General features: G+C 39.7%; 2 protein-coding genes and 1 non-coding gene across 3 annotated transcripts; all 3 read left to right on the top strand.

Moving 5' to 3' along the window:
• The first annotated feature begins 27,867 nt into the window (after positions 1-27,867).
• Positions 27,868-38,140, top strand: LSM8 (LSM8 homolog, U6 small nuclear RNA associated). Its single transcript, XM_070423785.1, has 4 exons — positions 27,868-27,977; positions 29,007-29,047; positions 31,976-32,103; positions 37,869-38,140. Exons 1-4 carry the CDS (start codon positions 27,947-27,949, stop codon positions 37,957-37,959), a joined length of 291 nt encoding a protein of 96 aa, XP_070279886.1. The 5' UTR covers positions 27,868-27,946; the 3' UTR covers positions 37,960-38,140.
• Positions 31,578-31,781, top strand: LOC139017088 (small nucleolar RNA SNORA73 family). Its single transcript, XR_011472769.1, has one exon. It is a non-coding gene; the product is annotated as a small nucleolar RNA SNORA73 family (small nucleolar RNA).
• Positions 38,141-59,826: 21,686 nt separating the features above from the next.
• Positions 59,827-92,570, top strand: ANKRD7 (ankyrin repeat domain 7). Its single transcript, XM_070425003.1, has 8 exons — positions 59,827-60,056; positions 66,096-66,210; positions 66,371-66,544; positions 67,941-68,047; positions 69,097-69,234; positions 71,298-71,401; positions 75,890-76,034; positions 92,414-92,570. The coding sequence occupies exons 1-8, from the start codon at positions 59,827-59,829 to the stop codon at positions 92,568-92,570; spliced, it is 1,170 nt and encodes a 389-aa protein (XP_070281104.1).
• Positions 92,571-144,179: the final 51,609 nt, after the last annotated feature.

Here is a 144,179-nt window from a genome sequence, read left to right on the forward strand (position 1 = left end):
TAAATATTAATTAGGAATTTGGAAGTTTGAATAGGGAAGTTCAAATAATCTAGTAAGAAGATGCTCCATAGGGATATCTTATTATTTACATAAAATTATCACTTAATTTTTAATTCACTCTTTAATAGGTCAAACACTTATTTAGCACTATGGTGTGCTCAGGCACTTTCTTAGGTTTTCAGGCTAGAAAAATGAATAAGATATAATTCCTGACCTTAAGGAACCTATAGTCTAATGGCCTATATTCCCATTGAATTTGAATTCAAACATTCAGTCTGTGATACCAACTAATTATTTATTTTAAATTCTATTTTCCTCTATTTTTTATAATTAAATGTAATTTTTTCTTTTAAAAAAGTAATATATGCTCACTACTTAAGAAATGTTACAGAAATATACATGTTAGAAAGTAAACTTCCTATACTGGTATCAGGGTTGGAATCATTTCAATGTGACCATATTCTAGTGCTAAGTAATCATTAAGTGGCTAGCTAGCCTATATAATAAAAGCATAATATGCAAATCGACCCAATGGCAGAACAACCAGTCAGAGGGGGGCGGGGCCTGCAAGCAGGTGGCGCCAGGTCAGCCAAGGCACGTGCCAGCGGGCAGAGGGAGGGAACTGCGATGAGGGTGGCAGCGATGGGTGGCAGCGGAGAGGTGATGGGGGGGACCGGCACCATCCTCGGATTGACCTGTCCAGTCACCTCCCACAGAGTCAGGCTGGGCGGCAACAGCAGGGTGATGGGGGAGGCGTTGCCTCCCACAGAGGGAGGCCAGACTGTGGCTTATGCAGGCTCCCTGCAGGGAGCGGGCGTAAGTCCTCAGTAGGACATCCTCCATGTCCCCTCTTCCCTGTGTAGGGAGAATGACCTGGCTTTCTAATCTCCCCTGGGGACTTAGTCTACTGGCCAGGAATATGGGGGTAAGGAATAAACAATAAAGTTCAAGAAATTCCTCTGCTGAAGGCATGTGCAGTAGAAACCAAGATGGTGGTGGTGGTGCTTCTACTTTGAAGCATGCACAGGAGGAGTCAAAATAGTAACACAAAGGGCAGAGTCTAGCCTGGAAAACCTGGGGAAAAGACCAGATTGGATAGGGGGAGGAGCCAACACAAGCCTGTAAAAAGCCTGGAAAGATTGGTTAGTTTGAAAGAAAGCTTAGCTCTTCCCAAGAGTGAGGTAAAATAATTAAAGCTTAACAACAGCCCATCTGGGTAGCACACGTTTGCCCATTTGCTCACGTTTTCTCTCCATAGCAGCTGCACAACTCCAAGTGTGGCCTGTTGCAGGTGTAGGGGCCAGGCACAAGCTTGGGCAGGCTCCAAATGTGGGTCTGGAAGCAGCAAGCACAGTGCTGACCAGATCACACCTGGAAACAGAGACTAAAATAGCTGGATGGGGGCAGCGACTGAACTGAACTACAAAAGCGTCAGGTGCCCTGGTGATGCTGGGCCAAATGGCACAGAATTTCTGGACCCTCTCCCTTTTTCTGGACTTGGTGAAGACAAGGCTGGACTTTCGAAGCAGGAGGGAGCTAAGCCACGTGGTCGTGGATGAGACACTGGACACCTGGGGACAGTCGTGTTTGTTCTAGCTCCAGTAAGTCTTACCATTACACCTCCTCCTCCAATGCATGGGTACCTGAAACACTTTCTTGTGATCCTGTAGAAGATAACTATTTCTACCAGCAATAACATCATCTCCCAGAAGCACTGGAATGGTTTGATTTTACTTTTTCAGAGATAATCTCTATCCTACAAGGTTAAGAACCATATGTAAGGGAATAGAGGCATATTGTGAAGGTGCTGAGATCCATCTGAGATACTCTAACATATTTGGAAAATCCTATTCCCTATAATCAAAAACAATTAAGTCCCCAAGTAAATGTCCCAACTGTTTATATAAATTTGAAAAGAGCTAAGACTATCTTCTTGGCTGGCCTTTTCCTGGAGTGCCTATTCTCCCAGTCTATATCATTCATTTGTAAGAAAAAATTAGGAATGACTTTGAAATGTAGTGAGCACACTATCAAGTTCATCAATCCACATTATTTCTACCTTTGCCTTTCACTATATTATTTTACAGCACTGTAGAGACATAATTGTAGGAAACTGTTAGAGATGGAAATAATTTGTCTATAGAAATGCAAATTGTGTCCAGTGAAATGCCATTGATTATTGCCCTGTGGATACTGACCAGTTTTGCAATTTTGCACCCACTTGTAAAAATCATGTCAGCAGTCCTTACCTGATCATAAAGATCTGATACTTTGAGTTTTCATTTGAGTGGTTTATAATACACTAGAAGCCCGGTGCCTGAAATTCGTGCACTGGTAGGGTCCCTAGGCCTGGCTGGCTATCAAGGCCAATTGGGGCCTTCTGGCTGCTGGCCAGGGCCTTCCTTCATTCTGTGCCGCCTCCTGGTGGTCAGCACACATCATAACAAGTGATCGAACTCCCGGTCTCCTGGATGAACTCCCAAGGGACACTTTGCATATTAGCCTTTTATATATATAGAAGACTACTTGTTCTCTCAATTAAAGAGTTAAATAAAAGATTTGACAGGTGTGCCCTCGTATTAGAATTGTGATCACAACCACTATTAAAGTTTATTCTTTCACCTGTTCATTTATCAAAGACTTATTGACTACATTAGATACCGTATTTGTTAGAATATTAAACAAAACAGACACAACCCTTCTTTTTATAAAACATAGTTTAAAGGAAGAAGCAAAGAAGTAAAGAGTCCAAGCAAGCAGGTACTTAAAGTATAGTGTCTTTGTGGTAGGCATCTTCTAACATAGCCCCAAAGATCCCAGTATGCTCCTATTCATGGGTTTATGCAATCTGATCCCTTTTAGTGTGGATTAGATGTATTGACATCTCTGTAAGCCAGCGGTTCTCAACCTGTGGGTCGCGACCCCTTTGGCGGTCGAACGACCCTTTCACGGGGGTCGCCTAAGACCATCCTGCATATCAGATATTTACATTATGGTTCATAACAGTAGCAACATTACAGTTATGAAGAAGCAACGAAAATAATTTTATGGTTGGGTCACAACATGAGGAACTGTATTTAAAGGGCCAGAAGGTTGAGAACCACTGCTATAAGTGGACAGAACAGAACAAGGTAAAAGTGACAGAATGTGACTTCCAAGATTATAAATTCTGTCTTGTGCACTATTTCTTGTTCTCTTTCTTACTTGCTCTTAGAGTGGCCAGCTGCATGTGAGCTGCCCTATGGAGAGCTTCATGTGGAAAGAATTGATGACTCCAGCTAGCAGCCACACAAATGTGTTTGGAAGTAGATCTTCCCTCAGTCAAGTCTTGAGATGACTGAAGCCCCATTAAATCCCATACCCACATTTTTAAAACCTTTATTGTTGAAAGTATTACATAAGTCCTCCTTTTCCCCCATTAATCTCTTCCAGCCCACAGCAGTCAACCCCCCCATTAGGCCCTCACCACCCCATTGTCTTTGTCTAAAGATTATGCATATATGCATACAAGTTCATTGGTTGATCTCTTCCCATCGACCCTCCCTTGCCTTCCTCTGAGGTTCAACAGACTGTTCATGCTTCTATGTCTCTGGGTTTCTTTTTGATTATCAGTTTATTTGATTCATTAAATTCCACGAGTGAGATCATGTGATACTTATCTTTCTCTGACTGGCTTATTTCGCTCAAAATAATGCTCTCCAGGTCCATCCATGCTGTTGCAAATAGTAAGAGTTCTCTTTTATCACCGCATAAGATTCCATTGTGTAAATGTACCACAGCTTTTTATCCACTCATCTACTGATGGACACTTAGGCTGTTTCCAAATCTTGGCTATTGTAAATTGGGCTGCTGTGAACATAGGGGTGCATATATTCTTTCTGATGAGTGTTTCAGGTTTCTTAGGATATATTCCTATAAGTGGGGTCACTGGGTCAAATGGGAGTTCCATTTTTAATTTTCTGAGGAAACTCCGTACTATTTTCCACAGAGGCTGCACATGTCTGCATTCCCACCAGCAGTATAGTAGGGTTCCCTTTCCTCGCCAACACTTGGCGCTTGTTGATTTGTTCATGACAGCTATTCTGACAGGTGTGAGGTGGTACCTCATTGTTGTCTTGATTTGCATCTCTCAAATCATTAATGACTTTGAGCATTTTTTCATATGCCTTTTGGCTTTTTGTATGTCCACTTTGGAGAAGTATCTATTTAGGTCTTTGCCCATTTTTTAATTGGATTGTTTGTCTTCCTTTTGTTAAGTTATAGGAGTTCCCTATATATTTTGGAGATTAACCCCTTATCAGATGTATCATTGGCAAATATGTCCTACCATGTAGGGGGCTCTCATGCTATTTTGTTGGTCACTTTTGGAGTTAAGAAGCTTTTCATCTTAATGTAGTCTCATTTGTTTATTTTTTCCTTAATTTCCATTGTCCTACGACATGTATCAGTAAACATATTGCTACAATAGATGTATGAGATGTTGGTGCCTATAGTTTCATGTGTTACATTTAAATCTTTTATCCATTTTGAGTTTATTCTTATGTAGATTGGTGGCTTAGTTCGTTATTTTTTGGTGGTGTTGTTTTTTGGGTTTTTTTTTTTTTGCATGTACTGTTCAATTTTCCCAACACCATTTATTGATGAGACTGTCTCTGCTCCAATGTATGCTTTTGCCTCCTTTGTCATATATTAATTAAGCATACTGGCTTGGGTTGATTTTTCGGTTCTCTGTTCTGTTCCATTGATATACATGCCTGTTCTTGTGTGTTGAGCACAGTGTCTTTGTAATATAAATATAACTTGATATCTGGTATTGTGATTCTTCCAACTTTATTCTTCTTTCGCAAGATTGCTGCAGCAATTTGGGGTTTTTTTTGGTTCACATAAATTTTTGGAGTGTTAGCTGTAGGTCTGTGAAATAAGCCGTTGGTAATTTTATATGGATTGCACTAAATTTGTAGATTGCTTTGGGTAATATGGACATTATAATTATGTTGATTCTACCAATCATGAACATGATGTATTCTTCCACTTATTTATATCTTCCTATATCTCTTTGTCAACATCCTGTAGTTTTTTGAGGACAGGTATTTTACCTCCTTGGTTAAGTTTATTCCTAAGTATTTGAATTTTTTGTTCCAATGGTGAGATTTTTTTTAATTTCTCTGAGAGTTAATTATTGGTGTATAAAAATGCTATGGATTTTGGGGTGTTAATTTTGTATCTTGTTACATTTCTAAATTCATTTATTAATTCTAGTTTTTTGATGGAGTCATTAGGGTTTTCTATGTACAGTATCATCTCATCTTCAAATAATGAGAGTTTTATTGATACCTTTCCAATTTTGATTTTATTTATTTTTCTTGTCTGATCACTATGGCCAGGACTTCCAGTATTTGTTGATCAAGAGTGGTAAAAGAGGGCATCCTTGTCTTGTTCTTGTTCTTAGGGAAAATAGTTTTAGTTTTTGCCCATTGAGTATGATATTGGCTGTAGGTTTGTCATATATGGCCTTTATTATGTTGAGGTATGATCCCTCTATTGCTACTTTGCTGAGAGTTTTTATCAACAAGTGTGTTACATTTTGTCACATGCTTGTTCTGAATCAATTTATACGATTGTGTGATTTTTGTCTTGCTATCTGTTTATGTGCTGTATCACATTTATTGATTTTCAAATATTGTACCAGCCTTGCATCCCTGAAATAAATCCTACTTTGTCATGATGTATTATTTTTTTAATATATTTCTGGACCTGATTTGCTAAATTTTGTTGAGGATTTTGAGTCTATGTTCATCTATAGTTCTCTTCCTTTGACGTGTCTTTATCTGGTTTTGAAATTAGGGTAATTCTGGCCTCATAGAAAGAGTTTGGAACTGTCCCTTCCTCTTAAAATTTTTTGAACAGATTGAGGAGGATAGGTTTTAGTTCTTTTAATATTGGTGAAATTCCCTTGTGTATCCATCTGGAACAGGACTTTTGTTTGCTGGGAGGTTTTTAATTACAGCTTCAATTTCATTAGTAGTTATCAGCCTACAAAGCAGTGGTTCTCAACCTTCTGACCCTTTAAATACAGTTCCTCATGTTGTGACCAAACCATAAAATTATTTTCGTTGCTACTTCATAACTGTAATGTTGCTACTGTTATGAATCATAATGTAAATATCTGATATGCAGAATGTTCTTAGGCAACCCCTGTGAAAGGGTTGTTTGACTGCCAAAAGGGTCACGACCCACAGGTTGAGAACCGCTGCTATAAAGGTTTCCAGATTGAGTTTGGAAGGTTGTATTTTTCTAGAAATATGTCCATTTCACCCAGGTTGTCCCATTTCTTGAAATAAAGTAGTTCATAGTATTTTATTTTATGACCCTTTGTATTGCTGTGGGGTCAGCTGTTACTTCACCTCTTTCGTTTCTGATTTTGTTTGATTCCTCTGTTTCCTGGTGAGTATGGCTAGAGATTCATTAATTTTGTTTATCCTTTTGAAGAGCCAGCTCTTGGTTTTATTCATCTTATGTATTGTTTTTTTGTTTGTTTGTTTGTTTGTTTGTGTCTCTATGTCATTTATTTCCACTCTGATCTTTGTTATTTCCTTCCATCTATTATTCTGGGCTTTTTGTTGTTGTTGTTCTTTTTTCTAATCTTTTAAGTTGTAGTGTTAGACAACTTATTACCAGTTTTTCTTGTTTTTTGAGGTAGGCCTGTAATGCTATGAGCTGTTTTCTCAGGATTACTTTCACTGTGTCCCATCGAATTTGGATTGTTGTGTGTTCATTGTCATTTATTTCCAGGATGATTTTTATTTCTTCTTTCATCTCTTTGGTAACCATTCATTGTTTAATAGCATGCTATTCAGCCTCCATGAATTTGATTGTTTTTGAGCATTTCTATTATAGCTGATTTCTAATTTCATGCCATTGTGGTCTGAGAAAATGCTTGATATGATTTCCATCTTCTTGAGTTTGTAGAGATTTAGCTTGTGTCCTAACATGTGGTCTATCTTTTAAAATGTCCCATGCCTGCATAAGGAATGGATATTCCATAGCTTTGGGGTGAAATGTTCTAAAGATGTCAATTAGTTCCATCTGTTCTATGGTATCATTTAGGATTGCGGTTTCCTCTAACCTCACCTACTAGTCACCTGATTACATATGGATAAGGAAGAAAGGCAAGGGGGAAAGGAGGCAGGATAAGGGCTGCTGGGTCTGTGGCCCATGTGTCTCCTTCCAAGATCTTGAAGCCTATAGTTAATTTTCTATGACATTAAAACCCAGCTCAGCACATTCTTGGGACTGGAGAATGGTCAACATTCCTGAGGCAAACACCTGGAGGGGGTCAGGGTCTGGGCACAGCAACGAAATCAAAGCATGTCCTGTCCTTTGTCTGTTCTCAAAATGTATTTTCTTTTCTGAGTAATGGACCCATCTGGGCTCTGAGACATCTCTTATCTTTTTTTTTTTTTTTACAGCCCTGTTTTTCTCCTTGTAATACATCCTCCAGTTTCTCATTGTCTCTAAGAAAACCTCTTGTCCATAGTTAATAAGGTGAAGAATCATAAACAACTGTGGTCCTATTCCTATTATGTGCCCTTCCTCCATCAAGTCCAAGGCCCCAGCCAGAGATCCTAGGAGGGTAGAAGAAAAAAAAGAAATTTTTCCTTCCCTCTAGTATAGGTATTTATGCAGTTAACTCATTTAATCACAACACTATGGGGTATTTTCAGCTAAGGAAAGGTTAAGTGGTTTAGCTGGAGCTTTTGTTATTACAATGGCACAGCCTGGAAAAAAAGTAAAGTTCTAGCATTAGAATGACAATTGTGTGTGTGAGGGGGGCAGGTCAGGAATGAGTGAATAAAAGGGGGAAAAAAGAGCTAACACTAAGCTTCTTGACTTGGTGTAAAAGGGAAATGTAGGATCAATCTAGATAAATGGGAATTTTGAAGTCTTATGGTTTATGAATGTGAACATGGGGCTGCCCAGATAATTGACAGCTGATTAAGCATACTAATTTTTTCTTAAAATCATGTAACAATAAAATGAATCCAAACTATTCTTCCATTAGAACAGCAACCTAGAACAATCCTTAAATTTATCAAAACTGGACTTCTAATAGAAGAACTAAAATTTTCCACAAGGGTAAAGCAAAAGTATCACTTCCAGCATAACTTTATTCTCAATTATAAGATGCTACTTGCAGATGAATTGGATACAGTCCCATTCACATAGAGAACAGAAAAACAGAATGTTGGGGAACCAGCTAGAATTTTAAGAAATATTAATCATGCTCTGTTAACCATGATTGTTTGATCTGATTAAAGAAGGCATGTTCTAGCCTTGCTGATGGCTGCACTCAGGACCTTGGAGCTCACCTGGAAATGCAGTCCACTCTCCCCATTTCGAGCTGCCTGTTATCATGGAAAGATTAACAACTCTGCTGCAGAAACCAGAATCACCAGCCCTTGCATTATCACTAAGCCCTTTAAGATCCCCAGTCCTTTTGCATACCTACAGGCCTTTGCAAATCTCCAGCCTGCTTCCGTTAACTGTCCATTTGGCATACCCTTTGGCTATTTCCCCATGTAATCCTTTGCACTTCTACCAATATAAGCAGCCGGCTTATGGTGGGGTGCAGAGTAAATTTTTGTGGATGACCTGCTGCTCTCCCCATAATGCTGGCAGTATCGGAATAAACACTCATAATGATTGAACCCTGTATCTGCTTAATTGGCTCAGGTAGTGACAGGCAACATGAATCCATTGTTTGTCTGGTTACACCATTCCCATAGAGAACAGAAAGATAAACATTGTTTTATAAACTAATGATGTGGATTTATTATTATCTCAAATCGTGAGCAGCCTGAGCAACAGCAGGCTCTGGCAGCTCATTATCTCCAGAAAAAAGAGTTACAGAACAACTTTTATATGTGAAAATAGTTACTTTGGAAGATATCCCAGAACTTTTAACTAGTTTATAAACAACAAGCCAATACATGTTGTCTCAGTCAGTTATCTTGATGAACATCGAACAAACAGGAGTTTGTTAGAAGATGTATGAGGAAGTAGCTCTCCCAAAAGTCAGGTATTTTATGGGTTCTAAAAGGAGGTGTTTTTTGTTTGTTTGTTTGTTTGTTTGTTTTTTAAGTTGTGTTTATGTGGTTGTTTATCTGAGGCAAGCATCTGGTAATAACCGCTTTAAATTATTTTCAAGCTAAATCAATTGCTGCCCTGCTACATAAAACAGAATTTTTGGATTCTATTCTATGTTCATCTGTGTGCTACAGCAGACACAGTAATATATATTGGGGAGAACTTAAGCCCACTGCAAATATTTTTCTAATTCATTTCAAGTGGAGTAGATATGACAAAGGCCAGCATAGAAGCACATATATTTGAATACATATCTGCTTTGAGCCCCATCCTTGTTATTCTCTCTTCTTTTACCTCAGATCTAATATATCCTACCTAGTCACATTTTGCGTAACATTCATTGTAAGTAATTATAAATCATTTTTGAAGATATAAATACATTTTGAGAGAAATTGATTATAAATACATTGCTTCAAATATATATTTCTTGAAATATAAATTCAACTATTACTGTAAATATAAATACATTCTGTTAAAAAAGAACAACAACAAAAAAGACAATAGGCCCCAAATGGAGTCATTTATGCTAAGGTCCAATGCCACCAAACTGAGGCTCAATTTAGTTTCATCTCTCAGAAATGGAATCTTAAACCAGTCAAACAAGAATTGCCTTACCAGCACTATTGGATAATCTGCCTGATAGACACCTGCCATCCCCTAAAGCAGTGGTTCTCAACCTGTGGGTCACGACCCCTTTGGGGGTCGAATGACCCTTTCACAGGGGTCGCCTAAGACCATCAGAAAACACATATATAATTACATATTGTTTTTGTGATTAATCACTATGCTTTAATTATGTTCAATTTGTAACAATGAAAATACATCCTGCGTATCAGATATTTACATTACGATTCATAACAGCAGCAAAATTACAGTTATGAAGTAGCAATAAAAATAATTTTATGGTTGGGGGTCACCACAACATGAGGAACTGTATTAAAGGGTCTCGGCATTAGGAAGGTTGAGAACCACTGCCCTAAAGGAAAGTGACCTTGCAACAACCAATTCTACCCCTGCCCCCAGGATAACTTCTTTGTTCCCACTCCCTTCTGCCTATAAAAGTTGTTCATTTTATACAGATCCTCAGAGCTTCATTCTATGCACTAGATTGGCTGTTGACTGATCAAATCGATTTTTGCTCAAATAACTTCTTGAAATTTTTAATATACTTCAGTTTAACTTTTAACAATACACATTAAAACTTCTCCAAAAATTGCCTAATAACTTGTTCTCCCATTTCAATGGAATTATTTACTTGTAAACATAAGAAACATTCAAACCTATAGAGAATTTTTGTGAGTTTATTTGAGCCAAACTGTTAGAATTTCTGGGAGGAAAAATCTTAAGGGATTGAGATAATGCTCCAGAGAATGTCAGTTTTGCATCTTTTTTTTATACATTACCATCAAAAAAGAAGCAAGTGGGTTACATCAACTCTGTTGCTGACAGATTAGAGAGACAGGAGAAAGCAAAGTAATTAATATGATAACAATAACAATGCGAGGATTTATGGTCTCTGCCCTGGTGCATTGGTTGTGCCTTTGAGAGGTCTGGAAAAAGGGGAGTTACCCTGACATTCCAAAGGAATGTTATTTTTAAAAAAATGCAAAAGACAATAGACAAGTTTAGTTAAAGATTGACTTTTGCAGGGAAGATTCCAGCCTAGGACATAGCTATCTGCCATAAACTGCTTTTAGTTAAAAAGTTTTAATTTCAGACCATTCTTTGTGTTTGTTTTAGGTCTCTGAGTTTTGCAAGATCACCAGAAGGCCTCTCCTGAGTTTGTCAGGTTAGCATATGATCTTTTTTCATCCACATACTGAATGAAGGTGCTACCTTCTTAGCTTAGAAACCACATTTAAAGCCTTTGAGTACCAAATATTTTGTTCTCTTAAATAGAAAAATTTTGTAATAGTCACTTTTCCAAAGGAGACAGTACTGTCTTTCCAATAGCCATATGGCAATCCTTGTTATATCCCTGCACGTCAGTTATGGCCCTAGGGGATTTAGAGGAATTTTAATAATTCTGAAAGAAAATGTTTTGTGTATGTAATTAATTTTTAAAATCTTTATTATTGAAAGCATTACATGTCCCCTTTGTTCCCCCATTCATCCCTTCTGGCCAGCCCCAGGCCTTCACCACACTATTGTCTGTATCCATGGGTTATGCATATATGCATACAAGTTCTTTGCTTAATCGCTTCTCACCCACCCACCCTCCCCCATCTTCCCTCTAAGATTCTATAGTAAGTTCTATGCTTCTATGTCTCTGGATCTATTTTGTTCATCAGTTTATTTTGTTCATTAGATTCCACATATGAATGAGATCATATGATACTTGTCTTTCTCTGACTGACTTATTTTACTTAGCATAATACTCTCCAGGTCCCTCCATGCTGTCTCAAAGGGTAAGAGATCCTTCTGTTTTACTGCTACATAGTATTCCATAGTATAAATGTACCACAGCCTTTAAAAAATATATATATATATATATATATATCTTTATTGATTTCAGAGAGCAAAGGAGAGGGAGATAGAAACATCAATGATGAGAGAATCATTGATCGGCTGCCTCCTGCATGTCCCCTACTGGAGATCAAGCCCGCAACCCAGGCATGTGCCCTTGACCTGAATTGAACCTGGGACCTTTCAGTCCGTAGGCTGACACTCTATCCAGTAAGCCAAACCAGCCAGGGCAAGCTGTCAGTCGGACATCCCCCGAGGGCTCCCCGACTGTGAGAGGGCACAGGCTGGGCTAAGGGAACAACTCCCCACCCCTGGTGCACCGATTTTGTGCACCAAGCCTCTAGTTTTATAATAACAAGAATGCAGTTAATGAATAATACATTTTGGATGGGGGAAAACAAAAGAGTGGAAGGAGGGTAAGAGATAAGAGTTGGCAATTCAGTTTCAACTTTACTAATTAACATTTGAGTAACCGTAAACCTATTACTAATTCATATTTATGAGTTACAAAGTGTATTTGCTTTAGCAGGAAGGCATAACCAAATGTCTATAAAATATGCTGAATTGTTCTGTCACTTATCTCTGTTTTGTTGAGATCATTAACATTCTTTGAAGCCAAATGTAGCAGATGTATAAACTTGCAGATATTTCTCATTGTCCCTATTAGCTCGACACATCGATTTGCAAGATGAATATTTATTTCTAATACTGCAAACTTACCAGTGCTATGACCCCATTTTTTACACCAGATACTTATTTCTGAAGAAATTCAAGAGATGATTTAGACCAATTCCTCTTTGCACAGATAAAGAAATTAAGGTTTTGATAGGTTTAGCACCTTATCCAAGGTAATGAAGCTAATTGTGGAAGATGATTCTAGAACACTCAGCTGCTGAGAAAATAACTAATTCCAAGGTCATATCATAACTTACTATCTGAGACTAACACACCATCAAGAGTATTGAGCCTCTTGGGACCAATCGCATTATACTTCACATCCCCGTGTACCTCACTAATCTGCAGTATCAGCCTTTCTACATCATTTTCTCACAAACTCTTAACCCACATGCTCTGTTTATCTTCCCTCCTTTCTTCCCTTCTGAAACAAACCCTTCCAGTGTCTCTTGTGACCCCAATCTGTGATCAATAGTTCCCTTTACTCCAAATATTCCCTTCACTTCCTTGAAACCTACCTGAGCCCTGGGTGAACACTGAATGTCAGGGCCAGCTGAGGTAGGTGCATCTCTTGCTCCCCATTGCTCCTTCCAAATTATCTTACCTCTTCCCTCCAGCAAAAATCACTGCTCTTTTAATGCTGATGTCATCTGGATATACCACTGTTTCCTACTTCTAGTCACAACTCCTCATTCACCAGTCTTCTGTTCCTAGCAGAGTCTTCCATTCCCTTCCTTTATCCTGGGTGATTTCAATACCTAAGTGGGTAACCATCAAAAATCCCCAGCTTCACAGTTTCTTGATTTCCATATTCCATTGACATTTTCCTTTTTCAACTTCAGTCACCCACCCATTTTATGGTCATATCCTAGACCTTTCTATCTGTTACAAAATTACAAACCTTTTCAAACGTCAGATAAAAAAGTCTTTGTTTTCTGCTATAACCTCCCATGCATTCAGGTCACTGATAGAATTCCATAAAACTATATAATTCTTCAACAATGTGGGAACATTTGATCCCTTCATCCCACCACTTTATGATCCAGCAGTCTCCTCCTATCATTATTCCCCATCTTGTTCAGCAATTCCATTATCACCAATAAGCCTTTGCAAATATTTCCAACTCCTTGTTCCTTCTTTCTCTCAATTTAGCTCACTTTACAAAACCCCAATCCATGTATAACCTCACCTTGCTTCAGACTTTCTCCTTGTTTTCACCTAAACAGGAAAGTGTTAGTAATCACAGAAACAACATAATCAGGTGACTAATTTAACTTTAAATTCATAATTTCAGGTCACAGTTTGAAACTTGATATGGCCCATAAATCTTATTACATTTCTCTAAGTTTATTTTTCTGCTCCCCAGAATGATCATATTGATCTCTCTCTTCATCCTCTACCCCATCGCTTCTACCTTATCTCTCAGCAGGTATCCTTGCGCACAGTTTATTGAGAATATAGGCCTATCAGTTGGAAGTGGCCTCATCTTCCCATGACAAAACTCCCAAGTCTACCTGCCACTGAACCATCTTCCCATTTGCATCAAATGAGGAGATATCATGAACACACCAGAATATAGACGAGAACTGCAGAAACTGAGGCAATTAAACGTAAGTGTTAAATTAGGGAGGATGCCAAATTTAGAAGGATGGTGAACATTATGTTCTGGAGAAAATGGAAAGGCTTTGGTGAGGAGATACCTGAACTAAGTTGTGTTATAGGACAGGGGTCAGCAACCTAGAGCTCTTGGGTCTGTTGACTTTTTTTGTATGGACACTACCATGCCACAATGGTGGGCTGAAGTGTTGCCACAGAAACCATATGACCAGCAAAGTCTAAAATATTTGCCATCTATCCCTTTACAGAAAAATTTACCAGCCTCTATTTTAGAAAGGTAACTCTGGCAGCATGATAGAGAATAAATAATAATGGGGAAAAATTAGATGCACAGAAAATATTTGGAAGGAAATTTTGTTAGTTCAGATAAGAATGATGAAGGCCTGGTCTAAGCCAATGGTAGTGAACACAGAAAAGAGAAAAAAAATGAGAGGCAATTTGTGTACAGAATCAGAAGGATTCAATAAATAACTAGAGATGAGGAAAAAAGATAGAAATAATTTTATAAATTGACTCTAAGTTGTCTATCCTTGGCGAAAGTGGTAGAGTTCTTAATGGCAATAGGAGGAAAGGAGTGGGAGAAGTGAAAGTTTCCAGGAATAAAATGATTTTCATTTTGGACAAGTTCAATTATTACAAGAAATATACATGGAGCTTTTTCAAATTATCCCCAAATTTATTTCTAAGGCTAATGGAGTTAGGGAGTTCATTGGTCTGTAACTGGCAGCTGCTGCTATGGGAATAGATGAAATCACTAAAGAAATGTAAAATAAATAAAAATGTCTCTTAAAAGTCTGTATTAAGGAGTAGCAAAGTTGCATACACACAAAAATATGCACATATATGTTTAAAACAGCTTTATTCATAATTACCAAAACTTAGAAGCAACCAAGATGCCCTTCAGTAGGTGAATGGATAAAAAAAATAAAAATAAAACAAAAAACAGTGGTATACCCAGAAAATGGATTATTCAGCACTAAAACATAATGAGCTATCAAAACTTGAAAAGACCTCAAGAAAACTTAAATACATTTTACTAAGTGAAAGAAGCCATCTGAAAAGGCTGCATACTATATGATTTCTTGAAAAGCAAAACCATGGAAACAATTAAAAGATCAGTGGTTATCAGGGGTTGGGGGGATGAATAGGTGGAACACAGAGGGTTTTTAGGAGAGTGAAACTATATGATATAGAAAAGTACATTAATGATAATACAACTTCAGAATAGGAGAATAGAGAGGAGAGGGAAAGACTAAAAAGTGTAGATTATAACTTTATCTGCCATCTTATATTTCCTTTAAAAAACAAAACAAAGCTTCCAGTAAAAGACACCAAAAGAGGGGGGGGGGGGTATAAGCTGTCAGGAGGAAATCAAGAGGTGACAGTAGGTCCCAAACATCAGGAAAGGAAGGAGGTACGTTTTCCAAAGAAGGGCACAAAACATACCATCCATCTCGTAGACTAAGAGCCCTATCAGAAACATCAGAAAAGTCTCAGCAGAATAATGGGGGTGGGAGCCAGATGGTGGCGGGTAGAGAGGAGAGGCTTAGCAGTGAAGAAGTGGAGGCAGAGAAAATGGCTCTTTCAAAAAAGTTGGCAATGAAGAAGAGAAAGATACACAGTAGTTTGAATTAGAAATATTTACTTTGTCTGATGCTTCAATTTCAGGCCAGGTAGATATTCAAATAAGTCAACATTGTTTGCAAAACAGTGAATCCTTATATTATCAGAAGGAAATGACAGAAATAAATATTTTTTCCTTAGGGAATATCTGCAAAGTATCTCATATATTAATTTGGTATAAAAATAACATTAAGAGGTTGGTTTAAATCACAAGTAACATGAAAAGTAGAGTTAGAGAAGTTGAGAAAAGGTGAGCCATGAAACACCTAGGGATTTTCAGGGTGTGTCATTCACCTAGACCAGTGGTCGGCAAACTGCGGCTCTCAAGCCACATGCGGCTCTTTGGCCCCTTGAGTGTGGCCACGAAGTTTCAATCGCACTGTACGTGCGTGCCCGCACGTGGTATTTTGTGGAAGAGCCACACTCAAGGGGCCGCAGTTTGCCGACCACTGACCTAGACAGATCTCCACAAAGTGAGCATGTATCTTAATACAGTCTCCTGGCCCAGGATCTGTCCTTCAACCTTTCAGACATAGAAACTTAATCTCATCAATATGACTACAATGAACAAAGCTCATCACAGACTCCAACTGAAGCTGCTTTACTAGTACTTATTTATAATAAGGAATGTAATTGCCAAGCAGAGCAGATATATCAGGTTGAGCAGTAGTCCAATTATCACAAGGGTGTTTGGGAAACAAGAAAGCAGAACAAGGAGTTACCTTACTAGAATGTGTCATGATTACTGGCTTCCATGTAACAATACCATATCCTTGTCAAGTGGCTCTTTGAATCAGCTGAACAGAACATTCTCTCTCCAGGTGAAGACATGCTCTCACAAATTTCCTTTTGCTACACCTTTATTTCTAAACATACTTCATCTAAAGCACAAATCCATTACTCAAAAATGTTAATACCTCTCTGCCTAAGAGCAGATACATTCCTTTCAGATGACTGCTTTTCCCTGCACTACACTTACTGTTTAATTTTGGAGCTCTTTGAGGACATCTAAGATCACCTACATATAGAAGATAACATTTCGTTCCTATTTACGATTCCACTGGCACATGCTGAAGGGCAGTGTCAATATTCCCCAAATGTCAGTCATACCTGTACCACTTTCACAATTTTTCCTATATCTGAGGACAACTCTCTTGCTATTTATTTTTCTTCAAATAAATTTACTTCTTTACCAAAATTATTTTTCAAGGATACTTTATCTTACTACCATTAATTAGCAACCCACTCTATACTTGACATAGTAAAAATAACCAATAAGAATAAAAATATCCTTAAATAATTAACTGGTTTCACTACTTCTGTACATTTCCATGCTACCATTTATTCCCACAGCTGCTAAAATATGACATATTGTTTTCTATCTTATGTAAGGTCTAATATAGCCCATGCAATCCTTGCCTGTTACTAAAATTGCAGTGTTATAATATCAGCACTGTTCTGATTCATCAAACCCTGACGTGAATACAAGTTCAACCTTTGAAAGAAAAAAAGAAAAAAAATGATAGAAAATATGAGTTGTTTATATGGAATGTTCCTTAGGATAATATCTTTAAAATGAGACAAATTCTCTGTGGAAATAATCTAGCCTGCCTTTCGTGAAATTCTATAAGATTCTGATGGTGCACTTAAATGTCTGTCATTAAATCATTTATTGCTGCGTAGGTGGCTAGTTTTAAAACATCTTCTGAGACATAAAAAAGTATAGCTTTTCTGGACCTACAACAAAATGTTTATTTTGCACAGCTCATTCTATTCAATATGTGTAGCCCCCTAAGATCTAGTAAAGTGTTATATAATTATTAAGGAAAGCAGAAGAATGACAAATTATGGGGTTTGTAGGCAAAGGTACAAAGACTATATTTTCAGAGGCTATTTGAAAATATACAAGGTAGCTGATTAGGTACAGACAACAGTAAGAAAAGCCTTAGAAAAGCTTCTCTGATCTTTGAATTAGCAGGGGCACTGGGTAGTGCTCTTTGTCCAAAGAGCTTGTGAGCATAAATCCCTAGAAAAGATTTGTAGAACATCTCACTAAAATATAGCAATTGTAAATACTGTATGTCTTTAAGTCTTTATTTCCAAACTTAGGTTCATGGTTATATAAAAAAAACCTCAAGCAAATTCAAAATGAAAAAAATTTTTTTTATGTATTATTGGTATTATATACAGAGATTATGATCCAACTCAATATAACTAGATCTATGAGCTACTTAGGCATCTTAATATTGGAACTTTGCTGCATTCGTTTTAAAGACATCTTAGGGAAGAATGGATATTTGTTGACTCCTTCCTTAGCATCCATTTCCCCTTTCTAATAAGGACCTCATTTTCTATAGGAGAAATAACACAGCCCCACTACAAAGCAGGGATGTGATTTGAAAGGATAGATCCCACCACCAGGGTAAGTTCAGCGGAGTATCTTACACCTAACCACAGTGATTAGTTCAGGGATGGCAAATTATGGGGTTTGTAGGCAAAGGTACAAAGAGTATATTTTCAGAGGCTATTTGAAAATATACAGGGAAGCTGATCAGGGTACAGACAACATAGTAAGAAAAGCCTTAGAAAAGCTTCTCTGATCTTTGAATTAGCAGGGGCACTGGGTAATGCTCTTTGTCCAAAGAGCTTGTGAGCATAAATCCCTAGAAAAGATTTGTAGGACATCTCACTAAAAAATAGCAATTGTAAATACTGTATGTCTTTAAGTCTTTATTTCCAAACTTAGGTTCATGGTTATATAAAAATCACATTTTGACCAATGAAATGCGATAGAGCTTTACTAAGAACTCCTATAAAGTTTCTTTTTTCTTCTGTAGTGGCTTTAGAACTTCAGATTACAATGTAAGAAGAGTGTGAGGTCCATTAATGCCACCATGAGCGGAGCTAGAATGAAAATGAGACCAGCACCTGGAGGAGGACAGAGTTGCAAGAATCAAAATGGAGTTGATGTCCCTATGTCATCATGGACGAATGAATCAAGACTTCCCAATAGCTTAAAATCAAACAGTCTATGGGCAATTCAGTTACATGAATCTACATATACCTCCACATTTTTTTCTTTCTTAATCCATTTTGATTCAGGTTTTCTGTTACTTGTAACCAAAAGCTTCCCAGTCATTATAGGGAGATAATCTGAAACATCAGAGGAAGTATTGGGCTCAGGAGGCCCGAGTTCTGAATTAGTACTACCAGTGAGTGTTTGTATGATCTTAAGCAAGTTCTTTAACCAAATCCTTTAATGGTTTTAACTATGAGTAAAAGGAGAGCAGTAGTTCTAGATGCTTCCACCAATTCTACTCCTCTTCCCAGGCACACACAAGTGACTACATTTTCTAGTCTCGTGTGCAGTTTGGTTAGGGAATTATGACTCAGTTCTAGACATTGGGATATAGAGCAAAGAGAGAAAACCTACACAAGGTGTACCCTTCTAAAATATATATAAAGTTCTCTCTTTCCTTTCTGCAGCGACTACAAGGGTAAATATTAATGACAGAATCCTAGCTTAGATCCCTGAGTCTTTATTAGAAGGGCATCATCCAAAGGAGCTGCTCAATCCACATGAGACTCTAGGTCAGCGGTTCTCAACCTGTGGGTCGCGACCCCTTTAGCGGCCGAACGACCCTTTCACAGGGGTTGCCTAAGACCATCCTGCATATCAGATATTTACATTACGATTCATAACAGTAGCAACATTACAGTTATGAAGTAGCAACGAAAATAATTTTATGATTGGGTCACAACATGAGGAACTGTATTTAAAAGGCCAGAAGGTTGAGAACCACTGCTCTAGGTGAATAAGAAATAAATTTTGTTTAATGACAGAGATCTGGGAGTTTTTTATAGCACTTAACTATACACTAAGATTTGTTTTTCATTTCAAAAACTAAGTATAAATTAGGATGAAGGTACTAAACTATGCGTAATTTCAATTTAAATTATCAGTCACATAATATTGAATCAAGGCCATTTTGTCAATGCAATTGACAAACATTTTCTTTAATGTTTGTCTTTTTTTTTTTCCAGGATAACTTGTAATGGTTGTCAAGGTAACTGGGCATCAGAAAAATACTACTACATGAAGAACCATATTTCTTGACCATTATCAGTTCTACAAATAAATGTTCATTGGTGAAGCAGAAAGCCAGACACTGTGATGATCAGAAACACATTGTAAAGTTGTCAAGTTTTATAGACAGTTTATGCAAATTAGGTTGAAAACTAGAGAAAGAGAATTTTGAATGAATTAGGTAGATTAGAGTGTGATGATTCAGGGTGAAGTAGTATAGGCATCCTGTGGATGGGCCTGAACCTGTTCCTCAGCAGGTGAAAAGCCACAGCAGAGCCTTGAGGAGAGAATATGGCATGATTAATAGGGACAGGCCAAGAGGTGAAATGATTGAGATAGCAAGAATATTTTCTAGGTCAAAGTTGAGCAAACCATTCCATTGACCTAGGCAAGAGGCAGCATTCAATTCATAACTGATTACTAAACCAATCTGGAAACTTTAGATCAGTCTTCTAAATTGGATTTGTTTTGTCTTTCCTAACCAGTCCCAGATGTGTGCCTATCACTCTACCTCCTAGACACAAGGAATATTTACTATGTAGTGCTAAAACTGGGTCCTCCCAATTTCTTTGTTTCTCTCCAAGATCCTGCACCCATTAAAACATGAGCTAAGTGTACATAACTTATTCCTGTGTCTCCCAACCCAAACCCACAGGGAGAAAAACCTCCCTACTTCTACTTATTTTAGAAGTGATGTAATTATAGCATAAACTCAAGAGCAGCTCTGGATATATATATTCTCCATAAAAATAGTAAACTTCTTAAGAAAACTATCTTATTTATTTGATACTCTTTATCAAATAGCTATTTCTATATTTTTTGGCATGTCAGACTTTCATTAAAGATTTCTGAATAAGTAAACAAATTAAATTGCACCACAACCATTATATTTATAGATGGGTTTTCTGTGTGGGTGAGCGTGTGTGTGTGTGTGTGTGTGTGTGTGTGTTTCTTTGGAAGGGTTTACAGGGGAACACAGATTTAGGATAAAGTTTTGTCAACTCCTAGAATTCAGGTCAAACTGAAAATTTCTTATATGTTTACAATCATCTATTTGCATGGCGTAGAAAAATATGAAGAGAATCCTTTTCTTTACCCATGTCTATGGTCTTGTATCTAAACTCAGTACAGGGGGCCAGCTACAGACAGAAGCAAGAATTGTTTTCACAATGATTCTCTGAGACCTGGGTATACATGTAGTCTTTCTTCAGAACCCAATAACAAGCTCTGATATAGACACAAGGAAGAAGCCTCATCATTTGAGATCTGAACACAATATAGCTTTACCTAAGAGAAGATACTGAGAATAAACTACTATTTCAGCAAACTTGGAAGCCTAAGGCTCTAGAAGTTTTGGGAGACAGCCTCCTGCTCTCTCATTTCCCCACTCTTCTAGAGATATGTATTGTCACTGCAGGCATGAGTCATGGTGCTGGCAGAAAGGGCACCCTGAAGAGAATCCTCAAGGCTGCATGAGCAATAATGAAATCCGGAACAGAAGAAGTGAAAAGAGTCTTGGTGAGTTATTGTGAGACATCCCAGATGGACTCCCAGAAGTGACCTGGAAGACTCTAAATGGGGGATGGAAATCCTGCTTGAGGCAGATTAGGCATGAATCAGAGAAATCTGAGTTGTTATTATATAAGTTCCTTTGGGCCCTCAAGCTATGACAGACACTAGGCAAACTTGAATTAAAGATAGAATAAAGAACAGTTCAACAATAAAGTGTCCAAACAAATGTTTGACAATATAAGGGTTTGTTAATGTCACAAAAAAATTCTTCTGTACAGTGAATAATCCTCTACAGGTCTTTTCTTACCCCTGCCCATATAACAAAAGAACTGCCTTAATTACAAGTGAATGTCTTGACTGTACATTTTGTTGACATGAAGTAGAAAATATCTTTGACAAAATTGGAATTATCTTCTGACCTTCCTAACATTTTCTCACTGCAAATATACCCAAAACTTAAAGGACTAGAAATTGAATTATTCACCGAAGTGAACACTGTCAGAGCTTTACCCAGATACCCTAAGATTGTCTTCATGGTTTCTGTGCACCTCTCCTGGCTTCATTAGTTTTGCTTCGTGAGGCCAGGATCTGCTACTCTTTTCCAGAATATTGCCACCCTTAGACTACTTGGGCTTTGCCCTCCCTCGCAGAGAGCTGGAAGTTTGCCTCTTCCACTCCAGGTAGCCCTTCCTAAGGATTGGCAAGGTGGGGGTTATAGAAGCCCAAGTCCCTTGCCTCAGATGAGGACAAAACTGTGCAGCATCCAATCACACATCGCATTCCTCTGCGGGGTCAGCCTGGGTACGTCCTAGTCTGCAAATGCAGCATGGACCCTTTCCCCTCCTGCTTCTCTCAGTTCCTTACTGATTTCTCTTGGGAACACTTCTGTAATAAATCACTGACATATAAATAAATCCTTGCTTCAAGGTGTGCTTCTGGAGACTCTGTCTTAAGACTGTCTTCTAAATAGAAAGGTATATAAAGAAATCCCAGGACTCAGAAAGGGAATATGACAGAGAGTCTCACAAAAAGATGTATTAACCTATTACCATCCCAACATGATTTTTAAAAAATATATATTTTATTGATTTTACAGAGAGGGAGAGAGATAGAGAGTTAGAAACATCGATGAGAGAGAAACATCAATCAGCTGCCTCCTGCACACCTCCCACTGGGGATGTGCCCACAACCAAGGTACATGCCCTTGACCGGAATCAAACCTGGGAACTTTCAGTCCACAGGCGGACGCTCTATCCACTGAGCCAAACAGGTTACGGCCCAACATGATTTTAAGGAAGACTATAAAAGCATTTTGCTTGAGTATTTGACTGCTACTAATATTGGAAATGCCAACGTGAGTGACGTATTCTATAAGCTCTGGGCCCTTGCAGGTTCACCATATCTTGTTACTCCAGGAAAGAGGCATGTGTAGCTCAAACCTTCATCTCCACCACCTGTTACTCCAGGAAAGAGGCATGTATAGCTCAAACCTTCATCTCCACCACCAAAATCACCCAGGATTCTGAATGCTACTAGATCACTGTGTTGTTGGGGAGGAAGGTGAGTTCAGATTTGTCAAATGTTAACCTGAAGAGTCCACTATGTTGAGGATGCATAGATTATTGGTGGCATCTACTTATGGCCAGACCCAGGCTGGTCAGTGTTTGGGGTCAGAATGCTTTCACTTTGGTTTGCTTTTGAAGCAGAAAGCAAGCAGGGCAAACGATATACATGAGATTAGAATATAGACTAGTGGCTGCAATAACTAGGAGGAAACACCCAGAGTTGGGGGATCTCATCCCCCCAGAGGGAGGAATCAGCAGGTCAGAACAGCTCTGAATTGTGGGTTCACTCTTTGCTATTGATACCATTTCAGACTTAATGAGGGATTCCCCATAGTTTACCCTAACACCACTAAATAAATTCTTGCTGTGCCACAGTCAGATAACTGAGTCATTTCTGAGTTTCATTTATTGCTATGTCACTGAGCCTCACTGAAGTTTTTTTTTTTTAATATATTTTATTGATTTTTTTACAGAGAAGAAAGGAGAGGGATAGAGAGTTAGAAACATCAGTGAGAGAGAAACATCAATCAGCTGCCTCCTGCACACTCCCCACTGGGTATGTGCCCGCAACCAAGGTACATGCCCTTGACCGGAATCGAACCTGGGACCCTTGAGTCCACAGGCTGACGCTCTATCCACTGAGCCAAACTGGTTAGGGCCTCACTGAAGTTTTAGTGCAACAACCTGGCTATGTTCTACCATAAACAAGTATTTTGTTTTGTTTTTTTTTTTAGTAAACAACCCATTTAAACCAACTTTGGTGGTAGCAGTTATTGCTTACCTAGAGTTATTTAAAGAGGCCTGTATAGACCTATGGAGGGGAGCAAAAATCTTATATCCTCCTTTGCATCACATAAAAGATGATCTAGTAATATTAGATAATGACAAGAATTGGGGTTAGGCTACAGATACCCTCAAACTCAAGTAAGATACAGATCCCTTTGAAAGGAAGTATTCATGCTATCTTAGTTTGAATCTCCTCTAAAAACAGACCCTGGGACAAGAATCCAAATGCAAGTAGTTTAGGGAAAACCAGTAAAGGAGTATAGAAGTGTTACAAGGAAAGGAAGATAACCTATTAGAGGTGCACTATTGAGTCAGCTACTATGTTGAAACACTGGAGATATCACACCTGAATTATTCTACCAAGTTGAAGAAGGGCTCAGATATTTATAAACCTACCTTGCCACTCACTGAAGACTGCTCCCTAAGAGTGCTAATTCCCTAGCACTTCTAGCCTGCCACAAATAGATAGGGTTCTGGAAAAAAGCCTCAAACAGAGATGCACATATCAATAACGGAAAGTCACTGAAGCACAATGAAGTAGTTTTGAGAGAATTGGAAAATGTGTATTATTCTACACCTGTTTGTCTAGAAACTGAGTTACAAGGGACATACAATTGGCCCAAGTAAAGAATAATGACAACTTTGCATTTGAAGCATACCCAGGATGTACAGGGAACTTCAAGGCTCATGGTAGACTGACTTTCCAACAGTTCTCAGAGAATGCATGGTAACATATATACTTAAATGGGAAAAATGAAGTCAGCTAAAAATCCAGCACCCCTTTAGGATAAAAACTCTCAGCAAAATGGGAATAGAGGGGTTATTCCCTCAACATAATATAGGCCACATATGACAAACCTACAACCAACATCACACTCAATGGGCAAAAACTAAAAGCATTTCCCTTATGATAGGATGTCTGCTTTTGCCACTCTTATTCAAATAGTACTGGAAATCCTAGCCACAGTGATCAGAAAGAAGAAAACATAAAAGGCATCCAAAGTGGAAAGGAGGAAATAAAACTGTCATTATTTGCAGATGACATGATATTGCACATGTACAGAAAACCCTAAAAACTGCTGGATTTAATAAATAAATTTGGCAAAATAGCAGGATAAAAAATTAATACCCAGAAATCAATGGCATTTTTATACACCAATAAATAACCCTCAGAAAGAGAAAATAAAAAAACAATCCCACTTACCATTGCAACAACAACAAAAAATAAGATACCTGGGAATAAACTTAACCAAGGATGTAAAAGACCTGTATTTGGAAATCTTATAAGACATTGAAAAAGGAAATAGAGGAAGACATAAAAAAAAGTGGAAGCATATACCTTGTTCATCGATTGGAAGATTTAACATCATTAAAATGTCCATCCTACCAAGAGCAATCTACAGATTCAATACAATCCCTATTAAACCACCAATGAATATTTCACGGATCTAGAACAAATATTCCAAAATATATACAGAAAAACAAAACCAACAACAATAAAACAAATAACCTCAGCAATCTTGAGCAAGAAGAACAAAGTTGAAGGGATCACAATACCATATATCAAAGCCATTGTAATCAAAACAGCCTGGTACTGGCACAAGAATAGGACAGAACAGAGACATCAGAAATTGACCCATGCCATCATGCTCAATTAATATTTGACAAAGGCGGTAAGGGCACACAATGGAGTAAATAGTGTTGGGAAAATTGAACAGGTACATGAAAAAAAAATGAAACTAGACCACCAACTTACACCATACACAAGAATACACTCAAAATGGATAAAAGGCTTAAATGTAAATCATGAAACCATAAAAATGCTAAAAGAAAAAATGGGCAGTAAAATCTCAGACATCTCACGTGGCAGTATTTTCACCAATACATCCCTTAGAGCAACAGAAACAAAGGAAAAAATAAACAATTAGGACTACATCAAACTAAAAAGCTTCTGCATGGCAAAAGAAACCATCAACAAAATGAAAAGGGAAACTAATATTTTCCAATGATAGATCTGATAAGGGAATAATGTCCAAAATATTTAGAGAACTCATACATCTTAACACCAGGAAGACAAACAATCCAATTATAAAATGGCCAAAGGACCTGAATAGACACTTCTCCAAAAAGGACATACAGATGACCAACAGACACATGAAAAAATGCTCAATGTCACTAATCACCAGAAAGTTGCAAATTAAAACTACAATGAGGTATCACCTCTCCTCTACCAGAATGGCTACCATCAAAAAATCAACAAGTGCTGGTGAGGATGTGGAGAAAAGGGAACCCTGCTGGTGGGAATGCTCACTGGCACAGCCACTGTGGAAAACAGTATGGAGGTTCCTCAAAAAGAGGAACCATTGACCTAGCAATCCCACTTCTGGGAATATATCCTAAGAATCCTGAAACACCTATCAGAAAGAATATATGCACCCCTAAGTTAATAGCAGCCCAATTTACAATAGCTAAGATCTGGAAACAGCATAAGTGCCCATCAGTAGCCGAGTGGATAAAAAAGCTGTGGTACATTTACACAATGGGATACTATGCAGCTGTGGCAGCATGGATGGACCTGGAGACTATTATGCTAACCGAAATACGCCAGTTAGAGAAAGACAAATATCACATGATCTCACTTATAAGCAGAAACTAAAGAACAGAATAAACTGACGAAAAAAGTAAGTGCAGCGGTATGGATGCCTGGACAGAATTACAGATTTCACTTAGGGGGGTGGTGGTGAGGGGGTGGGGCGGGGGGTGGGGGAGAGATTAACCAAAGAACATATATGCATAATCCATGGACACAGATAATAGCAAGGGGAAGGCCTGGGGTGGGGAGAGGGTTAGGTGAGTGGGGGGGCATAATGGGAGAAAATGGGAGACATCTGTAATACTGTCAACAATAAGGTAAACATTTTTTGAAAAGAAAAAATGAAGTCAGCTGATGGGTTTGATCATGGGTATGGGTTTTGCCATAACTGATGTGTCAAATCCGTAGCTCCAAGATTTTAATGAAAATATATTTAAAGCACAAAAACAACTATGTGGCAGAAATTACATTCGTTGTAATTAGTAAACTCATGATACAAAATTTTGGAATTTTAAAGTAGGCTTGTATAAAGAGGGTTTAGTTAAAATTATTTTTAGTTTAAAAAATTTAGAAGCTAAATGAGCAAAAGAATATTTTAAGGTCACTGTAGCTCAGTAATACTGCCCTACCAGAACATTCCTAAGTCAAAATTCTTGGTTGCCAGCCTGAAGCCAGGGACAAACTTGAGCTGATCAAAGCAGAAAAGGAATTTATGAAAGGATATTGAGTAGCCCACATAACTGTGAGAGAGGCCGGAGGACAAGATGCAGAAGTTACACAGCCAGCCATACAGCATGTCCCAGGCACACAGGAAAGCTGGGCCCCTGCGGACACCGGTGTCAAACAACAGAGCGGAGCTCGCAGGCCCCACAGCTGCTGGCGAGCCCCTGTGCCGGGAGCCACCAGCGGCACTGCCGGCCTGGCTCCGTTAGGAACCTGCTCTCGCTGCAACTGCCCTAACAGAGTGCCTGTCCTATTACATGTACCATAAGTGTTCCTGGTTATATGTGGTTTCGAACAGATCACAGTACGTTTTAGTATATGAAATATTACCCATTTGGGAGTGACCTGCAGACAATTTTGTGGGGACGCTGTGATGAAAACAGATGCTTCACTTTTCAGAAGAAAACTGCAAGTTATTTCACACCCACAATTCTTCTTCAGTTAAGGAATCACAAGCCTAACTGAAATCAGAGATTTTGTAAAAAAAATAAAATAAAATAAATAAAGCCACAGCTCCTAAGGGAGCCTCACACACCTTTTCCAATCTGGCTTCAATTTCTTAAAATGAGTGAATAAAAAACGCCGCCAAGTTGGAGCACTTTTAGAGGCAACTGCAGAATACGCGAACCTGCTTTTTGTCTGTGTGTTTATCTCAGTCCCAGGCCATCCAGCTTCCAAAAGACTGTCGGCCCCTGTGGGGGAAGGCGGGACTCCACCCCCGCGGCGCCTACATTTCACAGAACAGCACTCATCTCATTCCGTTTTCCCTGTCTTCCCTCAACACTTTCCCCTAGTACCTTCCACCCACGCCTTTTCCTCCGCTGGGGAAATCCTCGCTCTACCACTTTCACGCTCCGACCCCATCTTCCCCCTCCGACCCCGATGAGCCGTGCCACCCGCGAGCCTCCGCGGCGCGCGGCTTCAGAGAACACCACCCGGAAAATCGGCGGACAACTACTGCGCATGCGCACGAAACTAGCGCCGCTTAGCCTCACGGGTACGGTGGGCTGGTTTCTCCGTCTCTGATTCGCGGAGGCCACGGTGTGGGAACTCTCGCGGTATTTGCTGTGGGCGGCTAGTGGGCTGCTGGGGCTGTTTCAGCTCCTTTTGCCGCCCGCGCCTCTGCGCTGCCCCAAGTGTCGGCCGAGCACCATGACTTCCGCCCTGGAGAACTACATCAACCGTATCCTCTGGTGGAGCCGCGGTGAGGGAGGCCCACGCTCGGCCGGAGAGGGCCTGGGCCGAGGCGGCGGGCGGTTGGGACTTCCGGCCACTGCGTGACCCGGGATCGGGGGGTGAAGGATCCGGGACCCACCAATCCCGCGCCCGCGGCTCTTATGGGCCCAAGGCGCCGTTTCATTTTAACCTTTAAAGCATGTGACTATTCTGAACTCTTCCCTGTCTGTGGAAGTCATCGATTTATTCATCCTTCCTACTTCCCTGGGGCCTGGGCCGTGAAGTTTGGGAATAAAAGGAACAGTCGTCCCACCGATGACGATATTGTTGTAAACCCATGTGCTGCACTTGTTTTATTCGTGGGCTTTGCTCATTGTCCTGCCCCTTTACCACCTGAAGTCTCAACCTCTTTGTGGATAGAAGGGAAATGTCGCAGGGGACACGGAACTTCAGAAAGCCTCCGGGAGGTCGCCTAGCGCTCAGTGCATGTTGACAGTCTTAAAGCCTCGGGGCAGAAAGGCTACAATGTGGCGGGGAGTGAAATACTAAAGACGTAATACTGTAAAGCACCTTTGTTCCTGTGATTACAGATTTTCTTTTGAATTCCAGAAGCCACGTCCTAGGAGACAGTGCCTTCTCACGCTGGAAATCACTCAGCATTAATTGAGCCCGAATCCATGTTGGTTTTAGAGATGAGAACACAGGTCTAAGAGAGGGGGGCGTGCCTTGCTCCGAGTCCGGGGTCCCAGATGGAAAGAGGACCGCACATCCCGGCTGCTCTGACACAGACGGGTTATACTTGGTCACATACGGACGCTGATTTTCTTTTTCTGGTTCTATCTTTTCTAATGGCCACAAGGAGTTGAAGGAGTTAGAAACTTCACGTTTTTATGTTGTGCATGTAGTGTGTGTGTGTTGAATAGCTGTCTCTCAATTCTGTCACCTTTTCCCCCAGCGATGCCAACCACTTCCTTACCAGGTTCTAAGGTTTCAGGTTGCATTCCCTGCGAAATGCTTTCCTTGACTCAGTTACCAGGAACTGTTGCTGTGATTACTTCGGATGGGAGGATGATAGTGGTGAGTATTTGGCATATTCATTCATTCTCTGCTTTCTTGGAGGCTTATTGGTTGCAAGGTTTTCTGTAGGAGCCCTGACCTGTGATGCCTAGGCGCTGTAGTGTTATTCTGTACCTGCATTACAGTTTTCCTGTGACTCAGCTCTTTACCTCAAAGGTTACTATGATCACATAAAGAAAAGGATTTTTCTTTTTCTATTTTTTCCTTTTCTAATTGTCTAATCATCACCAGGAAGTGGAGGAGTTAGAAACTTTTAAGTTTTTATGTTGTGAATGTAGTATTTTTTTCTCTATTAGCAAATTTGAATATAAGTTAAAGGCTTATAAAAGCTAGAGTGAATAATAGATTCTGCCCTCAGAGAGCATCTAGTCTAGTATGCAGATATCTGTCTGTATTTCATATTTATCTGTTCCAATTTTTATTTCCTTTTCCAGTCAGTGCTCTGATATTCACTACATAATCATATATTTTTTTGAAAGTTCGTGTATGCGTCTTAGAATCTTTTTTATGATTAACATACTACATATATGGAACATTTAAGGTGTGTATGGTGTTAATATTCTTTGACTATTCTAAGGTTGTATGACCTCTCTCTTCTGTAGGATAAATTATGATGATTGACCCTAAATTTATTTAATCTCATGTGTCTGTTTATCACAGTATCCCCTTTAATTCCAGAAAAATTTGGGATTCTCTCCTTGACCTCTTCCTTGATCTGAGGAATTTATTCTATAATTTTTGGCTATTTAATTATTTCTTCACTTATAATTCATACAGCTGTTTGCTTTCAAAAAAGTTTTAAGGCTACTAAACTTTCTATGTTCTAACCATATCTAATTTATATAATTTAATCTCTCATTTTTCCATTCTGCAATTCTGCTTTTGTTTCTTGTTTTCTATTTAATTCTTGTGATTTTTCTCAGTAGGTTCTTAGAGGATTACCAGAGTGTTAGATTTTGCCATTTATTAAATTATATTATCATTTAATCTTCAGGACAACTGGGTGAGAAGAATTACCCTTGTATTCTAGGTTAGGCACCAAGTTCAGAAAAAGTGAGTCACTTTCCCAGAGTAGCCTGTAATCAAGTGGCAGGTCCAATCTGGGCTTCATTTCCTTCTTAATCAAGAGAACAATCATGTTTTCTTTTAGGTCACCTCACCTTATATTTTGTCAAGGACAGTTTGAAACATTTTAATCTCAACACTTCAAGTAGCCTTCTGCTGTTAACACATATTTGCAAGTAGTTGTTTTGTTTTGCAAAAACATCAAGTTTAAATTTTTCTATTGTTTAAAGGATATGTAGTGAATTGGGAAATTATTTTAATTTTATAAAAGAAGGGAAGCTATTTAAAAACAGCATTTTGAGTACTAAAGTTCAGCTGTTCTGCATTTCTTTGATGCATGGTACACTTGATAGAACAGTTATGTGTAAAATGAAGCCAAAATGCTAGGTGTGTGTGTGATAACTTTGCTAATTAGTTTACTATAGACAGTACTCCATATTTTGTCTTCTCTTTATTTCATTCTGATTTTATATATCTTGGTTTTCAAAACATGAAACAATAGGGAGCTTCAGAGATTTAAACAACCAAACAAATATAAGTTAATGTTTCTTCAAAAAATTGAATAGCCTCAAGTTATTGTGCTGTGCTATGCCCATATTTTTCGTTATTCAAAATCAGAAGTCTTTCATTAAAACTATCTGTATATTTCCTTCAAGGTCTGGTTCTAATTATTGCAGTCATGTTTGTATCTACCTTATTGTGTTAATAGGAGGATTGAATAACTATATGCATGTGAGGCCCCTAGAACAGTTCCTGCCAAAATAGTAAAGTACTCATTTATTGTGTTAACTGTTAAGATCAGTTATACATCTTATGAATTTTATACATCTTTATGGGACTTACCTGAATCTCTTAAGAATGTGAATTATATTTGCTTGTTCATAGTAGTATAGTAGTTCACTTTTCTGTCTTTGAAGCTATCCTTTCATGGTTCACATCCTAGCTCTGCTACTTTCTACCTGAGAAACCTTGAGAGATTACTTAATCTCTCTGTGCCTCAGTTTTTCTTCTCTGAAGTGGGAATAAATATATGTACTTAAAGGAAAAGATTAGTTGAGATAATATGTGCAGTGTGTTTAGCACAAGTCTAGTAGTAGTATGTTGCATGAAGTGATACTGCTACATTGCAATAGCTGGTATATATGATTCCATACATATATACACACATAAGGGTGGCAAAAGTAGGTTTACACTCATGAGGATGCAAAACAGTTTATTCTTGTATGATATATTTTTCAATACGAGCAACTGTAAACCTACTTTTGCCCAGCCTTGTATAATTTTCCCTTAAATTTCACTTGTTTTAGTTCGTGTTTTAGAATGTTAGCTCCTGGATGGGCTTTTCTGCTACTTTCTTGGAAATACACTGGTACATTGGTGTCCTTTGTAAGTCTAAACAACTCTGCACACTTATGAAATGTTTGGTGTAGTTTCTTTTACCCCTTAAAAAAAAGCAAGAGGTATCCCAACGTGGATACCCCGGGAGGTCACTCTCCCCGGGCTCTGTCCAGGTGGCGTAGGGGAGCGTAGGGCTCTGCCCCGTGATGTACAGTCCCTTTCCACAGCGTTGGAGAGAAAGCCGGGCCTTGAGTCTGCGCCTGCATATTCCTACAGCTTCTCAGAGTCCTGTGGACGATGACTGAGGAGACAAACCATGCAGGAAACATCTAGTAAAAAAAAGTAAAAAAAAAAAAAAAAAAGCAAGAGGTAAGTTTTGTGCCAGAATATTGTTAATTATAAAGAGGAATTATATTTTACAGTGGACTTTTATATTTCTATAGGAGGACCCAGCAACTAAAATTATTGTCTGGTTAAATTTACACATTCAGGTAAACCTGAATACTTGAACTTTTCTTTTTACAGGGAACACTGAAAGGTTTTGACCAGACCATTAATTTGATTTTGGATGAAAGCCATGAACGAGTGTTCAGCTCTTCACAGGGAGTGGAACAAGTGGTACTAGGCTTGTACATCGTAAGAGGTGATAACGTGTAAGTGAAATGTGTCTTCTTTAAGGCAGGTTAAATATACTATAGGTGTACTGCCCTGCTATGTGGAGAGGAGGTTTTTATCTACTGAGATTTGTCCATATTTTTAATAGTTAAGTGGTCTGGATAGGGTTCAGAAAGGGCCTTGACTTACACTGAATAATTCATTAGGGAGGCTTCTTAGAATGTTCTTCCAAAATTCCTCTTAGTTTCAGAGGAATATAAATATACTAGTACTCCTAGGGTACCAAAGCTAAGGTTTGAAAATTTCTTTGAAATATTTTGCATGAACAATTTTAAATGATTCCTGTTATATAAATAGAGCTGAATTTATAAACAAGTATATATTATTTTAAAAAAAATTTTTTTAGTATAATTGGCATGCTAAGTATGTGCTTTGTTAATGCTGTGGTCTCAGTTAATTTGTGACACACTGATAGGGCAGTTTAAGAAGATATATTGTAGTGGTGGCAGTTTAAGAAAAGTCTGCAACAATGTAGAACAAAGCTGTTCAGTAGACCTTTTGGGGTGGGGGTGGTGGAAATGCTATATATCTGCATTAAGGTAGGTACCACTAAAGTAGGTACTAGCCGTGTATGGCTGCTGAGTACTTGGAAAGTGGCTGGTGTGGCTGAATAACTGAATTTAAATTTTATTTAAATGTAATTCAACACATGTGGCTAGTAGCTACTGTATTAGTGCATTATAGCAGCTAAAAGATTGTTGAATCAGTTTTCTAGTGAGTACTGTATAGATTTAAAACATGGCTGGAATGCAGCAAAAGATATATTAGCATCTCACATTATTTGTGGGGACAGGTAGGACATAGAAGATGTAAGAATACCGTTCATTTGAATTATTTTAAGAAAATCATCTTTGGATGGATAAATTACTGGATTTTCGATCTAAATCAGGGGTGTATAAATTTTAGAGATGACTATTAGGTGCAAAGTTTTAAAGTGAGCTATAAAAAATAAGAAGGCTAAGGAAAGGGGGCCCAGGTCCCCTGACCAGAACACCTGATTTTTTATATTGCGGCTCTGCATAAAAATTGATTTTAAGAATCTTTCTCCTATATTAAAAAATATTTTTGAACTGCAATTTAAAAAAATGTAGATCTTTGCTGTAGACCCAGTGGTGCTGAAGCCAGCTTATACTGGCTTTTGAAAGCAGATTGTTGTGTTTTCAGTTTTGTAAGCTGGTTGGTAATGTCTTGTTGGTAGCTTGATAACGGGTATAACGGGAGTATTTGCACTATGGATGTCAGTAAATACTGTAAACCAGCTTCCCATTTTTTTTCTTTGGAAAGCTGGTTTTAAAACATTTACCAGCACCCCACTGTCTTCCATAAGGATTTTAAATGATGCTAAATTTTTAAGGGTACAGTTGAGATCTTTGATTTGTTTTATTTTGAGAAAACAATATATTTCCCCAGAGTTTAGTACTTTTCATTATTAGAGAACTGAAGTTTAAAGCAAAATTGGGCAAATTCTATATTGAAGGTATCTATACTAATAAAAGGGTAATATGCTAATTACACCAGATGTCTTCCAGACATTATTCTGGACATCCTTCCTGATGAAGCCGGGGCTAGAGGGAAGCCAGCCTGGGTTCCAGGTACCTGCAGGTGGCCCAAGGGAAGCAGCCCAGGTCTCAGGTGCCTGCGGGCAGTCAGAGGAGGGAAGCAGCCCGGGTCCCGGGTGCCAGAGGGAAGCTGGTGCCAACAGCAGGGCGGGGGGGGGGGGGGGGGGGGGGGGAGACCTACTCATGCACGAATTTTCGTGCATTGGGCCTCTAGTTCATTTCTAAAGAATTTATTCTCATTAAAACCAAACAAATTTAAACAATTTATTTTTAGTGGGATAATGTTTTACCCATGTCTCTTGGTCTAGATGTAACAATAACTATATCCAGCTAGAAAGCTATGGCTTTGTTACTTAGCACAGCATTAATGAAATTATGTTTGTGTTTAATCATGGGAAAACTTACTGCCTGTAAATAGCCAATCACATAAAAATAATTTTGTTAGGTACCTAAGTACTTGTTGCTCCTATTATTTTTGTATATAAAAAACTACTTTTTGTTCTTGAATTTAAATCAAGCAAACTGAGAAATCATGACCATCCTATCTAATAATAGACAAACATGGTAATTGACTGTACCTTCGCTATGCTTCCCATTGGCTAATCAGGGTGATATGCAAATTAACTGCCAACAAAGATGGCAGTTAATTTGCATACATAGGCACAATGCTGGAAGGTGAAAGGGGAAGGACGGAAGAAGCCGCCTGCCGCTGACGGTGATCGGAAACCCAGGCGGCAGGCAAGAGCTGGGTGGATCACTGCCCCCCGGCCGGTGTTCAGAGAAGTACCTGTATTTTTAATAATTTCTTGACATGGTAAAAGAATTTTACATTACGATCCAAGGGTGGTGGGGTGAGGAGAAGGAGCAGCAAAACAATCCAACAAACAAAAAGGGAGACAGAAATGCATGGTGGAAGGGATTTGAAGGGTGGGTAGGTGCATTGCCCAACTAAAATGCAGTTGGTTTGTTGCTGAGTACTATTCATGGGAAGACAGCACCCTGACTCCTTCTCTAATACAGCATATTGGGAGTAAAAATGATGCATCCAGGTGGAAATATGATTAGGCGTTGGAAGACAGGGAAAGAAGAAGTCAGAAATAGACACTGAGAGAGTCGCTGGCTGGCTGCAAATACTGACTCTCCATTGTGATAGAATAAAAAAGTGGGGGATATCTCTGGAAGATTCAAGAGATAGGGGGCATCTCTTCTATGGTTTTGACTTGCCCAGCAGATTTCCATATACACACGTGTACAAGCCTATGTTTGCATGCACACACATCTACACTAATAAAAGAGAAACATGGTAATTAGCGTACGACCGCTACCCTTTTCATTGGCTAATCAGTGAGTATATGCAAATTAACTGTCAGCCAAGATGGCAGCCGGCAGCCAGGCAGCTGGAAGCGAACATGAGGCTTGCTTGCTTCAGTGACTGCAGACTCCAACGTTCCCCGCCTGCCTTGCTGGCCTCTGAGCTGGCAGTTTGAAACTTTGTAACAAATATAGAATCTAAACAAAACCCCAGAAACCAGCTTTCAGCCACCGGGATCTCAGAGCTGGAGTTATACATTGTTTCGATTATAGAACGCAAACAAACCAGATACCAGCTTTCAGCAGCCGAGGCCTCAGAACTAGAGCCAGAGCTAAAGCTGGCCCAGATTTAAAAAAAGAAAAAGGAAAAAAAGCGGTTGGGAGCTTCAGTCAATCGCCAGCCTGAAGGCAGCCCCTCAGCCCCTCACCCCAGACTGGCCAGGCACCCCAGTGGGGACCCCCCACCCTGAAGGGGGTGTGACCAGCTGCAAACAGCCATCATCCCCTCATCCAGGCTGGCCAGGCACCCCAGTGAGGACCCCCACCCTGATCCAGGACACCCTTCAGGGCAAACCAGCCTGCCCCCAGGCCTCTATCCTATATAGTAAAAGGGTAATATGCCTCCCAGCACCGGAATCAGCGGAGCCACGAGGCCTCCTGGCACCGGATCAGCGTGACGGGGCAGCGCCCAAACCCCCTGATCGCCCTGCGACTCTGTGTGTGACAGGGTGCGGCACCCCCAACACCCCCCCCCCCCACACACACACACACAGGCCCTCCTCTGTGTGTGACAGGGTAGAGCCATAACCCTCCCCCATTGGCCCTGCCCTGAGTGTGACAGTGGCGGCGCCCCAACCCCCCTGATCGGCCCTGCTCTGTGGGTGATAGAGGGCAGCGCGCCCCCCCTCTCCCCCCCCCACGGGCCCTGCTCTGTGTGTGACGGGGTAGAGCCATAACCTCCTCATCGGCCCTGCCCTGAGTGTGACAGTGGCGGCGCCCCAAACCCCTGATCAGCCCCTGCTCTGTGGGTGATAGAGGGCGGCGCCCCCAACCCCCCTGATCGGCCCTGCTCTGTGCGTGACAGAGGGGAGCTCCCCCAACCCCCTGATGGGCCCTGCTCTGTGCATGACGGGGTGGCACCGCAGCCTCCCCATCGACCCTGCCTTGAGTGTGACAGGGGGCGGTGCCCCAACCCCCCAGTCGGCCCTACCCTGAGCATGACTGAGGGTGGCATCGCAACCTCCCAATCCGCCCTGCTCTGTGCATGACGGGGCGGCGCCCCACCTCCCCAATCGGCTCTGCTCTGAGCCCGACCAGGGGCTGCACCTAGGGATTGGGCCTGCCCTCTGCCACCCGGGAGCGGGCCTAAGCCAGCAGGTCGTTATCTCCCGAGGGGTCCCAGACTGCGAGAGGGCACAGGCCGGGCTGAGGGATCCCCCCTCCTTCCCCCCCGAGTGCACAAATTTTTGTGCACAGGGCCTCTAGTATACACATAACTGACTGCCCTCCCTGGAAGCACAGAAGAAGAAGAAGCCACCCACCTTTGGTCCAGGCACCAGCGCCTGCAGCTGGCTGCAGCCCAGGAGACAGACAAGCCATCCGCCCGAGGTCCCAGGCTGCAGCCACCCGGAGAAGCTGCCAGCCCTGTGGTCCAGGGCGCCAGCGCCTATAGCCAGGGAAATAGGTTCCCTCTTCTTCTACTGCAGTCATTACTTCAATATTCCCCTTCTGAATTTCTCTCCTGTGCTGCAACCCAACTCCACTTTTCATCGGAAGGATACGGAACAGAGAAAGCAGTGTTAAAAGCTTACATTTTTAAGCCGGTAAGGTTAGTACTTAAACATATAAATGGAAAACTAGAGTCCTTAAGGTAACAATGGCTACAAAGGACTGGGACAGCCCATGACCTATTATATCCAGCAATCCATATGGGGACTGAAAATTTTGCAATGATGACAATTAGTGAAGATATAAATCAACTAAAATAGTTGACAGGGACAATTCTTTCATCTTTGAAAATATCTACATCAAATCTGTTTAAATATTAGATTTTCATCTGCATAATATAACACATTCTGACACCACCACCACCAGTGTGGTCAGTGTTGTGCCGATAAATGTTTAATAACTGAGGCACTAATAAATATTATACACCCTTTATGGATTTAGTTCATTGACATTACTGGTAGGTCGCTGAAGGAGGAATGCACGAGGCCAAAATGTTGAGGGATTATGAATTTATTCGATTATCCGCACATCAAGTGGCTGAGCCTGGATGGTTCCAGCCCCCAGTGACAGTAGTCAGCGGCTTTTAAAGGACTTTTGGCGGGCTTTTCCTGGGCGGAGACTTCTTTATGCATATCAGGAGGGGAGATAATGGATTGTAGTAGCAGCAAGTGAAATGCGGTTTCAGCAAAGGGAATGTCCATAGTGAAACGGCCTAAAAAGCCAGTTCCTGGGGAGAAGGGTATTGATTCAATTGCTCCTATCAAATCTAACAGTTACTTAAGTAAAAGATGCTTTATTTTCTTATTTAGTAGTGATTTTGTGATTCTCCCCTCTTCTCAGACCTCCCTAATACAGTTCCTAGAGTTGAAATCATAGGATTGGAAGTTTTGGGCTTTTATACCATACCTATCCCATTTGTGTCTTTTTTCTTTAAAAACTTACGATTGAATCACACTGCATGAAATATGTCCTTTAATATTAGTTGCTGTAATAACGTTGCCTTCCAATGATTTCTTTTTGAGTTTTGTTACTTCATGGAAAGTTTGGTTTTCAAATTAAGTAGTTCTTTTTACTTTGATCCTCTCAGTTTTATTCAGAAATGAGATTGTTTTAACTGACTTTTTTTTCTCCTCAACTAATTGCAGTGCAGTCATTGGAGAAATTGATGAAGAAACAGATTCTGCGCTTGATTTGGGGAATATTCGAGCAGAACCTCTGAACTCAGTAGCACACTGAGGAAAAATTACATACATTGGACAGCTGTAAATCTTTGTACAGAAACTGATTATTCTGAGGATGATGTGTGGAATTTTTATAAATGTGTAATTGTGCAATTTTGACTGTATTGATTAATTGTGATATGATATGTAAATTATATTTTTACATCTTGTTGAATAAAGATTTTTTTTGTCTAAATCTTAGGTTTGGTAGCTTGGTTTTATTTTTCCATTAAATAGTGTGAAAATGTAATGATTATTTTGAGAATTTTTAGCAAAATTTTTTTGTATTTTAATCTTTATGGAAAACTAGTTGAAAAGAGAAATGTGTGTGCTGTATAACTCAAGCATAAAATACCACCAATAACAGTGCAGGATACACGTTACAGGAAGGTAAGTCTTGCTTTCCAGTTATCTGACCCCCCCCCCCCCCCCCCCCCCCCCGCCCCTTCATTTATTGCACTGCTCTGGGGGCTGTTCCCTCGAACTTTCAAAGTGTGGGTAAAATGCCGAACCGGTTTGGCTCAGTGGATGGAGCGTCGGCCTGCGGACTGAAGGGTCCCGGGTTCGATTCCGGTCGGGGGCATGTACCTTGGTTGCGGGCACATCCCCATTGGGGGGCGTGCAGGAGGCAGCTGATCGATCTCTCTCATCGATGTTTCTGGCTCTCTGTTCCTCTCCCTTCTTCTCTGTAAGAAATCGGTGGAATATTTAAAAAAAAAAAAAAAAAAAAAAAAGTGTGGGTAAAATGTGTTTGGTTGAGAAAAGGAAAAATGCTTATAACAAAGTTGTATATTATCTGAAAAAATTAATGCCATATAGTATTAAAAACTATCTTGGTTCTTCATTTTAAGAATTGTGGAATTATTAGTATTAGAGGAGTTTTTTGTTTATAAATGTGAGTAAATAAACCTTAAGTTTGTGTTGAAATAGTGCTTACTATTATTGTCAACAACTTTCTATGACACTGGTCCATAAACCTGATTTCAAAAAAAGTACTGTAAACCTGATTTCTAGAGCATTTCAGGCCTATCATTGGTTGGTTATTTGAGTCAAGTAATGCCCCTCATCTACAAATAGGCTGTTTTCTAAAACTTTTTGTACAATTGGTTGATTACATATTTTAAAGAATCCATAGAAACAATGTTATAAATAGTATTTAGATATCCAGGCTAGTCCACAAAGATTATCAACCCGTGTTTAGGCCAAAAAAAAAAAAAAAAACCACCAAAAAACAACAGGAAAAATATTTACATTCTTAACAATTAAAATTAAAATTTTTAATAAAAGTGTTAAAAATAGCTATTGGCAAGCTTTTTTTGTAAAGATAAAGGTAGTAAATACTTCAAACTCTTGAGGGCCCATATGGTCTATGTTCTAGCTTCTCATGAAAACAACCATAGATAATAAATAATGAATGGGTGTGGCAGAGTTCCAATAAAACTTCATTTACAATTAACTGGCAGGCTGGATCCTTGGCTTAAACAATACAAGCTCAAGAAGGATGATATATAATTACGAGTTCTAGGGTCTATTTTTTCAATTTAGGTTATAATTTTTTTTTAAATATATTTTATTGATTTTTTACAGAGAGGAAGGGAGAGAGAGAGAGTCAGAAACATCGATCAGCTGCCTCCTGCACATCTCCCACTGGGGATGTGCCCGCAACCAAGGTACATGCCCTTGACCGGGATCGAACCTGGGACCTTTCAGTCCGCAGGCTGACGCTCTATCCACTGAGCCAAACCGGTTTCGGCTATAATTTTTTTTTTAATATATTTTATTGATTTTTTTACAGAGAGGAAGGGAGAGGGATAGAGAGTTAGAAACATCAATGAGAGAGAAACATCGATCAGCTGCCTCCTGCACACCTCCCACTGGGGATGTGCCCGCAACCAAGGTACATGCCCTTGACTGGAATTGAACCTGGGACCTTTCAGTCCACAGGCCGACGCTCTACCCCTGAGCCAAACCGGTTAAGGTTAGGTCATAATTTTTAATAAAACTCTTACAGACGTAGTTTTTTGGTTCACAAAACATTTTTTAGAAGAAAATAGCTAGCTTCACTGTTTAACAAAAACAAAACTTGTTAAGGAGATAACTGTTGAGCGTTTTTTTTCATTGGTCATCAAATACCATCTCCCAGAATAATTTGGTTGATGTTCTGATGTTCAGCGCTTCTCTGGGACCATTAAAAGATCATCAGCTAGTTTTGGCCATCCATAAATATTTGGGTGTTGTAGTGTTAGGCTTCATGATCAATTTAGTAATAAAAATGTAAAATGGGCAAAGCAAAACCGGCAAGTTTAATTAGGGACTATTATATTAAACGAGGCCCGGTGCATGCCCGACCTACACCCTCTCACAATCTGGGACCCCTCAGGGGATGTCAGGCTGCCAGTTTAGGCCCGATCCCAAACTGGCAGTCAGACATCCCTCTCACAATCTGGGTCTGCTGGCTCCTAACTGCTCGCCTGCTTCCCTGCCTGATCACCCCTAGCCACTCTGCCTGCCCGCCTGCCTGCCTGATCACCCCTAACTGCTTCTGCCTGCCTGCCTGATCACCCCTAACCGCCTCTGCCTGCCTGACTGATTGCCCCTAACCACCTCTGCCTCTGCCCCCGCTGCCACAGCTTTGTCCGGAAGGACTTCTGGAATGATGTCCGGAAGGTCATTCAGCTGTCCGGTCTCATTAGCATATTATGCTTTTATTATTATAGATAAGATATTTTAAATTGGTAAACTAATTCCAATTATCAAGTAAAAGAACAAAGGCAGCTCAATTGACAAGAGAAATGTATTCTAACTATAAATGAAGTCCAAAGTCAGATGTTTTCCCAACATATGTGATATAACACAAATTACACATAAACCAATAGACAAACCAGAGACCCCCTCCCTCACAGTAATGAGTTGCCAATATGATGTATCATTTTGAAGTAAAAAATTATTTACAAAGATGTATTTTCTTGGTTGATATCAGAAAAATCATTCCCAAAGTATGAGTTGGTTGTCTTTATTGATTGGTAGAGGAAATAAATGAAAATGTACATGCAGTTCTTTACTCCTGGGTGCACATGGTAGGTTTTTATGCTCAACCAACTCAAGTTGATATCTTTTACAAAAGCACTGTAAGGGAAACATAACTATAAATGGTATCATTAATATGCAGTGGTAAATTTTTTATATTCTTTAATGAGACTTTTATTCTGAGAGTTTCTTATAAAGGAGGCTCAAATCACTTTTAACCTATAATTACCACTTCTGTGCTTTCTGACTCAGGTACTATCTAAACCCAACTTAATGAATCAAATTTTTCTTGGCATGGTATTCTCACTAAAGCATTTTGCAAATGGCAACTAACTTCAGAAAGGACTTAATCTGTTTCTTTTTAACTGAAAAGATACTATCTAAAATAATAATTTAAAATATTGCTTTCATGTTAAAACAGTTTGATAAATGGCCTTACATGCTAACAATTTTGGCTTAAATAGTACAAATCTTGATGCCAGAGAATAAGAGATATTATAGATACACTTTTATTAATATTTGCTTTAAGCATCTCTTTTAACATCTTATTAAAATTTGAATTTTTAACCTCGTGAGATATAAGAACTTTTAAGTAGTATTTAATGCAAATATAGGCTATGTCAACATTTTTTCTCAGACATGTAACACAAAAGATCCCCTATATGGACAAGAAAGGAAACAATCCATAATGTGATCCAAAACTACTTGTGTAGTAGCCAAAGTTACAAAGCAGTCAGTCTTTAACCGGCAATATAATGCATTCTGGGCTGTCTCCTTCAAAATTAGTATATAGTGTTTATTGAATGCATGCCATGTGCCAGCTGTGACGTTAAGTGCTTAGAACAGTGACTATTTCACATATGGCAAAATTGAGGCTAAATAGGGTTAGGCGCCTTACAAAAGGTCACTTGTAATAGGACTCTGATTCAACCGGGTCTTTGTACTCCTTACTGCCTTATCTGCACAAAGTATAATCTCAAAATTTCTCTCAAGTACCTATCAAAAGCATAGTTGAAAGAAATACTTAAATGATCAAGGCTATTTCCAAAGCTTCATATACAGGGGGGGGGGGGGGGGGGGGGGCAAAAGTAGGTTTATAGCTCATGTGGAAAATAATGTAATGTTAATAAATAATAATACAAAAATAAATTGTTTCACATACAACTGTAAACCCAATTTTGCCCCAGTATTCATTGTGGACCACCTTTATTATAATTACCTGAAATACTTTAAATATTCTTGGCCCTACTCTCACTATTGTGGTTCAGTAGGTATGTAGGCTCAGGTGGTCTTTGTGAACAGATGCTGCCTCCTACTGATCACTGCTTAGTTTTCTATGTGTCCATAATGTTAAAACAAAACAAACAAAAAAGCCCTCAAAGGAGATTTTTGAAATTTTGTCAGGGACATTTGTCAAGCCATTAATGCATGTTAGGTACTATGCTTGAAGCTATAGGTATATCAGGGAACAATATTAACAAGCTCTTGTTCTTGTGAAGTTTGTATCTGTCTATAGTTCCTCGGCGAAATCATTTTGACTCAAAGATATACTGTTCAAGGTCATGAGTTAGTTAATTAAATTCTCTCAGTACTCTGGGATACAACTTATGGGTCTTGGATTCATTAAAGTAACTGAAAACTGTGCTTTTTGAGTTTAATATAATTTGTATTGAACTTTGCCTGCCTTTTTTCTGTTTTAAGATTACAAAGTCTACGTAGGTTGCAAAAACAAGAAAGATAAAGGCAAAATGGGACTTCAGCAGTTCTCTATCATTAGCCAACAGTATACATCGTTTGGTGAATGAATGAGTTGAGAACTATTCTCTAAGACATCTTTCCTTAGGTTTAGCATTTAAAAATTTTAAAGCATTCAATTTTTAAATTGATTTTTCTTATACCCATTATTTCCATACGTTTTGTACATATTTCTCTTTTAAGCATCCTTTAATTTTATAGATGTATTGCTTGCCTGAGGTGGCACAGATCAAGTATTGTTAAACTAGGATCAAAATCCCACCCTAGTGTTTTTTCAACTATATAATGTGGTTTCTTCCCTATCATCTTATACTGTACACACTTTTAAAAGTTTTATTTTTCCCATATACTACCTTTACAAATGCCACATGATAGAAATGGCACAATATTGTTAATACATTTGAAATATGTTAAAAGGAAAATAATCTAGGAGTGGAGGGGTGGGAGAGATCCCTGGAGAATATGACACATTTTGTCATGTATGTAAAACTCAAGTTTGGTAGAATGAATAGCGACTAACCCTATTTAGCCTCCTTGTTCCCCCATCACCCCATCCACCCAGTTACCACTCCAGCCCAGGCCTTCCTGCAATATTACTAGTATCTGTGACCATGGGCAATGCATATCCTAAATACTGGTAATAAAGCACTAATATGCTAATTAGACCGAACAGCAGAACAACTGTCCAGGGCTCCGAGAGCTGAGCCCCTTGCATGAATTTCGTGCATTAGGCCTCTGGTATGTATAAAAGTCCTGTGGTTAATCTCTTCCCGTACCCCTTCACCCTTTCCTCTGAGGTTCCTCAGTGGGTTCCATGCTTCCATGCTTCTGGATCTATTTAGTTCATCACATTATTTTGTTCATTAGATTCTACATATAAGTGAGATAATAGGATACTTGTCTTTCTCTGACTGGCTTATTTTACTTACCATAATAATCTCCAGGTCCCTCCATGCTGTCTCAAAGAGTACGAGAACCTTATTTTTTACAACTTCGTAGTATTCAAATGTGCAAATGTACCACATCTTTTTTATCCACTCACCTACTGATGGACAATTGGGCTGTTTCTGGATTTTAGCTATTGGAAATAATGCTGCTATGAACATAGGGGAGCATACATTCTTTCTGACTGGTGTTTTGGGATTCTTTTTGGATGTATTCCTAGAAGTGAGATCATTGGGTCATATGGAAGTTCCATTTTTAATTTTTTTGAGGAAACTCCATACTGTTTTCCATAGTGGCTACACCAGTCTGCATTCCCACCAGTATACTAAGGTTCCTTTTTCTCCACATCCTCGCCAGTACTTGTCATTTGTTGATTTGTTGATGGTAGCCATTCTAGCAGATGCCAGGTGATATCTCATGGTAGTCTTAATTTCCATCTCTCTGATGATTAGTGACATTGAGCATTTTTTCATGTCTTTTGGACATCTGTATGTTCACTTTGAAGAAAAGTCTATTCAAGTACGTTGTCCATTCTTTTTATTGACTTTTCCCCCCTTTTGTGGAGTTGTATGAGTTTGTTATATAATTTGGAGATAGCCCTTTATCAGGTGTATTATTGGCAAGTAGGTTCTTCCATCCAGTGGGTTCCTCCATTAAATTATGATGCTGGTTTCTTTGGATGTTCAGAAGCTTTTAGTTTGTTGTAGTCCCATTTGTTTATTTTTTTCCTTTGTTTCTCTTACACTAGGAGATGTATCAGTGAAAATTCTGCTACATGAAATGTCTGAGATTTTATTGTCTATGTTTTGTTCTAGGAGTTTTACAGATTCACAGCTTACATTTAAGTCTTTTATCCATTTTGAGTTTATTCTTGTGTATGGTGTAAGTTGATCTAGTTTTGTAGGCTTCCCGCCCCCCCCCCCCTTTTTTCTTTCTTTCTTTTTTCTTTCTTTATTTTCCTTTCTTTCTTTCTTTTCTTCCTTTCTTTCTTTTTTTTTTTGCATATACCTGTTCGATTTTCCCAACACTATTTCTTGAAGAGACTGTCTTTACTCCATTTTATGCTGCTGCCTCTGATGTCAAATATTAATTGAACATAATGGCTTGGGTTGAATTCTGGGTTCTCTGTTCTGTTCCATTGATCTCTATGCCTTTTCTGGTGCCAGTACCAGGCTGTTTTGATTACTCTTTGTAGTATAATTTGATATACAGTATTATGATCCTTCCATCTTGGTTCTTTGTTCTCAGGATTCCTGAGGCTCTTTGGGGTCTTTTCGGTTCCATATAAATTTTTGGAGTATTTGTTTTAGATCTCTGAAATATGCCATTGGTATTTTAATAGGGATTACATTGAATCTATATATTGCTTTGGGTAGTATGGACATTTTAATGATGCTAATTCTTCCAGTTCATGAATACAGTACTTGTTTCCATCTTCCTTTATTTCTTTTTTTCAATGTCCTGTAGTTTTCTGAGTAAAAGTCTTTTATATCCTTGGCTAAGTTTATTTCTAGGTGTTTTATTGATTTGTTGTTGCAATCTTAAATAGAATTTGTTTTTTAGTTTGTCTTTCTGAGAGTTCATTATTGGTGCATAAAAATGGCATGGATTTTTGGATGTTCATTTTGTATCTGTATTCTGCTATTTTGCCTAATTCATTTATTAAATCTAGCAGGTTTTTGGTGTAGTCTTTAAGGTTTTCTATGTCTAGAATCATGCCATCTGAAAATAATGACAGATTGACATCTCTCTTTCCTATTGGATATCTTTTATTTTTTTCTTCTTGTCTGATCACTGTGGCTAAGACTTAGAGTACTCAATCGAATAAAGGTGGTAAAAGTGGACATCCCTGTCTTGTTCCTGTTCTTATGAGAAATGCGTTTAGTTTTTCCTCATTGAGTATAATGTTGGCTATAGATTTGTCATATATGGTCTTTATCATGTTGAGATATGCTCCCTCTATTCCCACTTTACTGGGAGATGTTATAAAAAATGGTTGCTGGATTTTGCTGAATGCTTTTTCTGAGTCTAATGCAATGATCATGTGATCTTTATCCTTTATTTTATTTATGTGATGTATCACATTTATTGATTTGCATATATTGTAGCAGCCTTGTATACCTGGGATAAGACCTACTTGGTCATGGTGTATGATCGTTTTGCCATATTGATGGATCTGATTTGGTAATATTTTTTGAGGATTTTAGCATCTATGTTCAACATGGATATTGCCTGTAATTTTTTTCTTTGTAGTGTCTTTATCTGGTTTTGGAATCGGAATAGTGCTGGCCTCATAAAAAGAGTTTGGAAGTCTTCCCACCTCTTGAATTTTTTAAACTAGTTTGAGGATAGGTGTTAGTTCTGTTTTGAAGCTATTGGAAGCAGGACTTTGTTTGCTGGGAGTTTTTTGATTACTGCTTCAGTCTCATTAGTTGTTATTGGTCTATTCAGGTTTTCTGATTCACCTTGGTTGAGTTTTGGAAGATTTATTTTTCTAGGAATTTGTCCATTTCATCTAGGTAGCCCAATTTGTTGGCATATAGTTGTTAATAGTAATTTCTTATGATCCCTTTTGTTCTTGTGGTGTCAGTTGTTACTTCACACTTCTATTTCTGATTTTATTTATTTGGGTCCTCTTTCTTTGTTTCTTGATGAGTGTGGCTAAAGGTTCATCACTCTTGTTTATCTTTTCAAAGAAACAGCTCTTGGGTTCAGTGGTCAAAAGTATCCCTGGTGGAGAATGCTGCCAGTCTTGCCCATATAGGAGTCTAATCATTTCCTATTGGTTCCAGACACTAGTCCCTGAGGGTTTCACACTTGGAATATCCTGCTCTGAGCTGTTCTCCAGTCCCCCACCAAACTGCACCCAGTGGGGAATCTGGCCCTCACAGAGCTGATCCAAACTGAGAGGAATATTCGCCAGCACCGCCGGGAATTCAAAGTGGCTCCTCTCTTCTGGGGCTTCCAGTCTAGTCGGGAAAATGTCCCACACAGTGTGCATGAGGCCAATAGGAAGAGACGGCATAAACCAGGATACCATTCTGGAATTTATGGCTTTAGAGTTTTTGGTGAGGTCCACTAACATTGTTTTCCAACACCCACCTCAGCTCATTAGTGCTCCATGCTCTCCCTTAAGATACACTTGTCCTGAATCATCTTGGCTCCTGCACATGTAAGATGCAGGCAATGCTAATGTCTCAGACCTACCTGTGTACCTCATGGTCTTAAAATATCATGAGGTACACAGGAGTTACAGAATTTACGAGGCGACCGAAAAATATACAGGAGTACCCGGAGATACAGGAAAAACTCATTTATTTACAGATTTACTAATACCGTGACTCAGGGGAGCCTATTTACAAATCCTGAGTAAATCAATATGGAGGAAGCTTTCTCTTGATATCCTTTTGTTTCTTTGTCCCCCAAATATGGATCATACTTCCGTGGGCTTTGCAAAAAAGCCCTGTGTGTTGGGATGGGGGCTGTGAGACCACACCTAAAGGCCTGGCCTGGCACCAGTGCTGATACCCCCCTCCAGAAGTTGGGTATTGTCCATGGTTTATGGCTTCTGTAAAATGGGAGTATTTAGGTAAACAGGCCTTGCAAAACCAGATAATTACGGAAGGGGCAGTGACTAGACTATAGGCTAACAGGAATGTGCATTAGGGATACAGAGTCAGGCTGCTAGCATACCCTCCCCCCACCAAATGTCTTATTTTCATCATCAACGTGGCCAAGCAACATTAAAATCTCTTTAATGTTGGGTGGGAGCAATTTAAACACCCATCCCTTACTCAAGGATTCAATGACTTTCTTCATGCAACTGCCTGTATAGGAAAGAAGCATATCATAGTGCTACAGTTGTGTTACACAATCCCTAGGGAGCACATAAGCTCATAAAATATAGAGTAAAGGGGTTTAGTTTGGGAGGAAATGTATGGAGTCCTATCTCAGTGAAATGGCACCTGGAGTTCTAGTTATTTTTATCAACATGATTATTTCTGCATTTCATAATTTCAGTATATAAAAGAATTTGTTAACTCTATAGTACTACCTAAAACAATGTTTATAACTAAATGCACTGCGTCAAAAAACACTGATAATGTGTCAAAAGCGGAAGATGATTAAAACCCTTTGATGCTGAGGACCATAAATGCAGCAGCCTTGTCCTCAAACTGCTACTACATTCTTGAGAATGCATTTTCCTACAGAGCCACAGTGCCTTATCACAGCTTCCAAAATAAACAATAACTCACCCAGTACCTAGTCTACAATCGGATTTCCCCAATTCTCTCAAAAATGCCTTTTTACAATTGGTCATAAGAAAAGACATGATTTCTCTGTACCCTAGTTTTGATATTCAGATAATTTTGTGTAATTTCTCTAGAGTTGTTTGCTTGTGTTGAGTCCCCTATTTCCCTGGGCAGTAACATTGAGGTGCCTTTTGCTGGGGCTGGAGATTTGAACTCAGGAAGAAGTAGCTGGCCCTTCTCTCCCTTCCCACTCCCCTGGCTGCCACTCTTACAGGGGGGTTGCTCCTTCTGGTGCTGATAACTTCACTGCTCCTGCACCAGCTTCCCCAGAATAGCCCTGTCCTTTTTGCTCTAGACCAGTGATGGCGAACCTTTTGAGCTCGGCGTGTCAACATTTTGAAAACCCTAACTTAACTCTGGTGCCGTGTCACATATAGAAATTTTTTGATATTTGCAACCATAGCCCTGACCGGTTTGGCTCAGTGGATATTTGCAACCATAGTAAAACAAAGACTTATATTTTTGATATTTATTTTATATATTTAAATGCCACTTAACAAAGAAAAATCAACCAAAAAAATGAGTTCGCGTGTCACCTCTGACACGCGTGTCATAGGTTCACCATCACTGCTCTAGATACACACATCCCTGCTGTCCTTAACTATTCTTGTTTTTAAATTGGTTTTTAGAGAGAGAGGGAGGGAGGGAAAGAGAGAGAGAAGTCAATTTATTGTTCCAGTTATTTATGTTTTCATTGGTTGATTGGTTATTTCTTATATATGTTCTCACTGGATATAAAACCATGGCATATGGGAAGGATGCTCTAGCTGAGCTACCCGGCCAGAGCTGTCCTTTCCTATTCTTTGTATTGGGGGCAAACTTCAGGTCTTTCTGAGCTTTGCTTCGCTGATGCTTTTTACAAAATCTGTTCTACTCCTCTTCACTTAGTCATCTTTGCTTCTGTCTTGTGTCCCTGTAAATTCTGAAGTCCTCAGAAGCAACCAGGGTGCTGGGGTGTTTCAGATGCTTCCTTCTTGCAGTCCTGTGGTGATTTTCAGTTCTCATCAGTTGGGTTTTAAGGAGGAGGATGTGCAACTTGGACCATGAGAGGCACCTCTGCCCTTCTGTAGGGAACAGACGATGCTGGCAGCGTGGGCAGCTCTTCCAGACCCTGAGCCTGCTGAGCTACTCCAGCTGGGAGAGAGGCCCTAGTGACAAAGTTGCTAATTTCCACATCTCTTCCCAGGAAGCCCAGCAGTGATTCTGATTCCTGTTGAAAAAGACATTTAACACTGTCTATTGATAAGTAGATGCTCTGGGAAGATTCTTAGGGGATATAAATAATTGATACTGTGAATGTAATCATTTATAAACTATAAACTGAGAATATCAGGATATAAATAATTGATACTGTGAATGTAATCATTTATAAACTATAACTGAGAATATCACTGTAAAGTAAAAATGAAAAAATTCTAGGACTTTAAATAGTTTAAACAGCAGGAAAGGTTCTTAGTGACTTATTTCAATCATGTTGGCTAGAGTCAGTTATAGTTTCAATTATACCTTTCCTCCCTTCTCACTACCACACTTGACTGGTCTTTTGTAGTTTCCCACTCCCAACTCCAGGTGTGAAATCCAGCATTGTTCCTGTTTTCATCTTCAGTACAATTTTTTGAAAGTCAACACTACCAAGTAGTACTATTGTGTATGAATCATTGAGATGAGAGATGGGAGATGGGAATACAAAAAAATTAAAAATATAGTCTTTTCCCTCCAGGAGCTAACAGTAATTTGGGGGAAACTCATTACAGACCCTCTTCCCCCTAAATAAAATAGACATGGTATATTCTAAGAGATCAAGGAAAGGACATGGTGTGAGGTTGAATTAGCTTTTATTTATCCCACCTTTTAATAGATTGGGGTTTTATTTAATGTCTACATTCTTTAAGTCAAAAAAAAAAAAAAGGAAAAGTCTGTGAAGATATGTAAGGGTTTTTTGATATTTTGAATATCAGTAGAATGAAAGGCTAATATTTGATGATATAACAATTTTTAGAAGACTTTTCAAAGTTGACAATCCTGTTAAGGTTTGAAGATAGAGGTATGAATATTCTCAAACGGAAAACATTTTACAGGAAGAAAAACTAAGTCCAAGAGTCTGAAACTAGAGAAGATGGAGTAGGGCAGAGTGTATGGTAGGATGTCTAGGTGGGGCTTCCCAGCCACTTTCTCATCCTGGTTCTGCGCTTAGCTTTGTGTATAACCTTGAGAAAGGTTACACACTCAGCTGCCTCCTCAGCTCAAACGGAGGTTAGAACACTGATCCTACTTCCTCGTTTGTTAGAAGCATGTGTAATCCCCCTAAAACCATCAGCACCCAGGCATAGTACCGTGGGGCACATGCCACAAATGTGCATCGAATGAAGGGCATGTTTTGGTTTGCCCTTACAGGTGCAGACTACCCAAGGCACCCTGAGAGCATGGGGTTTCCTTAGGGCTTCCATAGGGATCATCCTGTTTAGTCTGGCGGCAACCCCACAGAGAGGTAAAGTGGTGTTAGAGCTCAGAGTGAGAGACCAAGGGCTCCCTGTGGGTGTTCTCAATCTGGATCTCACCCCTTTTCCTGTACTGCTTCCTGGGTAACGGGCATACACTGAGAAGGCAAACCACCTTAGTTACAGTGGATTGTTCAAGCCTGTTAACGATGCCATAATCACACACCCTCAACAGGACTATTATAGGAGTGGCAACAAGCGATGCTGTGAGAGAATAACAGTCCATCTACATAGCCAGTGTTCTGTATTTGCCAAAGAAAACCATTCTCTTTGTGTTGTATTTTATAAGGTGCAAAATATTTTCATATCACTTATTTCACTTACTATTGTTTACAACCCAGTTAGGTAGTAGGGCAGACATTACCATTTTATAACGAAGAAACTGAGCTTCTAAGAGATCATATGGGCAGCTCACGGCCAACCAGAGATCATTCCTTGGAGGACCAGGATAACCTTTCTTCTTTAAGAATCATCTCCGCAATGAAAAACCGACACCAAAATAATGGCCATTAATTGCTGTGTCCCAGGCAGTGAAATATTGCAAAAAAGAAAAAAAAAAAAGGAAAGACAAACAGAAAGGAAATTATAGATAATAAAATGTGTGTGTGTGTGTGTGTGTGTGTGTGGAGTAGTTCTTTTCTATGACTTGTGTGATTAACATAGGGTTGCCAGAGAAAATACAATATGCTTATTCAGATTTGAGGGTTTTTTAAATGACTGATTTTAGAGAGAGGAAAGGAGACAGAGAAACATCAATTTGTTGTTCCAATTATTTATGCATTCATTGGTTGATTCTTGTATGTGCCCTGATCAGGAATTGAACCCACTGTTGGGGTCCTGCCCCAGCAGGTCCAGGGGTCCCCAAAGGTGTGGACGGAGTCAGCGAAGAAGGAATGACATAGAGACTGGGTTCAGTTCATCAGCATAGCGAGGTTCTCCCTCCAGGATCCCCAGCCAAGTTCTGTGTACAGGTTCTCTTGCTAGGTTCTCTAGCCAGTCTCTGTCCAGGTTCTCTTGCTATGTTCTGTCTAGGTTCTCCAGCCAAGTTCTGTAGCCAGGTTCTGTCCAGGATCTTTTGCCATGTTCTCTTCCTAGGTTCTGTCTCTAGGTTCTTCTGTCTCTAGGTTCTTCTGCCAGGTTCTCTCGCTAGGTTCTGTCTCTAGGTTCTCCAGCCAAGTTCTGTAGCCATGTTCTGTCCAGGATCTTTTGCCATGTTCTCTCGCTAGGTTCTCTCTCTAGGTTCTGTGTCTCCTGTTGTCTTGTTACATCTGTATTTATACCAATTGATTCCAATCCTATCAATCTCTATTCCAAAGGTTAGGGGGTTTCTTATCTCCACTCCAGGGAGTAAAGATTATGTAGCTTAAGTGTGATTGTTTGTAGTTAAAGTGATTAACTACCCGCCTGGCACTTAGTTAAGGGGTTTTATCCCCTCCCTAACTTCAGGGAAAAATCCCTACCTGGGGAAACAATCTTTCTTGGAGAGGTGACCTTGGTTAAAACACATAGCACCAAGAAGGTGAGCAAACATATTAAGAACAGTATGCCATATATGCCAGGTCCCTTGAAACAGCAAGGATGGACCGGATCAGGGCAACCCACAACCTTAGGGGTTTATCAGGACGATGCTCTAACCAACTGAGTAATCAAGCCAGAGACTTAGATCTGAATTACAGATGTAGTTTTTTAGTGTGAGCATATCCCAAATATTGCATGGTATATCCTGCAATCATTGCATGCACCATAATTTGAAGCCAAAATAATCTTGATTTGCAAAAGCCATGCATTTGAGAAGAGAATGGGGATTTTCCTAAAACCCCCAAATCTTTATGTTTCACTAGAAAAGCAAAGCTTGGTGGACCCAAGGCTTAAGCCAGTAACATGAACCTGCTGCTATTTCACCTGACCTGTGGCTAGGAAGGGGCATGAGAGATGGTTCATTCCCTCCTAGATCAGATAAATCTCTTTTCAATGAGCATTGCAGACACAAGGGGACCTCCTTTTCAGAATGACCCATGCAGATTCATGAGCGTTGACTATGCAGCCTGTCCAATAGTTTTCAATGACAGGATGTCATTCACAGTTTATTTTCTGGTGTAAGAAACTGTCAGCAAAAGCTTGGAAAAAAAATATTCTTCATTTTTCTCTGTAGCAAAAGGCTAGTCAAGTGAAGCAGTGGGAGTGGAGAAGGAACAAAGAAATCTGTAACTGGCTGTGATCAATTAGTTGTAAGACACCACTGCACTCGGACCAGCCAAGGCAAAGAGTGCTGATGCAACTTATATAAATCCCTAAAGTTCCATTCTTTTTCAAGTTATGGTGATTATTTACAGCCAGGGTATTTTTCAGTGTATGAACCTACACATCATATATAAACCATATATTTTTAAAGTGAAAACGTTAAACATAGGAACTTTGTCAAGAAAAGAGCCTTTTCCTCCCCAGTGGAATCAAAGGAGAGCCAGGCAGACTTCCTAGAGCATTGTGGGGGATTTGCATGCAAACTAAGCCCAGACACTTCGCCAGAATCCCGATGGTTCTGAAAGAGTGAGAGGTCACATGATCAGCCTCAAATCTCAGAGGGGTGGGCGTGTTCCTAGGAAGGATGCAGGCAGAGCTGGTCCTGAGCCACCCCTGCAGGTAGAGGAGGCTTCCCTGTCTAAACCGAAAGGGAGGCGAGGGAAATTTGTCCCCAGAAGCTAAAATAAGAACTACATAGTCAGCAGTAAGTTTTAAAAACGAGTCCACGGAGAAGAGGCGCACACCAACCGCAGAGAAGTGCCGGGCCAGCGGCTCGCCTGGTTTGTCCCCAGAGCGGCTCCGGCCCAGCGCGCACGTACCGTGTACTGTCCAGTGGCTTTGCTGAGGGCGGGAGCAGTGCCAGATGGACGCGCAGTGCAGCTTTAGGGCCTTTTCATTTTCAGGGTCAGTGGTAGGTACCAACGACTTGACCCCTGGAGTGGGTCATTTTGAACACTCTTCCGTAGGACAAAATTATTTTCAGTAATATTAATGTAATAATCAGTAATAATCACTGTTTCCTCCATTCATCCTTTAGTTTTAAAACAAGCACCTAAAAAGTTAAAGAGAAAGAAATGTCCTTTGGAAAGATGCTTTCAAATTTAGTAAAATATTTCATGTATGTAATATATTTCATGTATGTAAAATATTTCATTTCCCAAATACAAATATTACACCATGAAGTTCCCTCTGTTCGTTCCCATATTAAATAGTGTGTTTTAAATTTTTAATGAAACACATTAAATTTAAAAACCAATTTATACCTACTTATTTTAAAGTTAAAGTTTAAAGCTCATTTACATCTTAATTTAAACAAAAATTCCAAGTGGTGACATGCAATGATAGAAATGAAGTAACTCAAGTTCCCATTCTTGTCTGAACAATCACTGTCCTATGGTCTTTTTATTTTCTTTTTCTTAATAGACTTTATATTTAGGACCATTTTAGGTTCATAGCAAAACTGAGCAGAATATGGAGATTTTCAAGGTACCTGCACCCTGTTGCCACCTATGCACAACCTCCCACACAATCAATATCCTGAACCAGAGTGGGACATTTGTTACAATCCACACATTGACACATCACTTGTCACCTAGGACAGCAGCAGGGACCATAGAGCCTGTGAGGGAGGGGAGTGGGCAGGAGCTGTGAGAGGCTCTGCCTCCGGTCAGCTAGGGCACACCACCTGCAGCAGGCATGTCCTGAGTCCAGCACATGCACAGGGCACTGATCCAAATGAATGAAACAGCCACTGCCCTTGAAGGGCTTACATCCCCTGGGGAAGAAACAGTGACCTGCTCCCCTAAAAAGAAAAAGTACTATAACAGTCACAACTGTGGTCAGTAAAGATGTGCCCATCTGATTCTAAAGATTTAACTAAGTGTCTCTTTTAATCCCCATGGCTACTCTTGTGATAGCTGCCTGAAGTAGTCCCATTGCTCAGTATAACTGGGAAGAAAAAAAAAGTTCAATAAGTAATTTACACAAATCATCCAGCTAGTTAACAGGGACTTGAACTTGAGCCTGTAGAACTGTAAGCCCTGTGCTATCATCACAACTGAGGAGAGGCATCAGAGGGAGAAGTGATGCCCAAGATGACAAAGGGATGAGCAGCCAGTGCCTGAGCTGGGGGAGGCGAGTCCCTGGGAGGGCTTGAAGCAATATGCCCTGCCCAGATACCATCTCACTAAGCCTCTGGCCTGGCCCTCAGGTGTTGTTCTTAACCTGAAACACTCCCAGGAAACTGGCCCAGAGTATGGAAGTTCCCTAGGGCCTGGGTCCAATCTAGCTTCGCTGCCCCACTGTTCTTTGCTATATCCCCATAGGACCCCCAATCCAGCTGAGGTGATGCCCTTGACAGAGCCCAACTGGGACACAAAGGGTGGGGACTTAGCCTCCCTAGGACATTACAAAAGGTGCATATTGGAAGGCTTAAGAAAGGGTCGCCTAAACAGAGAGCCTGAATATGATACAGGCCGTTCAATGGAAACCAAATAAAGCCCCTTCTGTATTTTTAGAAAGGATCTACCAGGCCTAACAGGAACACACTGATGCTGACCCACCGGAAAATGTTCAGATGATAAACATGACTTTTATTGGGCAAAGTTCCTTGGATATCAGATGGAAGCCCCAACGTTTAGATGGGGCATTGGGAATGATCCCTCCCAGCTGTTGCACATAGGCTTTATTTATTTATTATTTTATTTTATTTACATTTTATTTTTAAATTTTATTGGGGTGACATTACTCTACACGAACATATAGGTTTCATGTGTGGATTACTAATTTACAAAATCTGTATGTAGGACCATGTGCCCACCACCCAAAGTCAAATCTACTGTCACCTCATATTAGGACCCCTTTCTTCCCCCATCCCCCTCCCTCTGGCAACCATCACACTGCTGTTTGTGTTCATAAGTTTCAGTTTTAGATTCCACATATGAGTTAAATCATATAGTTCTTAGCTTTTTCTGTTGACTTACTTCACTTTGCATAATGTTCTCAAGGTCCATCCATGTTGTTGTAAATGATGCTATTTCATCTTTATGGCCATGTAGTACTCCACTGTGTATATATAGCACATATAGCACATCTTCTTTATCCAGCCCTCTATCATAGGGTACTTAGGCTGTTTCCAACTCTTGGCCACCGTGAATAATGCTGCAATGAACTTAGGGGTGCATATATCTTCGCATACAAATGATTTCGAGTTTTTGGGGTATATACCCAGGAGTGGGATTGTTGGTTTGCATGGTAGCTCTATTTTTAATTTTTTGAGGAATCGCCAGACTGCTTTCCAGAGTGGTTGTAGCAGTCTACATTCCCATCAGCAGTAAATGAGTATACCCTTTTTTCCACACCTCTCCAACACTTGTTGTTGCTTGTCTTGTTGATGATGGCCACTCTAATTGGTGTAAGGTGGTATCTCATTGTAGTTTTAATTTGCATTTTCCCTGATTGCCAGTGAGGTTGAACATCTTTTCATATATCTATTGGCTGTTTGTATGTCTTCTTGAGAGAGATGTATTTTCAGATCCTCTGCCCACTTTTTGATTGGATTGTTTATTTGTTTGGTGTTGAGTTTTATGAGCTCTTTATATATTTTGGAAATTAAACCTTTGTCAGAGTTGCTGTTTGCAAATATCATCTCCCATCTGGTTGGCTGCCTCTTTGTTCTGTGGACACAGGCTTTAAAGTTTACCATGCCCAGGAAGCAAGAACATTAAAGCAGGCCACTTTTTGTGTGTGTTTTCTTTATAGTTAAGTATAACTTTTTTAATATATATATTTTTTACTGTTGATAATATTATAGATGTCGTCCATTTTCCCTTCCTTTACCCACTTCCTCCCAGTCCATACTCGCCCCTGCCCTCCCACCAGGTCTTCCCCACCCTATTGCCCGTGTCCATGGGCTATGCATATAAGTATATAAGTTCTTTGGTTTATCTCTCTTCCCCCCTCCCTCCAATCCCCACATCGAGGTATGTCAGTCTACTCCATGCCTCCATTGTTTCAGGTCTTTCTTATTTTGTTGGTCAATTCATTTTATTCATTAGATTCCACAAATGGGTGAGATCATGTGATATTTGTCTTTCTCATATTGGCTTATTTCACTTAGCATAATATTCTCCAGGTCCATCCAAGCTGTTCCAAAGGGTAAGATATCCTTCCTTTTTACAGCTGTGTAAATGTCTCACAGCTTTTTTATTCACTCATCTACTGATGGGTACCTGGGCTGTTTTCAAATCTTAGCTATTGTAAATAATTCTGCTGTGAACATAGTGGTGCATATATTTTTTCTGATTGGTGTTTCTGGGTTTTAAGGATATATTTCCAGAAGTGGGATCACCTCTGGGCCAAATAGAAGTTCCATTTTTAATTATTTTGAGTAAAATCCATACTGTTTTCTACAGTAGTTGTGCCAGTCTGCATTCCCACCAGCAATGGACTAGTGTTCCCTTTTCTCAAGAGGAAGGAACACTTCCAAGCTCTTTTTATGAGACCAGCATCATTCTAATTCCAAAACCATATAAAGACACTACAAAGAAAGGAAGTTATAGGACAATATCCTCTATAAACCCAGATGTTAAAATCCTCAACAAAAACTAGCAAATTGGACCCAGCAATATATTAAAAAGATTATACACCATGACCAAGTGGGATTTATTCCAGGGATGCAAGGCTGGTACAATATTCACAAATCAATAAACATGATACATCACATAAACAAATTGAAAGACACAAATAACAAGATCATATCAACAGATGCAGAAAAGCATTCAACAAAATGCAACACCCATTTTTTATAAAAGTGGGAATAGAGGGATCATATATCAACATAATAAAGGCCATATATGACAAGCCGACAGCCAACATCATACTCAATGAGCAAACACTAAAACCATTTCCCCTAAGAACAGAAATAAGACAGGGGTATCCACTTTCACCACTCTTATTCAACATGGCACTGGAAGTCCTAGCTATAGCAATCAGACAAGAAGAAGAAATAAAAGGCATCCGAATTGGAAAGAAGGCAGTAAAACTCTCATTATTCACAGATGACATGATATTGTACATAGAAAACCCTAAAGACTTCATCAAAAACTACTATATTTAATAAATGAATTTGGCAGTGTAACAGGATACAAAATTAACACCCAGAAATCAATGGCATTTTTATATACCAATAATAAACTCTCAGAAAGAGAAATGAAAAAAAAATCCAATTTACCATTACAACACAAAATTAATAAACTTAACCAAGTAGATAAAAGACCTGTACTCAGAAAACTACAGGACATTGGAAAGAGAGATAGAAGAAGCTATAAACAAATGGGAGAATAGACCGTGTTCACGTATTGGTAGAATCAACATCATTACAATGTCCATTCTACCCAAAGCAATCCACACATTCAATGCAATACCAATGGCACATTTTACAGATCTAGAATAAATACTTAAAAAAATGTATATGGAACCAAAAAAGACCCCAGATAGCCACAGCAATCTTGAGAAAGAAGAACAAAGTTGGAGGAATCACAAGTATCAAGGTATACTACAAACTCATGTAATCAAAACAGCCTGGTACTGGCATAAGAACAGGCATATAGACAATGAACAGAACAGAGACCCTAGAATTCAACCCAAGCTCAATTATGCTCAATTAATATTTGACAAAGGAGGCAAAAACATTCAACGCAGTTGAGACAGTCTCTTCAGTAAATGGTGCTGTGAAAAATGGACTGATAATTGCAAAAAAGAAAAAAGAAAAATGAAAAGAAAGAAACTAGATCACCAACTTACACCATACATAAAAATGAACTCAAAATGGTTAAAAGACTTAAACATAAAATGGGAAACAATAAAAATCTTAGAAGCACCCATAGGCAGCAAAATAGATAAATGTTGCAAATGGGACTATATCAAAATAAAAAGCTTCTGCACTGCAAAAGAAACCATCAACAAAATGAAAAGGGAGTCCACTCTATGGAAGAACATATTTGGCAATGATACATCTGATATAGTTCTAATATCCAAAATATATAAGGAACTCATACAACTTAACAAAAGCAAGATAAACAATCCAATCAAAAAATGGGCAAAATACCTAAATAGACATTTTTAGAAAGTGGACATACAAAATGCCAAGAGATATGAAAAAAATGCTCAAAGTCACTGATCATCAGAGAGATGCAAAATAAAATGATAATGAGGTATCACCTCACACCTGTCAGAATGGCTAACATCAACAAATCAACAAATGACAAGTGCTGGTGAGGATGTGGAGAAAAGCGAACCCTAGTGTACTGCTGATGGAAATGCAGACTGGTGCAACCATTATGGAAAAACAGTTTATGGAGTTTCCTCAAAAAAATTAAATATGGAGCTCACATTTGACCTAGTGATCCCACTTATAGGAATATATTCTAAGAGATCTGAAACACTAATCAGAAACAATGTATGCACCATTATGTTCATAGCAGTGCAATCCATAATAGCTAAGATCAGTAAACAGCCCAAGTGCCCATCAGTAAATGAGTGGATTGAAAAAGCTGTGGGTACACTTACACCATGGAATACCATGCAGCAGTAAAACAGAAGGATCTCTTTCCCTTTGAGACAGCATGGAGGGACCTGGAGCGTATTATGCTAAGCGAAATAAGACAATTAGAGAATGACAAGTATCACATGAGCTCACTCACATGTGAAATCTAATGAACAAAATACACTGATGAACAAAATAGATCCAGAGACATAGAAGCATAGAACAGACTGAGGAATCTCAGAGAGAAGGCAGGGGTGGGTTGGAAGAGATCAACCAAAGAACGTGTATGCATATATGCACAACCCATGGACACAGGCAGTAAGGAGGTGAAGGCCTGCGGTGGGGGTTGGGAGCGGGCTAGAAGGGGTCAATAGAGGAAAAGAGGAGACATATGTAATATTTTTCAACAATAAAGACTTAATTAAAAAAAAGCCACTAAGGCTCTTGATCCAATAGGAAGACTGAGTGAGTATGACAGTCACTGAGAATCAGGTCTGAGCGCTCCTAAGACTGGGTCCCAACCCCAGCTGCTCTAGGAGCTGAGCATTGTGAGGCACCTGCCCTGCCCTCTCCCGGTCTCTGGCCCACTTCCGGTCTTTGGCCCACTTTCGTCGGTCGCTGGCTCACTTCCGGTCGGTGCTTGGCCCACTTCCGGTCTCTGGCAGCTCTGTCTCCTCCGAGGTTGGTGCGGAAACCCGGGCCAGGCAGAGGGCCATGCCGGGCGGTTGGAAGCCGCAGGGGCGCCCTAGTCTGACGGGAGGACTGTCTCCTCCGTGGCCATGAAGAAGCTGTTCACCTTCTGGAGAAGGAGCGATGGGCCCCACAGCGCCTCCTCAGGGCAGCTCTTCTGCGGGGCCCAGGCGGCTCCCCAGGTGCAGCCTGGCTACAGCCTTCGCGATAGGGATTTAAAGACTCTTCATAAAGCTGCGGCCCTAGGGGATCTGGACAAGGTGAAGGAGTACCTGCTGCTCGGGAAGCATGATGTGAACGCTCCGGACAGGAAGTACAGGTGACCAGCGTGGTGGAAGAAGCGGGGATGGGAAGCCGCGGCCACAGAGGCCCGGGTCCTCTAACGGGAAGCAGGCGTGTCTGGGTACCGGGGTGGTGGTCCCTCATGGCAGGCGCTCACCGAGAGGTCTGGTAGCCCCTGGCAGGGGGTTACATTCCCAGCTTCCATCGTTTTATTTTAAAAAATGCTTACCTGGATATATGAAGGCGTTTGTGTCCTCTCCAATTCTCTCCTCTCCACCCATTGCCTGAACCTCCACCGGTTATTCCGTTTCCCAATCCCGCACCACCCCCCGCACCCCCCTTCCTATAGATCCTATTGTCCCCAGCCACCCCCGCTTTGCCGTATTACTAATGTCGTGATAAAGAAAAGAGTAGAGATGACTTCCCAGATCAGTGATTATTAAGATGGAGACTTTGAAACAGCAAAACAATGAACTCTTTAATGTGGATCTTTTATGATTTTTTTTTCCAATTGCAGAACTATCTTCCAAAATCCCATCAAGACCACTTACTGCAAAACAAAATGAATTTTATAGATTAAGAGATGAAGAAGTTATGTGTTTGGCATTCATAACAGAAAATATATCCCATCTGTGCCTATATTAATGTCTTTTGGGGAGTTTTTAAGTTATGGAGCATGAAAGGCGTCATCTTTCATCATAATTGGGTAACTGGAAACTATGGCGAGAAAGATGATTTGTGTCATCTTGCTGATAGTTTGACCTCCTCTTTAACAAGAACAGAGTGACCTAATTTATCTTTCATTCTATAACACTCCATTGAATTACTTTACAGGGTCATGGAGAACCTCAACATGACTTCATTCAGCGGTCAGTTCTCAGTCTTACCTGGCTGGCATCTCGGACAAGTATCTCACTTGCCCTATCAGTAGTAGCTGAAATATTGTCTTGTCTTTCAGGACATTTCTCCTACTTCTGTGGGCATTTCCAGACTCCTTTGCTGATTTCTCCTCATCCTTCTGACTAGTAAAAATTTGAGGACTCAGACCTTGAATTGATAATTGATATCCTCATCCCTCTCTCTCGTTGTAACTCGAATCTCTAATCTCTATCTCTCTTGTCTCTCTCAGTCTTCACTTGCCTGGTGAAGAGAGATTGGTTTTAAATATTTATGTTCCAATCCTTCCAACTTTTTATCTTTCCCCTAACTCTCTCTCTCTCTCTCTCTCTCTCTCTCTCTCTCTCTCTCTCTCTCCTACTTGGATGTCTAGTAGCCTGTGATATGCTTCTCAATGTTCAATAACGAGCACTTGGCAGGATGGGGGTGGGAACTGGGGGGAAGAGAAGCCCTGATTTAAAGCTATCAATATGATGTCAACTAACTAATGATTCCCGAATATTTACCAGTTGGCTCATGAGATCAGGCATCTCAAACATACCCAAACTGGACTCCTGTTTTTCCTCTTCAGATCTGCTCTTCTCTTTCTATAAATGCCAAGTCCTTTTGTTCAGTCTGAAAGGTGAAGGCTCAATTTTAAACTAATACTTTTAGTCACACTACTCAAACCTGGAATAGATCTAAAGTGCCCAGTCTAGAGTTGAAAATAATAATCTAGTGTGAAGTAGCTTCCTTGGTTTCTTTGTCACTTATCCTGGATTCTAAGTTATCAAGAACCCAAGAAAGTCAGTTAATAAAAAGAGTATTCTTATGATAACCCCTAATTAAAGACTGCAGTTATGATCTGGCCTTGTACTCTGTCTAGAGCAGCGGTTCTCAACCTGTGGGTCGCCAACCTGTGGGTCGAGACCCCTTTGGGGGTCGAATGACCTTTCACAGGGGTCGCCTAAGACCATCGGAAAACACATATATAATTACATACTGTTTTTGTGATTAATCACTATGCTTTAATTATGTTCAATTTGTAACAATGAAAATACATCCTGCATATCAGATATTTACATTACGATTCATTAACAGTAGCGAAATTACAGTTATGAAGTAGCAACGAAAATAATTTTATTGTTGGGGGTCACCACAACATGAGGAACTGTATTAAAGGGTCATGGCATTAGGAAGGTTGAGAACCCCTGGTCTAGAGGAACAAAACTTTTCATTTCAGCTTCCACAGTCCCATCCACACTTGACATCCATCTAATTCATGCCTTTTGTTAAATTTGAATGAGAGATTTCTAAAATCTTATAATTTTCCACCTGTCCACAATCTATGCTGACAATTCTTCCACTGATGTTTGAGAGAGTGAGAGGCTGGGAGAAAACCACACTTGAATGAAACAAAATGATACCAGCTAGCCTGAAACTTTAGAAATGAGCACTAGGCCTCACAGGAATTTAGATTTTTTGTAAGTAGGTATTATGAGTGTCAAAACACACTAATGTCTTAGACTGAAAATAAAACACATTGATAAAAGTTAAGGATTTTTGAGAAATGTAATAATATTCTTGGTTTTAAAGTGTTTTTCTAAGATATTTATACATATCCATTTTGCATTCAACTGTTTTAAAAAATAGAAGGGTTTTTGTTTGTGACATTTGGTGAAAAAACATTCTTATTGGCTTCAAAGCATTTACTTTGTATGTGTAAACATTCGTGAATGCCCATAACAAAGCTATAATTTACTGCATTCTCCATTTGTTAGTTCTGGAATTTAAAATTAGTTAAATCTAAAACTTAAAATGAAACGTAGGCAAATGTTAAATCTGTATGTTTTTAAGACGTTTTGTCTTTTTAAACCCTAGTGGATAATTTCATAGGATTCCAAATATTCCAAGAAAGAATCTTTAAATACTATCTTAAAGGTTTGAGTGATATAAACTTTGTAATGTTTCATGCCTGATCAAGAGAGATTAGTCTAGTTTTCACCGTTTTTTTTTTGTGAAAGACCAAAGGACTATATTGCTCAATACTTCTTTAGAAAGCTGAGGCTTTTATAGCCATTTTATTTTATTGAATTTAAGGTTGATTTCCTCTGTTCCTTGGGGCATATGGATGGGCTTAGAGATTGTCACACACTTACTTCTAAGGCTTAGTGAGGTTTAGACTTCAATTAGAAGAGTGAAACTTATCCAGCAGGCATGCAGCAGTCACTTTGGGAAGACCTACTGAAAGTGCCCAAAGGGCATTGACTTGCTCTTGGAGTAGGGTATTGTGGGAACCACATCAGAGACACCTCATAGACAAGGCCAATTAAAGCACAAAGGCCTTGTTGTCAATACACCAAATGTCCAAGGCCACTCTGTCCCTAGGCTAAGATACCATAAGCAGGTGCAAAGACATAAGCACAGTAATTCCACAGTATACTGCTCATGCATGCCCTTCTGTAGCCAAAATATGATTGATGTAACTATTGGCAGGAAGCCTTTTTTGTCTCTGGAATAATATACAAGTTACTGACCATCTAGTGTGTTGGAATGACGAAGTATGCTAGAGTGTGTGCTACACAGAGATGTAAGGCTACAGAGACCAGCCAGTGTGCTGGGCAGGAGAGACAGAAGCTGCTGAGCCAGAGAGCTCAGATACCGCTATGATGTGATTTTTAGAGACAGCCTGCAACTGTTCAGATAATAACTATAGGTACAGAGATTAATGCTGCTATGTAGGAAAGATATGTATTTACCAGGTGGTGTACGGCTGCCTGTATGAACTTTGCTGTGAAGGACTGTGTTGTCTGATGGCTATATGGCCACTGGCTTCTGCAATAAAGACTCATTCTTATACACCCATAACTCCTCATGGCTTCTCCATCTACTAGTAAGACCTGGTGTCCAAGAAGGTCCAGCCCTAGACAGAGAGGCTTGGACCCAACAGTTAGTGGAGTAGGGTGTGAGAAGGAACCTACTCTGGCATAGTCGAATGGAATTTGGAAGAATATATAGACTCAGAGCACCAGAGCTCTGGCTGGACTCCGGCTGCATCTGACACTCAGAGCATAAGTACTGAGCAGTGCTCTTGCTATCTCTGAGATATATATATATATATATATATATATATATATATATATACACACACACACACACACACACATACACACACACTAATAAAAGACAAAGATGCTAATTGACCATACCTTTGCTACACCCAAGGCATGCCCCCCAGCCAGTCAGAACGACTATATGCAAATTAGCCCAACCAAGATGGTGGCCGGCAGCCATGGAGTGGGAGCAAGCAGGAGGCTTGGTTGCCCTGGTGATGGAGGAAGCCAAGCTTCCCGCCTTCCCTGGCTGGCTGTGGCCTCCGCAAAAGGCAACAAAGTTTCAATTATGGAAGATAAATAAATCCCAGATACCTGCTTCCAGCCAGCCTCCACTGGGAGCTTGGGTGGCTGGGGGCTGTGGCCAGCCTGCAAACAGCCATAAGCTCCTCACCCAGGCTGGCCATACCCTCATGGGGTGAGGGTCCCCGCTGGGGGGCTTGATCAGCCTGCAAACAGCCATCAGCCCCTCACCCAGACTGGCGAGGCACCCCAGCAGGACTCTCCACCCTGAAGGGGGTGTAGCCAGCCTGAAAATGGCCCTCTGCCCCTCACCCAGGCTGGCCAGGCACCCCAGCGGGGACCTGCACACTGAAGGGGCTGTGGCCAGCCTGCAAACAGCCATTACCCCTCACCCAGGCTAGCCAGGCACCCCAGTAGGAACCCCCTCCCTGAAGTGGCTGTGGCCAGCCTGAAAACGGCCCTCAGCCCCTCACCCAGGCTGGCCAGGCACCCCAGCGGGGACCCCTACCCTGAAGGGATTGTGGCCAGCCTACAAACAGCCATCAGCCCCTCACCTGGGCTGGCCAGTTACCCCAGCAGGGACCCCCACCCTGAAGGAACTGTGGCCAACCTGCAAACAGCCCTCAGCCCTTCACCCAGGCTGGCCAGGCACCCCAGCGGGGACCTGCACACTGAAGGGGCTGTGGCCAGCCTGCAAACAGCCATCAGCCCCTCACCCAGGCTAGCCAGGCACCCCAGTAGGAACCCCCTCCCTGAAGTGGCTGTGGCCAGCCTGAAAACGGCCCTCAGCCCCTCACCCAGGCTGGCCAGGCACCCCAGTGGGGACCCCCACCCTGAAGGGGGTGTGGCCAGTCTGAAAAAGGCCCTCAGCTCCTCACCCAAGCTAGCCAGGCACCACAGCGGGCCCCCCACCCTGATCTGGGACACCCTTCAGGGCAAACCAGCCGGCCCCCACCCATGCACCAGGTCTCTATCCTATATCAAAAAAGGGTAATATGCAAATTGACCCTAACAGCAGAGCAACTGGGACTCACTGGTCACTATGACACACACTGACCACCAGGTGGCAGACGTTCAATGCAGGAGCTGCCCCCTGGTGGTCAGTGTGCGCCCATAGGGGGAGCTCTGCTCAGCCACAAGCCAGGCTGGCGGCTGCCAGTACAGCGGTGGTGGTGGGAGCCTCTCCCGCCTCAGCAGCGCTAAGGATATCCGACTGCAGCTAGGCCTGCTCTCCGCTGGCAAGTGGACATCCCCTGAGGGCTCCCGGACTGCCAGAGGGATGTCTGACTGCCAGCTTATTCCCAATCCCCCAGGGAGAGGGCCTAAGCCAGCAGGTGGTGATCCCTAAGGGGTCCCAGACTGCAAGAGGGCACAGGCCGGGCTGAGGGACCCTCCTGAGTGCACAAATTTTTGTGCACTGGTGCTCTAGTATATATATATTAATGAAAAAAGAGAACTGGGGTTGGGGTTGGGAGGAGAGGTGGATCTAAATATTGAGTAAAAGACACCTAGGTTCCTTGGGACTAAATTCTTAGGATATGTATAATAATGGATGAAGGAGACAATAGAATGTTTGCTAGTATTTGCCAAGCTACTAGCGAAAGTTATTTTAGGTGGGCTTAAAGCTGTTTGGCCCTTTGGGTTGTGTGTTTGGGTTGAGGGCTGGGCACGCTTCTTACTACACAAGGAATAATTCAGTAAAAAGCAATTATAATTAATCTTAATTTTGTTTAAATATAAATCAGTACATTAAGCAAATACCTTAATATATGATCTGGCATGAACAGAGTATCTTCTCAAACTAAGCCTTATTTCTAACTTTGTGTCTTGTTATATTTATATAGGACACCTTTGCACCTGGCCTGTGCTTTTGGATGTTCAAATGTTGTGTCTTTCTTAATTGAGAAACAATGCAAAATAAACGTCTTTGATAGTGAAAACAAATCTCCATTGATTAAGGTGTGCTAATTTTTCCTTTTCAATTGGAATGTGTTTGAGCTCTTTTCCTAATTAACTTTTGTTGAATTTCATATTTTAAAACAAAATATTAAACATTTGATTAATATAGCATATCCTGAGTGGAAAATTGGTTACTCATCTATTTTTGTTGTATTGACAGGCAGTACAGTGTAAAAACGAGACTTGTGCTGCTATGCTTCTAGACCAAGGTGCAGACCCAAATATAATGGATTTAGATGGCAATACTGCTCTTCATTATGCTGTCTGTGGCCAAAGTGTCGCATTAGTAAAAAAACTGCTTGAATACAAAGTTAATCTTGAAGCACAAAATAAGGTAGTCTTCTATTAAAAACACATTATATTTTAGAAGGCAATGAAAGAGGTATTCATTGCAGATAATTTATATCTGTTGAAACACATGTTATATAAAGTATGAATTTTCCAAAATGAAATTGGGGAGGAGAATGAGATTATTAAACATTGGTGTGGTTTTCCTTTTTAAAAAGTCTTTCTCCATTTTATTTCAAATTATAATCCTGACCTCTAAAGCAACATCACATTTAATAGTGATAACTGTTCAAAGGCCTATATCAAATGAGAACTATTTTATTTTCCTATAAATGAATATTGATTAGGAATCATAAAACCTATATTTTTTCTATTTACATACTTATGAATAATGGTAAGAATAGGGTTGAATTAGAAAATCACTTACAATACTAAAAGTAATCCAGATCTCCTATTGAGACATTATGGAAAACTGATGAGTATTTTTTTAAGCTTCTTAGCACCTTAGTTCACTAATATTTTGTTTACATGACACACTTGTAGTGCCAACTTGGAAGTTTAAATGAATCCCTATGAAAATTCAATTGTTAACAACATTATAAAATGTGAATGTATGATTTGCAATACTTATATTAAATGCTAGGTGCTCATCACCTAAATAATCGAGGCTCCTCTTACCCACAATTTGCATTAAGACTAAAGTTGAAACTTTAATCTTGTTTTTTGACTGGCCCAACTCTAATTTATTTTCTTGGTCTTTAAAATCATATTTTGTTATGTATCAAAACCTTTTAAAAATTAAAGTGTATATCAGATGTTTATTTTTTTTATTAAATCTTTATTGTTCAGATTACATTTGTTCCTCTTTTTTTTTTCCCCCCATAACTCCCCTCCTCCCAGTTCCCGCCCCACCCTCTGCCCTCACTCCCCACCCACTGTCCTCATCCATAGGTGCACGATTTTTGTCCAGTCTCTTCCCGCATCTCCCATTCCCCTCTCTCCCCCAAGAATAGTCAGTCCATTCCCTTTCTATGTCCCTGATTCATTATAATCACCAGTTCATTCTGTACATCAGATTATTTATTCACTTGATTCTTAGATTCACTTGTTGATAGATGCATGTTTGTTGTTCACAATTTGTATCTTTACCTTTTTCTTCTTCCTCTTCTTAAAGGATACCTTTCAGCATTTCGTATAATACTGGTTTAGTGGTGATGAACTCCTTTAGCTTTTCCTTATCTGTGAAGCTCTTTATCTGACCTTCAATTCTGAATGATAGCTTTGCTGGATAAAGTACTCTTGGTTGTAGGTTCTTGCTATTCATCACTTTGAATATTATATCAGATGTTTCTTAATAGCACACTTATCTTTTAAATTGAATTTGGATCTAAAAGGCATGTTAATGTACAATATTTTAAATACTCTAAAATAATTTTTTTCAGGATGGATGCACTCCACTTTTACTTGCTGTTACTGAAAACAATGCAGAAATAGTGAAGTTTCTTCTGAAGAGAGGAGCAGATGCGAATGCTTCAGATCAGAATCAAAGGTATAATTTGATATGCTAAATAAAAGCATATACCTACAGCAACCTAATGGGATGATAAATATATATTTGTGGGCATGTATGTGTATATACATATATATGTTGATATATAAAATGTATATTATTGATGCTGTTGTTGTTTTTGGAAAAAGATATGGCCATATGATTTTGAGCCAATAACCTATATTCCCAAGACCTGTATTCCTGTAAAATCAAACATTTGGACAAAATTGGTAGCTTATTATTATTATAATTAGAGGTCCAGTGCACGAATTCATGTACCACTGGGGTCCCTCAGCCTGGCCTGGGGGATTGGGCTGAAACGGGCTCTCTGACATCCCCTGAAGGGTCCCAGATTGCGAGAGGGCACAGACCAGGCCGAGGGACCCACCGGTGCACGATTGGGGCTAGGGAGGGACGGGGGAGGTTGGCCAGCTGGGGAGGGACTGTGGCAGGGCTCCAGGGCATGTCTAACCCATCTCGCTCAGTCCTGATCGTCTGGACCCAGCAGTAAGGTAACCTGCCGGTCAGAGCGTCCACCCCTGGGTGGTCAGTGCACGTCATAGCGAGCAATTGAGCAGCCTTAGCATATCATTAGCATATTATGCTTTGGTTGAAGGGATGACCGGACGACCAGACACTTAGCATATTAGACTTTTATTATATAGGATAATTTTTTATAACATTAGAATTTTATACAAAAACTCAATCTCTACCTCCTAGATGTTGTAGTTAAACAAGGGTAGGGAACCCAGAGCTTCAGACGCACTCCTCTATAACATTTTGAGACATCTCCTTGAAAACCCTAGGGTTTTGGGAAGGAGGCATTGAAAACCATTGAGCTAGCAGCTTCCTAGGGGCTCTTTATATTCAGACTTCCAATAAGATCTGGGATTGGCACAGGTTTTTGAGCAGAGCACTTTTTACATTCTTGCCCTGATTCTTTTCCTGATCGAGATTCTACACTTGAACAGTACATTTAAAGATTAGCTTTTGAAAAAGTTACAAGACATGTTTAATCCATAAATAGACATTTATATCTCTTGTTCCAGAACAGCCCTTATGATTGCTCTAAGTGATGAACCAACAAATTTGGTTAGTCTTCTTCTTCAGAAAGAAGTGGACCTATCTTGCCAAGATATTTATGGATTCACAGCTGAGGAATATGCTTCTTTTAATGGTTTTACTATGTAAGTGATACTGCATATCTTTTAACACTTGTATGGAATTTGATCATTAGAAGAGAAACATGAGCCCCCAAATACAATGCTGGAATAGGCTCTGCAGTGTGGGTGACCACATTATGAACTCTGGTCCCATGGATCCAAGGATCCTTGCTTTCACCTGTTTGTAGGGTCAATCAATATAAGAACTACAGGTAGGTGGAATGTACAAATTAACTCACAGCGGCATGGGAATTTAAACAATGCCAAGACAGGGAATTCCAACAACTAGTGACATAGCCATTAATAAAAATCTGGGCAATAGGGTTGGGCAAAATATAATTAATTCACACAAGTTCCGTTAATTGTGTTTACACATTAGCAATGCAATAGTATATTCTCATGAACCCAAAAGATAAAACTTTTCATGTATAATCATATATTTCTGATTTTAGTAGTAGGTGAGAAAATAAAATGCATTATTCAGAAAACATTTTTTGTTTTTGTTTTTGTCCCTCTTTTGCAATGGGAACTAAGCTTTCTGTAATTGTCACTGTTGTTGCTTGAATAGCTATTACCTTTCTTCCATATTTAGCACATACATGGCCATTACTTATTAGTACCATTTGTTCACTCTTTCTTGGTACATAGGTTCTATGGTTCCTTAAGAGTGGAAGCATAAAAAATCTTTCTCATATATATTTTTTTGTTTTGTTTTATTTCATTTTTATTGTTGTTAATGCTCATCTGAGGATATTTTTTTTCCATTGATTTTTAGAGTGGAAGGGAGGGAGAGAGAGAGAGGCAGTGAGAGAGAGAGAGAGAGAGAGAGAGAGAGAGAAACATCAAGGTGAAAGATACACATCGATTTGTTGCCTCCTACACACACTCTTACCCAGGCCAGGAATCAAACCCGCAACCCAATACATGCCTTTGACAGGGAATCGAACCTGAAACCCTTTCGTGTATGGCCAATGCTCTAACTATTGAGAAACACTGGCCAGGGCTCTCATATAGTTTTTTTTTAAAAATAAGTGAAACTGTGTAAAATGAGGGAATTATGTTTAGATATTTATGTTACAGTTAGCTTTAATCCATACATTGCTTCATTTCTTTCACTGAAATTCTGAAACCGTATACCTAATTATTACATAAAACTTAAATAACAATATTTGTGATGAATTGAAATTGACATGTATCTATTAAAACAATTTTTGCTGTTTATTTTCAAAAATAAATATAATTATTTAGGTCTTTTAAAAATCAGGGTGCTTTTTTATTTTGGTGAATATATCTCATATTGGCATGGAGAAAAGGTTTATTCTTTACTGGGTATGGCTCAGTCCCTGTTAATTGTGTTCATGTGTTGATTTACTGTTAAGCCCAAATGTTATGAGCTAAATTGTGTAACTGCCCCCCACTCCCATAAGATTCATGTGTTGAAGCCCTAATCCTCAGTAACTCAAAATTTGGATGCATATATTTGAAGAAAGGGCTTTTAAAGAGATAATAAGTTGAAATGACTGTGCATTAGGTTGGGCCCTAATCCAATCTGACTGGTTTCTTTATAAGAAGGGGCGAGTATGACATACAGAGAGACATCAGAGGTGCTCATGCACATAGGCAAAAAGAGGGCAGTAATCTACTAGCCAAGGAGAGAAACTTGGAACAGATCCTTCCCTTATGGCTCTTAGAGAAAACCCATCCTGCTGACACCCTGATCTTGGACTTTCAGCCTCCAGAATTATGAAAAAATAAATTTCTGTGATTTGAGTCACCCAGTATGGTATTTTGTCATGGCCTCCCCAGCAAATTAATACACCAAATATAACCTAAAGCTACTTTTTCTACCTTGCTAGTGGCTTTTTTGTGACGGCAGGAAAAAAAGAAGTGCCAGAGAATGAGAGTACATGAAATAAAAATGGTGACTGTTAATGCAGTTGGCTTGAGAGGTTGCTTGAGGTCAGTGCCAGTGTGTGACATCCTTGGCAAGGCATCAGCTAATGTCTAAGGTCTTAATTTGATAATTATGTATTCAATTGACTATTTATGAATGCTGATATTCATATATATTTTCTCTTTATGAATAGATTTCATCATCTGATTGCTAATTATGGAAATAAGAAGAAAGTTAAAAAGATATCTTATAAAGGTACAACCTTGGACACTACATGTGATACAGAGCTGGAGGAAGGTAAGAAGATAAAAACAGAAGTAGTTTTTCTTGTTGGTTATTTGTTTGTCTTTTAGGAAGAAACACAGCTTTCTCAAGTAATATTTTATTTGAAATTGAAATTTTCTCCTATTTTGAAATGCTAAATATTTTTAAGAACTGTTCTTAAGAATATGTGTGACTAAAATATTTTGGCATTGTGTTGACTGAAAATGTAATGTAAAGATATACTGAGTGATTAAGATAATTTTATCTATAGTCTCTTGACTAGATATAGAAAACAGACTAGACTAATTTTTGTATTGCATAGAGATTTTAATAGATATTAGTAAATTATTTTAAAACAACTCAGTTAAGTACTTTGATAATAGATAATATAATCTATACTTAATCACTACATAAAATTTAAATTAAGTAACACTATTTGTGATGAATTGAAAATGCCATGCCTCTATTAAAGTAATTTTTGGTGTTTATTTTCAAAAATAAATATAGTTATTTAGGTCTGTAAAAATCAGCTTTTTTTTGGTTAATATGTCTTATTGGCACTTTCTTATTGTTCAATGAAATAAAAATTTGTACAAATATTCTCTGTATTCACCAGCAACCACACTCCCACCCCACCCTTTACCTGTGGTATAAAAAAGAAAACAAGGTGGGGGCAGAAAGGGACCCTGATGGTAACAGATCATATAAATGCCACACATTCCAAACACTCACCATGCCCTGAGTCTGTAGTCATGATCCGTAGAACAATGTTTGGCCTTATTGACTTGAGGTGAGTAAATTGAAGAGAATTTCCCTGAATTCTTCTTTTATAATTTAATGTCACATACTTTTTCAACAAAGTTTGTTTTCTGGACTCTTGGTCTAAATCCTTATATAATTGTCTCCTACTATCTTATTTTCTTTTTTTAAATGTCCATACAGTTATAAGAAGTAAAGAGTTTCCGTGGTTTGCACTTTAAAACCACCCGTATCTTAACACATATTTCAAGTTTCTAGTCAAATGTTAAATCTTTGCGAGCTTTAAAGTGTAATTGAAATATTAGGTAAAGAAAATTACCAAAGACACTGCAAAAAATGGCGAAGTTAGAAAGTTGTATTTCTGTCAGATTCAAAGGGGATAAAATGCATAGGACCAATGATAAATTATAACTGTGTTGTAACCAACGCACTGAATTTAAGAAATGTATTTAGAAGTAAAATATTTGAACATAAATGAAAACATTACAAATTTACTTGTTTCCTAGATGTGTAACTTCATTTCTGCAAATCCATTGCTGCCACCTTGAATTAGAAAAATCTATATCGAAAGAGCAGTTAAGTGAACTATCACAGCATTTTCACTGACTACTTATTTGAAGAAAAATTTGTTAAATTGAGAACAGTTTTCACCATAGAAGATGTGAAGAAATTTCAAAAGACAAAATGTCTATCTCATGAACTATATTAGCTGAAAAGATACAATTGTGTTCAGTATGTAGGCAGAGAAAAACTTTTTAGTCAAAATACTGAATGAAATATTAGTAAAAGTAAACTTTGCAATTTATTGTGTTAAGCATGCATTAGAACATTTAAATAAAGTAAAATATTAACATGTTGACTATAAATAGAGGAGAAGTTAGAAATAATCTTGTGTAATTAGAAATTCTCTTTTATTTACAAGTAATTTCATTGATAAAGCCTTTTTGATTTTTAAAAAACACTACATTAATACATATTCAGAATATTTGGATTGAAAAGAAAAAAATGTATTACCATAGTCTTATCATTCGAACAAAACATTTGTTCAATTTTTGTAGTCTTTTTAAAATTTGTGTAGCTTTTTTTCCCCTCAAAGGGAATTTACAATTTTGCATTTTTCTTTTAAAAAACACCACACATAGTATTCAGTTTTCACTGTGCTCCTTGCCAGACCTTAACCCCGTTCAATGTGGTCTGGCTTTAGGACTTTTCCCTGGAAGACTTCCTTTAGCTGTCTCCTGGGACAGCTTCCTTGCCTCATGGGACCTCAGTGCAATCTTTTCTGGTTGCCTTGCCATTCTATCACTTGTAGTGCTTTATAATGTACTAGAGGCCCGATGCTCGAAGATTCATGCAAGAATGGGCCTTCCTTCCCCTGGCTGCCGGCACTGCCTTCGCTCCGGCCGGAGCCACCTTTCTGCCTAGAGGCTCGGAGCGGCTGGGGCAGTGTGGAATGCCATGGTGACGACACAGTGTCCTGCTTGCCCCTGTCCACTCGATGCCTGCATATGCAAATCAACCCACCATCTTTGTTGGGTTAATTTGCTTTCTCACTCCTGATTGGCTGGTGGGTGTCATGAGGGTACAGTCAATTTGCATCTTTCTCTTTTATTAATGCAGACTAGAGGCATGATGCACACAATTCGTGAAAGGGGCTCAGCCCTCGTAGCCGTGGCGGCTTGCTTGGCCCTCGCAGCCCTGGCTTCATCCGGAAGGTTGTTTGGCTGTCCAGTCTAAGCATATTACACTTTTATTATTATAGATTCCTCTCCTCCTGGCCTTGTAGATTCCAAGTTCGACAAGAGCTTGAATTTTTTTGTTCATAGTTAAATTCTCATCACTTGTAAAATGCTTGGTGTGTAGTAGTTATTCAATTTGTCAAATACATAATAATAACTGACACCTGTCAGGCACTGCTCCAAGTGCTTGACATATGTAATCTTCACATAGTCTTGTTGAGGTAATTACTATTCATATCCTCATTTTATGATGAATATATGAGGTACATCAAGCTATAGTAGCTTGTCCCAGGTTTTTGAATTAGGAAGCTGAGAGCTGGGATATAAACCCATGTATTTTGGATTTAAACCTACTCAGTCTCACTCCAGCATTTGCGCATTAATCAATATACTACACCATTTCACTTATAAACATATGACTATATCATCCTTGTAAACTCTATTTTTTAATGCCTCACAGGAAACATTTTAGTATTATTTGCAACTTATTTAAACCACTGGTTCATTTAAATATATGCTTGCTGTGAAAGAGCTAAAGCGGAGGAAGAAAACCTAACAATTCTTGACATCAAGTCAGCACACATTTAATTTCCACTGTGGTTTAGATCAATGGTTCTCCTTTTGTCCCCCATGAAATATTTGGCAATGTCTGGAGAGATTCTGGTTGTCAGGACTGAGGAGGAATACAGTCCACATGCACAGGACAGCCCCCTGTAACAAGTACTTATCTGGCTCCAAATGTCAACAGTGCCCAGGTTTAGAAACACTGATCTAGAATCTATAATGTGTACTGGGGAGCAAAGATGAAAGAGATATCTTAGTCTTCTACCCTCAATGAGTACACAAATGTTTAGTATTTCTCAACAATGTAAGTTAATGAGGGTCAGACAATGTGTTCTCTACCTTTACCACGAGCTTAGAGGAAAAGAGTAATAAAATTACCTAGAGCAGGTTAGGGAGAGTCAGGGGTGATTTCAAATGAAAGAGATTTTGTTAGATGGGTTAGAACAGTGGTTCTCAACTTTCTGGCCCTTTAAATACAGTTCCTCATGTTGTGACCCAACCATAAAATTATTTTCTTTGCTACTTCATAACTGTAATGTTGGTACTGTTATGAATCGTAATGTAAATCTCTGATATGCAGGATGGTCTTAGGTGACCCCTGTGAAAGGGTCGTTCGACTGCTAAAGGGGTCACAACCCACCAATTGAGAACCACTGGGTTAGAAGAACAAGTGAGATTTTGATGGGTCTTCCACTCAGAACTTACCCATCATGGTAAAAGCTAATTCATAAGAGAGGCAAAGGAAAACACCCAAGAATCAGAGGAGTGAAGGATCATTTGTGGTACCTTCACCAAGGTTAACCCTGGTGGCAAAGAAGAGATTTGAATCAGGTCCTGAAGGCTGGGTAAAATTTTGACATGGGACATCTAATAAAAAATAGATGGGATAGAGAAAAAACATTGTTTATTTATAATTGAAATTGTGCTGACTACCTATTTGGTAAACATGCGTATTCTAGTACAATATATTATATAGTGCTGGCGTAGTGCAACAATATTTGATGAGTTATTTGTGTTCATTGTTGTGGATTCTTCCAAGTATTTACAATCTTAGAAAATTGTCAAATTGAGAATTATTTCCCACATCTTTGCCAGCACTTGTCATTTGATGATGATAGCCATTCTGACAGGTGTGAGGTGATACCTCATTGTCATTTTGAGTTGCATCTCTCTGATGATTAGTGCCTTTGAGCATTTTGTCTTCTGTATGTCCACTTTGGAGAAGTGTCTATTTAGGTCCATTTCCCATTTTTTAATTGTTTTGTCTTCCTTTTGTAAATTGTTAGAGTTCTTTATATATTTTGAAAATTAACCCCTTATCAGATGTATCATTGGCACATATGTTCTCCTATTCAGTGGGCTGTCTTTGTTGATGGTTTCTTTTACTGTGCTGAAGCTTTTTTTATTTTGATGTAGTCCCATTTGTTTATTTTCTCTTTTGTTTCCCTTGCCCTAACAGTGGTCAACAAGCTGCGGCTCGGCAAACCGCAGTTTGCGAGCCACATGTGGCTCTTTGGCCCCTTGAGTGTGGGTCTTCCACAAAATACTGGCTCTTCCACAAAATACCGACTTCTGCGCATGGGCCACGAAGTTTCAATTGCATTGTATGTGCACACCCCCACATGGTATTTTGTGGAAGAGCCACACTCAAGGGGCCAAAGAGCCGCATGTGGCTCGCGAGCTGTGGTTTGCCGACCACAGCCCTAGGAGATGTATCCGCAAACATATTGCTACCAAAGATGCCTGAGATTTTGGTGCCTATGGTTTCTTTTAAGATTTCTATGGTTTCACAACTTACATTTAAGTCTTTTATCCATTTTGAGATTATTCTTGTGTATGGTGTAAGTTGGTGGTCTAGTTTCATTTTTTTGCATGTACTTGTCCAATTTTCCCAACAACACTTATCAAAGAGACTGTCTTGACTCCATTGTATGATCTTGCTTCCCTTGTCAAATATTAATTGAGCGTAATGGCTTGGGTTGATTTCTGGGTTCTCTGTTTTGTTCCCTTGATCTGTATAACTGTTCTTGTGCCAATACCAGGTGGTTTTGACCACGGTGGCTTTGTTGGATAAGTTGGTGTCTGGTATTGTGATCCTTCTAACTTTATTCTTTCTCAAGATTGCTGTGGCTACTCAGGTCTGTTTTGGTTCCATATACATTTTTGGAGTATTTTTTTCTGGATCTCTGAAATATGTCATTGGTATTTTAATAGGGATTACACTGAATTTATAGATTGCTTTGGGTAGTATGGACATTTTAATGATGTTAATTCTACCAATCCATGATCATGGTATATTCTTCCACTTGTTTATATTTCCTGTATTTCCTCTTTCAATGTCCTGTTGTTTTCTGAGTATAGGCCTTTTACCTGTTTGGTTAAGTTGATTAATTTTTTTTGTTGCAAGGTAAAATGAATTGTTTTTTTCAGTTCTCTTTCTAAGAGTTCATTATTGGTGTATACAAATACTATCAATTTCTGGGTGTTAATTTTGTATCCTAATACATTGTCAAATTCATTTATTAAATATGATAGTTTTTTGATGGATTTGTTATGGTTTTCTATATACAATATCATGTTGTCTGTGAATAATGAGAGTTTTACTGCCTTCTTTCTAATTTGAATGCCTTTTATTTCTTCTTGTTCGATCACTGTGGCTAACAGCCTTCCAGTACTATCCTATCTAATAATAGAGAAACATGGTAATTAACCATAACTTCGCTACCCTTCCCATTGGCTAATCACTGAGATATGCAAATTAACTGCCAGCCAAGATGGCGGCCAGCAGCCAGGCAGCTGAAGTGAACATGAGGCTTGCTTGCTCCAGTGATGGAGGAAGCCAATGTTCCCCGCCTGCCGCAGCCCAGCTCTGAGCTTGCTCTCTAAGAAACTATGTTGCAAATATAGAAGCTAAACAAAACCCAGAAACCTGCTTTCAGTCAGCCAGGATCTCAGAGCTGGAGTCGCAACAAAGTTTCAAATACAGAAGGTAAACAAAGCCCAGAAACCTGCTTTCAGCAGCCGAGGTCTCGGAGCTGGAGCCGAGCCTCAGAGCTAAAGCCGGCTCTCAGCTCCAGTGACAGCCATAGAAGGTAAATAAATCCCAGAATAAAAAAGAAAAAAGAAAAAAAGGAGAGGTTGAGTGCTGCAGTCACCCGCCAGCCTGAAAACGGCCCTCAGCCCCTCAACCAGACTGGCCAGGCACCCCAGTGGGGACCCCCACCCTGAAGGGGGTGTGACCAGCTGCAAACAGCCATCATCCCCTCACCCAGGCTGGCCAGGCACCCAAGCGGGACCCCCACCCTGATCCAGGACACCCTTCAGGGCAAACCAGCCAGCCCCCACCCGTGCACCAGGCCTCTATCCTATATAGTAAAAGGGTAATATGCCTCCCAGCACCAGGATCAGCGGAGCCGCGAGGCCTCCTGGCCCCTGGAGCAGAGTGACAGGGGCAGCGCCCAAACCCCCAGATCGCCCTGTGGCTCTGTGTGTGACAGAGGGCAGGGCCACAACCTCCCTATCCACCCTGCTCTGTGTGTGACAGGGTGCGGCGCCCCAACCCTCCCATGGGCCCTGCTATGTGTGTGATGGGGTGGAGCCACAACCTCCCCATTGGCCCTGCCCTGAGTGTGACAGGGGGGAGTGCCCCAACTCCCTGATCGGCCCTGCTCTGTGGGTAACAGGAGGTGGCGCCCCAACCCCCTGATCCGCCCTGCTCTGTGCATGACGGGGTGGCGCCGCAACCTCCCCATCGACCCTGCCTTGAGTGTGACAGGGGGCAGCGCCCCAACGCCCCAATTTGCCCTACCCTGAGCGTGACTGAGGGTGGCATCGCAACCTCCTGATCCGCCCTGCTCTGTGCATGACAGGGGGGAGCTCCCCTACCCCGTGATTGGCCCTGCTCTGTGGGTGACAGGGTGAGCTCCCCAACACCCTGATCGGCCCTGCTCTATGTGTGACAGGGTATGGAGCCCCAACCCCCCTGATGGGCCCTGCTCTGTGCATGACAGGGGGCAGCGCCCAAACCCCCTGATTGGCTGGCTCTGTATGTGACAAGGGTGGCACCACAACCCCCTGATCCACCCTACTCTGTGTATGACAGGGAATGGCACCGCAATCTCCCCATCAACTCTGCCTTGAGTGTGACAGGGGGTGGTGCCCCAACCCCCCAATCTGCCCTACCCTGAGCGTGACTGAGGGTGGCATCACAACCTCCTGATCCGCCCTGCTCTGTGCATGACAGGGGGCGGTGCCCCAACTCCCCAATTGGCCCTGCTCTGAGCCCGACCAGGAGCTGTGGGGCAGGCACCTAGGGATTGGGCCTGCCCTCTGCCATCCTGGAGCGGGCCTAAGCCAGCAAGTCGTTATCTCCCAAGGGGTCCCAGACTGTGAGAGGGCACAAGTGGGGCTGAGGGATTACCCCCCCTCCACCAGTGCACAAATTTTTGTGGACCGGGCCTCTAGTCCTATCTAATAATAGACAAACATGGTAATTGACCATACCTTTGCTATGCCTCCCATTGGCTAATCAGTGTGATATGCAAATTAACTCAACCAAGATGGCGGCCGGCAGCCACGCAGCTGAAGCGAGCAGGAGGCTTGCTTCTTCCAGTGATGGAGAAAGCCAAGGTTTCCGCCTGCCGCGGCCTGGCTCTGAGCTCCGAAAGCAACGAAGTTTCAATTATGGAAGCGAAACAAACCCCAGATACCTGCTTTCAGCAGGCCATGGCCTCAGAGCTGGAGCTAGTAGGAACCGGCTCTCAGCTCCAGTGACGGCAACAAAGTTTCAATTATAGAAAGTAAATAAATCCCAGATTTAAAAAAAAAAAAGAATAAATGGAGAGGCTGGGAGCTTCGGTTGCCGGCCAACCTGAAAACGGCCTTCAGCCCCTCACCCAGGCTGGCCAGGCACCCAAGCGGGACACCCACCCTGATCCGGGACACCCTTCAGGGCAAACCAGCCATCCCCGACCCGTGCACCAGGCCTCTATCCTATATAATAAAAGGGTAATATGCAAACTGACCCTAACAGCAGAAAGACTGGGAATGACTGGTCACTATGACACACACTGACCACCAGGTGGCAGACGCTCAATGCAGGAGCTGCCTTCTGGTGGTCAGGGCGCTCCCACATGGGGGAGCTCTGCTCAACCACAAGCCAGGCTGATGGCTGCCAGTACAGCGGTGGTGGTGGGAGCCTCTTCTGCCTCCTTAGCAGCGCTAAGGATGTCTGACTGCAGCTTAGATCTGCTCCCCGCTGGCAAGTGGACATCCCCCGAGGGCTTCCGGGCTGCCAGAGGGATGTCTGATTGCCAGCTTAAGCCCAATCCCCTGGGGAGCAGGCATAAGCCAGCAGGTTGTCATCCCCCAAGGAGTCCCAGACTGCGAGAGGGCACAGGCCGGGCTGAGGGACCAGCCACCCCCCGAGTGCACAAATTTTTGTGCAGTGGGCCTCTAGTGTTAAATAAGAATGGTAAAAGTGGACATCCCTGTCTGGTTCCTGGTTGGAAAATGTTCTTAGGGGAAATGATTTTAGTTTTTGCCTATTGAATATGATGTTGGCTGGAGGTTTGTCATATATGGCTTTTATTATGTTGAGATATGGCTTCTGTACTCTCACTCTGCTGAGAGATTTTATCAAAAAAGGTGTTGGATTTTGTCAAATGCTTTTTGTGTCTATTGATAAGATTGTGTGATTTTGTCTTTTAATTTGTTTATGTGATGTATCATGTGTATTGATTTGTGAATATTGTACTACCTTGCATCCCTGGAATAAATCCCACTTGGTCATGGTATATGATCTTTTGTACACTGCTGATGGGAATGCAGATTGGTGCAGCCACTATGGAAAATAGTATGGAGTTTCCTCAACAAATTAAATATGAAACTGCCATTTGATCTAGTGATCCCATTTCTAAGAATATAGACTAAAAAACCTGAAACACATTCAGAAAGAATATTTACACTCCTGTATTCATACCAGATCTGGAAACAGCCCAAGTGCCCATAAGTAGAGTAGTGGATAAAAAAGCTGTGGTACATATACACAATGGAATACTATGCAGCAGTAAAAAGAAAGGATCTCTCACCCTTTGAGACAGCACGAAGGGTCCTGGAGCATATTATGCTAAGTAAAATAAGCCAGTTAGAATAAGACAAGTATCACATGTGCTCACTCATATGTAGAATCTAATGAAGAAAATAAACTGATGAACCAAATAGATCAATTCCATAGAAACATGGAACAGACTGTTCAATCTCAGCGGGAAGGGGATGGGAGGGTTGGAAGAGATTAATCAAAGAACTTGCATGCATATATGCATAACCCATGGACACAGACAGTAGTGTTGTGAATGTGTGGAGTGGGGGGTCAATGGGGGGAAATGGAGACATGTAATACTTTCAACAATAAAGATTTTTAAAGAAGTAAAAAAATAAAATATATTTTTAAAAATTACGTTCAACTTTTAAAAAGTCAATTATTTTTAGTGTGCCTGCTCATCCTATATAATAGAGAGGTACTATGCAAATTGACCGTCATGCCCTTGCACAAGATGGCCACCCCCATGTGGTCACAGATGGCTGCCAAAAATGGCCGGCAGGGGAGGGCAGTTAGGGGTTACCAGGCCAGCAAGGGAGGGCAGTTGGGGATGACCAGGCCTGCAGGGGAGGGAGGGCAATTGGGGGGAGTACCAGGCCTGCAGAGGAGGGCAGTTGGGGGCAACCAGGCCTACAGGGGAGGGCAGTTGGGGGTGATTGGGCCAGCAGGGGAGCAGCTAGTTGTCGATCAGGCTGGCAGGCAGAAGTGGTTGGGGGCAAACAGGCAGGCAGGCAGGCGAGCAGTTGGGAGCCAGCAGTCCTGGATTGTGAGAGGGATGTCCGACTGCTTGTTTAGGCCCGATCCCTGTGGGACATTCCCTGAGAGGTCCCAGACTGGAGAGGGTGCAGGCTGGGCTGAGGGATACCCTGCAACCCCCAGTGCACAAATTTTGTGCACCGGGACTCTAGTATCTAAACTAAAGCACATTTACTCTTCCTTTAATAAGTTTAACAACAAAACAACTATTTAATGTACATCTGACCCTATGTGAATATTTAAACTTCCTCTAAGCAGCCATATAATCAGACTTTTTTTCTCACCCATGTGGACAGCTTAGAGCAGCAGTTCTCAACCTGTGGGTCGAGACCCCTTTGGGGGTCAAACGACCCTTTCACAGGGGTCACCTAAGACCATCCTGCATATCAGATATTTACATTATGATTCATAACAGTAGCAGCATTACAGTTATGAAGTAGCAACGAAAATAATTTTATGGTTGGGTCACAACATGAGGAACTGTATTTAAAGGGTCAGAAGGTTGAGAACCACTGGCTTAGAGGAATACCCTTTATAATTGAAGTCTTTAAATTTCACCTCCATTCCCTCCCTTCTAATCCCAACCACACTAGAGTTATTGTATAAAGTTGTGCATATTTAGGCCACTATTTTGGAGGGAGCAAGTGGGACTGAGTGAACTATATGCTCTGACACCCGTCTGTGCAAAGGAAGAGAGAGCACATATTTCTACTCTTCAAGGGTATTTTTATGGAGTAGTGGTGGCCCTGTCTCAACTCCATCACAAACCCTTCTGAATGTGTTCTCTTTATGCAGCCTCTGCTGGCCAATCTCCTGAATGCCAGTGCTGCATTGTTATCTTCCAGAAACCATAGACCATGCCTTTGCTTGGGTTACCAATCCAGCTTATTTTAACTTTATTTCCATGTAAAACAAGTCCTTCCCAATTGTGATGGGGCATGCCATCTTCTGGTATTTTTCTATTGTTAAAATGTAGTCTTCCATTGTTGAAGAGTCACTTTGTATGCCCACTGATTGCACTCAAAGCGCAGCCCTCTCCTCCACCCCACCCCCTTGCACCTCACACACTCCTTTGTTCTTACTTTCCTTAATGATACCTTTTTAAATTATAATCATGGAACACAAAGTAGAGGAACTTGGGCATGAATCTTAATCTTTCTGAACTTGTTTTCTCATCTGAAAAACTTGTGAAAGTAAAAATTATTCAGTATAGTATGTAATAAATAGATATTAGTTTACTTTTACTTCATGTTAAAGAAATAAAACTGCAACCCATTATTTTTTCCTTTTTATGTTTTTCTTACTCCCTTGGGCTTACTATTTCAGTTTTATGCAGATTTTAATGCAAAACTCACCATAAACTTGGCTATCACCAAATTTCACATGACACCTGGCATATCATTATTTTCCTGGCTTTACTGAGATACTATGTTATTATAGCAGATTGGAATATTGTTCAGCAAATATTCACTCACCTCTCTCTGACCCTTTCCCCTTTCCTGCTGACTTGGCTTGCCCATGTGACTTCCATGGGTAGAAGTGACAGGTGGCCTTTTTCTAGCAGAACCCATTACCCTCTTGCACTCTTACATCCTCCTTGAGAACAGCATGCTTCACAGCTGCTTGTTCAGCCTGGGCCCCACCATAACATAGTGCAAATCTGAACTCAGGCCTGGTTAATTAATACCAGGAACTGAGCCCGGCCTGTCAGAGCCATAGCCAGTACTCCTGAGTAAGAAATACTTGTTTGTTGTTTAAGCCTCTGAGACTTTGGGATTGTTTACTGTCCCAGGAAAAAGCTAATTAATATAAAAATCATGGTCCTGGCCATTTCATTCATGCAGTTTCCAGAATAAGTACTCCGTGTCTTATTCCTGGAATCTACAACCTTCACCTCCCATAACTGTCCCATAGCAGCTCATTGGTACCCCTCATTGGTCTCTTTTATTGTGCAGAATTGCTTTTCTCTTGTCAGTGAACTTGCAATGTCAGCTCCATTGTGTATTATCTCACTTCCAATGTGCTTACCCAAATACATTCTCAAGAAATCAGGCCTTTCTCCACAATTATTTTACCAGCTGCAAGGAAAAAGTTTTCATTATATGTTATATTAGAAGGATGCTTTTATCCTGTAATCACTTCTGAGATGTAAGTGAATCTTACTCAAATTTAAGTAATCACATTCTTGCTTTAAAGAAAATAACTGATATTCCTTTCCTAAGGACTTGTATCAGTTTCTTATTGTTGCTGTAACAAATGACCACAAACACAGTGACTTAAAACAACACACATTTTTCATTTTAGAGTTCTGATGTTCAGGAATCCAAAATGGGTCTCACAGGGCTAAAATCAAGATGGCAGTAAAATGTGTTTCTTTCTGGAGGCTCCAAGGAAGAATGTTTTCTTCCCTTTTTTAGCTTCTGGATGTTGCTTGCCCACATTCCTTGGCTTCTGACTCCCAGAAATTGAATTACTCTGACCTCTGCTTTTATCCTCACATCTCTTTCTCTGACTCTCCTTTGCACATATAAGGACCCTTGTATTTTCACTAATCCACCTAAAAATTCAAGATAATCTTCTCTTTTGAGATTCTAATTGGAATCATTTTTTCCCCATAAACAGGTACTTTTAGATGGGAAGCTATAGCTCATTAGAGTTTTGATATGCATTTCCTTGATTCTTAGTGATGTCAAGCACCTCTTTTTATTTTAAAGTGTTTTTGTTGAGTTTAGAGAGAACGGAAGGGAGAGGGAGAGAAAGAGAGAAACATCAATTGGATGACTCCTACACATGCCTTTCCAGGGATCAAGCCCACGCACGACCTAGGCATGTGCCCTGACTGGGAATTGAACTGTTGACCTTTTGGTGCAAGGGATAACAAACCAGCTGAGCCACACCGGCCAGGGTTCAAGCCTTTTAATATACCTGTTGGTCATTTGTATGTCTTAGAACTGTCTATTCTGTTCCTTTGCCCATTTTTTAAACTGGGTTGTTATTTCTTTTGTCTTTTGAGTTGTATGAGTTTATATATATATATATATATATATATATATATATATATATATACACACACATATATATATGAATGATAGTGACCCCTTATCAGATATATGATTTGCAAATATATTGTCCTATTTCATAGGTTTTCTTTGCATTTTGTTGATTGTTTTTTTGCTATGCAGAAACCTTTTTGTTTGATGTAGTCCCACTTATTTATTGATTTGCCTGAATACTTGAAATATCAAGTCTACTGACCTATTGTCATTTTATTTTATATGTCATTTTTGTTGCTTATAACATAGATAATTTTAATTTGGTTTAACAGATTTCAAGTTGGTGATTTCTTGTAATAATCAACACTATCCCAATCATGTATTTATTTTTCACTGACTATAATGTTATTTGAATATGTCTTCTTCATTTGATCATCAATATTTCTTCCTTAGATATAGTTACTACTTAGAAGTGATTACAGTGTTTTCTTAATCTAGAGCATTCTACTCATAGAACTAATAATCGTATATTTTCATTTTATTTATTTCTATTTCAATGATGAATAATTTTGAACCTTTTCTTTAGTTCCTATAGCTAAGAAACATTTTTTCTACATAAGCTTTCTTCTATTTATTTATTTTTGCTTAGCTTCTGATTCATAAATAATTATAAGGTAATAGGAATTTGGAAGAATTTTGTTCTAGATAGGAATTTAAGGCATTTGTGAGATGTTTTATTTGGAATATGCTTCATTTGTTAAACAAAATAAAGAAACTCCTGCTTTTTTACAAAAAACAAAAACACCATCCATGGTTTTATGAAATCCTTTTTTGTCAGTCTCCTCATGTAATTGTTTGCCATCCAGTGGACAATCTAAGTACTGCTCTACTTTGTGAAACAGGATTCTATGTAGGATATGTAGAGATGGAAACTGATCCAAGATTTTCTGGGGCAATGTGTGTTTTCCATTAGTGTGTATCAGTTCAGATTATATAGGATAAAAATGCTTAATCTTTCCTTTTTTTCTTGTCTTTATAGGCTGATATTATAGATATGTACCCTAATCATAGATAAAACATATTGTTCTTATTATAGACTTTAATATTCAGAATTTGAGGATGAAAATCAAATTTATCTAAAAGTAAGCAATAGTTGTTTAAAGGAGTCAGAGCTAGTTAGTGAGGAGGTGAAACAATAGATAGAATAGTTATGAGGTGCTGGGAACCAATGCCAGCATGTCATAATTTCAAGAGTTTCATCAAAAGGTTGATGAGACTTGGGGACTCAACAGGGTTGAGTCACACATGTAGTCACCATCTGGGAATGGCTAAAGGCATTTCCCCAAACCTGAAAAGGGATTATTGCTAAAAGGCATCTTAATCTACATGTTATTGCCTCCTGTTGGCCAAACACCTGAACAGCTGTAGGCTAATTCCCCCAAACTGAGGATGCTTCTGTACCCTTTGAGACCTTACTCTTTGAAGTGTATTGCCTCCACCTTGCCTTAGGACAAATTGTGTTAATAAAAGCAAGGGTCCTAGACAAGGAGGGAGTCTTCAGTTCCTTTAGCTGAAGGTCCTCTGACCCCCAATGCCTTTCAAAATTTTATCTCATCTCTGGACTCTTTATTAGTCTCTGGATTCCTATGTCATCTACGCACAGCCTTCTCCAGATTCCTGAACCCTTCTTGCTGCTGGGACATGAAGCCCGGCAATGAGGAGAAAAGGGGGCGTAATGAGAGAAAGATGAGAGAAGGGGAGAGGAGAGAAGGAACATGGAGAGAAAAGGTGGGTGGGATCAATCCAGAGATAGGGAATACCTGAATAGGCAGAAAAAAGAAATAGCAGGGGAAAATGAGGAAAGATCTTGGGCAAAGAGGCAGCTAGACAAAGTTGAAATGAGAAAGGGTATTACAATTATGTTGTTTTTTTAAAAATATATTTTATTGATTTTTTACAGAGAGGAAGGGAGAGGGATAGAGAGTTCGAAACATCGATGAGAGAGAAACATCGATCAGCTGCCTCCTGCACACCCCTTTCTGGGGATGTGCCCGCAACCACGGTACATGCCCTTGACTGGAATCGAACCTGGGACCCTTCAGTCCGCAGGCCGATGCTCTATCCACTCAGCCAAACCAGTTCGGGCTACAATTATGTTTAATAGAAAAGAAAGATGGGGTTAAAAATGAGTTGAGAAAATGGAAATGGTGTTTTATTTTGGAATGGGTGTCAGCTATTTAGAAGCACCATCTCTTTGATTTTGGTCTGGAAGATTTGAAGAAAGTGCCCCATAGATCTCACTTCCCGATTTCTATGATCAATGTATGGACCTAGATTACATGTGCTTGTGTGTCAACTGATTTTCTCCTTTTACATTTTTCATATTTAGAGTTCTCATAACACAGGGAAATAGTGAGTGGAGCTGTGCTTCTTTTACTATGAACTATTATTTCACTTGAGATTTTGTTGGAGTATTCAACCAGCAGGGATGTATAAGTGGAATCCAGGACACCTGATTACCTTGAGCAATGAAGGTAATTGAGAGTGCTGGACAATAATGTTAATCGATGTACACTTAAGATGTCTGTTATTCACAGAGAGAAGTCAGGTGTTCCAGACAACAAATACTTATTGAGTTCTCATTATATGCCCAATAAGATTTTTCAGTTAACTGGACAAGAAAATCTTGTCTTTCTTCTTTAAGAAATTATGTTTTAGCCTATATGTATTTCAATGCTTTGTGTGATAGGCAGAATTATAAGATGATCAGAGCAGAAATTAATGACATAGAAAAAAAATACAAAAGGTCAATAAACCAAGAGCTGGTTCTTGGAAAGGATAAACAAGATTGATGAACCTCTAGCCCAGCCGTGGACAAACTACGGCTCGCAGGCTGAATCCGGCCCGTTTGAAATGAATAAAACAACAACAAAAAAAGATTGTACCCTTTTATGTAATGATGTTTACTTTGAATTTATATTAGTTCACACAAACACTCCATCCATGCTTTTGTTCCGGCCCTCCGGTCCAGTTTAAGAACCCATTGTGGCCCTCGAGTCAAAAAGTTTGCCCACCCCTGCTCTAGCCAGACTCACTAGGAAACCAAGAGAAAAGACCCAAATAAACAAAATTAGAAACAAGAGGGATGAAATAACAACTGACCCCACAGAAATACAAATGATTATTAAAAAAACCCCACTATGAATGACTTTATTCCAACAAATGGGGCAACCTGGATGAAATGGACATATTCCTAGAAAAATACAAACTTCCAGAACTCAATCAGGAAGAATTAGAAAACCTGAATAGGCCGATAACTACTGATGAAATTGAAGCAGTAATAAAAAGCCTCCCACAAACAAAAGCCCTGGTCCAGATGGATTCACAGGGGAATTTTGCCAAATATTCAAAGAAGAATTAACTTATATTTTCCTCAAACTATTCCAAAAAATTCAAGAGGAAGGGACACTTCCAAACCCTTTCTACGAGGCCAGCATTACCCTAATTCCAAAACCAGCTAAAGACATGACAAAGAAAGAGAACTACAGGCCCATACCCTGATGAACAAAGATGCTAAAATCCTCAACAAAATTTTAGCAAATCGGATCCAGCAGTACATTAAAAAGATCATACGCTATGACCAAGTGGGATTTATTCTGGGGATGCAAGGCTGGTACAATATTTGCCAATTACCGGGATTCTTGTCCCAGCATCAAGAAGGGTTCAGGAATCTAGAGAAGGGGCTGTTCATAGAAGACATAGGAATCCAGAGACTAATAGAGAGTCCGGAGACGAAATACAATTTTGAAAGGCATTGGGGGTCAGAGGAGCTTAGCTAAAGGAGCTAAGAGTCTTAAATCTAAGGTCTTAGGTTCTCTCCATCCCCAGGACCCCATGCTTTTATTAACACAATTTGTCCTGAGGCAAGGCGGAGATATACACTTCAAAGGGTCAGGGTTTGGTACAGAGTCCATTGTCAGAATGGGGGAATTAGCCTACGGCTGGCTGTACAGGTGTTTGGCCAATAGGAGGCAATAACATGTAGATTAAGATGCCCTTTAACTGTCTGGCAGCCAAGAATTCAATTTAATGTATCCTATTCAGGTTTGGGGAAATGCCTTCAGCCATTCCCAACAGGTGACTACATGTGTGTCTCACCCCTGTTGAGTCCCCAAGTCTCATCAACCTTTTGATGAAACTCATGAAATTATGACATGCTGGAATTGGTCTCCGGCAGCCAATCAATAAATGTGATACAGCACATAAACAGTTTGCAAGACAAAAATTACATGATCATATCAATTGATGCAGAAAAAGCATTCGACAAAATCCAATACCCTTTTTTTTGATAAAAACTCTCAGAAAAGTAGGAATAGAGGGATCATATCTCAACATAATAAAGGCCATATATGATAAACCTACAGTCAAAAGCGTACTCAATAGGCAAAAATTGAGAACAGGAACAAGACAAATGCCCTTTTTTACCACTCTTGTTCAACATAGTTCTGGAAGTCCTGGCCATAGTGATCAGACAAGAAGAAGAAATAAAAGGCATCCAAATTGGAAAAGAAGAAGTAGAACTCTCATTATTAGTAGATGGCATGATGCTATACATAGAAAACCCTAAAGATTTCATAAAAAAACTCCTATATTGGAAACACAGCAGGTCACAAAATCAACACCCAATAATCTATAGAAATTTTATATAGCAATAGTGAACTCTCAAAAAGAGAAACTAAAAATACAATCCCATTTATCATTGCAATAAAAAATTAAGATACTTAGGAATAAACTTAAACAATGAGGTAAAAGACCTGTACTCAGAAAACTACAGGATGTTGAAAAAAAAAAAAAAAGAGATAGAGGAAGATATGAACAAGTGGAAGAATATACCATGTTCATGGATTGGTAGAATCATCATCATTAAAATGTCAGTATTACCCAAAGCAATCTACAGATTCAATGCAATCCTTATTAAAATACCAACAGCATATTTCATAGACCTAGAACAAACACTCCAAAAATTTATATGGAACCAAAAAATGACCCTGAGTAGCTGCAGCAATCTTGAGAAAGAAGAACAAAGGTGGAGGAATCACAATAAGTTAGAAAGCCACTATGCTCAAAACAGCTTATAGAAAAATGGAACAAAACAGAGAACCAAGAAATCAATCCAAACCACTATACTTAATTACTATTTGACAAAGGAGGCAAGAGCATACACTGGAGCAGAGCCAGTTTCTTTAATAAATGGTGTTGGGAAAACTGGACAGACACATGCAAAAAAAATGAAACTAGACCACCAATTTACACCATACACAAAAATAAACTCAAAATGAATAAAAGACTTAAATGTAAGATGTGAATCCATAGAAGTCCTAGAAGAAACCATAGGCACCAAAATCTCAGAGATCTCGCCTAACAATATGTTTACTGCTACATCTCCTAAGATAATAGAAACTAAGGAGAAAGTAAACAAATGGGACTACATAAAAATAAAAAGCTTCTGCGCTGCAAAAGAAACCATCAACAAAATAACAAGAGAGCCACTGCATGGGAGAACATATTTGCCAATAATACATCCGATAAAGGGTTAATCTAGAAAATATATAGGGAACTCATATGATTTAACAAAAGGAAGACAAACAATCCAATTAAAAAATGGGCAAAGGACCTAAATACACACTTCTCCAAAGTAGATATACAGAAAGCCAACATACATGTGAAAAAATAGTCAATCATCTGAGAGATGCAAATGAAAATGACAATGAGATATCACCTCATACCTGTCAGAATGGTTATCATCAACAAATCAGTAAGCGACAAGTGTTGGTGAGGATGTGGACATTGCTGGTAAAAATGCAGATTGGTGTAGCCACTGTGAAACACAGTATGGAGTTTCCTCAAAAATTAAAAATGGAACTCCCATTTGACCCAGTGATCCCACTTATAGGAATATACAGCCTAAGTGCCCATAAGCAGATGAGTGGACAAAAAAGTATGGTACATTTACACAATGAAATGCTACATGGCATTAAAAAAGAAAGAACTCCTTACTATTTGCAACAGCATGGATGGACCTAGAGAATATTATGCTGAGCAAACTAAGCCAGTCAGAGAAAGATGTGTCACATGATCTCACTCATAGGTTCAATCTAATGAACCAAATAAACTGAGATCAAAAATAGACCCAGAGACATAGAAGCATGAACAGACTGTTGAACCTCAGAGGGAATGCAGGAGAGGGTGGGTGGGAAGAGATCAACCAATGAACTTGTATGCATATGTGCATAACCCGTGGACACAGACAATGTGGTGATGAGGGCCTGGGGGTAGGGGGTTATGGGTGTGGGCTGGAAGGGGTTAATGGGGGGAAAAGGAGGACCTATGTAATACTTTCAATAATAAAGATTAAAAAAATAAAAAATAAAAGCATTTCAATGGAGGAAAGATATTCTATTCAAGAAAATGTAGCTGGCCCTAGCTGGTTTGGCTCAGTGGACAGAGCGTCAGCCTGGGGACTGAAGGGTCCCAGGTTCAATTCCAGTCAAGGGTATGTACCTTGGTTGTGGGCACATTCCCAGTGTGGGGTGGGCAGGAGGCAGCTGATCGATGCTTCTCTCTCGTCGATGTTTCCAACTCTCTATCCCTCTCCCTTCCTCTCTGTAAAAAATCAATAAAATATATATATTTATAAAAAAATGTAGCTGAAGAAATTGGACAACCATAGGCAAAAAATTTTTTTTTGGCCTAAGTTTCACCCCTTATATGAAAATAAACTCAAAATAGATCATGGACTTAAATATAAGATGTAAAACTTATATTTAAAGTTTTAGACAATAAAAAACAGGAGAACATCTTTGGGTTCTAAAGCTAGGCAAAGAGTTCTTAAATGTGACACCAAAGACATGGTCTATAAAAGGAAAAATTAATAAATTATACTTCATATAAATTTAAAAATTTTTCTCTGTGAAATTCCCTGTTTTATCCTCTGTTAAGAGAATGAAAATACAAGTTAAAATTAGGAAGAAAATATTTCCAAATTAAATATCTGACAAAACACTAGGATATATATACTCCCAATACTCAATAGTAAAAATAAAATAAATAAATAAAATAAAACCAAAAAAGCAATCCAAAAAGGACAAAAATACATGAAAAGGCACTTCACCAAAGAGGGTATACAGATTCCAACTTGGTTTGCTATGGTGACCAATGGAAAAGCTAGGTCAATAGCCACCAGAATATTTTATATTTCAAGCAACAGGTTACTTTCTCTACCTCTATTGAATGCAACACAGAATATTAATTCTTTCACATCTCAGGAGCAATAATGAGTATGTGTTCTCTCTATAGCTTTCCTAGTTATTAGCCACACTCACAGTGATCTCAAAGGTAGCACTACCTTTGTTAATTGATGTAGTAGATTTCCAGCTTCACTTGGCAGTAGTTTCTGTAGAGTGGGAATAAGGAAAATGACATTGGATCTTGGGATTCTGCTGTGGACATCAGTTATCACTATCATGGGATAGTGAAATCTGTCCTGATTTGTTAGCAAGAGCATGTACATTATTGGGGTTCTATGACAAAGACTGAACTTCCTATACTCTAGCAGGTGGGTAATTGAACACAGATTTGAGTATTGATGTGACTATATCTGCATTCACCACTTGGTGGAGCTCATACACTGAATTTATAGCTTGTATACTGAAGTTATGAATGAATAAACTATGGGTAAAAGGACAGTCTACTAAAATATTAATTTGAGTATGTATTCTCTCTATAGCTTTCCTTTTTATCCAGTTTAAATAGGTTGGTACACTTGATAATGTCTTACCCAAAGAATTGGAGAAGACTGAAAACAGAAGGGCCTCAACTCAAAGGCTCTTCCCTTCTTTAATTAAAGCAAAGAAGGATAGTCTTTTCCATAAATGGTGTAGGGGAAACTGGATATCCACATGCAAAAGAACAAAATTGGACTCCAAAAGGATAAGCCTTTTGAATTCAAGAGGAAATGCTAGAGAGAGAAGGCTATTGAACACAGAGAGATAGGAAAACTTTCCAGAGATTGGGAAAGGGGCAGATATCTGTGGGTTCAGAAATGGTTCATTTTTTTTCCACATTGGCATTGCAGAGATGCAGTAGGCCTTACAACCAGGGTTCCCATTGTTCCTGAAGTTCCCATGTTCCGATATGGTATGCATGCCAATGCATGCCAGCGGCCAGAGGGACAGGCCACACTCCTGCAGTCAGTACAGATGGATTGGAAGAATGATTGTCAGTACAGATGAATTGCTAAGGACCAAGGCTTGCCTACCTGGACCTCTGCAAAACCTTGCTGTAAGGAAGAAGCCCCACATGTAATTAGATTGAATTTCCTATCAGCATGGTCCATAGAGGTCCAGAGTTGTAAATGGTTTACATAAAATTTGATACAGTGCTTGCATTGTTGAGTGTGTGGACTGAGATTCCTTGACCTTACCAATGATTCCTATTACAAAGGGCTTTTACTACTAATTTCCTACAAGTCTTTTGATTGGAATCTGGTTCAGAGTTTTAGCCAGTGTGGCCAGGGACACCAATCTTTATTCTTGTCCAAGTATGATTCCTCAAGTCATAGGAATTCTCATGTTATTGTTTATAACCTATGTTCTCAGTTTCCATGTATGCACTTGCTCAAAGATACCTCTAAGAAAAGCCTTTATTTAGTGATACCTATGAAAGCTTGTATACCAGATATGCTTTTGAAAAATGCTGGGGATCCTTCTTGTTTACTTGTTCAGTTCCAGACTATATCCTAATGTCCTCAAAAATGGCTGCAGAACTGTGTAAAGTAATTAAAGCCACGTTTTCTTTGGCTCAGGGGCCTCCTCTTCCCACATTGCAATCCACACCTCTCCTTCCATTGCTATCCCATCCTCCCCCATGACTCTTGATTGTTTTTGCTTTGCGTCTTGTTTAAATTTTCTCATTAGTCACTGATTTGCATTTGAAAATCCAGCTCTAGATTTGTTTATATGAGGTGTAAGATATAATGGGACCTGAGTGCATACTATATTACAAAGTTATCGTGATAAAAATAGTAAGGTGTTGGCATAAATAGAGATACATATAATCAACGGAATAGAATAGAGGGCCTAGAAATAAATTCACACATATATGGCCAATTAAATTTTGACAAAAGCAACAAGAATACATGAGGGGGAAATGATAGTCTCTCCAATAAATGGCACTGGGGAACACTGGATATTTGCATGCAAAAGAACAACATTAAATCTCTATCGTACACCATACACAAAAAGCAACTCAAAATAGATTAAAGATTTGAACATAAGAGTGAAACTGTAAAATCCTAGAAGAAACATAGGGGATAAGCGTCTTGACATTGGTCATGGCAGTGGTATTTTGGATTTGGTACCAAAGTACAAGCAATAAAAGCAGTAATAAACAAGTGGGACCACCTAAAACTAAAAAGCTGCTCAGCAAAGGAAACTACAGAATGAAAAGGCAGTCTTCGAAATGGAAGAAAATATTTGCAAACCACACATTTGATAAGGAGTTAATATTAAAACTATATAAGGAACATATGCAAGTCAACAGCAAAAACCAAATAACCGAATTAAAAAATGGGCAATGGAACTGAATAGACATATTTTCAATGAAGAGATACAAATGATCAATGTATATATACTAGAGGCCCGGTGCACAAATTCATGCATAGGTCGGGTCCCTCTGGGTGACCTGCAGGGATTGAGCTGAAATCTGCAGTCCAACACTGCCTACAGCTCCTACCTGCTGCTCCCACTCATCCTGGCCCCACTGTACCTGCTGCAGGCTCGTGCCCAATCAATCTCGATCTGGAGAGGCTCGCACTGCCACAGCAGCACTAGCCAGCCAGGAGCCCTGTGTCTGGAGCCTTCCCAAGGGGAGTGGCCTGCAGGATCAGGCTGAAACCAGCTCTCCCGACATCCGCTGAGGGGTCCTGGGTTGTGAGAGGGTATAGGCCAGGCTGAGGGACCCCAGCAGTGCACTATTGGGTTGGGGGTGAACCTCAGGAGGGCTCCAGGGCATGTCCAGCCCATATCGCTCAGTCTCGATCGGCTGGACCCTAGCAGCAAGCTAACCTACCTGTTGGAGCATCTGCCCCCTGGTGGTCAGTGCACATCATAACGACTGGTCAATCGGTCGACTGTCTGCCTCCTAGTGGTCAGTGCATATCATAGTGAGAGATTGAGCAGCCTTACCATATCATTAGCATACTACGCTTTGGTTGTTCTGCCCTTTGGTTTATTTGCATATTGCCCTTTTATTATATAGGACTAGAGGCCCGGTGCACAAAAATTTGTGCACTGGGGGGGGAGGGGGGGTCCCTCAGCCCGTCCTGTGCCCTCTCGCAGTCTGGGACCCCTCGGGAGATAACGACCTGCTGGCTTAGGCCTGCCCCCGGGTGGCAGAGGGCAGGCCCAATCCCTAGGTGCAGTCCCTGGTCACGCTCAGGGTAGGGCCGATTGGGAGTTGGGGCATCACCCCCTGTCACACTCAAGGCAGGGTTGATGGGGAGGTTGCGGTGCCACCCACTGTCACGCACAGAGCAGGGCCAATCAGGGGGTTGGGGCGCTGCCCCCTGTCACGCACAGAGCAGGGCCCATCAGGGGGGTTGGGGCTCCGTACCCTGTCACGCACAGAGCAGGGCCCATCAGGGGGTTGGGGAGCTCCCCCCTGTCATGCACAGAGCAGGGCCCATTAGGAGGTTGGGGAGCTCCCCCCTGTCACGCACACAGTAGGGCCGATGGGGGAGTTAGGGCACTGCCCCCTGTCACACACAGAGCAGGGCGGATCAGGGGGTTGGGATGCCGCACCCTGTCACACACAGAGCCGCAGGGCGATCAGGGGGTTTGGGCGCTGCCCCCTGTCACGCTGACCCGGTGCCAGGAGGTCTCCTGGCTCCGCTGATCCCGGTGCTGGGAGGCATATTACCCTTTTACTATATAGGATAGAGGCCTGGGGGCCAGCTGGTTTGCCCTGAAGGGTGTCCTGGATCAGGGTGGGGGTCCCCACTGGGGTGCCTGGCCAGTCTGGGTGAGGGGCTGAGGGCTGCCTTCAGGCTGGTGATTGACCGAATCTCCCAACCGCTCCTTTTTTTCTTTTCTTTTTTTTTCTTCTGGGCCAGCTTTAGCTCTGTCTCTAGCTCTGAGGCCTCCGCTGCTGGTTTGTTTGCTGTTCTATAATCGAAACAATGTATAACTTCAGCTCTGAGATCCCGGCAGGCTATATTTGTTACAAAGTTTCAAACTGTCGGCTGAGAGTTGGAGCCTGCAGTCCCTGCAGCAAGCAAGCCTCATGTTCGCTTCCAGCTGCCTGGCTGCCGGCCGCCATCTTGGCTGACAGTTAATTTGCATAAGGATACGCTGATTAGCCAATGGGAAGGGTAGCGGTCGTACGCCAATTACCATGTTTCTCTTTTATTAGTGTAGATAAAAGGCTAAGCAACCATCTGACTGGTAGCTATGATTTGCACTGACCACCAGGGGGCAGACACTCAATGCAGGAGCTGCTGAGCTGTGGTGACTTGGCAGTGGCGGTTCTCAGGTGAAGCACCCTGGAACCAGAGAGGAGGGAGTCCAATTCCGGGGTGCGTCACACAAGAACCATCCTCTTGTGTGACGTTGGACTGCGTCACACGAGAACCATCCCCTTGGGGGATGTTGAAGAGCTGGTTTCAGCCCGATCCCTGCAGGCCAGGCTGAGGGACCCCACCTGCCAGAGGGACCCTTCTCACTCTGCAGATGCCCTTCAAACTGTGGCACCACTCCAGATGTGGCCAGCTGGGGAGGGACCGCAGGAGGTTGGCTCCAGGGCAGGTCTGGCCCATCTCACCCAAGTACAGCTCCGCTGGCCACCTTCTAATTAATTTTCTTTTAATGTGCATGAATTTGTGCACCAGGGCACTAGTACAGTGGTTCTCAACCTTCCTAATGCCGCGACCCTTTAATACAGTTTCTCATGTTGTGGTGACCCCCAACCATAAAATTATTTTCGTTGCTACTTCATAACTGTAATTTTGCTACTGTTATGAATTGTAATGTAAATATCTGATATGCTATACGTGTTTTCTGATGGTCTTAGGCGACCCCTGTGAAAGGGTTGTTCGACCCCCAAAGGGGTCATGACCCACAGGTTGAGAACCGCTGCACTAGTAAGTATATGAAAGGCTTGATATCATTAATCATTAGGGAAATGAAAATCAAAACCATAATGAGATATCATCTCACATTTTTTAGAATGCCTATTATCGAAAAGGCAGTAAAAAACAAAGACATGGAAAAATAGGAAACACTTGTATACTATTGGTGGAAATGTAAACTGGAACTGGTACAATTTGAATCTGTGGATAGTTATGTTTGTTACCATCTTCATTAATTGTTTTACTGACTCTAATAAATGAGGTTTGGAATTTGACATTTCTCTAGAATAAGGTTTCTCAGTTGCTACACTATTGACACTTTGGGGCAGATAATATTTTTTTCAGAGACTGTCTTGGGCATTGTAATGAGAGGGCTAAACATTTGCTCTAAGGCCCTCATCCTGTGGCTAAACTTTTGCTCTAAGGTCCTCATCCCATGTGACTGGAATGAGAGGTCTAAACATATTTGCTCTGAGCCTGTGTAACTGCCCTTAGCGCGACCCATTCCAGGAAAAGCCTTGACCCCTTCAAGAAAAAAACACAGAATGTGTCAGTTACCCAGCCTGCCCTTAAGTCAGCCAATGAGAATGCAAGGGGAACTAACCCAAGGCCAAAAGTATGCTGACCACCGCCTGTCTTTGTGTAACCAGACCCTAGCCACACCCTGCCTTTGGGTCACTAGCCCCTAGTCCTCACCCAAGCCCTATAAAATCTTTGTTCTCTTGAGACTCGGGGCTCTTCGCATGCTGCCGCTGCGTCGTTGGAGTGGAGGGACCTAGCTCGAGCTTGAATAAAGGCTCTATGGCTTTTGCATTGGACTCGGCTCCCTGGTGGTTTTTTGGGGATCTTGAAATATGGGCATAACAGTGAAATGTCTGGTCTCCTTGGCCTCTACCATCATATGCCAGTAAGCATTCCCTCACCCCCATCATGACAACAAAAAATGTTTCTGGACATTGCCAAAAGTCCCATGGGGCAAAAATCACCTCCAGTTAAAAACTATGGTTACAGGATAACTCATAGTTTAATTCTTTTTTGATATGTTATTAATTTGCACAACACAGACTGAAAGTTTTGTGTCCCCCCCTCCTTTTTTCTTTTGTTTGTATGAAGAGTCATTTAGCATCGGAAAAATGCATTAGTGTTTGACATAACTGCAATTTCTCTTAGCTCCATAAATATCAACTTTGGGGGAGGATCTTTTAAGAAGACGACCTTTAGATTAAACAGAAATGCATACAAATGTGGTTTATTCTTGTATATTTTTATGTGAATCTGTTCACATATAAATTTATTATTATATCTGAGAAGAGAAATTCAAATGAATAGCAGAGCTTAGCTTAAAGAACAAAAACTAAAGAAATGGTGTTTAGTGTTTCAGTACCCCACTCCAGAAAACAAGGAGAGCTAAAAAATTGCAGTATAACTCAAAGTGCCAGCATTCTGAAGTAGTTTGTTTTAAATACAAAGAAGTCAGATTTCCTCAAAATGTAATATTTTAAAAGTTGTACCAAAAGAGAATTTTCCTCTAAGACAATAAAGTTTATATTAAACACATTTAATTTGCTAATAAAAACTATTCATTCATAAGAAAATCCTAAAAATCTTACTATAAAAAAGTGCTTAAGTTATTTCCCCAAAGGCTTTTCTCCAAAAGATAAGCAAGCTAAAATTTAAACCTTCTTTATGACTGTGCTAAGTACATCTATTACACTACTTATTTTTTGTGTGCTATAAAATCTCTTCCAATAGAAGCAGTAAAAATTAAACCTGTGTCCTGCATGACAATTCTTCCCATCATTTCCCAACTGTGTTGGCATTTTAAGGCAGGATCTCTCATTGGAATTAGTGTAATGAGCTATAATTGATGGTAGCAATGATGATGAGGAAGCAGGAACAGGGTATTTCTCATGTAAGCTCAGTCAAGGGGTTTTGTGCAATCATTTCTGCATCAGAGTCCTTTAAGTTTTTATAGTGAACAACAAAAAACCCCCCTCCATTTTGAATTTTTTTCTTTCTGACCCATAAATCTGAAGTTCTTTTCTCGTTTTACAGGTTTAAAACTGGATTCTTTCCCATAGCTAAAGTTTCCTCCATTCTGAAACAGGAATTTTAGGGGTAAGATAGGACAGGTTTAGGAAATTTTAGAAATTTGGAAATTAAGGGGACCATGGAGGAAGCACAGGGCTGCAGAGCAGCAGAAGGTATATTTCCATAGAATGGGGGAACTGGAAGGTTGCAACAGATACATTTTCATAGAATGAGGGAGCTGGAGACAGCAAAAGGTCTATATTTAAAAAATAAAGAGAAGGAAACCCTTCATCCAGAAGGAGGAGAAGAAAGCCCAAAGGGAATAGGAAAACAATAAGGAAGGCGGGGGGGGGGGGGGGGGGGGGGGGACCTCACATGTCCCAGTGAGGTTCAACCTTGGAGCCCTAGGAGTTACTATAGTAACCAGTCGGATCTGCAGCCTTTATAAGCCACAGGGAAAAGGGAACTCAGTGGGACCCTTTCCCCCTCCCTAGGTGGGAGTCTGTACTTGTTCTTCCATAAATCTCCACCTTTGCTATACCACTTTCTGTCTGTGGATTCATTCTTTGATTCTGGCAGACAAAGAATCTGGGTTCCAGTCCAAAAATTCTGTATTAATTCTATCAACTTATTCTTCAAAATGCGTAATAATCTTGAGAAGAAAAGTTAGGAATTAAGTGTAAGACCAAGAAATATATTTCCCATGTTCTTTAGGGGACTGCTAGAATTTTGCTGTGAGTTTTAAAAGTAGTGTGCAGCATGTTATATCATTAGTGAGTAGAACGGGTATATAAGCATTAAGTTAAATAATGTCCTGACTGAATAAATTGTGCTCACATATTAAGAAAAATAATATGGAGGCATTTTATAAAAATATTAAAAATTCAGTTAGGAATCACTGACTTGTCCAAACATAAAAATCCTAGAGTTGAAAGAGACCAGTAGAGATCCCCAAGTTCAAATATTCCAACTTACTACAAAAATCTTTTCCAAAAGCAGTGTGACCACTGGAATGAAACTTGATGAGGTACTTTAAGGAATGATGAGGAATTTGAAGCTATCTAAGGGCTAGTTTTTTCTCCTGGTTAAATATCTCTATAACCCCCTTGTTTAAATGTTAGTATCTTTAGTTTGTAAAATAAAAAATCATAGCTGAGGAAGGCAAAGTAAATTGCTTATGAGTTCAAAGATAGAAAGTAGCTGAGTTGGCATTTAAACCTCAGTTCTTCTAAATTTAAGGCCAAAGTTCTATCTGCTTGATCACATTTCTGTAATTTTCCTCTTTTACCTGAACATTTAAAAATAATTTTTCAAACTTTCAGAAAATTTGAATTTGTATATATCCTCTATCTAGATTCTTATGTTTTATACTTGCATTATCACACATCCATCTATCCCTCCATCAATTCATTTTTAATTGATGCATTTCTAAGTAAGTCACAGACTTTAGTACACTTCCCCTCATATACTTCAGCATTTGTGTTGTTAATGAAAGTGTAATACTTATTTATATCTTATGATAACATTTATATACAATGAAATGCTAAAATCTCAACTATACAAATGGATGAGTACCCACAAATGCAAACATCTGTGCAACCCAAAACCCTAGCAAGTTCAGAACATCACTCAAGAAGATTCCCTTATGTCTCTTCCCAGTATATCCCCTTCCTCCATCAAAAGTATTTTGATTTTCTTTTACCATAAATTAGTTCTGCTTATTCTAGAACTTTATATATAGTCATACAGTATATACTCTTTTGGGTAGTGCTTCTTTCTCTCAGCATTCTGTTTTGAGATTCATCAATGTTATGCATATGTTATTACTTTATTCCTTTTCTTGTTGAATAGTATTGCATTAATAAATATACCACACTTTGTTTATCCATTATCCTATTAATTGACACCTGAGAAGTATAGTTTTTCATGTATCAGGAATAGACTGCTGACTTCCAGTTTCCAGCTTGGTAGGTAAGGAGTTTGGAAATCACTGCTCTGTTTTAACAAGTAAAATGCTAAACACATTAAAAAAACCAACTTTTATTGGGTCCTTACAAGAGGGGAGGAGACAGGGCAAACCTGTGCCCCCCAAGTTGGAGAGACAGATGAATTCAAGGAGTCACGACTTAACACAGAGCAGAGATTCACAAGCAGAAACCGCCCAGGAACCAGTGGGAAAACCTGAGGAATTGAATAAATGACCAGTAGCTGGAGGCTCAATGTCCGACAGTGAAAAACTCCAGGTGGACCCCGCAATATTGTGTGATTTACCTTCTGGAGTGTCATGGAGCTTCCACACTAAACAGTGGAGAATACAGTGGGGCCTTGACTTAGGAGTGTCCCGACTAACGAGTTTTTTGAGATACCAGCTGTCTCTCAGCTGATTTTTTGCATTGAGTTGACAGAGTAATTAGATTTAACGAGCTCCTTAACGAGCTCCTTGGTCTCCGAACGAATTAAACTCGTAAATCAAGGTCCCACTGTATTTCCTTGTGCTTCTGGCAGAGGGAGGGGGAAAGGAAACTTATTCCAGAGCTCTCTGCTCTTCTTAACCAGGCCTGCCCTCAGGAGAAACTAATTAACCTGAGCCTCACCTACTGGGGTATTATCAGAGCCTAACTGACTGGGATGGGGGTGGGGAGGGGGATAGGGATGGGGATAGGGAAATGCCCAACTATAGCCCCTCTAGCCATGCTGTCTCACCTAAGGGGGCTGGGGGTGGGGATACTAAAACACTTGTGAAGTCCTTAACTCAGTGGCACAGGCTCATTAAAAGACCGAGACCTAATCATAGACTGTTTCCCCTGCCCCCAAACCTTATCACCAAATTACTGAAGTCCTAGTTATAGCTTTTCCTTTTATCTGGTACAGCCTGTCCAGCTATCAAGAAAAAATGTACACCAAATTGCAAGAAATATAAACATCTGAAGTGACAGAGCAAACATCAGAACAACATGGTAGGGATGTCAGAATTATCAGACCAGAAATGTAAAATAACTATGATTAATATACTAAGGGCTCTAATGGATAAAGCAGAAATCATGCAAGAACAAATGAGCAATGTAAGCAGAGATGGAAATCCTATGAAAGAAACAAAAATAAATGCTAGACTTTTTAAAAAAAATAAAGATAGTTGACAGAAATAATGGATATCTAATAAATAACATAGACAATAAACCTTTTTAAAATTAAGCTTCTTGAGAAATTATTTAATATTGAGAAGATAAACAGTTATATAAAGTTATTATCAGCATCCTTTTTCTGACTTTGAGATCACATTCATTATTTTGCTATAGTTTGTAATGTCAACATCCAGCACTTCAACATAATATTCTAAATGTTTGTTCCATTTTGCTACAATCATCATTCTTGACAGGAAAAGTATAGCTATGTTAAGACCCACATTTGGAAAAAAAGTCATCTTAAAACTAGCCACTAGTTTTCTGTGAATTCTGTGGCTTGTCATATCTGGACAAAATTACTTTCAATTCTTCATTAAGATGATACACGATGGTCCTAATCATGGTCAGCTGCTTTCATACTTACGTTTTTATATATATAGAAATACTACTACAGTAAAAACTCGTTATTTGGGGGTTTGGCTGGAAAGATTCATTTTTTTAGAATAAAGTTAAACATGTAAATTATGGAATCATATTAAAAAGAACATTTTTGATTTTAAGCACATGCAGTAATTTTTTAAAAAACAACATTTTTATTTATTTCAGAGAGGAAGAGAGAGGGAGAGAGAGATAGAAACATCAATAATGTGAGAGAATCATTGATTGGCTGCCTCCTGCATGTCCCCCACTAGGGATCAAGCCCACAACCCGGGCACGTGCCTTTGACTGGAATTGAATCTGGAACCCTTCAGTTCACAGGCCAACGCTCTATCCACTGAGCCAAACCAGCAAGGGCCAGTAATTTTTACTGGTAATATGATTTTAGTAAGATGTCTCAGTGGAGCCTGACTGGTATGGTTCAGTGGATGGGCAATCATGAACCAGGAGGTCATGGTTAGAGCACATGCCTGGGTTGAGGGCTTGACCCCCAGTGGGAGGCATGCAGGAGGCAGCCAATCAATGATTCTCTCTCATAATTGATGTTCCTATCTCTCTCCTCTCCCTTCCTCTCTGAAATCAATACAAATACATATATATTTTAAAGTCTCAGTGGATTACTTTAATAAACAGATTGACCAACTACATTTGTAAATAGTTGCATCTACTTTGGTTTAAGCAGTAGATTCTTTAAAAGTCCAAAAATTTATTTTTATTAAAAAACGTGAACTAGATTTAAAATTTTAGCACTAAAAATAACTTTGGCAATCACTTATCAATTGGGAAAATCAATTTGTTTAGCAAATCCATTCTTTATAGAGAGTGAAACGATATATTTCAGTCCAGCTCAGTTTGAAAGATCAAACATCCAAGATTATGCTGCATTATTCAAGATCCAAATATAGCAAATGTCTGATTTTGCCAAGAGTTTATGTATATATATTCACATTTTAATTCCTGACATACAAAATTCACTATATCAATGAAAAAAAATCTAATTTACAGAAACATTATAGTTTTAGAGTACCAAAATATTATTTTTAACTGAAAAATGTATGGTCCCTCCTGTGACTTTAAATTTTTTTTATTAAAAATTGGTTTTAGAGAAGGAGGGAGGGAGAAAGAGAAACATCCCCAATAGGGGACTGAACCTGTAACATAGGTATGCACTCTGACCTGGAATCAAACCCAGGACCTTCTTGTGCACCGGATGATGCTCCAAATAACTTGAGCCACATTGGCCAGGGCCCTCCCTATGACTTTTAAGTATCCTTACTTACAGTGAAAAAGGCATTTTTACATAATTAAAAATATTTGCATTTTTTTTTACATTAGTAAAAATGTCTTAGAGGTCTTGGAAACTTTTGAATTTTTAATATTTTTGACAATATTTTAATCATGAGGTACTCAATATATGTACAACTTTAAATTTACTTTATGAATTAAGTTATAAAATAAAATTAATTTACTCCAGAGAACAATATTTCATTTATGCATTCACATACCCACCACCTACTGGTGCTCCAATGGAAATTTCTGCAGTGATAGAAATATTTTACATCTGTGTTCTCCAATGTGGTAGCCACTAGCCATGAGTGCTTAATATGTGGCTAGGGTAAATAGGAAACTAATTTTTAAATTATGTTTAATTTAAATAGTCACATATTGTTAGTGAATACTATATTAAACAGCATTGATTCCAGTCTTTCATGTTTCTAGCAGAAATTCTTCTTTATGCCATGAAGTTCAGCTGACAATAGCTATGTTCTAATTCCTGACTCACCCAGGGACATATTTTTATTGATTTTTAGAGAGAAAAGAAGGGAGAGAGAAAACATCAATGTGAAAGAGAAACATCAATTGGTTGCCTTCCATATGTGCCCAGACCAGGGATCAAACCTGAACCTAGGTATGTGTTCTGATTGGAAATCAAACCTCCAACCTTTTGGTGTTTGGGACAACACTCCAACCAACTGAGCCATCTGGCTAGGGCTTGAAGATCATTTTTAAGTTTCAACAGCAACTATTTTTATGTTCCAGTATCCCTTCATTAGTTAAATAAAGAATTGGACTATAAACTTGATGGTCAATATAAAACAAGTTACTACAGTAATTTACTAACCATTGGTAGGTGTTCATCAATGTTAGATACCTAAATGTTCTAATAAACATTTGACAAACATCATTGTTTATTGATAAAGGCTGACCAACACTCTTTATTCATTTAAGTTTTGCCTCTTTCTCTTGTATAAGGAAAAATAAAAATAAAAGCATTAAAAGATGTGAGAGATCAGAGATGTGCATTTGAGTTTACATAATAGAGAAGTGTAAAAACAAAAATTTAAGTTAAAAAAAGAAAAGGTGGCAAATCTATGTTCTGAGGAGAAAAAAGATTCAGTCTGGGGACAGGGTTTAAAAGTGCTCTGGATTATCTAGTGACTGAAAAAAAAAAATACAAGAAATAATCAAATAGCAAGTATTTACTGAGCTCTCTTGGTGTTCCCAGCAATGAATTAGATAACTTGGGAGATACAAAAGGAATTTAAGATACCATTTATTTTCTAATGAGTTTGCAATTTAGTGGAATGAAATAGTATACATAAAAATGATTAAATTTTGGAATATGCACATGGGAAATAATAAATCCAAATGAAATAGGCTGAATAAGAGAAGTGAGTAAAAGATACACAGCTGTAAGTTGGCCAGTGGAAGGCCAAAGACTTGAGGGAAAAAAAGAATGATTTGTGTGGATACTTCCTTAAATAAGTCAAGCATTTATATTGTTTCTAATTTGAATATTATATTATCATTATTCTATGGTTACTAGAGGCCCAGTGCACATATTCGTGCACCAGTGGGGTCCCTCAGCTTGGCCTGAGCCCTCTTGCAATCTGGGACCCCTCAATGTAGTGGTGCGCAAAGTGTCAGGCGGCTGGGGAGGAGCCCGAGCCTGGGCGCCATGCCACTCCCGCTCATCCTGGCCCCACTGCACCTGCCACACCTGCCACCACCGCCGGCTGCTCAGTAGCACTGTGTGGAGGCAGGAGAGGCTCGCATGGCGGCAACTGCGCTGGCCAGCCATGAGCCCGGCGTCTGGTACCTGTCAGTCAATTGAGTGGCGCTCCCACTGTGGGAGCACGCTGACCACCAGGAGGCAGCTCCTGCGTTGAGCGTCTGCCCCTGGTGATCAGTGCGCATCATAGCGACTGGTCATTCGGTCACTTAGGCTTTTATTTATATAGATGAGCATTTGTTTTTCAATTGGAATAACTTCTGGTAATTAATTTAAACGTAATTTCAATTGTCAGTATAAATTGTTTAGTTGGTACACAGGGCAGTGGATTCTTTCTTGGGGTTTATTACCATGTGGAGAAAACTATGAGGTGTGGCTGATGGATGATTGTGAATGGAGTCAAAGTTCAAAGTTGATTTCCTGTCAGCTTTTAGTGTCTTACTCTATTAAAAAATTACATACAGTAGTATTCACTGTTTTTTTGGCACAGAGTTCTGTTAGTTTGAACACATGCATCAATTTTCCACATATCACCTTGATATAGAACAATTGCAATATGGCAGATGATTCTGTTGTTGACTCTTTAAAAAAAAAAAATATGTATATTTCTGATTTCAGAGAGGAAGGAAGAGGGAGAGAGAGATAGAAACATCAATGATGAGAGAAAATCATTGCTCAGCTTCCCCTGCAGCCCTCTACTGGGGATAGAGCCCGCAACCCGGGCATGTGCCCTGACCAGAATCGAACCTGGGACCCTTCAGTCCACAGGCTGACATTCTATCCATTGAGCCAAACCAGCTAGGCCACTGATGGCGAACCTTTTGAGCTTGGCGTGTCAGCATTTTGAAAAACCCTAACTTAACTCTGGTGCCATGTCACATATAGAAATGTTTTGATATTTGCAACCATAGTAAAACAAAGATTTATATTTTTGATATTTATTTTATATATTTAAATGCCATTTAACAAAGAAAAATCAACCAAAAAGATGAGTTCGTGTGGCACCTCTGACACGCGTGTCATAGGTTCGCCATCACTGAGCTAGGCCCTCAGTGGTTCTCAACCTTCCTAATGCCGCGACCCTTTTAATACAGTTCCTCATGTTGTGACCCAACCATAAAATTATTTTCGTTGCTACTTCATAACCGTAATGTTGCTACTGTTGTGAATCATAATGTAAATATCTGATATGCAGGATGTATTTAGGCGACCCCTGTGAAAGGGTCGTTCTACCCCCAAAGGGGTCGCGACCCACAGGTTGAGAACCGCTGAGCTAGGGCCATTGTTGACTCTTTTAATCAGATCCTGCCTCCTACCCACAACCCCTGGCAATCACTGATTTTTCCCCCTGTTCTAATTTTTTTTTCCAGAATGTCATGCTAATGGAATCATATGGCATGTAACCTACTGAGACTTATTTCTTTCACTCCACAAAATGCTCTGGAGGATCAAGTTGTTGTGTATGGCAGTAGTTCAATATTTTTAATGATGAATTCCTTTGAATGAATGTACCACAGTTTATTAATTCACTCACTGTAGTATTGTTAGTTTTCCAATTTGGGCTAATTTTAAATAGTGCCGATATAAACATTCATGTACACGTTTTAATTAAACATATTTTCTCTGAAAGAACAGTTAAGAGATTGAAAGGATAACTCACAGAGTAGAGGAATTTATTTGAAAATCACATTGTGCTTAGAATATGGAAAATTTATTCTTGGACTATCTTAGAAAAGATTTTCCCTGCAACAAGGAAAATAATGTTAGTGACATTGAATTGTAATGTTAATCCAGCCAGGATTACATTTTGTTCTGAAAGGAAGCAATGATAGAACATTATAATATAGCTATAACAGTAATACAAAATAATATGAAAAACAGAAAGATACCTAAATGCTGGAAGGCTATATTTTGTAGATGTTTTTCTATGAAAACATGGAAAAAGGGTAAGATATTTAATGCAAACGTTTAACAGTGGGAGAAAGCAGTCATTGCATTTACAGAGCTGCTGCACGTACTTAAAATATGAGAGTGTCTGAGCATGAGACTTGGCATTTGGAGGGCTTTAGATGTGGGAAGCCAGGTCACAGAAGTGATCAACCAAAATGCCATTATTTACAAAATATGTGGGAAGAATGAACATATGATTTTGTGGTTGCCTTAAGGCTGAATATACTAATGGAGACCAGAGAACAAAATGGAAATTTGAGCAGAAGTAAATCATATATCACTTGGAGCTTAAAAAGGGTAGGTGATAGTAAAGGCTTTGGGAAGCAAACATAAAAGGGTGTGTAGAAAGAACAGCGAATGAGAAGGCATTTATGAAGAAGGTGAAAAGTAAAAGACAGCTAGGTGGGAAAAAATGCCTAAGTGGTAGTTTGTGGCTATGGCTATTTCTAGAGATGGCAGTCCCGTTTCAAAGGGCTCTCCTAGGGACAATGATACGTACTTCAGGGACAGTTGCAGCTGTGCATAGAGGAATCAAGAAACTTACATAGTTTTCAGAAGAAACTGTCTTGGAGAAGTTTAATGCTGATTACCACATTCCTTTTTCAGGTGTTTTCTGAAATTAAACTGTGTTCAGGCCTTGCCTTTCTTTACTCTTATATACTCTTGTCAACCACAGTGTGAAGCAGAGCCTTCTAAAGAATTGTATTATAATTAGTGATGTCAAATAACTCATGTAAAACTTAAAATATGTAGTAAAACAAAATAATGGGTGATAAACAATGAAATTCAATAAACATTTTTATATGCTGTTATAGGACTACGTGTTTTGTAAACTCCAGTTGTCACTGAGAATAGTAAAAAAATGCCCACCTGAGGTTAGGGTCGAAGGAAGCAATGATCTGCAATCCTCTGTACTTTAGATTACAGATCACTTTCCTGTTTTCTTTGTAAGAAGCAAATTAATTTGTATCTACTTATCTATATTTATCGGTACACATCTCATATGGACATCTATATATGCGAAATAGGAGGGAAAAAACCCCTCAAATAAAGGGATTTTAGAAAAAAAGGACTGGTGGAAAAGCATTAGCAGTTTGAAAGTGTACCAGGCAGACCTGTGTGTGAGTCCAAGTTTCACATTTTGGACAAATTACATGATCTTACGGAGACTCGGTTTTCTCATCTGTAAAATGAGGGGGAAATACCCACTTCCTAACTTGTTCTTGAGATTAAACAAAGTAACAGTGTAGAGAGCCTAGCAGAGTGTCCCACACCGAGGAGCTTCCTGAAAAACAGCAGACGATGCTCTCCTTCCCTGGCTTGTGGAATAGTACTCTAGCTAAGCAACTGAAGCACTCTTTCTGGCCATTAGAAAGAAAATGTTCTCACTTTATATTCCCATTTATTGAACCATCTCATAAATAATCTGAACCCATAGTTTAATTGGGGTCTTTGACAGATATGCTCTTAGAAACTACCCATCTTCCACAAATTATGAAACGCTCTCTCTCAGAGGAAGCGCTCATGTCACTGAAGATCACTCATCTCAAGACAGAGCAGATTTGGAACTCAGAGAGGGTATCAGAGTCTCATGAAACTACTATGGGCATTCATGCCTCTGAGGCTTTGGTCTCCTTGTTGAGTTCCCCTAGAAAGCCTCTCCTTCCTTTCATCTCTTCATATATTATCTCATCTTCAGATCCCAGATCAAGGACCCTTTCTCCCTGAAGCATATCATTGCCATATGCGGAAAACCTTGGAATTTCTACCATAGAGTCAGTACAACACAGTCCAGCATGTATACACACATACATTATTCATTTGTGCAGTTGTGTCCAAATAGAGTTTGCATAGACTTTAAAATTACGTATAGTTCCTCTCAAGGCAAACAGACACAGATCTTCAAATAGATAAAGCAGTAGCAGTTCATTTAATTATCATAGAGTCAGGTAGCTGGTTAAGGTTAAAGAAGTTGTTTATTAGACAAAGTTCTTGAAAAAATGCCTGAGAAGTTTCAGATGCTAAGGTTGAAGGCAGCTAGAGCATCCCATGTCCATCTGTCTAAACTTGCATTGTCTTGACAACCTTCCTGGTCTCTAATTAGACTTTTTCATTTCACTAATAGGTTACTATCCTGAAATATATGCAGAATACACTGCATATTACTCTTTCTACAGTTGTCTCCCTGGTCCAACTCCCACCACCAATCACCTGGGTTATAGCATTCTCTCCACCAGACTCTCTGTTTCCACTCAAGCCTTGCCTTCAGTTTATTCTGAACACAACTTCCAAAGAGATCTCTTGTGGATCTCCTCTGACTTCCTGTCCCACTCTGAGTAAAAGCCAAAGTCTTTATAATGGTCTCTAAAGCCTAGAAATTTTAAAATAAAAGGATTACTTCCTTTCTGTCTTTCCTCTGTTTCATCACTTCTCTGAGGCACTGGCTAACCAAATAAGAAAAGTGGCTAAGTATATGAGGAAATTCAAGAAGATATTTTACCATATAGTTTACACATGGTGTGCTATGGTAGTCTGCCACTGCGCCATATTGAAAAATAAAGTTGGTCCAAGAGGAGCTTAATTAGTAATACTGGAGCAGAAATCCTACACCTGTTTCCTGAAAGGATTATAAAAAAATCCTTAGTAGGAATATTGTCAATGAATGAAGGAAACTTGTAGGAGATATAAAAATAATAGAACATGTTCTTTCCCACTTTAGAGTTCATAAAACTTCAACACCAAAGGTATATGCTATAACTTGGCAAGGAGAGAAAAAATAAATAGGACAGGGATATAGATGGGGTTGGGGAAAGTCTTTAATCCTGCAGTAAAGTCCCCTATAAAATGGTCAGGAATCTAAATCACTGTACCCAAGCATGAGATGCAATCTGTGTTCACTCTTGGTTGATGTTAGTGTCACATTAGAGCTAGTCCAAGGCTGTAGGGTAGTAAGAGGCATCGTGTGGGAAAGAAGCAGTGGCTGTAGTGACCTATATGATGATGGTTTGAACTTGGAAGATATCTGAGTTATAGCAGGATTCCAGCTAGCAGAGATTGGGAGGTTAGTCTTTGGAGCTTGTAAGAGTGAGATACCCACCAAATGGACCGGGAGTTAGGTAGGCCTCCAGGTGTTTTGTTTGTTTTCCTTCTCTTTACAGGGGGAACTGGAGGGCAACCAAATTTGGAAAGACAAAACTATCATGAGAAAGGAGGAAACAACTTATTGGTGTTAAAGAGCATGCTAGGGTACTTACCATATGTGGGTAATTTACATATGGCAGCTTATTTGAACTGTTTGATTAAAATTATTCAGAGGTTTTCCCTAGGCATACCAGGATTAGGAAAATAAGTTGTTTTTAATTGATATTTTTTCAATTGATTTTTTTCAGAGAGAGTGGAAGGAAGCAGGGAAGGGGGAGAGAGAGAAACATCAATTGAGAGAGAAACATCAATTGGTTATCTCTCACATGCCCCGACCAGGGACTGGGATCAACCCTGTAGCCCAGATTACACCCTTGACTAGGAATTGAATCTGAGACCCTCGGGTGTGCAGGCTGGTGCTCTAACCTCTGAGAACACCAGCCAGGATCTTAGAAAAATAAGTTGTAAACCTAACCTAGTCAGGCATTTTAGGCCTTGGGTAGACCTGAACCTACAGGTTGTTGGACTTACATACCCACAGCTAGGTGGAACCAGGATGGCAGATTGGGCATTTCCTAAAACCAGTGTTCTCAACTGTGAAACAGATTCACTGTGTGTGCAATATCTACCTGGACCTGCCTCTTTGTCACCCCGTGGACTTGATAGAGGCAAAGGGATCTAATGCAGACATGAAGTGCATGCTGCTTGCTGTGCAATAAGCAATAAGCTGTCTAAATCGACTTGGACTAGTTATCTCCTTGCCAGCCAATGTGTGGAAGTGTGCAAGTCAGCCTGGCAGCAGCTCCTGCACCGCTGCTCAGGGCCTGCTTACCTGCTTGCCAGACCAGAGGGGAAAGTACAACACATCTGTCATTGTGCTCTTTCCTGCCTCCTCGAGTCTATGAGTGTAGTAAGAGCTCTTTTCCAGATCCTGGGAAGTTCCAGGAAGGGCTCCTTAGGAAAACAGAAAGCATTGTCTCCAGTTACCTATATTTGAACAACTTGGTTATTCAACTGGATTAAGTTTGGTAGATTTCTTGGTCATCCTTTCCCACCTCCCAAACCTGCCACATTACCAAACAAAATTGGTTTCTGTTATTTAAAAATATCATTAAAGTAGATATTGACTTTTTAGAGCTGAGCTTTTACATATTTCGAAAAGAAAATGTTGTGTCTTACATCTGATAAATTTTTTAATGGTATATGCTTGTGATTTGCTTTGCTCTGCCACATTTTATTAGGTGAACTGAATGTGGACTGAGACTGCTACACAGGACACATCTCTGAAGGAGACTATCTGGGAAACTTAAAATTTTAAAAACTGTGTTTTCCAAATCCTGATATCTGAGAGAAGAACTCACTTTATACTGAGGGCCAAATGGGTCAAATCTATCTTTGAAGCATTAGCAAAGATATGGAGCACAACTTACCAACATACCTAACAGAGCTTTAATAGGAACAGAAAATAGGTCCAAATTAATGCCCTTGATAAATATTTTAATAGGGATGAAATATAATGTAAAAGTTATGATATGGACAGAAATAATAAAATTAGTACTCCAACTCAAAGGTTCGCTAAAAGTAAATTACAGGCATTTCAGTTCTCTTAAATATAAGAAAACTGTGATTGCATGCTTCCTTATGGTTATATTTATATTCTTCAATAGAAAAATATGTATAAAACTGCAAAATAAGGCATAGCACATGAGGTAAGTACAGAAAACTAGTAACTACATATAATCATATACACTTCTCATTGGATGAGAGGAAAATAGAATACCTAGACATTCATTATAAAACAACACATGTTAAGAAAAATAGAAACAAGGACAATTATTAGTATTATTCATGGTGAATAGCTGCTCAAGTAAAGTGACTATAAGTTGAAAGTAACAGTCAAAGTTAAGTGCTAACCACTTGTATAGCCCTCTCTGTATGGTTTGACAGGTAAGTGATAGATATAATTCTACCCATAGCATTAGTAAGCAAAGGCACTATCAAATTTCTTTAGGGAGGAAAGCAACAATTATTTTTCAGTTTGAAGGAAAACTTCAGTTCAGGTGGATTAATGGTAACTTGCTTTGTTCTGGGTGTTCAATATACTGGGCCCCTCAAGGGGGAGCCTACTGGCTGGAGAGAACAGGATGATGACAGGACAAAGTCTGTATTGGCTGTATGTCCCAGTTTTCTTTATTCCATATCACTTTACGATTTCAGTCTGTAGGTCTCTCTTGCCAATTTCAAAAGGCGTTTACATCTGGAAACTTTAGCTGGCATCTTTTTAATTTGAGCTCAAGTATGAATCCAGCTTGCTGTGTCTTTTTAGTGACCTGGACATCTTCAGAAGATTACTCCTCAGGAGAAAAACAGTTTGCATTAATAATGAGAACATGTCCCCTTCATATTTATTTTATAAACACATGAGTGCCCTAAAAGATTCCTGAGCAAGTTCTTCCATTATTTAAATTTGGTCTTTAGTGCCCATTCAATAGGCCACTCTTAAGAGCCATAACTTCTTTGAGGATTGATAGAAGTGGACTCAGAATGGCCCCATCTAGTTGGTTTTTTTTTTTTTTATGGAAAAAAGATTCTCTTTCTTTACAGTGTTATAGAAATACAAAAACAAATACCTATGTATCTAGCAATAACAACCCTGTGGCTACTTAGCTTAGCAATATTTACCATCATTTTGCACAGGAGCTCTGTGAATATAGAGCAGACAAATTAGTCACCAAACTCTCTTTTTCACCAGTTTTCCTTAGTGGCTTAATTGTAGGAAACCTTATCTTTTTTTTTAAAGGACAAAGCAGACTTCTCTCGATATCAAGGACATTATACTTCTGTACTTAAAATATGTAGTTAATTCATCATCAAAAATTAGATCTGACTTATGCTATCACATATCCAACAAAAACTAATTATAAGGGATGTTAGTAAGAAAATTGTAGGGCAAAGGGGAGAGAGAAAGAGCTACGAAAGTAAATTTTTCTAACCAAATTTCTGTTCTCTCTGACCCACAGCTGTAAGTCTATACTTAAGTTATTGATTACTGTGGATTTTGAGTTTTTATTTCTCACTAATAAAATATAAAATATGGACTTTTGAAAATAAATCTCCTAGACTTAAAAAAAAACTAGGTGATAATAGTACTCCTGAGATTTTTTCCTGGCATTTTTAATAAGTAAAGTTCTGTTAGGAGCAACATTTAATTTAGACAGTAGAGATTTTTGCCACCTTCTGTTATCCGATTGGCTCTCGCTTCTCTGGATAATAATTTTTGTTTTATGAATGTCCGCAATACAGTTGGAACCCTCAGGCCTTAAACTCCACAGCTCTAGTGAGAGGCGCCAATATAATCAGGTCAGAGAGGTCAAGGAACAAACGACACCAGAGCGTTACCAGAGCGTTACATTTAACAGCACCAGGGCAATCAGGAAGGTCAGAAGGGGGAGATGAAACAATCAACTTTTATGGGAGACAGCTGCAGCCAGGGAGGTTACGGGAGATGGCCGCAGCCCGGGAGTAAACTGAAAAACAACTTGATAAGAAACCAGACAGGCATTAATTCACAACGGCGCCAAGATTCCCAGAAGAATGACCCCGTTTGCTCCCCCCGTTTGCTAGAGGAGTATATAACCTGTGCTTAAACTCTTAATCGGGGCTGACAGCCGCTGCTCTGCTGCGTTCAGAGTAAGCTGTAAGCCCCAACATGTTGGTAACTAAATAAACCCTTTGCCTTTTGCATGAGAAGCGTCTCTTGGTTCTTTGTGACAGCGGCTTGCGTCCTGGGCTTTACACTAGTTGGGAAAATTTTATCTCTAGCCAGAAAATTCACACATTTTGGGTACTAGTTTTTGCATAATTTGTTTGAATTTATCATGACAATGGCTCTAAAGTAGATATTGTTTTCATGCCTAACAGTGCACAAAAACCCAGACTCACACTTTACCACACTAAGCAACAGAGACTGGATTCAAGGTCACATATTCTGATTTAAGTACAATGGTCTTTCTAGGATTTCATATTTCAGAATAAATTGGAGATTTGTGGCTGTTGCAAATGATGTATCTTTAGAGGAAAGGTGATTAAATCCTTCAGGGAGAAGAAGCTTCCGTCAATTGTTTTTGAGAGAATAAAAACATAAAGGATAATTTTCTTTCACAACTTAATGACTATTTTATAGGAGAAAATTTTCTGGTTCTAGAGTACGAATCAAGGCTGAATAGAGACAAGCACAACTCTTGAGAGCAGGAGGCAAGAGAATGAGGTAAAATATGATCAGGTAAATGCCAGGTCTCCAGATGACCATGGAGAGTGTCACTGTCCGGGAGGGGGAGTGGTCTAGTCATTGCAGCTGAGTGTGTTACAGCCTGAGCATCTTTTGCTAAGCCATGGTGGTCACCCGGACATAGCTGACGAGGGAGCCACAATCTGGAGAGATATGTAGCAGGTGGGAATGAGAGATTTTACCTCATTTTACCTAAAGCTGTACCAGAACCAGGTACAGAAATCTCAGTGAATTTGGAAGGAATGTGGACAAATGAATTTTGTGACATCATCCCCAAATATACCACAGCAATTAGAAAAATAAATCATTGTAGATGCACTTACATGTCTCCAAACTTAAGAAAAATAGATTTCCTAGGGACATTGGGTGGTGTGTAAATTACACATATTGGGTTTTTCTCGTTCTCTAGTTCAGGGACCCTTCTCTTGCTTCCCAGGCATTAGGCACAGTTTGTTAGGCAGGATCCTGCCTGAACTCTCTCTGCAGACATAGATTATGGCTTTAATGGACTTGTCAATTTCATGCTAGAAAGGATCTGAAAGCTGGTGAAAACTGCAACATTTTCAATCTTTTAAATGGCTTTTAGGTCTATGCTAATAAATTTTGAATTCATAGTTCATAATTTTAGGTGCAAACACATAATTCTTATTTTGTTTATAGTCTCAAGAGTCTGAGCATAAAATGCTACTTTCATCATTCTAGGCTGTTAAGAAAAATTACCTGTCAGTTTGAATTAAAGGTAGTTTCTTTTTTTTTCATATTGTAAGAAAATTCTTGCTTGGAAGTACTAAACAAGCCCTAAACTTTTTGTTCAAGTACTTTAAAAATGTATGATACAGTTGTAATTAACTAATTAGTAACAGGAAAAGGAGCAAAGGGAAGGCCAGACATTATAGGCATGTTCCCTGCAAAACACTAGGGGGAGGGGACAAATGGGAGATAGACGCTTGTCAGTAAAGTTGAGATGACATAGGTAAGATACATACTTGTCAGTCACACCTGGGAATAGAGGTCATTGGCCGGAATGGGGGCCACTGCACGCCTGGAGAAGATTTGGGATACTTAACTCCCTAAACAAAGAAGTTCGCTCTCTTATGCCCTCTTGGCCATCTTGGGACTTGGCTATCTTGGGACTCTGGACTTTTTGCTCCTGCTTCCCTGTTTTCTCCGACATGGCCTATAACCATGTGGACACCACACACCATGGACTAATGGACTGTAACTAGCCTGAGGCTGGACTGGACCCGGCTCCAACATGGGAAGGAAACTCTGGACACTGGCTCTGATTTTAGCTCTACTGAAGCCCCAGCTATGCTTCTTCCATGCCTGGACTAAGGGGAATGGGACTTTGGAAACCCAGGGGTATAATTCCCTGGAAATAAAGCTTTTCACCATATCTCATCCTCCCATGGGGACCTCTGGAAATGCTTCTTCCAGAGGTCCCTATGGGACAGTACCCCAAGAACCCCACTCACACTAGCAACGAGGGGAGATGATACACACTTTTCTCTGATAACATGTACACAGGAGGATAAGAAAACAAATAATAATTATATGTTTAAACTACATCATACTCTAACCCTGTTACAATATAATAATTTTATTTTGTTACAAGTTATGCTATAGATAAAGATTATGGGACACATATAGGAAGGGAACGTGGTGCAATGAAAAGTGCAGCACAATAGTCAGGTAATTCTATGCTCATTTCTGTTCAGTCTCGGTGGTGTGACCTTGGTGGAGTCATTCAGTCTCTGAGTTTCGCATTTCTTATCTGTGAATGGGAATAATAATATCTGCCTCCCACACATTATTGACTGATTTTTACTCCACATATTTCCAGAAATAATACATAGGGATCTCATGGCACTACTTACATAGCTCCTTGCCTGGGCCAATACCTGTGCTAGATAATGTAATGCTTCATAGTGAGTAGTCAAAGCTATTTTTGTTATAGGTAAAAATATCAGGAGTTGATTATCCATAGTGAAGGCAAGCTTTTCAACTTCACGCTGGGCAGACCTATCCAGAGCACTGTATCCTGTGCTCATCGCTTAGCCATCTGCACTCTGCAATTTGACTGGTCTTTAATTTAAGGACCCCCTTTAGTCAGATTAAGGAATTTCCACACCTAGACAATTAGCATGGTTTTAGGTCACTGTCTAGTCACCAAGATACTGCTGGACCTTGTTCAGCAGTTATGTAGCTACAAGCCACTTTGGAAAGGAACCAATGAGGCCATCAAAACCCCCAATGGAGCATCTCCGAGTTCATTGTGATGGCTGCAGGCCCAGAGCCCCTGGAGTTCACCCTGCACCTCCCGCTGCTGTGAGAAGACAAGAATGTGTCCTACATGTTTGTATGCTTCAAGCAGGCCTTGGGTCTCCAGGCCTGTCCTGCCTGCAGTGTCACCCTCAGAGAATGCTCACGGCTGATACAGCAGATCTCATCTTTTTGGCAGTCCATTGAAAGGACTTTTAGGCTAAACCAGTGGCCTCTGCCACAGTCTCTCACCACTCCTGTCCCTGGGGTGTGTATCATTGTCTGTTAGCATGTCATACTTCCAGCTACCTTCTAATGTTAACAATATTTTAGTAGTAAATCTGGTGTTTGCATTTTTGTATTATTTTTGTTTTATCTTACAGGTCATCATCCCTACCCCACCCCTGCCCTAAACCTCCCCTTCCACTTTCTCTCTGCCATCTTTCCTCCTTTTTAAAAAATAAACTAAGGCCCAGACAAGTGGAAGCAGAGAAGTGACACTATTCAAAGGCAGGGAAGAGCCAGGGTAGATCTGGTTCCAGCTTTCAGGATTACTCCTTTCTGTGTGTATGGCATGGTGAAGTAAACATCACCCATTTGATTTCCTTTGTGTCTGGCCTGCAGAATCATTCCATACATGTTTACGTGATCTAGGGGTTTCCTTTGCTCCCTAGGAGATTAGGTATCATTTGGGGAGAAAGCATGTATTTTGTGAGGTTGTTAGTTGTATCAAGTGTCATTTGTTAAGGTACCCTTGCTGCTTGCTTTTGATAATATGATGCTATGTCAGTCCCCGAGGGTGGCAAGACAGCAGCATACCAAAGAGATGTGTGCCACAGAATTCCAGGGGTGGCCTGGGCCAGGGAGACCTGGGCCGTTTGACCTTGGTCTTAGAGGAGTCTATGATGGTATGGTGCTGGAATGAAGGATATTGGGCAAATCGTAAAGATCTGGAAGCTACAATGGAGATGATGAAGCCCAAGGAAACATCCTCTCTGTGGTGAATAGATATTTCTTCAGCGGACACTTGATAACAGTTCTGAGAGCCCTAATCCCTATTACCTACCATGATATGGATCATATATATATTCTTTTTTATTTTTATTAAATTTATTGGGGTGACATTGGTTAACAGATGTATGTATTCTTATCACATCAGAAGGACAGTGCTAATGTGCCATTCTTGTGAGAAATATATTTAAATTAAAAAAAAGAATTGGCTTCGATTGTATCTTAATGGCTAAGGCCACTTCTTTCATTAGTATCTTACAATCTTTTCATTTTTATTACCATTCATTATTATTATTGGTTAATTGAATAAGAATTAAATGGTTTTTATCCCTTGTCCATTTATTTATAAGCATATAACTATATAACTTCATTTCTATAAAAGAACAGATACAAATTAGATACATTTACATCACTACATTGTTCTAGTTTATCAGATTTCCTCAGATAAACACCAGACTCATATTTTTGAAATACACACACACACACACACACACACACACACTGAGTGGCCAGATTATTATGACTGCCCCATCAGTACTTCGTTGGGCCACCTTTTGCCTACAATACTGCGGCGATTCTTCTTGGCATTGACTCCACGAGATGTTGAAAGGTGATGCGAGGAATCTGACACCATGCCTGATGAATAGCACTGTCCAGTTCTGTGAAATTTGATGGTTGTGGAACCAGCTGCCTGATGGCTCTTTTAACTTCGTCCCACAAATGCTCAATTAAATTGAGATCTGGTGATTGTGGAGGCCACCTAAGCAAGGTAAAGTCTCCCTCCTGTTCTTGAAACCACTCCTGCACAATATGAGCACCGTGGCATGGTGCATTGTCTTGTTGGAAGAAGCCATCTCCAGTGGGATACGCCATCAACATGATAGGATGAACTTGATCAGCAACGATACTTAGGTATGTTGTGCTATTCAGATATTTATAATGATCTGGCCCTCTAGCAACTTCAGGGGGAAATGATAGCTAATTTGCCTACAAATGTCAGGTGGTCATAATAATCTGGCCACTCAGTGTGTATCTTAATGAATTTGTTTTATTTTTTGCTTTATCTTTTTATGGTTTTTGTGAATCATTCGAAGGTTTTTCTCACCCCTGATATAATCTTATTTAGAATAATTAAATGAGTAAGGACTAGTGGTATCTTAAAGGTTTTAAGTCTGATACTTTGTGATGTTCTTATTCCTCCAACATTTGACTAGTGGTTGTCCATCTTATCCTTGCACACGTCAAAATGCAGGAACTTCTTGTTCATAAGACATTTCTGGCATCTTTGGATAGGTTTTGCTTCCCCCAAATCCTTCCTTTACATTGACTAAAATCTTCCTTCTTGTCACTTGTTTTAGTTCTCTACATTGACAGCATCCAGAAGGAATCGAACCCCTCTTCTATATAAATAGCTTTTTGTACATTTAAAGACAGTGGCCCCCATGACTAACCTCTGTTCTGAGATTCCTGCTGGGTTTTGAGTATCATCATCATTCTGGCAACTTCCCTCTGAAATAGTATGTTTTATAATGTTATTAACTTGATTTTAAAATTGAAATGTGATATGAAAAATTGTGAAACTTTTTTGAATGAAATGAATAATTAATACATTCTTGAAATTTGCCTTTGAAACATGACTCCTGGAGATAAGGAAAAACAACTGATTATTATGAAATTAGTTAGAGAAACCCCAAAACATGTTCTGATTGATATAATTAAGCTTAAAAGGACCTTAAAAAGATTGCTATTATGGCTATTATCACTATCAGAATAGCAAAGATAAGGGAATGAAGATAGATATATCTAAACGTTCAAATAACTATAATAGGACATTGTATAAAGTGACTATCAACAGATTTTGTGCTGAACAGCGAGAGGACGTATTAAAAAGCAGTTAAGAAAACTGAGAATAGAAAATGATTATGGGCATAGTAGTCACCTCTTATTCATAGTTGTGCTACCCATGGTTTCAGTTATCCAAAGTTCCAATTCATAAGTTATAAATTGCATGCCATTTGAGTAGCATGATGAAATCTCACAATGGCCAAAGTTTATCCCAGAGTGTGAAGCATCCCCTTGTCAGAGGACCCATGCTGTGTGCACTGCTTGACCATTCTCCCATTAGTCACTTAGTAGCCGGCTCAGTTATCAGATCAGTTGTCAGAGAGATTGAGAGAGAGACAGACCCCATTCACATAACTTGTATTGCAGTATTTTGTTATAATGATTCCACTTTATTATTAGTTATTGTTGTTACTCTCTTAGTGTACCTAATTTATAAATTAAACTTTATCAGAAGTATATTGTATACATATAGGACAAAACATAGTATATATAGGGGTCTTAGAAAATACCTACTGAAGGTCATGGAAGTATCCCCCATGGCTAAGGTGGGGGCTACTCCAATTTCTGAATGCCAAAATAAAATTTAATTCTGTAAATAAATATCTGTATGCTTGTCCCCTTCAAAGAAAATGAACAAGTGTAATATAATTTTCCTAGGAACTTTGGAGATACCAGGCTATTTGCATAGAAGGCTTTTAATTGTGATTTTCTCCTGATGTCTCTCTGTGCTCAACAAGCAGAGGAAATCTGGGTGATAAAATAAAAGTGGGCAGAAAGAGAAACATAAAAATAATAAACTAATGGCTAATGAGGATTATACAAAACATGCTGTACTGGGGAACAGATGAGAGGACTGCTATCCATGTAAATGAAGTAAACCTGACTACAGTCATCTTCTATTAAACTAGAGGCCCCATACATGAAAATTCATACACTGGGTGGTGGGGGTCCTTCAGCCCAGCCTGCCCCTCTCACAGTCCGGGAGCCCTCAGGGAATATCCTACTGACGGCTTAGGCCTGCTCCCTCGAGGTCAGCCACAGTCTGGCCTCTCTCTGCAGGAGGCGACCGGACTGATAAGGGGAAGATGCCGCCTCCATCACCCTGCTGTTGCTGCCACTGCCGGCTGCGGCAGCTGCAAGGCCTGAGCCCCAGGCTTTGCAGCAGCTGGGGCTCACAACTCTCTGAGCCCACAGCTGCGGTGAGTCCACAGCTGCCATGAGCCCCAGGCTTCACAGCAGCCAAGGCTCACAGCTGCCTGATCCCATGGCTGTTGTGAACTCATGGCTGACCTGAGCTCTGGGCCTCACAGCCACCAGGGCTCATGGCTGCCTGAGCCCCAGGCCTTGCAGATGCCTGATCCCATGGCTGTCATGAACCCACAGCTGCCATGAGCCCTGGGCCTAACAGCCGCCAGGGCTCATGGCTGCCGTGAGCCCAAGGCTGCCTGAGCCCTGGACCTTGCAGCCACTGTGGCTTTGTCCGGATGGACGTCCAGAAGATTTCTGCCCTAATTAGCATATTACCCTTTTATTAGTATAGATTACAGGCCCAGTGCATGAAATTGGTACACTGGTAGTGTCCCTAGCAGTTGCCGGCTGCTGACCTGGGCCAACTCCCAGACAACTGGTAGAGGGGACAATTTGCATACTACACTTCTATTATATAGGATTTTAGCTAACATCACTTTTGAAGAGAGAGGCTTATATAGAAATGGCTATAGGTTAATTAGCCAAAAGTGAATTCACTAAATTCACTTTTTTCTCTTAACTATATTAGTTTTAGTTGAGTACTTTTTATTTTGTCTTCATATTAGCTTTTTAGGTAATGATCCATTTGTTTTTCCTTCAATTTGCCAAATAATGTTCCTTTGGTTTCTATCAAAGCTGGAGACCAAGGGCCAGAGAGCAGGAAAGACTGGTAGACATAAAGACATGTGTGTGTGTGTGTGTGTGTGTCTGTGTTTGAGTAAAGCCAGCATAAATAAGTTTTATTGCAATTGTAAGACTTGAAACTCATATGTAGTTTTGGGGGAGGTGGGAGTGGGCAGCAATCAATTCTCTCACCAGATCACTACACAGGATAGCAAAGGAGTGAGGAGGGGAGGAAGAAGCCAGGAAACTTTGAGATCAGCAGGGGCAACTTAGGTATAAATACAGCAGTTACTTTTCATGCTCAAATTGGTTCACCAAAATATCTTTATAGACAAAAAAGACAAGAGAAAGCATACCTCAGATAATCGTTAGTATTGACATTTCCCTTAAAACCAAAGCCACTGCATTGAGTGAACTTGGAACATATCCTCGGACTCTACTCAGACACCACCACCTATCTGGCAACCTATGAAAGGGTAAGGGCTCTCCATTAATTCTCAGAAGTGTTCTAAGATGTCTCTCCATACTTTATGACCTGTGTGATTGAAGGGCAGACATTTATATTAAGGACAACAGGAATAAAATTGGCCTCTGATAATAACATGGAGAACTTGAGAAGTAGAGCTGTTTTCAGCAACAACTGAGACTTAGAGAGAGTTGCTTTTCAATTTTATGAGTTCCATTACTTGGCATCAGCTCTATTTAATTATGTGGCTTCCTACACCCTTACTTGAGGAACAATTTATGGAGAATCTTTGCAGTAAAAAGTGAACATTTGGTAAAAATATAAATAAAAATGCGTTTGCCATTATAATTGCGAGATGTCATCGTTCTTATTTTAAAACGAAATAAAGGGGAATTCAGAGTAATAAAATGACTCTCAACCCATATATCATATGATTGGCACAGTTGAAAAATAAGGTTAATATACTGTGGTTTCTGATTCACTATTTTCAGCTCTGGTAAAGTTCATTCTCTCCAGTATACAGAAAACTTATGGAGATTTCTTTTTTAATCATGGTAAAGAAACTTATGTAGTAAGGGGAGAATACTATTCTTAACCCTCTTTAAACTTAAGTGGCTAAGGATAGAGTCTGTTTGTGATAATGGTTAGAATTTCTCTATTTATATACCCTCTGTGGTTTGAAGCCTTGCAATCTATACATTGTTAACTGGCTACTCTTGTTTTCAAACTGTTTGACCAATCACTTCTTATCAGTCAAATGTACGTCAGGGACATGTATGTAATAAATTAGTTTTGAAGGGACTGGTCACGGATTGAGATTAATGATACATATTACTTAGTTTTGCATCATTTTGCCAAAACCATGGGGAGTAACAGCTAAACACAGCAAGAGAATTGTTATTGAAATAGGTAATAAATGTGAGTTGTCTTAAACCATATAAAAGTGTCCATGGTAATTATGATCTCAAGTTTTCTTGGACTATAAGTTGTTGTGAAATATCTTCTCCCAGCTTGAATGGAATGAGAACTGTAGTGTCCTCAGAGTTAGGATGTCAGTGCTCTCAAATGGGATAAAGCACCCTGAGCCGTTTCTGGCATTTAGTAGGGGCAAAAAAACCTTGAATTTTCTCTTACCAGTACTTAAAAAGTTTTTAAACAGGTGACAAAAGAAAACTTTTTATGCCTAATCAAAGTTTGAATAAATTTGTAAAATGTCCCCGCCTTTTAAATTAACATGTTTTTCTAAATTAGTTGGTTTTGCTGTGCTTTTCATATTATTACTCAGCTAAGATGACACCAAATAAGTTATCTTTTGAATTACTGTTTTGCACCTTTTAGGCACTGACATTGGTATACTGTTAAATTTGGCTTGCATTTACCTAAGAAAAATATATCCAGTACCATTTTGAAAAGCCAAGGGCAGGAAATAAAAAAACCCAGTCCTCAGAATGCCTTGCCCCAGCTCTGGATTAAGCATTTGTCTCTAAATAAGCATTGCCCTTGGCAGTGTGTTTGATGTTTTGTCTCAGAAGTAAAATATCTATTATTATAAGCTATATTGTTAACCACGTGGAAACATTAAAATAATATTTTATTTATATGGTTACTTTCCAGTGACATAAAATATTAAAGAATCCTAGTAGAAGGAGTTACACATAAGAAATAGGAATAATGATTTTAAGACAAACAATAAAGATATGTATTAAAATATTCATTTGTCTAAAATGAAATAATTGGGGTAGTTATGTTTTTCTGTTAAAGTTATGAAAACCATCTATATATTTAGGTAGAATTATATTTATAAAAATTAACAAAGCTAAATAATGTTTATTCTTTCATATAAACAGAAGTGAAAAAAATTATACTTAGTTACTCTAGGCAAAGTTGATGTCTTTTATTTTCTTTCTTTTTAAAAAAATTATTGGTGTGACACTGGTAAACAAAATTATACAGGTTTCAGGTGAACAATTCCATAACACTTAGTCTGTAACTGTATTGTGTGTTCACCACCCCAAGTCAAGTCTCCTTCTATCACCATTTATCCCAACTATACCTTCCTCCACCACTGTGTCCCCTTGTAATCCCCACACTGTTGTGCCTGTCAATGAGTTTTTCTCCTTTTCTTCTCCCCACTCAGCCCCCCACCCCCAAATCCCTCCATTCCCAACAGCTGCCAAACAGCTCTCTCTGTCTTTGGGTCTGTTTCTATTCTGCTTGGTCGTTCATTTTGTTCATTAGATTCTACATATGAGTGAAATAATATGATACTTGTATTTCTCTGACTGGCTTATTTCACTTACCATAATGCTCTCCAGGTCCATCCATGCTGTGGCAAAGGGTAAGATTTCCTTTTTTTTTAACAGCTGAATTAGTATTCCATTGTATAAACGTACCACAGTTTTTTAAGCACTCATCAACTCATGGGCATTTGGGCTGCTTCTAAATCTTGGGTATTGTAACTTGTGCTGCTGTGAACATAGGGATTCATATATTCATTCAAATTAACGTTCTGGGTTTCTTTGAATGTATTCCAAGAAGTGGATCGCTGGGTCATAAGGTAGTTCCATTTTTAATTTTTTGAGGTAACTTCATATTGCTTTCAATAGTAGCTGCATCAGTCTACATTCTTACTAACAGTGCACAGGGTTCCCTTTTCTCCACAACTGCACCAATTTGTTTGTTGATGTATTGACAAAAGCCATTCTGACAGGTGTAAGGTGATATCTCACTGTGGTTTTAATTTGTATCTCTGTGATGATTAGTGACATTGAGCATCTTTTCATATATCTATGGGCCATTTATATGTCCTCTTTGGAGAAGTGTCTATTCAGATTTTTTGCCCATTTTTTAATTGGATTGATTGATTGTGTGTGTGTGTGTGTGTGTGTGTGTGTGTATTTGTTGAGTTTGTAAATTCATTATAAATTTTGGATATTAACCCCTGACCATATGTAGCATTGGTGAATAGGTTCTCTCATTCAGTGGGTTGTCTTTTAACTTCGTTGATGGTTGCATTTGCTGTGCAAAATCTTTATAGTTTGATGTAGTTCCATTTGTTTACTTTTTCTTTTGTTTCCCTTTCTCAAGGTGATATATCAAAAAAAAATATTGCTAGGAGAAATGTCCAAGGTTTTATTGCCTATGTTTTCTTCTAGGGTTTTTATGGTTTCAAGTCTAACATTTCAGCCTTTAATACATTTTGAGTTTATTCTTGTGTATGGTGTAAGAAGATAGTCTAGTCTCATATTTTTATGTATCTGTCCATTTTTTTCCAACACTGTTTTCTGAATAGACTATCTTTATGCCATTGTATGCTCTTGTCTCCTTTGACAAATATTAATTGACTGTAAAGATGTGTGTTCATTTCTGGGTTCTCCATTCTGTTCCATTGATATATATGTCTGTTTTTATGCCAGTACCGTGTTATTTATGATTACTATGTCTTTGTAGTATAGTTTGATATCAGATAGTGTGAATCCTCCAACTTTGTTCTTCTTTTCAAGATTGCTGTTGCTCTTCTGGTTCATTTGTGGTTCCATATAAATGTTTAGAATATTTGTTCTAGTTCTGTGAAATATGCCGTTGGTATCTTGATAATTATTGCATTAAATCTAAAGATTGCTTTGGATAGTGTGGACATTTTAATGATATTAATTCTTTCAATCCATGAACATAGTATATGCTTCCACTTACTTATTTGTATTTTCTTTAATTTCTTCCTCAATGTCTTTTAATTTTCCAAGTACAGGTCTTTTATATCCTTGGTTAAATTTATCCATAGGTATTTTATTCTTTTTGAAGCAATTGTGAATGGGATCATTTTCTATGTGTCCCTTTCTGATAGTTCATTATTGGTCTATAAAATTGCAACTGATTTCTGTATATTTATTTTCTATCCTGCTATTTTACTAAATTCACTTATCAGTTCTAGTCATTTTTTGGTGCTCTATATATAGTATCATGTGAACTGCAAATAAATAATGACAGTTTTACTTCCTCCTTTTCAATTTGATGCTTTTGATTTCTTACTTTTGTCTGATTGCTGTGGCTAAGACTTCCAGTACTTTGTTGAATAAGAGTAGTGAAAGCAGACATATCTGTCTTGTTCCTGATTTTAAGAGAACCACATGTAATTTTTGCCCATTAAATATGTTGATTACTGTGGATTTGTCATATACAGTATTAGATTGAGGTATGTTCCCTCTATTACCATTTTGCTGAGCGTTTTTATTATAAATGGGTTCTGGATTTTATGAAATGCTTTTTCTGCATCTGTTGATTTGATCATCTGGACGTATCCTTCATTTTGTTTATGTGGTGTATCATGTTTATTGATTTGCCAATACTGTACCAACCTTGCTCCACAGAATAAATCCCACTGATCATGGTGAATAATCTTTTTAATATATTGCTGGATCCAATTTGCTAATATTTTGTTGATAATTTTATCATCTATGTCCATCAGGGATTTTGGCCTATAATCTTTTTTTGTAGTATCTTTATCTGGTTTTGGAATTAGGATAATACTGGCCTCATGAAATGAGCTTGAGAGTCTTCTTTCCTCTTGTATTTCTGGGAATACTTTCAAAAGGATTAGTGTTCTTCGAATGTTTGGTGAAATTCATCTGTGAAACCATCCTGTCCAGAACTTTTATTTTTTGGGTTTTTGAATACTGCTTTAATTTCACTGGTTGTAATCTGTCTATTTAGATTCTCTGATTCTTTCTATTTCAGTTTTGGAAGATTGTATGTTTCTAGGAATTTGTCCAATTTGTTGGCAAATAGTGGTTTGTAATATTTTCTTATAATCCTTTGTATTTTGTTAGTGTCAGTTGTTACTTCTCTTTCATTTCTGATTTTATTTATTTGGACTCTCTTTTTCTTGATGAGTCTACTTAAAGGTGTGTCAATCTTGTTTGTCTTTTCAAAGAATCAACTCTTGGTTTCATTGATTTTTGTGTTGTTTTTTTTAAAACTCTATTTTGTTTATTTCTTCTCTGCTCTTCATTATTTTGTTCCTTCTACTCACTCTGGGCTCTGTTTGTTGTTCTTTTTCCAGTTCCTTTAAGTGTAAAGTTATATTGATTTTTGAGATTTTTTAAATTTTGTTTCTTGAGTTAGGCCTGTAATGCTGTGAATCTCTACTCTTAGAGCCACTTTCACTATGTCCTATAGATTTTGGTTGTTTGTGTTCTCATTTTCATTTGTTTCCAGGTATATTTTTATTTTTTCCTTGATCTCATTGTTAACTCATTCATTGTTTAGTAACATGTTATTTAGTCTCCATATTTTTTAGTTTTTTTGTTTTTTGGTGTGTGATTGATTTCTACTTCCATATCATTGTGCTCAGAGAGAATGCCTGATATGATTTCAATATTCTTAAATTTATTGAGACTTTTTGTGTCCTAACATGTGGTCTATCCTAGAAAATGTTTCATGTGCATCTTTATTTATTTATTTATTTAAAATCTATTTTTATTGATTTCAGAGAGAGGAAGGGGGAGAGAGAGACAGAGATAGAAACAGCAATGAAAGAGAAACATCGATTAGCTGCCTCCTGCATGAGACCCCCCACTGGGGATCGAGCCCACAACCTGGGCATGTGCCCTGCTGGGGAATTGAACCGGGACCTCCTGGAACATGGGCCAACACTCAACCAACTGAATCACACCAGCTGGGCTCATGTGCACTTTAAAAGAACGTATATTCTGCTGTGTTTTAGATATCAATTAAATTTATTTAATCTTGTGTATCTTTTAAAGCTGTTGTTTCCTTGTTGATTTTCTGTCCTAAAGATCTATCCATTAATATCAACAGGGGTGTGTAAATCCTCTAGTATGATTGTATTACTCTCAATCTCTCCCTTCTTGTCCATCAAAATTTGCTTTACATAATTTGGGTGGTTCTAGCAGATCTCCTATGAGAGGAAAGTGCCAGTCAGATTCATGAAAAAATGGGGGGAATGGCCCCTGTCCCAGAGCCACACAACTCAGTCATTGACACTCTCTGTGTCTGCCCAGATCTCTAAATCTTGGCTAAGGCAGCTGACTCCTCAGCAGATCACAAGCTCCACAGGGTGGGATGAGAAGAAGTCCAGAGGGGGCAATTGCTTTCCTCTAGGCTGATGTCTCTTGGAGGCAAGTAAAGCTGATGTTTTTTTTAAAACAAAACTATTTGGAAAGAATTCACTTGAGTATGCAATGCTTATGTTGCTAATGGAACTTTGGCCATCATAATGAAAAGAAACAAATATATGTATATATAAATGATAGCTTTTCTTCACAAGTTTTATTCTAATTTTAATAGGGTTCCTTGAGATGTTATTAATTTCTGAGCAGGTTTAGAAATTCAACAATAAAGGACACTCTTTTTAAAAATATATATTTTTATTGATTTCAGAGAGGAAGGGAGAGGGAGAAGGAGATAGAAATAGCAATGATGAGAAAGAATCATCAATGGGCTGCCTCCTGCATGCCCCCTACAGGGGATCAAGCCCACAACCCAGGTATGTGTCCTGACCAGGAATTGAACCATGACCCCTGGTTCATAGGTCGATACTCAACCATTGAGCCACACCGGCCGGGCAAGGGATACTCTTATTGCAGCATTTTTTGTGTTTTTCATTTCTGGGCCTCTGTTATGGTGTTCACATACTGATTAAAGACCTTAGCTTTTTTTCATTTTTCTTCTAATCTTTTAAGTCATAACTTGAATGATCAAGTGGAGATAGTGAATATAAATATTCAATGTGCAGAGTTTTATATAACCATTTGTATTTATCTAGCTCTTTAAGTTTCAAATTCACTTTTATGCTGTTAGTCATTCACCCAACATCTATGTACATATAAATGTATGAGCTTGGTTTCTTTAGGGGAGGCAGAACTAGCATTGAGATAACAGATTGCAGCACTTGGACTCTTTTTTTCTCCTTTGTCTTAAAATATGATAAAAGACAAATATAATATACTTTGCTTATTTGGAAGAATTACCTAATCCCTGTGCTGGATTTAAGTTATGTCAACTGGGAGTGGGGAGAATTCACAATATTTAGGTTAATGGGGTATTTATTAATTACTTGGGGGAGGGGGAGTGTAACAGTTTAACACATCCTTAGCACTTTTATGTGTTAGACTACAAACATGAAAGTTAATAACACTGTCTTCTATTGTTGGTCCAATTTGTTCTCATCTCACCCTTTTAGTCTCACCAACTTCAAATCATTCCCCACATTCTAACACACAACTATTGAGAAGATTTCTCTTCATGCAAATCTTTTATTTACTCCCTGTTAGAAATCTTTTAAAGGCTCCTCCATATGAAAGAGGTCAAGTATCCCAACAACACCCCTCACTAGGGTACCCATGTTCACTCAGCCCATCAACCACTTCATGGTTCATGGAATGAGGAATGAGACACCTCTGGAACTATTTCATACCTTCACACTCTTACTCTCTGTTCCTACTTTCTGAAAATCTTCTTCCCAGAAAAGCTTTCCTGTGAGGGGAAGTGCCCCTGCTCTATACTTGCACAGAACTCTGAGCATCCCTCTGGTTCGCAGCGCTGTTAGTCCTGGCCTCAGACTGGGTTTGAATGTATCATCTGCCCTTTTCTCTGTGAGTAACCTGAACCTCCCCAGGCCTCCCATTCCTCATCAGTAAAATGGGGACAGAGCCAGACTCCTGAGTTCCTTTCAGTCAGAGCAGTGGGAGCTGAAGCAGGTCAAGACCAAAGGCAGACGGTGAGAGCTTTGTCATAGCCCTGAGTGTGGACACGGCCCTGGCGCGCGCTCCCCCCCCCCGCCCCCCCCACACACACCAGGACTAGCAGCCAGCAGAGCTTTCCTACTGTCAATCGGTGGTTCCAAAAGGAGACACTGCTTCTCACTTATGCTCCAGTGCACCTGTGTGGGCAGAGAGCCCTCTGGTTGAACTTCACATCCGCACTAAAAACACAAAACCCAGGTGGCCTTAACACTCCTTAAAGACAAGTCACACCTGCCCTAGCCAGTTTGGCTCAATGGATAGAGCGTGATCGGCCTGTGGACTGAAGGATCCCAGGTTCAATTCCTGGTCAGGGCACATGCCTGGGTTGCGGGCTTGATCCCAGTGCGGGGCAGGCAGGAGGCCGCTGACCAATGATTCTCTCTCATCATTGATGTCTCTCTCTCTCTCTTTCTCTCTCTCTCTCTCTTCCTCTGTGAAATCAATAATACACACACACACACACACACACACACACACACACACACACATATATATATATACATATACATATAGGCAAGTCACACCTGAACTTTAAAACCAACAATGAAACCTGGTTCCTAGTCTTTAACTAAGCACAGACTCTGTCCTTCCCAGTAAAGACAGCACCTGGTGCAAGCAGATTAGCTGGAACTGGCCCTTCTCGAGGGGACAATGCAGGAGCCACCCCCGCCACCCTTGGGGGCTGGCAGACCAGACAGTATTTTGTTGTCCACACGTGGAATTAAAGTATTTTGAGGTGTACTTTCTTTCTTTACAAAATAATGGGCTCTTTGACATTTCAGATCACTCCATCTCTACCTTGGATACTTTGGAACCAACATCTTTTTGTTTGTTTTCAGACGATGGATGAGTTACTTCGATTAAAGTCCAGGAGGGGCTATGTGATGACAGCTGCCCATTTTCCTGTTAGAGCGGCTGCCTGATGAGTTTGCTCCTCCACGTCAGTGTATAGGGCGGACAGAAGGATGATGCCATCCAGCTGCATGGATGAACTGCGGGCTGCACTTAACTGTTTCTCTCTCTTACTACTCTTTTTGTTTTTTTTCTTTGTGTTGACTTTGTTGCTTGCATCATTATCCATTCTCAGTTAAACAAGTCTCGCAAGTATTGTGTGTTTACGACATAACTATTCCTACTTTATTTGGAAGATAATTCAACTTTTATCGCACACCCTTTCAAACAAATGCCACAGATCTCTTGGTGGCATGTTTGCTCTTCAGGTGCTGTCACCAGCTCCTCATTGTCCGACCAGCTGTCTACACTGCTCTGGGCCCCACTCCTGTAAGGGCAGCTGCTGGGGCGGAGCAGAAACTGTGTGTTAATTAACAAGGGTCTTTGAAGAAAACTCCCTGAGATTAAGCATTGGAAACATCTAGGTTGTTTTTTGATTTGTGATAGGAAATTCCCCTCAACCTTTTTGAACTGAAACAACAGTGAGAGAATGAGAAATAGGAGCCCCCCCGCCCCCACTCCCTAGTGCCCCCTCCCCCCTTCAAGCTCCTCCGGAAGAAAACCACTGGCCTTTTCCCAGTGCTCTGGGGCTCAGGGCTGAGCAGCCATGCACGTAGAAAGAGAAATAAGGCTTTGGCCTTAATGTGGATTTTTAAATGTCATCATCATTATGTTATTTATTTAAATGTCATTATTTTGGTATTTATTATTTTTAAAGAGAGGAAAACAACCGTACCTTCCTGGTAGAATGAAATGGCTCAGAATGGTATACAGTGGGGCCTTGATTTACGAGTGTCCCAGCTAACGAGTTTTTTGAGATACCAGCTGTCTCTCCACCGATTTTTTGCATTGAGTTGGTAGAATAATTTGAGTTAACGAGCTCCTTAACGAGCTCGGTCTCGGAACGAATTAAACTCGTAAGTCAAGGCCCCACTGTATTTAGGCAATTTTAGAACATTTATTGTTTACCTAAAGAACAAATAAGATAAATCTGTTTTAAGTATTGTGTGTCAATCCAAAGTATAAAGTTGTCACAATGTTACTGCAGGTAATGCATATTAAAAATTACGAAATTAAACTTGAAGTCTCCCCAAGGGAAGTTGCTCCCTTGGGGAGACTTTATCCATACTGAATAGTCTCAATAAGTGGCACATATTTTAGAATACATTTATATGTGTACCCCCTGAGTGTGCGTGTCTGTGTGTGTGTAAAACAAAGCAGGACTTTAAAGTAAAGAGGAGTATCCTACAAAGAACTCTGTGGAATTGCAGAAGTTAGACAGTTATAGCTGGCTCTCTGATACTGAAGCTCAGCAGAGGTTAGATCAGGAACTTTGGAAGTAGGTTGCCAAGGGCTCTGTTATAGGCTCTTCTCACCGACACCAGAGAGGTATTACTGAACAATACAGCCCCCTGAGCCAGTGGGAGAGGGCTGTCCCCAAAATGGATCCTTATCTTCTCATATAAATGAGTTTATACGAGACTTCGGATGCGTTGTGAAAAGCCACTTTATTAAAGCAATTAAAGCATGCACCTTTATTGAAAAAGCAAAAGTAAAGCAAGAAAACCTATACATCTGGCTTATGAAGCACAGACAGGATCTCAGCTATTCTTAAGAGCAACATGGGGGGCGGGGGGCGGGGGGGGGGGGGAGTCTGACTGAGGTGTTATATACTCTCCTGTCATAGGCTTCAAAATTCCTCTGCTGACTATTTTGGTACATATTCATTCTCAAGGTCCCCCCCCCCCCCCCATTTTTTTACTTTGTTGTGGCCTTCCCAGAATTCATGAGACTGCTGGCTTCCTGCCTAGGGAGTAAAACGGCCCCTTTTCCCTTTCCCTTTTGCCTCTCTCTCTCTGCATTCTCTCATTAAGGTTTTCTTTAGCCATTTGCTCTGTGTCCTTGGCTGGGAAAGATAATAGCTTGTTAGTTACAAGCTGGCTACAAATTGCCCACATTGCTTGGCCTTGTGTTAACTTTGCTGCCTCAGTTTCCCTATTCCTCCTGCTCCGGAATCCTGTCACAGCTCCATGCTCTCTTTCTTGCTATTTACTAAGAGTGTCATGTTGAGCAGGTTACCTCAGTCTTTTCATCAGTTTATCTGCCATATAAAAGCTTGTAAGTGTTATGCCCAGATTTCAAGATTCCCAAGAAACCACATCAGGGAGCCATCCAATCCGATGCAAAAGCATAAGAATCTGTATTTCAAGCTAGCTTGAGCTCTCCATCCACCAGACTCACCGACACATCGGCTAGCCAAGTGGCCAAGAGAGCCAACCCCGCCCAGAGACCGGTTATATAGGGGGGGGTCCGGAGTAAGGGGAGGAGAAAGGACTGTGCTCTGCCGATTGGCCAGGCGCAAGCCGGGTCCTGTTACACAGGATGTGGTCATATCTATGGCGCGCACTTCCCTTGATTGTCATTGGTTAGTTTAAAATCCCGGGCGTGGCCAGCAGAGGCCTGGGCTTCCGGGAAGAAGGCCGCACGTGGCCCCAACATGGAGGATACAGGCAAGATGGAGGGCATAGCCCTCGCCCTTTCAGTAAGTAATGTTTCAAAGCCGCTGCTCTATACAGTCCCTGAAATTGGGTCCTAGATTTCAGAGTTCTGGGAAAGATCTTACTTAACCAATTCTATCTCATTTACATGGATTGATTGAAAAACTTGAGAGGGGGACTTATGCTATGGAGAGAGAAGGACTTGCACTAATTTTTTGTTCCAACAGTTTCTCACCAAAGTTCAAAGCAGGATAAATAGCCTCATAATCTACTGTTCTGATGATAGGAGTAGCTGGTATATTACTGACCCTTCTTGGGATCTGACTCTACTGGGCTGGCTACCTCTCTAAAGCTGAACACTATAACACTGAATGGCTTGGCTTGCATGATTCAAGATTTTATCTAAATAGAAAGGCTGTGCCAATAGCTGTGGTTTCAATTCCTGAACAGGCTCTTCTATGATCCCTTGCCCCTTGGTTTGTTTATGTAATAGAAGGTCTATCTTCTCAAAGTTATGCTAGAAGTGGACTTTAATTGAAAACTTTTTCCTTAAAGAAGAAGGAGTCTATTATTGGATCAAATTTTAAATCTTATTTATGCAGACTAAACTTAGTGATATTTTAAATTTATAAATTTTTAAAGATGTGTTTTTATTGATTTTTAGAGAGAGAAACATTGATCAAACATCAATTGGCTGCCTCCTGCATGCCCCCTCCTGGGAATCGGGCCCCACAACCTGGGTATGTGCCCTGACAGAGGAATTGACCCGGGGCCTCTAGGTGCATGGGATGAGAGCTCAACTAACAGCCAGGCCAGCCAGGGCTAAATTGATACATTTTTTGTGACCAGGTTTTGTGGACCACTGTAGATTAATCTTTAATTTCCTCACCTCAATTAGTAGCAAAATATAACATCTAAACATAATTACATTAAGTATAACTCTCACTTTCTTTTTTTCCAAGGAAAGAGGTCACAGTGTTATTTTGAAAATTCCTCACACAGATTGTGACAAAGCCTATCAAATGTGTGCCATGTAGCAGTTCAATCAATGTCATTTCCACTTTCCTCTTGGGGAGTATTCTTCATTAGTGAATTGTTCTCAATTTCAAGGTCTAAGGGAAAAGCCCATGTTCTTAGAGAATAAATCACAGTATAGTCAAACAATCATCAAAATAATTTGTTGAAACAGCTAAAAATTTATATTACTTTAATTTTATAATCATATATTTGTATCCATAATAGTGGAGGTAAAGATGGTTTATATACTACAAGACCTTACTATAGAAACAGATGGGATCTATTTATTAGTCAATCGCCGAAACCGGTTTGGCTCAGTGGATAGAGCGTCGGCTTGCGGACTGAAAGGTCCCAGGTTCGATTCCGGTCAAGGGCATGTACCTGGGTTGCGGGCACATCCCCAGTAGGAGATGTGCAGGAGGCAGCTGATCGATGTTTCTCTCTCATCGATGTTTCTAACTCTCTAGCTCTCTCCCTTCCTCTCTGTAAAAAATCAATAAAATATATTTAAAAATATATATATATTTATTAGTCAATTATAATTTTAAAAATCCTCACTAATCTCTTTGGAAAATAAAATTTAATCCTGAATTCTAAATGAAAATCTGAATAAAGTATATTCATTAGTATTTTTTATTTGAAATCACATAAAGTCTATGCATCTTTCTTATTACACATATAGACTATTGAGAAGAGAGGTGAAACTTACCACTATATTCACATACTTTCACTTGTGATTAATAATAAAACTTTAATATGTAAAATATTCAGGTAGTAAGGTAAAATAGACTTGGATATAGAAATAATTCAATTTCATTGACATCAGTAAAATGTCTTAAAGTAATATTAAAGACTAGAGGGCTGTTGCATGAAGAGATTCGTGCAATAGGCCTTCCCTTCCCTTGGCTGCTGGCACCAGTTTTCCTCTGGCACCTGGGACCCAGGCCTTCGCTCTGGCTGGGCTCTGGCCAGAGGCTCTCCCACCCCCCCGGCAGCCGTCAGGCCTCGCAGCTCTGCTGATCCAGGGGCCGGGAGGCCTCGCTGCTCGGCAAGCTTCGGGGCCATATGGCTTCACTCCACTGCTTGGAGCCTACATATGCAAATTAACCACCATCTTTGTTGGAAGTTAATTTGCATATCACCCTGATTAGCCAATGGGAAGCATAGTGAAGGTATGGTCAATTACCCTTTTTGTCTTTTATTAGATAGGATAAACCTTTTATGTTTGAGCCAAATATAAAATGTCATATAAGTTACTGCATTTTTCTTATATATATTTGACATTACAACATCATACTAGAAGTTCTATTTCTCATTTTTCTTCTATTTCAAGTCTGAATATTTCCTTTTATATTTTTCATTACTTCTGTGTAAGAAACTCCCAGATTATTTACTCTTAGCAGAAATAATTCAGGAAGAAAAATGTCATGAAACAAATGCATGATGACCTCAGGCTGAAACCTGTCTTGCCTTACTGTCTTGTGAGGCAAGACAAATTCAAGCATCTTAACTAGATTTATAGATTTCTGTTGATTCGCTGTAAGGATGTTTTAGAATGTCTCAGAGTGTGGTGGTGTGGTGATAACCAGTGTAAGAAGTTATGGCCTGTCACAGTTTATACTTTCAGTAAACTCCAATTACACCTGCAGTGTGTATATCATGAGTGAATGTTTTAATACTTGATAGTAGTATTAAGTGTGCAGGTATATTTACTGCTTCTCTAATATTTAAATTGATTAATCAATTCTATTTTAGTTCCTAGAACCCTTGAAATACCATATCAAGAAGCCCTGGTGTTTATATCCCACATTTGTGGTGGGTACAAAGAAGACATTGTTGGACACTTAAAGGGCTATGGTCTACTTGGGAAATGTGCTGGATTGTTTTGGTGGCTAGAAACAGAGTCACTCATCTTACCTGTAATAGTAAGACTGTAGTTACATTGCACATGAGAATGAAGGCAAGTGTAGTCTAATGGGAATCCAGGGCTAAACCAGAGATCTAGGAAAATTCACTTAAGCTTTAGGCCTTATTCAGCAGGAGATCCTCCATCTCCTGCCACTGAAATATATACTCTTCCATGTTTCTACTTCTACTGTAATCATTTTTTTCACTTTCTATTATGCACATCTATTATCTATCTCAGTTTTGACTTACTTTTCACAGAAACATAATCGTATTTTAACTCTTGGTCCTGATATTTCATGACCTCCTCTCACGTGCATGTTTTCAACTCCTGCTACCATCTCTTTATTCATTCTATAGATCATGTTTAGATTCTTAAGAGAAGAATTTGCATAAATTACCTAATTACTGTCATGAAAATTTGGTTAGAACTTTAGTGCTGGCCAACCTACAGATTTGCTTTCCTTTGGTCATTGCTATTCCCTGGTTCATTTCCTAAATTGTACAATCCTTTAGTACAGAATGTGGGTCCTTAGAGGAATGAACTACTTGAAGCTGCTTCTGCATCCTGCCTTAAATTTTTATATACATGGACAATTTTCTTAGAAAAGGACTGTGGGAGTGGAAGGCATTATGGTTACACTGTCCAGTATAGGAGGAAATGCATAATGCTGAGAAAGTTACCTTTGTGTTTGCTAATTAAGTTAGGTGAAAAAAAATTAAAACTTTAACAAATGAAGCTGAATTAATGATTTTAAGGGTCCAAAACATCATTGAAGACAATAAAAGAAAGAGATCAAAGGCTTAGAATAATAAAGTTTATAAATGAAAAGGATCTTAATGATTATCATGGCAAACAACCCAATATATGCAACTGAAGTTATAGATTAAGGTAGATACTAAAATGTAAGTCTACGTCCTGCTCCACGTCCATTGTTCTTTTCATTCTACCCCACAATGTGCTTGTGCAAACTTATGGAAAACAAAGTATTTGTAACATAACTATTTTCAAAGGAAACTTTATGCCTTGCTTCATATTTCAAAGTTTTTCCTATTATATATCTGTTTCTGGATGACTATTTATGGTAAGGCCAAAAATAAAAAAAGAGGTTAAATATCCCTAAAATCTATTATTTGATGAATAACAACCACAAGTTACTATTTTTATAGTTAAAATTCATCCTTGAAAAAACATGTTTTTAATTATATCAGTAATAACATTTTTAGCTTTGGCCCAGCATGGCTGATTAATTGCTCATTTTAAACAATTTTTTCCTAAGAAATAAAAATGATAAAAGATATTTAAAAAGACATACAGCCTACAAAAAATGTACATGGGAGCAATCTGTAGATAATAAATTAAATACATTTTTAAAATGAAAAAATAGCTTGGAGACTGTTAACAGATCAAATGGTGCCAAGAAAGCCACAGCCTAAAATATGTTTAAGTGTATGTTGCTTAAAAGGGAGCTGATTTTCCTGATAGAAACTCAGAGAAGGTCTGAATTCTGGAAAGGTGCTACTGATACTATGGAGGTGCAAAGCAGGAAAGTCTATGAAGAACAGTCATTAACCCAACTCTAACTCTAGTAAATGGGAACAAACCCACTCCATTTGCCTGTGGATCATTCCATCAGTATAAAGTATGGTCTGGCCCTGAAGAGGTGACTCGGTTGGAGCCAACTGAAGAAGAGGCTCACTTGGCCACTGGTACACCAAAATGTGGTTGGTTTGATCTCTGGTCAGAGTACATAACTACATTGCAGGTTGATCCCTGATCAGGGTGCACATGAGAGGTAACTGATGTGTGTTTCCCATTCACATCAATGTGTCTCTCTCTCTCTAAAAATCAATAAACATATCCTCAGATGAGGATAAAAAAATAAAAAGGAAAGTATGGTCTGGTGCCTCACATGATCATGCTGAAGTGCAGCCTGCCATCTGCAAGCTCCTTCTCCACAGGTAGAGCATGCAATAAACATTTTTCTTTCTTTTAAATGTGCACAATCAGACATTTGAATACAAGTGAATGAATATGAGTGAGACTAAAACAAATGAGAGGGAATATCAGAACTAGAGAACAAATCACAGGAGAATGAAATCTGCAAACCTATTGCACTTTTTATCTCCATGAACTTAGGAGGCAATCGCATCAAAGAAGTCTAAGAAGTCGCCCTCATGGTGAGAAACTAGATGGGGAGGAGTGGAAGGAACATTGAACGCCATTAGAACACTTCCCTCTATCTCTTATTTGGAACAGGAGCCTTCATCTGTGGGGATAGGGGAAACAAACACTTCTGCTCTTAGAACACTAGTGAAAACAGATTGCAGCTGGAGAAAAATCTTAGTACTTGAATTACTAAGAGGACCAACACAGCAAGTTGAAGGATATAATAGCTGATAAGATAAATCAGTTGAACAAAATTTAAGGAGAAACAGGATATTTGCATAGTCTTAAAGTATTTCCACTAAATATTATTTATCAAGGGGGGAAAATAACTTTATAATGAAAAAAACATGGTGGACATCACCTTAACTAAATGACCAAATTTAACATCATCAGTAATAATGTACATCTACAACACATATTCCCTGAACTTGTGCATTGAGGTCAAATCACCTCTCTGGTATTCATCTCAAAAAACCATAACTTTATTCTAATTTTAAAGATATGTCAGACAAACTTAAAATTGAGAAAATTTCTACAAAATGCAAGATAATTACCCTTAAAAGGTGTCAAATGCTTAAATACAACAAAAATCTCAGAATCTATTATTACAGATTGGAAATGAATTATGACAATTAAAGACTGCAGGATCCAAAAACAGAAAAACTTTAGGGAAAACTGGTGAAACCCAATAAAGTCTTCAGTTTAGTATATAGTACTGTATCAATGTTTATTTATTTATATTGATCATCAGACAATGTTAACATAGGAGACTCTAGCTAAAGGATATATGGGAAGTCTATACTATTTTTACAACTCTCCTATAAATCTAAATTATCTCAATTTAAAATATTTCAAAATTAGAAGCAAGTTGCATATGTAATTTTGTCAATTATACCTCAAAAGAGCTGTCAAATATGTGAGAATTTGAAAACTTTGTTCAAAACAATATGGGTATGTTTTTTCTTTTATTTCTTTTATATTTTTACTATAGGCCCAGTGCACGAAATTTGTGCACTGTCAGGGTCCCTAGTGGCTGCCGGCTGCGGGCCAGGGCCTTCCTCCCTTCCCCCAGCTGCCTGCCAGCACCACTGGCCAGGCCTCCTTTCCTTCCCCAGGCTGGCCCGCCCTCTGGTAGAACTCCTGGAAGAACTCCGGTTGAGGGGACAATTTGCATACTATGCTTTTATTATATAGGATGTATAACTATTATACATACATATACATACACACATGAAAGAGAATTTTATAAATTCCATATGATGTTATCAAATGGAAACCTAATCACCAAGAATAATTTCTAACAATAGATTTAGAGATTCAGCTATCTTCATGTTAATTATTTAAGTAACATTTTTTTTCTAAACTGAAGGCAAGAAATTGTTAGCACATTTTCTTAAGTCAAAAATCACCTACCTCCCATGTCTAGAGATTATGTGAACACAACTAAAAAAGTTAATTTATTTAAAAGCCCCTTGAAAATCACTAGTCTTACTGCAACCCTTTAAGTTTGTAGCAGAAAAATAATCAAGATGCGTGAATCTTTGGGGAGTAGATGGCTAGGAAGTAAATAAATATTTGGAATACTTTGACCTGAAAGCTGATTGTGTGATTCTTGAGGAATATTATAAGCTCATGTTAACTGTCGTAAGAAAATAGTAGATTTAATGTTTTAAGGAAGTTAACATAATATTAGTATTAAATAATCAAATAAGAAAGAAATGTACATAATTGTTGTCCTAAATAGGTTCAGGTCAGATGCTATTCAATGTCCCTTGATGGCTCTGAAAGAAGTTATTGATGTTCAGAATGTAACCTGAATGCTAGCTACTTGACAGGATTGGACAAATCCTGACAAATATTTCATTGTACAGTAAGGAAAGAATAATTTGGTACTAAAACCACATCTCATCTAAAGACCTTAGGGTAATATGGTTGCACCTAATTGAGCATGAAATAAATCTGCATAACTTACTGACTCCAACCCAACTTGTGAGGCCCAGCTGCTGCTGTCTCTGATATTCATTCAGAGGGACTCCTGCCTAGCTGTTCACATTCTTCTGGCTACCAGAACATTCACTAAGCTACTGATAGGAACCCTGTATTTCCTTGCACTGATGGTCTGTCTGAATACACTCCTCAGGTGATGACCCTATGCAATCTCTCCCAGAAATGGTCTGGCAGATGCCCCTCTGGCTTTACCATCATTGCTTCCATCACTGCTTCAACCTGTTTTGGGTCAGAAATATTTCCCTCCCACTAGCCTCTCAACTGGGAAGAGAAATGGCAACATCGCACTTGGGCTGGAAACATTTATGGATGTGCTCAACCACACACAGTTCTGACTGCACTTTTCCCCTTTCTCTTATTTCAAAGTAGAATGATAGCATGGGCACAAGAGCCAGAAATTTTCAAATCACAACTCCACACTTACTAGCCCTGTGCCTTTAGAAGTTTCTCCTTTCCAAGGCTCAGCTTCCTCAGCTATAAAGTGTGAATAAAAATTGCATTTCTGGCACTCGCTTCCTTCCCCGTCTCTTGGGCGCCCTGTCCACTCCATCCTCATTCCTAACCTGCCCCAGCTCCTTCGCCCCACGGAGAAGTGGGACAGACTGAAAATACAAATTAAGTTGGAGAGCATTCAGCAGGAATTACCACTGAGGTCCAGCTGAGGAGGAGATTTATATCAAAGGACAGAAAACACTGGAGACTGGTAGGAAGGGTGAGGCCCTGAGAGGAGCCGACTCAGCTCTTAGGGGCAGCAGGCCGGACAGGCTGAGAGATGAGGAAGCACTGGGCTATGGGAGGGTCTGTTCCTTCAGAAGATAGAGGCCCAGAGCCCAGGCTGGGCTCCACAGGCGGGAAGACCAGAGCTGAGGCCCGTAGCCCACATAACATCCAGCTGTGAAAGGCGGCAGGGCTGCTGGCTGCTGTGCCCTCTGGAGCCAGTTGGAGAAAAAGACACAACAGTTTCATTGTTGTTGTTTTTCTCCTCTAAACCCAGAGCACAGGAGTTTGTATTTGCAACTACTCCATCCGGGTTTTGGTGCAGGGAGGGAGGCGTGGACTTGAGGTGCCTGAGGAGAGGTTGGGGTGGAAGCAGGGCAAGGAGACATGGAAATCCAGTAGCCGGTGTCTTGCATTTGGTCGTTCATACATGTCCAAACCTAAATGGTCATTTTCCCTGAGAGGAGCTAGCCGCTCCCAGTAGGCTCAGGGCAGGTGATACAGCCTGCCCCACCCTCAGGAGCCCTGCATACCACACCCTGCATTTTGAGCTTTTCAGAGAAAACAAAAGTAGAGGCCAAACTCAAGGTTTGAAGTCTCAAGGAGCCCTCAGTGACTGGATTGGAGGAGGTGCCCTCTGCCGTACTATTCTGGGAACCAGGCTGATAAAAATTCCAGGTTCCCAGCCAGCCCCATTGGTCTCCATACAAGGATCTCTGTCCAGCCGAGGGCAGAGTAATATTTTGGGCCACTTGCTGAGGAGTAGCCCTGAGACAAGAAAACACACCCACCACTTTCCCTGAAAGCTAACCAGCACGTCCCCCACCTAAAGCCCCTTCAGAAACAGACTATTGAGTGATTAAGTTTGACAGCTGGTTAGCAGGCAAAGGCAGGCAGAAGCGGAGCCCGGGGATCAAGGGGAAGTTTGCTGACCCGGCCCTGTGCCCTGTGCTGCTAACAAACCTATGTGACAGGGCAGATTGGCTGCTCCTCCTTGCAGCCAAGGCCTGTGGAGACAGACACAACTGGTGAACTGGTAGATGGCTTGGAGCTTCAAGTGGGGTGTTGAGAGGCCTGTAGCCCGTAGCCCACATAACAAGCCAAAAGACAGTGACTGACAGAAGTTAGCACCTCAGTACCTAACAGGAAGCCCAGAATTGGCAGACAGGACAGAAGAGTGGGGTTGAAAGTGAGTGCCATGTTTGTGGATACATCTCCTAGGGCAAAGGAAATGAAGGATAAAGTAAAGAAATGGGACTACATGAAAATAAAAAGATTTTGCACAGCAAAAGAAACCATAAACAAAATGAAAAAGGAGCCCACCACAGGGGAGAATATATTTGACAATTATACATCTGGTAAAGGGTTAATATCCAAAACATATAGGGAACTCATACAACTTAACAAAAGAAGACAAATAATCCAATTAATAAGTGGGCAAAGGACCTAAATAGATACTTCTCCAAAGTGGACATACAGAAGGCCAAGAGATATACGAACAAATGCTCAAAGTCACTAATCATCAGAGAGATGCAGATTAAAATGACAATGATATATCACCTTACAACTGTCAAAATGGTTATCATTAAAAAAATCAACAAATGACAAGTGCTGGCAAGGATGTGGAGAAAAGGAAACCCTAGTACACTGCTGGCCGGAATGCAGACTGGTGCAGCCACTGTGGAAAAGAGTATGGAGTTTCCTCAAAAAATTAAAAATGGAACTCCTATTTGACTCAGTGATCCCACTTCTAAAAATATATCCTAAGAAACCCAAAATACCAATCAGAAAGAATATATGCACCCCTATGTTCCTAGTAGCACAATTTATAATAGCTAAGATTTAGAAACAGCCTAAGTGCCCATCAGCAGATGAGTGGATTAAAAAACTATGGTACATCAGTTTGCACAATGGCTGCACCAGTCTGCCTACAATGGGATACTACAGCAGCTTTAAGAAAAAAAGAACTCTTAGCATTTGCAACAACGTGGATAGACCTGGAGAGCATTATGCTAAGTGAAATAAGCCAGTCAGAGAAAGATAAGTGTCACTTGATCTCACTCATATGTGGAATCTAATGAACAACATTAACTGATGAACAAAAATAGATCCAGAGACATAGAAGCATCAAACGGACTGTCAAATCTCAGAGGGATGGCAGGGGAGAGGGGAGTGGGAAGAGATCAACCAGAGAACTCATATGCGTATATGCATAACCCATGGACACACCAGTAGTATGGTGAAGGCCTGGGGTGGGGGGCAAGGGTTGGCTTTAAGAGGTCAATGGCAGAAAAAGGGTACATATGTAATACTTTCAATAATAAAGATTTTTGAAGAAATAAAAAAGAATAAAAAAATTGCATTCTTCATTCTTGTTCTGAATAAATGAGATTTTGCTTGCAATGTGCCTGGTTAGAACAGTGCTTCCAACAGAGCTGGCACTCCATGAATACTAGTCATTTTAATTTTTCCTTTTCTCCTTTTTCTCTCCTGCCAAAAATACTCAGTAGCATGTGGTGTGAGGGCAATTAATAACTAGTCTAAGAGGAAATATTGACAATTTAATCCCCCAAAATGTGTTAAAAATGAATCACTAAGATTTTAAACAGGTTGCTGACAGAAAACAAAATCACTTTACCTTTGTCACAGACTATGCTGGTTAACTACACTAACATATTAAAATACTTTTCAAAATCCTTATTATAATATGGATTATAATTTCTCATTCAATCATCTGGCGAAACCTGTGGATAGGAGGGTAATAATATTGCCTTGTACTTGAAAACCAAAGCAGGATTTCCGTATTTTTTTAGGAAGTCTTTCTCAGTAAATTCAGTTCCCCCATCTGACATTGATCCAGAATAAACTGCTAACCAGCATTAAATAGGTAAACTACTTTCTGAAAACTACAATGATTATGTTGAAGCCAAATTTGGTAGTGTGGTTTTTCCTCCAAGAGATTTTTGTCAAAATGTGCTTTTGATACTCACTTCAATGAAAACTAAAATGCTGTGACAGTGCTGCTAAGGTGCTGTCAATGCAAATATGTAGTAAATAACATTACAATGTATGACCCAGAAGATAACATGATATCAAGGATAGGCTCTGCATGACTATATCAGACATTCAATGGAAAGTGCATATTTATTCAGACCTTCTTAAGATGTCAAGATTGAGTCATACAAATATTATATTACTGAGAGAAAAGGAATTAAGTCAGAGAAAACTTGGTTAAAGATTATGTAAATT

Source organism: Myotis yumanensis, unplaced genomic scaffold (genome assembly GCF_028538775.1).
Source record: "Myotis yumanensis isolate MYYU_CA2020_CCGP unplaced genomic scaffold, mMyoYum1.0.hap1 SCAF_9, whole genome shotgun sequence".
NCBI lineage: Eukaryota > Metazoa > Chordata > Mammalia > Chiroptera > Vespertilionidae > Myotis > Myotis yumanensis.

What these genes read in the sequence shown, in the direction of transcription:
- LSM8 (XM_070423785.1), top strand. Translation starts at nt 27,947, where the DNA reads ATGACTTCCGCCCTGGAGAACTACATCAACC. An exon ending in CCTGGAGAACTACATCAACC is followed by an intron (nt 27,978 to 29,006) that starts GTATCCTCTGGT and finishes CTCAGTTACCAG; the next exon opens with GAACTGTTGCTGTGATTACT. An exon ending in ATCGTAAGAGGTGATAACGT is followed by an intron (nt 32,104 to 37,868) that starts GTAAGTGAAATG and finishes AACTAATTGCAG; the next exon opens with TGCAGTCATTGGAGAAATTG.
- ANKRD7 (XM_070425003.1), top strand. Translation starts at nt 59,827, where the DNA reads ATGAAGAAGCTGTTCACCTTCTGGAGAAGGAGCGATGGGCCCCACAGC. An exon ending in GCTTCAGATCAGAATCAAAG is followed by an intron (nt 68,048 to 69,096) that starts GTATAATTTGAT and finishes CTCTTGTTCCAG; the next exon opens with AACAGCCCTTATGATTGCTC. An exon ending in TCTTTTAATGGTTTTACTAT is followed by an intron (nt 69,235 to 71,297) that starts GTAAGTGATACT and finishes CTTTATGAATAG; the next exon opens with ATTTCATCATCTGATTGCTA.